Source organism: Leptosomus discolor, chromosome 1, assembly GCF_034619465.1.
Source record: "Leptosomus discolor isolate bLepDis1 chromosome 1, bLepDis1.hap2, whole genome shotgun sequence".
Taxonomy (NCBI): domain Eukaryota; kingdom Metazoa; phylum Chordata; class Aves; order Leptosomiformes; family Leptosomidae; genus Leptosomus; species Leptosomus discolor.
The window spans coordinates 73,170,190-73,279,742 of record NC_141391.1 but is presented as its reverse complement, the minus strand read 5'-3'; the positions used below and the strand labels follow the sequence as shown (position 1 = coordinate 73,279,742).

General features: G+C 40.8%; 1 protein-coding gene across 11 annotated transcripts; it reads right to left on the bottom strand.

Annotated features, from left to right (window-relative positions):
• Positions 1–17,090: 17,090 nt before the first annotated feature.
• INPP4A (inositol polyphosphate-4-phosphatase type I A) lies at positions 17,091–66,594 on the bottom strand. Of its 11 annotated transcripts, none has more exons than XM_086482191.1 (24): positions 66,489–66,594; positions 65,607–65,651; positions 64,043–64,161; positions 63,811–63,927; positions 62,736–62,815; positions 60,009–60,162; positions 58,940–59,030; positions 58,104–58,251; positions 54,447–54,577; positions 53,984–54,088; positions 53,071–53,179; positions 51,023–51,040; positions 48,245–48,428; positions 46,660–46,878; positions 45,235–45,508; positions 41,693–41,725; positions 37,990–38,162; positions 36,442–36,565; positions 35,474–35,600; positions 33,052–33,192; positions 31,090–31,187; positions 26,934–27,046; positions 26,423–26,577; positions 17,091–17,368 (listed from the first exon to the last, which is right to left on the bottom strand). In XM_086482191.1, exons 1-24 carry the CDS (start codon positions 66,592–66,594, stop codon positions 17,236–17,238), a joined length of 2,997 nt encoding a protein of 998 aa, XP_086338317.1. In that variant the 3' UTR covers positions 17,091–17,235. The 11 variants fall into 11 exon arrangements, with proteins under 11 accessions (XP_086338317.1, XP_086338324.1, XP_086338319.1 ...); XM_086482198.1 differs by having other exon boundaries at positions 45,370–45,508; positions 60,009–60,120; XM_086482193.1 differs by having other exon boundaries at positions 51,023–51,037; positions 60,009–60,120.
• Positions 66,595–109,553: the final 42,959 nt, after the last annotated feature.

Genomic DNA, 109,553 nt, shown 5'->3' with positions numbered 1-109,553 from the left:
GGAGCTGTTTAAGGTAATGTGCCACCCCTTTTTCCCAGCAGGTGTTTATATTAGAATTGATTCTATGGAGGATAAAAGCAGAAATGAATTCTGAGATACTAATAATCCTCAGTGGTTTAAGCAGTAGTGAGGACAGGAAAAATCCCCTGCTTTAAAAACATTTCCCTTTGAACACGACAAGGCAACACACAAGTAATTTAGACTTCCCCAAAAATGTGAGCCATTCCCTCGTGTTAATGCAAATAACCTCTGCCACCTTTAGAATGTTCTCAGCTCTTGCTTTTGAAGAGTTTCCTCTTGAGCACCAATTAAATATTACTTAAGTTCCAGGGGTGAAAGAACCTGAACTATTAAAATCTTTGAACACAGTTTTCAGTTGTCTAAGAGAGGGAAATGCGTGTCCTCCCCAAATTAAGAAGGAAAATGTCCTAGGCCTAGAGACTGCCTTCTCCTGAGTGTCCTACCTTCCTTCCTTCTGCTCAAAGGTTATTTTGCAGAGCACCTTTGCTCTGTTCTGCCTAGTTAAAGAAAGCAAAAGAGCTGCCTTCAAAAGAAGACCTCATTGTAATTGACAGAATTTAGGTGAAACAAAATCTGGGCAAAAGTTAAGTATTTCTAAAGAATCCTCTTGTGTATGGTAAGTATGTGTACAACATGGGTTTTCCTGCCTTCTCCCAGAGGTGTCTACTTGCCAGCTTTTATGGTACAGTCACACCTCACAGGCTTTTAAAATTGCTGAAAACTGAGGGGTGTGGGGTGTGATGAGCCAGGAGCAACCAGAGCCATCACAGAATAATAGAGCAGACAGACCTCTTATGATGAGGTAAAACATAGTTTTTGGCAAAGCATGTGTAAAGTCTTACATAAAAATCTAGATGGGGTTGAAAATGTTGCAGCCTGCTGGAAAGACAAGATAAAAGAACACGAGGAAAAGTAGGGTCAAAAGCAAGGGTGGACTGTGTTTTCAAGAGCAGAGTGAACAAGACCGAAGCTTAGACCAGGAGGGAAGTTCCATCTTGTGTAAAAAGACGAGAGGAAAAAACAGCTTATAGCGCTCGGAAGAGAGGCTGTCCTAGAGACCAGGGAGCTCACCACCCCTCTGATAATTTAATTCTCAGTAGCATCAGGGCCAAACTACCACAGAGTCAGCTCTTCTCTTCCAGACCTGGAAGCTACTGGGAATGCAAAGTTCCCAGCAAGGAAGAGAAATAATTACTGTTATTTTTGGTAATTATTTTGGTGCTCCTAAAGGGCAGTTCTGTTCTGCTAATTCTAACAAAGAGACTTCAAAAACCTCAAAGTTTTCTGGCCCGTTACTAAAATCAGAAAGACTGAAGTAGGTAAGCATGGCCCTAATGTGAAATCAGTTTAATTAGCACGAGCTCTATTTCAAAAAGCTCTTGAAAGGCATTAAGAGATTTTGTTAATGTATAAGACTGTATCAGACCATGATATAAAATTCCAGTCAAAGGGCAGTTGCTGTTTATTTCACTGATACAGACACTTGGAATGAACAAAGATACCAATGAGCAGGTCTGGGCCCAGCCCTGATGTCCTGGTTTGAGCTGCACGTACCATAGCTTGGCCACTGCCCTGCGAGAAAAATGCCAGACTGAGGAAAACTCTAGGAAAGACCCAGGATGCAAAACGTGAGTCAACAGCAGATTCTCAATACCAGCCCATCATGGGCAAATCCTACTGAAGGTGTCCACTGCACTCTAGCTGACTGCCTGCCTGACCCAACGAGAGGTAACGTTAGGAGTGCACAGGTGTTTCACCTTCATGGGGTAAGAAGCTGCCTTTCACTGAAACTGTTTCACCCAGGGTGATGCTTTACACTAAATATAGCTTTGGCTGTGCCTCGTCTGTTTTCTCAACCTGTAATTATGAACAAGTTTTCTGCGCTTCAGTGTTTCAGCCTCATGAAGCAATGATGACTTCAGCTCGCGATGAGTCAGTTCATTAGAAGAGAGCTATGTTCTGGGATTGGAACTAACCCAGCTTCTACTGTATGGTGGCTGCAACTGGAAGAGCGTTCAGTCACCTCATTTTAAACAGGTTCTGCTTCAAAACTGAGGCTTTTGCCCAGTGCTTGTTTTCATCTAACGCCAGTCAAAGATGGACTTCATGTTCAACCGGTGCTTTAGTCACATAAATACTAGGCAGTCTTCAGGATGACTGGATCGGCACGCTCTCCAGTTGAACACAACTGCTAACCGTATTTACTACTACTGGTTTGCGATTTAGAGGCTGTGTGATCCAGCGAAAAGTGGAGCATGACTTTATTTTTTATGTATCTGTAGCAAAGAAGAACTCAAACAACCAGAAAGCAAAGCCACAAGCATCTGCAGGAGCCAGAGAAAATATAAGGAAGCACTAGTCTGAGCCCTGGGACTCTCAATAAAAATTGGGAGTCTTAAGAAGCAATGAAAACTGTAATATCACTATATTTGCTGGAATATGAGGACTGTTCTGAACAAATCTTTTTTTTTTTTTTTTTTTTTTTTGAGCTTAACTCTGTAAAGGTAGCTGCTCAGATCCAAGAACATCACTTGGTTTCATTGACCTTAAACAGCAGCTTACATTGTACCAAGAGAAATGCAGCAAGTGGAAGGAAGTGTCAAGAAACACTTTATAGCCACTTCCTAAGGAAACCCCCTTAAACTGTTTTTGTCAAGCTAGGATCACCAAATAGTGGTCCTTCAGGAAGGACCCTGTATCTGAGACCTGACGTCACTCACTGCCTACTGTGAAGCAAATGCTTGAGTCAGTGTCATTAACACTGGATAATATGGGATCTTCGGGGGGGGGGACGCTCAGTCTCCTGAAGTTTTACCAGCTAACGCTCAAGAAGCGCTTGAGCAGCAGCGGAGTGAGTGAGACATGCTAGCACTGCGATAACAGGCTTCACGTGGGATACATGCCAGAGAGTACTTACAGGGGGTGAAGCAAACAGCCTGTCCCGGAGTCCGAGCTGGACTCTTGCAAGCTGTGAAACAAACAAAAAAAAAATTGCAGTTAATTACTTTCCCTAAACAAGACAGGGGATCTGGAGTCTGGCATCCTACAAGAGACAAAAGGTACTGGCTGGGGAGGGCGTGGGGAGAGAGATACCTCTAGGAAGGAGCTACAGGCTGTCCATTTTGTCATTCTGGGGCTAATAAAATATTCCCAAGGAAAAAAAAAAAAAAACCAAACTATCTCTGCTGGAACGTTTCATTGGTGTTTTTTGGTATGGGTCCATGGCAGGATGAAGTCACTTGTGGTGTTTTGGCTTAGTTACAAGGCACTTGCTGGGAAGCAAGTGTAGCAGGAAAGTGATCACCTGGAGCAGCTTCTGCCTCAACCAGCCATCACTCACTGGCCCCTTCTGGAGTTACTGTCAGGGAAGACAACACTCAGTGGAGCAAGGATGTCAACCTGCTTTATAGCAATGTAGAAGACAAGCTAGGGAGGATGGCTCTCTGCCTCTCGAAAGGGAAAGAAGCAGAAGCAGGAATCAGACGAGAAACTAAAATGCTCCTTGGTATGCTCCTTCACTGGCTGCTCTTGGCTTTCTGGAAGGGGAAAGGACTTCTGGCTCCTTCAGCTTGACATCGCCCATCCTCCTGGTTTAGCCTGTCCTTATCAGTCAAGATAATTACCAGCAAAATCCTGGCAACATTGAAGAGTTTGGCAACAGAAAATAAAGAAAGTCCCTAAAAAAGACGCAGCGTTCTACATTAAACGGGTATGACTCACCTCATGGCTCGCAGGGAAATTCCTGTTGTGCAATATAAACTAGGAATCTTTTCAGACAACAGTAATTTCAAGGAATATTCACTTGCGTCTCGTTCCAAACCAGCAACACAGAAGTTTCTTCCTTTGTGCTTCTGCTGCAGGTCTAACTGCCAAGCCTTGGTCACATTTGCCTGCCTGTCAAATTCTGTTCCATGGCTGAAGACTCAGCTTCCAATTCAAGGGAGGGGTGGGGTGTAAAAATCAACAGAGCTTAAGAAAACATCAATAATGCCTTAATGCTGCAGTTAGTTAAACTAAGCAAGGGCCATGGCAGACTGGAATAACTTAATACTTCGAAATACTGAGGAAAAAAAAAAAACAAACAAAAACTGCAAGGAATAAAATAGTTTGGCTACATTCAGGAAGTTAATGACAAATTGGGATTTCAGGTACATGTGAGGCTGGGAGGGAGGAAAGGAGGGATGAAAGGGGGTTCCTTGCTTTGAAGCAGCTCAACTCAACAGGCTAAAGAAATGCTCCAGAAGGGTAACTCATCACAGCTCAAACAGAAACCAAACAGCCATGCTACAAGCAGCACACAGAACGCCTCACTGTTACGCAGAGCTTAATTTCAGCTGTGCAGATGTGGGACCTGGACACTGGCCGTGAGTTGAACCCGTGGTTCCAGGTATGTGGAATGAGAATGAGGCACGCTGTGTGCTGACTTAGTGCCCTTGCATCGATCCACTGCATGCAAAAATCCATATGCTGCGGTGATTAGAACACTAAAACTTGAATATTGCTGAAGTCAGCAGGTTCAGCACCAGAGAGCTTCAGAAAACGGACAGTATTTAACTGTGCTGGCTTTGTTTTTAAATGGAGCCTCCTTGTGAAACGTCACTGATTTGGTCTATACAGCAATATTAACTCATAGGAAAAAAAAAACAAGGTAGGCTTTCAGGAATTCTGATTAAATCAGCAAACTGGAAAACACTTTCCCTAACAGTAAATTTGAGCAATGCAATTTCCTCTCTGCACAGTGAATAATGAGAGTCCTACTATTTAGGTAAACAGCACCCCTCCGTGGCAACAGCCAGCAGTCAGGTCAACACAGCAGTACCAGCTGGCCTTGAAGTGTCCTCTACGATTTTTTTTCTGAAACTTTGGAGGAAAAAAAATAAATCTCAGCCTTAATAGTAGCAGCATTTTGCTTTAACGAGTTGTACCTTGGGAAAATTAACACTACCTTCCCCACTGCCAGTCTATACAGCTGTCATTCCTCAACAGCAATGTGCCGAAAAGCCTAAACCAAGAGGAACTGGAAAGTTCTTGCATTTCTCAATGTTGAAAGTCCACAAATCAGGGCACCCTGCTAGTCATATCAGGCTTTTACTTCTCTTCAAGTGTAGTAACACAACATGCCAGACAAGCCTAACACAATCAAACTATTTATTTCCTATATTTATTTTAATACTTCTTTCATCAAGCTACCTACAAATGAACCACTTTTCTTTCTTTCCTATATGCTTGCTTTTTTTTTCTACATGCTTTCAGTATCTTTTCTTCTATATCTGCTCTCCTAACAAAATTATTTCCCCAATATTGAATCCTTTTAACCTGTGATGGTCTGTACATGTTCAAGACACTCAGCTCCTTCCAGCTCACACAGAACTTTTTTACAACTGGTTTCCACACCCTTACTTGAGGAATTTTACGCAGTTATTTTCTGTCTTGGTTCAAGTCCCAACACGTTGATTTCTGCCCTCCCTACTGGTCTATCAGTCCAGCCTATCCTTGTGAAAGACCTTTGCTGATCTTTTTTCCAGGGATCCTCATTCTCTCTCTTTTATTTAAGTATTTCAGTTCTTATTGTTCATTCTGTCCCACCAACTAGTTTCAGTATCAAAGCCCTGCCGCAGCCCTGCTTTCTTCCAGGTTTTATCGGGAGCCTTGCGGAAGACGTTGTATTCGAGGAGTCGGTGATCTCAGGCGAGCCACGCCGGCCCTGCTGGGCCTCTTGCTTCAGGCTCAAGAAGCTGGTCTGTTAGTGTGGGTAACCGCTGTATAACCCCACGTACGCAGTGCTGTAAGGGGACATGCTGGAACGCCCTGTACCCAACGGTGCTACGCTCTGGTGAACATCATGAAACACAGGACCGGCCACACCTACCTGCCAGGAGGAGATAGATGGGTTGGTTCCTTACGCAAGACAGAAGGCACCACAGTGCAGGAGGGGACTGAACTGCCCCAGGCACGGGATCTGCACAGCCTGCCATGGGAATCCATCCTGGGTCTGTCCGATGCTGCATGAAAGCAGGGTTCCCAGCATCTGACAGGACAGGAGATGTACTCACTAGCTATAGTCCTCTTTTGATTCTACCTTATTAAAATGGCAATGTTACTACACTATGCGCTGTCGTGCCCTTCTTGCTGAGATTCAAGAGCCCCGTGCCTCCCCTGTGCAGAACTCAGGTCCCCATAGGTCACATACATATCAAGATTAATGACTAAATATTGATTAAAGAAAAGAGCAAATGTTTTAAAGCAAAACCTACCCTCGGTCTAAGTGCCTTCAAAGCCTCTGCCCTTCTAAGTAACACTTTTCCACTCAGTTTTAGCCCTGACGCCCTTAGCTCTTCAACAACCAACCAACAGCACGAGCACAGTGCCTTGCACCTGCAAGACACTGACATGGCACTTGAGTATTAACCCTGTGGATGACCCCGAACCACCCCCCGCATGCCCTCATGTGGTCATTCTCCATCTCAGCACATACAGACTTTGGGCTGCCACCGAAGCTTTCGCAAGGTTGGTAGAGTAAGAGGTGGGACCAGAAGCGCAGTTGGCTCCTCTCAGTCCTTCCAAACTACCATGAGTTCAAAAGTTTTCCTTCCTTGGAAAAGCTGCCCACTTTTTCAGTAGCACTATTTAATGGTTCCGTATTCTTCAAATAACTGTCAATCGTGATTTACAATATGAAAACAAGAATAAAGATCAGACTCCTGTCAGTCTAGATCTATAGTCTGACAGTAGACAGGAACGTATCAGTAAAACACAAAAAAAACCAGCTACGGTTTGTTCACAAGCTCTCAACTTCCTAGTTAACGACCTCCACCACAAAGACAAACTCATCTTACAGGTCAATTGAGGTGCTCCATGCACAACCCGCAAGAAGAAATAAAAAGAAATGAATACCCAGAGAAGGGGAAGGAGGGACAACGTGACGCAATGGAAAGCACCATAGTGGCACCATATAAATCGATTCTGAGCTAATGCTTCTGACACAGACACTTTCGAAAACGCAAGTCGTAAAAAAAGCTGTACAAATGGTACACTTGGAAACCCCACGCTGTTTATTCTGTCCTTTCACAGCTACAAGGCAGAAGCCACTGTCAAAGATAGGACATGAGCCTGGGCTGGTTTTTCCTATCACAAAGTACAGATGTTCCCAGGTTCCTAATTTAGGTTGGTAAGCCTTGAATCTAGCTGGCCAGTTTAATTAATTCTCAAGACACATAGGACTACTTCTGTGTCTGCCCAAGCCCCAGTAGGACCCAGGAAACGAGCGTTTCTCTGGCCCCTGGGAAGGCCCACTAGTATGAGCGTTCCCAGAGCAGACAAAACACGAGCAGAGCGGCACTGTTCACAAAATGTAAGCCTAACTGCGAGAATCCTGCACCTGGGGAACATTTGGGCTGTAGAATTACAAAGAAGCAGCTGCTTCTTGCACTCACCCCAAACCATGAAAATCAGGTAGCTAACCTAGGTTAAGTTCACTCCAAGAATCAGTTTGCGTCTGGAAGTGCCCCATGGCACTCGGCCTGCCTGCCTTAGTGACAACCCCTCCTGGCGAGATGAGAAATCACTTTCCCATCTCTTCATTCAGTACGACCTCCCACTGAGTTCTCACAACCTAATCCAGCGGCACTTCACCGTCTTACTGGAAAGGGCCATGCTGGATAACAACTCATGCACCGAAAAAGCCATCTGGTGCTTTTGGAGTTGTCATCCAAGGATGACTGGGGAAAAGGCAGAGAGGCACAGAAGAGAAAAAGCTCAGTTTCCAGCATCCCATGCAACTAGCTCCTGCAGCGCAGCTGCAACAAGGACCTGGAGGGGACAAGTGGCTCATGCTGGTGACATGGGGGGGGCTGCAAAGCAATGGAGAGCAGAGGGTGTGGGCAGCAAACAAGGACCTTGTCCACAAGCTGCAGCGCTAAACTGGGTGTGACGAATGCAGCTAGAGGCGCAAAGCCCTGTCTCTTCTCCCAGCACTGGGGTGAGAGAAGGAAGCCCAGGCCGAGGTGAGTCTCAATGATAAATTTCCTCATTAGCAAAATTCCCAATATAGAAAGCCTCAGGAAGCTCAACACCACATCAGCAACAAAGATACCTGCAAGTTAGGCAAGCTGTGGGTGGCAAGCAACCTTTGTAGATTTAGTCAAAGTGGCTCTTGCAAAGCTTTGCTGATGGCAGCAGCGGAGCCAGGAACTGTAACGTGTAACTCACCGCAGAACCAGAACACACACACAGAGCTAAGGATGAAATGTGCGGTTTGCGTGCTGAGTCAGCCCCCATCACAGTGCAGAACCAACTTAGACACATATTGTAAAAACAAACACTGTTCATTTTCCTTTTTTGCTCACGAGGGAAGAAGGCAGGACAAACAAATCCTCTGTCCTCCTTTGCTGTGTCTTCCTCTTCCCCTTCATAACACCTGGCAGTTCTCATTTCCCTGCACTTTTTGCAGAGCCTCTTAAGGCAAGTGTTCTCAAGTGCAGAAGTACAAACGCCTGGAGTTGAGCCCCACTAGCCTGACACAGGGGGAAAACAAATCCCACACTTTCTCTTTGCGTCAGCTCCTGGGGGCAAAAGCTGCAACCAGCTCTGAAGGCAGCCCCTGACACTGTTGCCATGGAAAAGGACAACTAAGGGGGATGCCACTTTTCACGGTGACTTGGGAAATTCAGCCAGCGCCTCGAGCAGCGGCTGCCACCGTCCTGCTTTGCACCACCCGACAGGCTGCTCCTGTGCGCTGACCTCCCACAAGTGCTGCGGTGGCCACTGCCCCCCTCGCAGGTGAGGGAGTGCGCCCGCATTGTCTGAATTACTGCTGAGCTGGTGAACCTTCTTAGCGGAAAGGGGCTGGGACTGAGGAAAATCAGCCTGATATTGATTAATTTTTAGTACCACTGCACTGCCATATTTCAGCTCAATAATTAAGCACTTCTACTGGCTAATATTTCTCAATAAGCTTCATTCTAGCTCCTTCCATGAGCCATGTCTCACAGTGGTGTTGCAGAGTTATCTCCTTCCAGAGACTACTTCCACATAACGATTGTAAAGCTCTGTTTTTCATACAGAAAGTTCACTTTTTGGAAGACCTGGAAGTTTCGTGTAAGTATTCTAAATCTGACAAGGAACTGAGCAAAGTCAAAGCTACTCATCTTCAGCCATTTGCCTACAGACCATGAAGCTGTGGCTACTGCCACAGCATTTCAAGGAACGCCCACTTTCTCGTACAACTTAAAGTTGATTGAAAGTGTAACTTCATGTGCTGTAACTGAAAGTCCTGCAAAGCTTATGGGAAATTTGGTCAAAGCAAAATGTGAAGAACACCCAGTAAAATCTCATGATTAGAAGAACAAAATGGGGGAGGAATAACCCTGAAAAAGAAAGTTCTGAGGTCAGAAAGAATTTAGAGAAAGAAAAAAAAATAATCAGAATACCTGTACCCTATTACAGCTAACAAATGCTATTCCAGACCTGACAGATGTCTCTCACATATCTTGGCTAGATCACCTCATGTTTGTTACAAACCTGCAGCACGAAGGGCGTTTTTACAGACATTTTCAAACAGAGCATTTCTATAGCAGCAAGTAATCTCCAGGATTTCAATGTTAGATGTTATAGCCATCATTTGGCCAATACCAACATAAATCAGTGGCAATTAAATAAACGTCTTGAAACACCTAAAAAAAAAAAAAAAAAAAAAAAAAAGTAGGAAGTAAAAAGCGTTAAAGTACATTATTTCAATCTTGCTTTTCAGGTCTTCTCAACTCTGCACTATTTGCAAACAGCAGTATTTCAAGGCATGGCTGGAATTTAAGCAATTTGTAGTCAAATATTAAAGCACTTTTAGCTATCTTTCCTTCTTACAAACATGGCTTATCACTACAGTATTTTGTGAACACTAAAGATCAACTTGCCTGGTTCAAAACAGAGATTGCAAGTGTCACCGACATGCCAAGTCAATGGAAACCTAGAAGATAAGCAGTTACCCAACTACGATTTTAAAAGAAATTTCATTTAAGCACAGGATCTAACAAATACGATTACAGGCTCCTCAGTCCTGTTGGATTAAAGAATACTGCATCACTAGCGTGTTTCTAAAGGAGATGCCGCAGACTGGGGAGAGGGCATAGCCCACGCTGACGAGCAGCCCTTGCTTGTGACGAACGGTAATTCGGGAGTAACATGGGTGTGAGGGGGAGCGCCATGATACCCCGCCGAAGGGCTCAGCCAGGCTGCCCCTGTCACGGCAGCCTCCCTCACTGGCCTCCTTCCCGAGAGGAAGACAGCAGCCACCGGTGCGGTCCCTTCACCGGCTCTACCAACCGCCACCGCGGCCGAGCCGGCTATTTATTACCGCTCCGCAGACCGGCCTCCACCTGCGACCCGCCCGCTCCTGCCTCCTCTTAGCTCGGTCCCTTCCGCCCGCCCCTTGGGTCGCTCCCGCCGCCAACCCCCCCCCCCCCCCCCCCCCCCCCCCCGCTGAGGCGGGGCTAATGTCCTCCCCCACTCGGCTTCGGCCTCCTCGGGCAGGGACGCACGAGCGGCCCCGGTAGCGGGCCCTGGCCGGCGGCTGCCTGCAGAGCGCTCGCCTGAGGGCAGGGCCGCCGCCTGCCCCGCGGCTCCTCGGCGCGACGGGCGGCGGCATTTGGGGGGGGGGGGGCCTGTCACGCGCCCCTCCCGCCCCGCTCTAACCGCCCGCCGCGAGGGTGGCGGTTGGGCAGGAAGGGCGCGGCTGCGCGCGGGGCGAGGGCGGCACCGTACGCCCGCCTGGCGGCCCTTGAATCACAGAACGGTCGGGGTCGGAAGGGACTTCTGGAGACCATCTAGTCCAACCCCCTTGCCAGAGCAGGTTCCCCTAGAGCAGGTTGCACAGGAACGCGTCCAGGCGGATATTTCAATATCTCCAGGGAAGGAGACCCCACAACCTCCCTGGGCAGCCTGTTCCAGGGCTCTGTCACCCTCAGAGTAAAGAAGTTTTTCCTCATGTTGAGGCCGAACTTCCTGTGCTCCAGTTTGTGCCCGTTGCCCCTTGTCCTGTCACTGGGCACCACTGAAAAGAGCCTGGCCCCATCCTCCTGACACCTGCCCTTTAGATATTTGTAAGTGTTGATAAGGTCCCCTCTCAGTCTTCTCCAGGCTAAAGAGCTCCAGATCTCTCAGCCTTTCCTCATAAGAGAGATGCCCCAGTCCCCTCATCACCTTCATAGCCCTCCGCTGGACTCTCCCCAGTAGTTCCCTGTCTCTCTGGAACTGGGGGGCCCAGAACTGGACACAGCACTCCAGATGTGGCCTTACCAGGGCGGAGTAGAGGGGGAGAAGAACCTCCCTTGCCCTGCTGGCCACACTCTTCTTAATGCACCCCAGGACACCATCGGCCTTCTCGGCCACAAGGGCAAGTGCTGGCTCATGGTCAATCCTTTTGTGCTTGTTAATTACTCCTGCTCTTGTTACTTTTGTTATGCGCTGATGGCTGGCTAATGGCATCATGAATAAATGGATGAACAGCGTCCATCGGGACTTGACTTTAATCTATGAGCTGGGCAGTTTTGCTCCGCACCACACTGGTATGGATGTAAGCACAAATCGCGTAGGGCCGAGGCAGCAGTATGATTTTTATGGATGCTTTGACCTGCATATTGGAAAAGCTTTGTGAGCAGCAGTAGCAGAATGAAGCAATTAAGCACACGTAACAGTTACAAGAATTGGGGCTGAGCGGAGGTCCTGTGAGTAAGTAACTGCTTTGTGTTCCAGTTCTTTATCATTAAAACTTTAGTTTTAAATTAGATTGAGAGTTTTCTAAAACCTCTCCTTTCCCCCCCCCCCCCCCCCCCAACCAATTGGGATGTACTTCCAAACACCATCCCACAGGTTTTTGCCAGGAATCCCTGCATAGTTTCAGCAGATAAATTTTCTAATGTTTCTAATGACCCGGATGGGAGCAGTAAGCAAACAAAACCATTCCCAGCCCAGATCTCTGATTTCAGCGACAGTGTAATCTGTCCCTGTTGCAGGTAATGCCCTTCCCGTTGGCCATTGTAATCTCTCTTCTTTTAGCTTTTCAACTTTATGAATAATTAAACGTTCGGTAAGCCTGATGGGCAGTGACTGATCCAGTCTGGGGTTACAACTGCGGTTACTGTTGGAGACACTGGGAAGGCTTCTCCACCCTGTTCCCTCAGGAACAGCCAACAAGCATAGTGATTTGGGGTTGGGTACAAAATGATACACGTAAGTAATTAACAGCACATTATCTCAAGTATTTTGACTGCAAGGACCAGAACTTTACAATAAATTCCATTAGGGGATGTACACTACGTTACTTATGCTGTGAAATCTGTAAAATAGAGACTTGTAGAACTTCATATTCAGAATACTGAGGCTATAAGCACAACAGCCAGCACAAAAAAAAAAAATTCTTGATCCTGAAGTCTGTGCGGAATACAGAAGACATCAGAAATTACAGGACCAGACTGGCAAATAACATACAACAATATTGGCATGACTCAAGAAAAAAAAAAAAGGGATGCTTGGCAGGGATACCGGGCTCTTATAAACTGTGTTTTCATGCGATCAACTGATCGCGTTGGACACTACTGAATAAATTAGGACACAGCTCCACACGTCACCATCATGCTGCCAAAGGGAGTCGGTTGCAATGGGCAACATATTTCATTAATTGGGAGCAGAAAGTTCGCCTGACACTTAAAATAATGTGAGAAAAAGAGGTTGCTGTTAAGCTTTCCCATTCATAGCCTGGAAGTCCTGTCATTCATTAGGGAGAGCTATTTTAAACAAACCCATATGCAGTCAGCAACAATGTATAGATAGAGAATTTCTGAGGTGAGTCTTTGGAATGTTTAGGAATTCACAAACTGAAAGCTTACTCTTGGTCGCCACAATTACCTATAATTTCTTCTGATAAGGACTCTTCTTCTGGCGTAAACAAGTGGTTTGCTATTTGTTGTTGTACTCTTCTTTGTTTCCCATCATCTCATGCATTTTTTGTGTTGCATCTATTAACGTTTCCTCTCTTCTGGCAGAGTACATGTTTCAAACTTTGAGACGTTACCTTTGTGGCATCAGGCAAGCCTCTCCTGAAGTGCAGTTAGTGCCAGCACACAGAAGCCTGTACTGGAGCTTCAAGTCCTGCCCGAAGGCTGTTGTACGGCAAAAGTCACGCCAAAGAGAGCAAACGAGTTCCGGTCCCACACCGAAGCACGCAGCCATCGCTGCTCCCAGCAGCTCCCCACAGCACCATTTACAACCCATGGACAGGCGTACACCCTTCATACAGCCACAGTTCCACCGGCAACCCGCATTCACGGTCGCCTCGGGTTTGGAACTGGGACACCTACGTCAGCTTCAAACAAGGGACAATTTCTCTAATAGCTCAGAATGCCCTTTAAAGAGGTTAAACTTCCAACCATCTGTTAAACACCTCACCTTTTTAAATCAAAAAGAACGCTGGTAGATTATTTTTTTGACACCAATTAAAAAATTTTGAAATACAGATGCGTATATACACGCACATGTATGTATATGTATTCTGCATTTGCAATTTAGGCATTCCCACCTGTCAAGCATCTTCTCTTTCTGCATTTTGAATGAAAGCAGTGTGGGGTTTTTTCGTGGTACTGTTTTCCTTTCCGTATAACAAGAAAAACTGATTCACTGAGGCCCTCAAGTCCTCTTTCATGCAAATAAAATTGCATTTGGCAGTTCTCAAGCATCCAGTGACTGCAGAATTACATTTTTATGTTCAATTGTTCATTTTTTATAGAAATCAGAATGCTCTGGATTATTGTCTGTTACATGATTATATAAAATTTATTTAACCTGAAATCAAAAAGACAATCAACAAAGACAACTTTTCCCTGCTGAAAAGTGGCACAACTACTAAAGCTGCTGCAGGGATGCGCTGGCTGAAGGGGAAGCAGCAGCAGAAAAGGAATTCTATTAATGAAAGGAAGAGTGAAAAACAAGAGAACGAAGCTCAGGAAGGTCTTGTAGAGGACTCAGAGAGAAAGTAAATAAAATTAAGAAAAGAAATAAATCTCATACTGCTTCTTTGTTTAACTGTTGTTGCTGAAGGTATAGCATGTCATGACAAACCGGTGTCTGACTTAACTGCAGAAAACTGACAGCAGCTGTACTTCAGCAGGGTTTAGGAGTTAACTACTTCCTGACTTGCACATCCGTGTAAAATATCTCCATACACAGCCGAGCTTAACATATTCTCCAACAGACAAAGCGTATCGAGCCAAGGAACCTGAAAGCGTTTATTTTAACACATGAAAAATAAGCCACAATCTGTTATTCCTGTCAGTTCTTTATTGGTTCTCATCCTAAAGACTAGCACATTTACAGCATACATGGATTGGATGAACTAGAATATATAAAACAGTAGCCATATGTTTATGATATATTAATACTGCCCAAACCCAAATAAATAAAAATATTTCAATGCACAAAGCTTGGCAAATACCGTTGTGTTGGGACAAAACAGTGTTGTATTATACAATAATTTTACATGTATAAATGAAACAAAAGGCAACTGTGCTGTAGGTACTTTCACAGAACATACACAGAACATACTTGGCAACAGTTTTCTTTTTTTACCTTTGTATGTTTTATAATTTAAAAAATGTACTCAAAAAAGAACATTAGACAGAATTTCATTTTACAGTAATCCTTAAATTCGCCTCTCCTGTGCAACAGAAAAGCTTACTCCACCCTTGTGAAGCGTCCTATGTGGATTTCAAGTTTCACAGTTTTTCTTTTTGATGAACTCCTCAAGATCTTACTGTTCATTACGCCCTTCGAACAAGCCTGTCGACGTGCATGTACTGACAGTGTCGTATATAGAAAATGTTAGCTGGACAACGATGTTTTACACGTAAGCATACTGAAATCGGAGTACTTTAAACCAAATAACGCAGTACTGGAGACTGGTATTCCACCACTTGAAAAAGGTGAGCAAAAACCATGCACATACAAAAGTCGGCAACTTCTTCTGATTACGTCGGTATACAAAATAAATAAAGGACCGCTAAGCTCTAGAGCAGATCTAATGATTGTTGGCCACGGTCTAAGAGAGTGGCTCTGCTAATTCTTACGACAGACCTCTGGTTATTGTCTTCTGAAGCTGAATGTCAGAAGATTTTTAGTGTAACAATGCAGGACTTAAAATATAATTAACTATGTTTGAAATATACAAAATAAAATTATCAACTCATAAAAACTAAGGGATATAAAGAGTATAGTTTATACAAAAATAAATGTAGCATTTAATAACGGGCCAGGGTTGAGCAGAACTAATGCGGTAACATGTGTAAAGAGATCCCATTTTTCACCATACATTTTTTTACATATTAACAAAAAATTTTTTTTTAAAATCAACACATTTATTAATTGGTGAACCAGGTTTGTAAGATTTCCAAGGGACTGTCCTACCGTAGAGGATTTGTTCAGACCTGGGATAGGTACTACAATACATCGACTTTGCACAGAATTCAGTGTTTTGTTATCCTAGAGAGACCGAAAGAATGGTAACAACCTAGTTCAGCAGAACTCTCTGGCCTGGCTTTGTGACATGCTGCTCAGTGTTAAACTGCAAAAAGCAAAATGCAAAAACCGCTAGACCTGTAACCCCCAAACCTACATGGGAGCAGGATGAACATGACTGATTGATAGAGCAGTGACAGCACAGACAAACATCAGTGAGAGGGAGAAAGAAATCAGAAAACAGCCATATACTTACCTGGCTGTTGCTACTCTCACAAGAATAAACGAGCAGGTTTTCCTATTCTAAAACTTACAGCCTTGGAAACCAAGAAGGACAGGGCGCAGTGTGCTGAACAAAGCTAGCTAGAGATGACTTAATCCTGTTAAAATTTAGACGTTGATGTTTAGCTCCTTTTTAAAAAGGTATCTTAGCTTCAAAGGCATTCTTTGGGAGATTATTTCCGAGGAGATCTGCGGAACATTTTTTATCAAGTGCTATCAAACCGATCACCTCGGTCATAAGCTAGAACACATCTGAGGTTCTCACGCATCAGCAGTGGCGCATGAGCACTTCCTTTCTGTCAACATGGGGCATCGCTACCTTCCTCAGAAATACCCTGAAAACAGTCATACTTTCCCCTCAGGATTCTGAGCATCTGCCCAGGTAAAATGCAAAGGTAAAACCAGTTTTGGTTATGGAGGAACGGGGATGCCTCGAGCACTTGGGAGTGTTTTTGTATTGACTTACAAAATTGATATGGAAAAAAAAAATCAAACATCAAGCAAAAAAATGCAACCCCCCTCCAGATACTAATGCTTACAATCCAGAAGTGCTATAAAAAGCCATGGGTAAAAATGTGACAATTAATACACAATACCATGGAACACACTGAACATGTCACCTGCAACGTTGGCAGCTCACTTGTTGCACTTGCCTTATAGCGGGGAAGGGCAGGGGGAACTGTTGCTGGCAGTAATGGTTAAGCATCATTGCGTTTCTGAAACGCTTTTTAAAATCAGTTGTGTGCCAAAGGCCTCATCTGCTGAAGACGACAGGAACTTGTTTTACTTGGACAGAACTAGAAACTAGACCTCATATGCCTGGCCTTTTTACGTAATTTTACGTATTGTTAATTTCACATCTGAAGATGGCATCCAATATGCAGTAAAACAATTTCTTCTCCTGGCTTTTATTGTGCTGATTTTTTTTTTTTTTAAAGTTAAACTTCTGTTTCTTGATTGTAACAATGCATTCTACAGTTATTAGACGGTCTAGGATCCAATCCCTTTTTATTTACAACTTAATTTTGAGTTCTACTCTCAGTTTTAAAAAGTTTATGAAAAGCTCAATCTCAAGTCAACTCAGTATAAAAAGATGTTACGTGAAACAGCTGCCTAAATGCTGTTCCCAGAGTCCGTGCCCATCCAGGAGGTACCTAGCTCTTTGCATATAGGTAATTATTAAGTAGCACAATATCTGTTCATCTTACATACACTGAAGGCTATTTAAACGGGCAGAGAGTCATCACACTATTCTCAAGCTAAGGTGTCAGAATAATTGTTACTATAGATTCCAATTCTGTAAGTAACATGCTCTGGATAACCTAGTGAAACGTACAAAAAGGTTATTTATCTCTTCTGGATGACACAATCATGTATTAATCTAGAGTGTATCCACATGTTTTAATGGAACAGCAATTAAAGGACATGGTATGCTTATGTTTCAACTTTTCCATAAGTTCCTTCTGGAGGCCTGTAATACTTTGGGAAAGCCTTCAGTTGCAGGGAATTAAATGCATACTTGCGACATCCAACATTCTTCATTGTATTTTCTCGCCGACAACCCTCACTGGGGAAAAAAAACAAGCACAAAAAATGACAGCAGTAAAAAGGAAAAAAAAAAAAAAAAGACTTAAACTAGGATGAAATGAACTGGTTATTTTATAGCATTATAACAAAAAATTGGTTATATTTAATGAGCGTTTAATTAATTTGCCACTGCAAATCTTAAAAATGATGACTCATCATACAATGCTAGTAAGAAGCACACAGAATGGACACATGCTATGTCTGCTTGCTAGTTTTGCATTTCTAAAAAGCAGCAGTGCATCTACTGAAAAAGTTCTTTCACGGTGGTTTCATGTATTTCAGGGTACACTGTTGCGGAGTTCACATGCCGCTTCATTGCACAAGGGATCCCAAGAGATTGCTTACAAGCAGTTCTGCTAATTTATTAGTATATTAAGCTGAAAAAGAAAAACTGCTGTTCTCTCGGTAAGAGCTTTAAAGTCATTTTATTGTTCCCTGTATGTCAGTATTATCAGTACTTACTTAAAGATTAGAGCTGATACAAAAATAATGACTTTCCAGTTATCTCTGCATGCATAAATTAACTCGAAACCAACATAGTCTAAAAAAAAAAATCTTATTCATGAAAGAGCAGCTTTGGGTGAGTGCAAAAAAAGATTGGCTGCACTGACAGTCATCACCCCAATGAAACAAAGCTGTGCAGAATTTAATTTTTACCTAATGTTTTGGTGCAACTGCCCTGCATTACAAAGAGGTTCTGTGCTACAATAAAAAACTACTCCAGTTCTAAGGCTTCTTTACACTTGTAAATCTACTTCAGAGTTGCTTTGTTATATCCAAAAACAGACGTACAAAGAGGAAGCACTATCCTTTAAATATACATTACAAATCAATTTAGGCTTCTAGAAGAAAGTCTTTCCCTGATAGACATCTGAAACCTGACCAACGAATACAAGAACTTCATGGCAAAGTGTACAGTACACCATCTTATGGTGGAAATGTCATGTTATTCCTGTCTTGGAGATGTCTGCAGCATCTACCAGGTAAATTATGGTCATCTGATTCAAAAGGAGGGTTTGGATTCAGGTTCGGTTCAAAAGCTCTCTGCTCTTACTGACCTCACCGTTCTTCTAATTTTGGTTAATTAAACTGACTGTAACTGCCTTCTGTATGTACCACCTAGTTTAACTTCATAAAACATTCTAACGTTTTGCTCTAAGAAACAGTTTAAGTTTGAAGTTTGTCTCCAGAGCACATTCCGTGCCTGCCTTTTGTAGGATGGATTGTACGTGATGACGCTAGATTTATGGCATTGTTTTGCGTTTCACAGAACCCCCCACAAAGGCTGCTGCAGCCAAAGAGTCATCAAAAATGTGCACAAATTATAGTTCAGAGTACTAATAAAAACATTAAGTTTAAATAGTATGTATGGGATGCCAGATGAGCATTTTCACTCCAAAGTGAATCATTCTGTTCATAATTCATTCCACTGCATCTGGTTATTGCACATGTCCCTCTGTGGCACAGGTGGGCCACAGAGATGGTGACAAAGATGGATTTCATGCACCATTTCATGTGCCGTGTTTCTTCTGCTGGAGGCACATAAGCAGTACGCACTACAGCACTGTAAATCTGAATACCTGAATGAAAGCACAGACCAAGCTAAAAAAGAAAAAAATATGAAAACGCGTCCCTGCCAAAGTTTAAGGAAAAAAAAAAGAAAATAACCTACATTTTTTTTTCAGAAAGCCTAGGATTTCATTTTAGATTAATTTAAGGGTGGTCTCATTGCAACTCTCATGATAGTAATGAGCAAAGCCTTCATACTTTATTTAAACAGATTAATAACCTCAGGCAGTTCAGTGGAGATACGCCTACAAAAGTCACTTTCACATCTTGTTAGACTGAACCCAGGACTCTCACCACATTGCGAGAACAAGGCCACAGTCCAACCTGACATTTGTAAAAAAAGGTAGATTTTGGTACCCACGCAAATGAACCAGTGTTGATCAGAAAGAAGAGACGATTTGTACAGAGACACAGTGGTACTCGGTATCAGCACAGAACCATCATACCATAATTTTAAATGTCACCAGCAGTAAGGATTTACCTAAATTCATTGCAACTAAAAATAAACAGGATACACGCTTAAATATATATATACATGTCTTTCTGTTTGATTATTTTTTTTTTTCTTTCAGAAACAAAATTGGAAGAATAGTAGGGGAAAAATACCAGGAGATAGTGTACTGTACAGTCTGATTTCATGAAGACACAAACATAATCACACACTTTTTTTTTTTTTTAGTTAGAATATTCACTAAATTTAGCATTTTATTCTAACTATGCTTTTTTTAAGCTTACATCTCTCAGAAGCTTTCAAATTCCATTAACATTGATAATAAAAGCTACAGCTACCTATGTTTTTTGACCGACTTAATAATAGTAGAAAATAGAAATCACAGTACTAGAAGAGTTCTCCTCAGAAGCCCAATTCTGTGTCACCTCAGGCACCAAGCGAAATAAATCCCTTCATGAATTTAACAAATTACATTAAATGAGGTTAGGTTTTCTGATCAGCTATTGCTATTGACAAGCTCTGCCAGACCACTGCATCAACAAACTCTTTCAGTTTAAATAGGCCCCTCCCAGTTTGATGCTATAAAAAAATGATGATCAAATTTCTTCTGCAGTTATGCTGCGTGACTAAACTAGGTAAGCCGCTTTAGTCTCACCACTTAAATAAACGTTAACCTGCCATCTTTCATTTATCTCTAAGTCACTATCAACATCATAATTTACTGAAGCTGCTCAACACTTAAAAATGAAAACAACAGTAATATTTAGTGTAGTGTAATTAAAACAAAGCCAAACGGAAAACCTCGAACCCACCTACTAAAGGAGCTAACTGATAACCTCCCACTTCTTGCCTGAAATATTAAAGACCAGTATCTTTAACTTCTAGGATAATAATGACTCTGTTTCAGAGTAAGTTCTATAACAGAGCACCTGAAACAGCTAACGGATCATTAGCAGGCTAACGCCAATCACATCCTCTTCCTAACCACAAGTCATTCTCTGTACGTCTTTAATACATTACAAAATGCAGATCTACAAATAGAATGAGATAATTCTGCATGCAGCGCACCGCAAGTTGTTTTTCAGGTGGGTACACTAATCTATTAGAACATACTTAACCAGGAGAAAGGAACAAGACTATGGTTCTACAAACTGTTCAGTAACGTAATTTGGATATTATGCTTTGAAATGAAGGTAGAAATTTGTTTATTTCTTTAAATAAATTTCTTACAATTTCTTATAAACCCCACCCCTGTTTTTAGTTTTCTCTTCATACCTCGTAAAAATGAAAGGCAAGATTAGCATACACCATAAATATACAAAAAGATATAAATTATTTTCAGACAGAGTTCCTTTCTCTGGAATACATGAAACAAGTAACACAAAACTATATTTGGTAAGAGATCTTCAGGCCAGCTAAGGTAACGAGGTAACAGGCCAATGTCAGACTATGTTACAAGCACTGAAAGCAGAACAATAATTTAAAGTTTTAATACAATTCTTTTTGATAAAATAATTTGATGTGTATTTACAGTTTAGTACAATAGAAACGTAAAATTGTAAGGCATAATAATTCTTGGCAGACAATGCTATGACACATTCCTCTGTCCAGCAGGTACCAAGTGGCAATACACATTCAAGCACTTTTTTGTTTCTGTTTTTTTTTTTAACCTCATCTTCACTTGCAACGTAATCTGGCCACCAGGTATGCTATGCTCAGAAACAGCCACACAATCAGTAAATTGGGGCTGAGAGCTAGTAAAGGGATAGAGTAGAGGAGGCTGGGATCTAGTCTGAAATCTCGGATGGGCACCAAGCCACTCAAGTTCTTCTGGGTGACTACCTCCCGTGTTCCAATGCTGTGAAAAGGAAGAAGGTTGGGAGGAGGGAAAATAAAACAGAAAGGAAGACGGACATGCAAATGAATGTATAAAAAGAGATGGCAACACAAGGTGGTCAAGAAAATGAAAAAACATGGAAGAAGGCACAACAAAACCAGAAGATGAAGTAAAGCAAGAGTGGAAAAACATCTCAAAAATATGTATCAGCACAATTACAGAAATAAGGAGAGGGAAAGAGAATAAAAGAGAAAAATAAGAAAGAAGTACTGTAGTCTACTGAAAAGAAACACATGTAGGTTGAACGTAAATGGTTTTCCATGTTCATTCTTTCAGATTACCAAGCAATAATATTCCATGCTGCTCTGCCATGCTTCCGCATGCTGCAAAGAAGTGGAGCTCTGAAAAGCAAGCTGAACATGAATAACCATTGTAGTATTTGACCCTTTCAAACATCTTTCCATGTAGGCTGCAGTGGAATAATTTAACCTCTTAACTACCTGTTCAATAGGTAAACAAAAACCCCCAAACCACCAACTTATTTTTCTGCTTCAGCATGAATTCGAGTGTGTATCAATATGCTTTCCAAAACGCATGTTTCTGAAGTGCCTCAATATACGCATGTGAAGGTGAGACATGCTGCACAGCCCATATCATTATGCCCCTGCTTCCTACATTGCTCTGAGCACCAAAGGCCTACAGCGGAGAACATCTCTGCACCAAGGCTTCGTAGTGTGGTGTTTCAGTTTGGATCGCTCCTATACGCCGTGCAGGTCAACTCTGTTTTTAATTTACACATCAACAACTAAATGCAACTTGTGAGGCTGATTCTGTTAGAACAAGTGCGCTCACTCCATCCATTAAAAGCGATACATAACCTTGCTGGTTGCGTAGCAAGGTTGGGTAACCGACAGACAATGTCTTGGAAGATATCAGAGATATCCTGGAGGTGGTGAAAGAGAAAAATAGCCTTCAGAATTAAACCAACTGTACTTCATCAAAATATGTTTTCACCCCTGGTGTCTACACTGGATAAGAGCAGATTGAATCTGTGAGGCCTACAAATCCCCATTACCTTTGTGGTGGCACAGAGATGTGTGTGTGTGTGATCAGGATAATCAGTAAGTGGAAAGCTAATGTTGATTGGAAAGTGGTGGATAAAGGCTCAACAGAATAGTCTGGAGGAAGAAAGTGTTTTAGGATATATATAAGTAAAACATGGGAGAGGGAAAGAAGGAAGAAAGGCTCAAAATGAGAAGATGACATTGTGAACAGCACATGCCACATCTCTACCATTAAAAATTAGTATCAAGCTACTCAGTTTTACACAAAGACATACGCACAGACACGTACAGTGGCAACGGAGGCAAGAGCTGGAAAGTGCTTTCCTTGTCACTGTTGGCCCATGTAGATGCTTCCACCCAAGGGGTGAAAAGTCACCTTTTGGAAATATCAAATATACCACATTGTACAGTGTCTTAAATCAAAACATTCCTCAGCAGACTACCTCTAGGAGAGGACCAGGACAAAAGAGACAAAGCAAATTCCCCGCTAATCTAGTTTACGTATGGGAACCCTCTCCGTGAGGAGAGGCTGGGGCTGCCCCAAGCTGGGCACGGCTGTGAGCACCGAAGCCAGGGAAGAAGGGGAGGAGGTGCTGCAGGTGCTGGAGCACGGATTCCCCTGCAGCCATTGAGATGACCACAGTGGAGCAGATATCTGCACTGCAGCCCGTGGAGGTCCCCATGGTGAAGCAGATGAGGATTTCCTGAAGGAAACTGGTGCCTGTGGAGAGCCCATGCAGGAGCAGGTTTATCCTGAAGGACTGCAGCTCACAGGAAGGACCCACACTGGAGTGAGGGAAAGAGTGCAAGGAGGAAGGAGCAGCAGAAAGGAGCTGTTACGGACTGACAACCCCCCATTCCCCATCCCCTCTGCACTGCTCAGTGTGGGGAGGAGGTAGAGTAGTTGGGAACGAAGAATGAACTACTTGGGCCTGGGACAAAAGGGGTTGTGGATGGAAGGTGTTTTAAGTTTTGTCTTTTGTTTCTTACCATCCAAATCTATTGGTAATAAACTAATTTTCTCTAAGCCGAGCCTGTTTTGCCTGTAACAGTAACTGGCAAGGGATCTCCCTGTCTCTATCTCAATCCATGAGCTTTTTCATTGTATTTTCTCCCCCTGTCCTGTTGAGAAGGGGGAGTGAGAGAGCAGCTGAACAGGAGTCTGGCAGGTGGCCAAGGTCAACCAACCACAATTTTATTCTTAAAGCAGGTCAACCAGTGAAGAAATCCAACCAAGCCTTTTACCATGGCTGTTTTATTGAGGTGGCTGCTCATATACAAACATGACCGTCAGGGCTTTATTACGTAGTCTTTTTAGTCAGCACTATGGCAGCTAGAAGAGATTATTTCCCTCACTCCATTTCCAGCTGCTTTTCAAGAGTCCCTATCAGAGACAGCTCTTCTCTGTCGGCTGAACTGCTTGTGTTGCAACTTCCTAACTGGTTTAATGAAAATGAGCTGGGCTATCTTAAACTTGTAAAGGATTTTGCCAACCAGGCTGATTTTGACTGAAACTGGATTACAGCATATTCACTGCAACAGCTCCACTGGCATGTCTGACAGGACAGTAATCTGGTAGGCAGAGGGAGGGCAGGGGGTCACAGTCCAGTGGGGAGTGTTGGCACTGCTGCAGATGGAAGAGGCTACGTGATCCGGTTGGGCTTTGACTCTTGAGCTGCCTTTCCTGGGCAGGTAATTTCCTCTGTAGCTTGGACATCCAGACATATCATGATTCTACTATTTGTAGGCTGTGAGTTCCCATATATTTGATTTGGGACTGGAAAAACTGTGACTTATTTACAGAAAAGTGAGTTTATTCTAATAGGATATTTGTTTCTAAGGTGAAAGCCACAAACTCGTATCTGTGGATTTCTACAAGAACCTACGAGGACTCAATGTTCTCTCCCTGATGTCCACGCTCACTGAACATAATTATCACAAGACTAGGGAGGAAAGGAAGTCCCTGAGGATGAGTAAGTGGGAGCTAACACCTCTGAAGCCCAACATCACATGGAAGAAGAGGGTGCTTTCTTAAGTTTTCAAGAATAGTGTAAGCGAGGATGTTTTTCTTCTCTGGAAAGTTACCAGCAGAGATTAAATACTTCCTTTGAGTCCAACAACTTAATAATATTTCTTCCCTGTCCTTCCAACTGCTCCAGAAACTTCAGAAGTCTTCAAGACTGAACCAAGCCTTCCTTTTCCAGTACAGTTACACAAATAAGAGACCCAAGTTAAAAGAAAAAGCAAGTTTTCTGAATGCCATGGAAGTAATTTGCTACCCTTTCACTTCCTGTGTCTGTCATCTAGGTCAGGTCATCCTGTCCAGGCTGAAGCGGGTTTGGGTGGAGCTGGACTCCTACATATTTGTTCCACAATGCTATTTATCTTGTTAAGCTTTGTTAATTCTGTGCCATAATTCCTGAGCAGAATTGGGAAATAATTTTAAAAACACAACCACCTACCCCAAAGAGCAATGAGATGTGAGGAAGAAAGAGTGATGGGCTTGAAGAACGGTCTAATCTTAGTATTCCTTCAGGCCTAGTCAGTATTTGTTCTGCATAATCTCTCTTAGTCAAAGATTTAACAGAAGAGAAAGTCATGTCTTTCACCCGTCCCTGATGCTGCTAGAACACGAGACAAAGGTTTTGATTAAACTGGCCCTCTTTCAATATCCCTGTGTAGGTCAACATAATGCGTTTCTTGGGTCAGTATTTTATCTGATCCTATATTACATTAAATTGACAGTCCAAAGGTCAAAAACAATGTTGTTATTATTAACTGCTGTCTCTAACGTGTCCATGACTGCATTAAAAAAACCACATTAAAAGGTAACTAATTTAAAGAAAGTAACAAGGTTCCTAGTATTACACGTGTTCAGCTTTTAATCTTACTAAAGAAACAACTGTGCCACAAAGCTTTTTTTCTTGCAGATGTATAAGTCGACAAATTGGATAATTTAAATAAAGATATTTGAGAGATGCTTAGCTCCACTTTAAGTTAATAACTTCTTCCTCAGAAAGCTATACCAAGGTTTAATTAGTCTCTGAATGCAGTTTTCATGTACTGTACTAGCTCTGTAACAATGCAGCAAAAACTGCAGCAAAAAAGTAAAAATAAAGAAGTCCAGTGACATCCAATTAGATGTAGATACAAACCCCAAATTATTAGTGTAAGAGGCTGCAAGTGTTATTATATAAGACATTTTCCTTCTAGGTAACTGAAGAGTAAGAAAGGGTCAAACAGCAAAAACATACAGAAAGGATAAGAGAATTGAACACTCTAGAGAATTTGGTGAGAAGACACACAGTACAGTACATTCAGTAAGAGTGAATGTTGAAAAACAGGACTGAACAGCATTGTTGAACTACATTGATAAAGACTAAAGCTAGATTTCTTATCCTTTCTTTTGGTATGTGAGTTACGGAGTTTTCCAGCAGTGCTTGAAACAAGGCATTGAACAACAGTAAACAGATTTTCTTTCTTTTTTTTTTTTTAGTACGGTCTTTAATTCTGCAAACATTTCTGCTGCTTCAGAATACAGAACATCATTATACTGATATGACAACAGCACAGTGACACGTTGTGATGAAATTTGGTTGCTGTACTGTGAAACACTCATACTGACATTTCGCCTAGTGACCAGTGTTTCACTGCTAAAGAATACACGTGGCAAACCAGTGCAAACTGCAGGTGTCTGTGTTTCCAAGAACAAAAGACAGGCCATCCCTGAAAAATCTGCCTGATCTAGAACTAAGAAACCCAGTGCTATGACAGTTCAGGTAAACTCATCATTAAACAACTTGCAAAGCAGCACCAGTTTCCTGTTCTGTAAGCTCAGCATTAATGGAAAACGTGTTTTCACATGCTCCTCTAAAAACTCCTGATTCACTGCTGAAAACTAAAGGCCATCTGATGCAAATCTGGTAACAACCAGATTTAGCATATGCAACCCACTAATACATGCAAGGGAGGGATGAATTCTGGCAGTCAGTTTTGCAGTTTTCTGACTTTATTTTATACTTTTTTTCCCTTTTGACCGAAACAGAGACCACTGCTCCTCTGCAGTTTGCATGGTTCCTCATTTAGGAATAAGTGACGCAGTCAAAGTCTTACCTCCTCATACACTCCAGAGCCTGAGTGAAGACCTGTGGAGCCATTCCATGTTCATGCTGTAGGATCAAACACTGCTCTAGGGTGACCGACATGGCAGTCCTATCCTTGGCACTTTTACAGCTTGTAAATCGAACACCATTTAGTCTGCGGCATATCTAGAAATGGGATATATAAATTATCATTCCTTCCTCATGCATAACCTTCTGTCAGAGAACACACCCGTACTGCTCCTTATAGAGAGACACAAACGTTGTGTAGGACTTTGACGTCAAAAGTTGTCATCTTTGAGAGAGCAGAACTTCATTGCATGTGTTGCAGGGAAAATACTGATGTGGAAAATGTATTTTATCTCCCCATGTCTCGTTCTAGAGGAAGTTTAACCTGGCAGAGTTTCCAAACTACACGCAAGCAAATGAAGAAATTCAAACACATTGGTAATAAAAAAGGGGAAAATACATATGCATACAGAAAATCAGCTGAACTATGCAGAGATGCTTAGATTAATAAATACCTCAGCAGCTTGCCAAAGGATATCAACATTCTTATTTTTCCTTGCATGTACATTTTGTCCCAGAAATCTTAACAGTTCAGGCAGGCACGTCTGACTACGAGATCGAGGTAGACCTATAAAACAAACAAAGCCAACTCCACTTATTTACCTGTATTCAACACTTCTACAAAGAGAAGTTACTTGGAAAGAGTTCCTATATGCCTGGTGCAAACACAGTTGTGTTTTCTTGAAACTATCAAAGCTTACAAAAATCAATCCAACTCTTAACTACTTAGTACCACCACCAAAACAAATTCAAGTTTAATTAAACTCAACACATTCAGGTTATTTAACACTTCAGGGGCACAGAATCTGATAGCAATATAATAACAGAGATTGTTATCTTGCTTGTGCGTCACAGATGTACTTGCTTTCACACACTGTTCAGAACTGTATAGGAACATGTAACTGCCTGTATTATCGCCCCTCAGAGGTGAGGATATCAAGAGTGTCTCCGCAGAAACTGAAAGTATTTTATATTCTGCTCACATTTTCAATTTTAAATTTGCAAGCTGGCCATTTTTCAGTTACAAGAAATGCTCTCTCCGTCAGGACACTGCACTGCCACAATCTGTTTATTAATATTTCACTAAGTGTAAATAAATAAGTTGAAATTTTTCATATTTCAGAGTGCTTTCAGAAGTCATCTTATATGTTCAAAGCGTTACATATCATCTCTCACATATGTAGCAAGATACTCAAGGCCACCAATGACAAATACTAAGTAGGTCGTCTTTTTTTTTTTTTAAAGGGGTAACTACAGAGGACACCAACTAAAGCTGTGACTGGATAAATAAGGAGGTATGCACTGTTAAAAAATTACTATCTGACAAAAAGAACCCCACATGGGTGACACAGGAAGTTTTTTTTTGGACCACATATCTTCTTACAGCAAACAGTATGTTAGACTAACCTGATCTCCTTCTATGACAAGGCGACCCACTAAGTGGATGTCATCTACCTGAACTTTAGTAACACCCTTGACACCGTTTGCCACAGCATTCCCCTGGAGAAACTGGCTGCTCATGGCTTGGACGGGTTAACGGTCACTGGGTTAAAAACTGGCTGGGTGGCTGAGCCCAAAGAGTGGTGGCAAATGGAGTTAAATGCACTTGGCAGCTGGTCACAAGCGGTGTACCCCAGGGCTCAGTACTGGGACCAGTCTTGTTTAATATCTTTAATATCAACAATCTGGACGAGGGGATCAAGTGCTCCCTCAGTAAGTTTGCAGATGACACTAAATTGGGTGGGAGTGTTGATCTGCTCAAGGGTAGGAAGGCTCTGCAGAGGGATCTGGACAGGCTGGATCGATGGTCCAAGGCCAATCCTATGAGGTTCAACAAGGCCAAGTGCCGGGTCCTGCCTTTGGGTCACCACAACCCCACCCAGTGCCACAGGCTTGGGGGTGAGTGGCTGGAAAGCTGCCTGGCGGAAAAGGACCTGGGGGTGCTGGTCGACAGCCAGCTGAACATGAGCCAGCAGTGTGCCCAGGTGGCCAAGAAGGCCAACAGCCTCCTGGCCTGTGTCAGACATAGTGTGGCCAGCAGGAGTAGGGAGGGGATCGTGCCCCTGTACTCAGCACTGGTGAGGCCGCACCTCTAATACTGTGTGCAGTTTTGGGCCCCCCACTGCAAGAAAGACATTGAGGTGCTGGAGCGTGTCCAGAGAAGGGCAAGGAAGCTGGTGAAGGGCCTGGAGAACGGGTCTGATGAGGAGACACTAAGGGAACTGGGGTTGTTTAGCCTGGAGAAGAGGAGGCTGAGGGGAGACCTTATCGCTCTGTACAACTGCCTGAAAGGAGGTTGTAGTGAGGTGGGGGTTGGTCTCTTCTCCCAGGTAACAAGCGATAGGACAAGAGGAAACAGCCTCAAGTTGTGCCAGGGGAGGTTTAGATTGGACATTAGGAAAAATTTCTTCACTGCAAGGGCTGTCAAGCATTAGAACAGGCTGCCCAGGAAAGTAGTTGAGTCACCATCCCTGGAGGTATTTAAAAGATGCATAGATGAGGTGCTTAGTGACATGGGTTAGTGGTGAATTTGGCAGTGTTAGGTTTACGGTTGGACTCGATCATCTTAAAGGTCTTTTCCAACCTAAACAATTCTGTGATTCTATTCCGTGATTAGCAATATTGTACCTATCCTGGTCTGCTTTGCTTGAACTCAACACCTAGAAAGAAAGTAATACTTGTAAACAAAAACAGGGCACAGACCATCTCTCCAGGTATTTCTAAAGACAAGGAGAGCAAATGGAACACGGACAAGGAGCTAATGAAGCTAAGACAGTAATTCACTTTGAAATTCTGCAGTACTTAGACACAGGGACAAGGACACTGAATCAGGAATCAAATTTCCTTCTGCATGGTTCTTGAAGGGAACATTTCCTACAAGCTGCCTGCAGATACTCTGCCTCTTGTCCCTTAGAATGACTCGTTTGATTTTTCTTTTGCCTCCACTTACCACAGGATACACCACCGGCTGGTCACCATAACCACCTGTTTTACAGTTAAATGTAAAATGTTATTCTCTCTTGAAAAGGGTTCATGGAAAAGTATGTTCCACTTTGTACATCCTAAATATCACCACAGAGGTGATATTTACATACCCTCAGACCTTCCTCATGGCAAGCACAGTCCCAGGTTTGTCCATATAGTCTCAGCTTTTCACAGAGCATCTCTAACACACCTGCTGGGACACCCACAATATTCTTTTTGCACTTCTAATCAAAACTTTTGCTTAATGTTTATAAACACAAACCATTTGTCCAAGCTGGATTGCAAAACCAGGTACAATATGTCTGCATTTACCCAGGACAAACAGTGAAGCAGAAGAAAGTTTTGTCAGAGGGCACATTTCCCCCTTTGTGATACTCATTTCATGTGGCAGGGATCAATGTAAATGACAAGTAACCAGAGCAAGGGTCTCAAGGTCACGGCACCAGTGCTCTTTAAAAACAGAGGAGAATACAAAGTTAAAACACAGTTCAAAAAACACGGAAAGTGAAGAACAAATGACAGGACAGAAAACAGATTGCAAGATAAAAAAAAATGTTTCTGGAAAAAAGGCAAAAGCTGAAAGATGATTGGATAAATGTAAGAAATTTGGGGATGAGGGAAAAAAATAAGCAAGCAAAACCAAAGAGGAGAGGAAGGAGTTGAATGGGAACTATTATGGAAGACTAGACAGAGACATGAAGTAACGGGGAGAAAAGCAGAACAAAAATCACCTTAAATTCATTAACTTTTGAACTTTACACGAAATTCTGATGCTAGACTACAGTACAATAAAAAATTAAAATGTTCCAGCTAAAATTTCTGAGACTTAATTATGCAGGATTATGAATGCCTGGAAGGAGGGAAACACCTTCAGGTCTCAGGTGCAGCAAAAAAAAAAACAGGGTAACTGAAAGTACAATAATGTACTTTAAAAGACAGAATTCTCACTATCCTGTTGCAGCATTTGTATTTCTGCAATAAAATTGCAGTTGTGGGACCTATGAAATTAGCTTACAAGAGGTTTGATACTAATAACAACGAATCAATGAATTTTCACCATTTTTGTGGTTCACATGTAAATAAGATTTATGCCACTACTTCCCCAAAACCCCCAGTTTTACATAACCAGTAAAATTCAAGCTTGTAGCTATTGTCTCTCTACCACGTGCTAGGGTTCTCTGTTGCTGGCTGCAGATGCAACAAATACAGGAAAGTGCCAAAGGATAAGCAGAGGGAAAGCAATTAAGTTCCTAAAACCTGGCAGTTGTTCTCTGTTACAAGTGCAGAGAACATGACCAAAAACTGCACATAAAAGTGCTGCTGCTATAACCTGTCACTTTTATGCCTTCCCCTCAATACAATCTAACAGCCTAGCTGCATGTTTATACAGTACATAATGCCACTTAGAAAGATATGTAAATAAAAGTAAATTAACAAAGACTGACCTTTAAACCTCTTGAATCTTCTCAGTACTAATGTATTTAAACAGAGTTGCCTTATTTCTTGGAGGTTACTAATGCTTGCACATCAACAACATTTAAACCACTAACATGAAGCAAACAAATGAAAAAAACAGCCTGAATTGTGCTGTTCGAACAAATTTGCCATTAATTACCAAATACTTACAATCATCAGGCAAAACTTCCTTGAACTGCTCAAAGTACGAATTCAACCGCACTAAGCTTTCCATGTTAATTATTTCTTGCAGTGAGGTGTCTCCAAACCTTTAAAAGGTGAAGAAGGGAAAAGTTACGCCCAAGGTAAAAGGTTTCTCCTCTTCTTCAAAACAACTACACTCGGCAATATGACTACTAGGAAACTGTTTGAAGATTCATCCCATGAAGCTCCTAACCATTCAAATGCAGAGTAAAGTGTAACAGGGAGGTGTTGTAGTGAACCACCATAGTAAAAGGAAACAGATGAGTGTGAGGGCAAAAGTGGGAAGGAAAGTGAAAAAAAAAACCTTGTAGAAAACAGTTGTGAGACCCCACCTTGAATACTGCGTCCAGTTCTGGTGTCCCCACCATAGTAGGGACATAGATCTGTTGGAACAAGTTCAGAGGAGGGACACAAAGATAATCCAGGGGCTGGAGCATCTCTGCTATGAGGATAGGCTGAGGGCACTAGGATTGTTCAGCCTGGAGAAGAGAAGACTCCGGGGGGACCTTATAGCGGCCTTCCAGTGCTTAAAGGGGGCCTGCAGGAAGGCTGGTGAGGGACTTTTTACAAGAGTGTCCAGCGACAGGACAAGAGGAAATGGTTTTAAAGTGAAGGAGAGCAGAATTAAACTAGATCTTAGGAAAAGGTTCTTCAGTACAAGGGTGGTGAGACTCTGGAATAGATTGCCCAGGTTGCAGATGGCCCCTCCCTGGAGGTGTTCAAGGCCAGGTTAGATGAGGCCTTGAGCAACCTGGTCTAGTTGAGAGGTGCCCCTGCCCATGGCAGGGAGGCTCGATTAGATGATATCTAGGGTGCCTTCCAACCTAAGCCATTCTATGATTCTTTGGCTTTTGTGTTTCTCTTTCAATAGTAAATACCCATCTGGTAAATAATTCTGCCTAAATTCAAATTTTGAATAATGGATTTACTAGTTTAGTTCATAAGATAATAATAACCATAACATCAGTAGGTAGGATTGAGAACTTTGACTTCAGGTGTGTAAATGAGAAATATGGGTCTAGGAGTAATAAACCACGAATGAAATAAATACTGTCAACAATGCCGTGATTCATCTCATCTAACTATATCTATGTACATAGGTACACACAGTGTTGACACCTGTAACTACGCTAGTCACCTTGGGCTCCCTTTATAGGCAACAGAGGACAACTGTTAACTGCTAGAATGCCTTTGTTAGACTTTTTCTAGTTGTCCACCATCACACTCCACCCCGGTACCTAGGCTGCTGTCACAACATGCATGTGCCTGACTTCTCTGGAGTTCTCCATTAGAGCAGTGCTCTGTCAACGTATTCTTTACAGGATATGGCTGTAACAGAGGGAAGCTCTGGTGGCTCTTCCAAAACTGAACAGTTATCCTGGCAAATATCATTACATAATTATATTTTTCAGCTTTACAAGAACAGTGTTGCATTACAGAAGTGCTACAAGGTTATGATGAAACAAAGGTCCATCTAGCCCATTATCCTGGTTTTTGACAGTGGCCAGAAGAGGGAGTCTAGGGCAGAGTGCAAAACCAAAAGGGGAAATACACAGCAATACCCAGAATGATCTCTCAGCCTCTAGTGGTCTGTCACTCACAGAGATCTCGAGTCAAAAGCAGCACCTCCGTGTTAAGTAGCCCATGACAGATTTCCTCTTCTGTAAATTCACTTCTGAACCACATAAACCTGCACTAGACTCAAACCCATGAGGTAAGGAGCTCCACAGCTATGTGCCATATAAAGAAGGACCTCCTTTTGTTTGTTTTGCATTTGACAGCTTCGTTTAGTATTCCCTTGTTCGTGTATGAGAGAAACTGAATCACTGTTAGTAATGCAACAGTGCAACTCCAAAGAGACATACTTCCATCAGAACAGGAGATTGCTGAACTGCCATTAAGGTTGAGCTTGCATGACTGAATACATACTTCTCTGCCAGGGTTTGCTGCTCATTGATTCCCACATTGAAAAGAACAGGCTGAACCCTCAGTAACATGCCACTTTGAATCTCTCGCGGCAACAAATCAAACAAGGCGCTTGGCAAAGGGATCCTCACATTAAATCCATCACTGCAAAGAAATAAACAGCTATTAGACATAAAGATCAAAAAGCTACATTCTGAGAATATGTTATTTATGTAAAGAGGGATAACATCTAAGACATAATACGACTGTTAAAAAAAAGTATCAGCCAAAACTGAGGGTTTCAAGGAACTGCCAAAGCTTGTTCCTAATCAGAAAAGCTATTGTAGTTCAAAAACAAACCTGCAGCAACCTGTAGTGTTGATTTTATATCCCTACAGACATTTCAATCAGATCTGCCAATTTCCTGACAAAAGCTAATTTTGCTCTGCTCATTAATACTACAGCTGTTGTACAATTTGGATAGAAAAAGACAAATTTTGGCATGTCCCCATCTCATTAAGAGTAAAGTATATTTGATTTTAAAGTGATAAAGACTAGTAATGATGCACATGCACAAAAAGCTACATTTTTGGATACAGTGACATTTCTGAGCAGAGGGATAGAGGCAACGATAGTAGTGACCCAAGCATAAATTGAAGGGGGAGCTTCAATTGACTCAGACCTACAAGCCGTTCTGGCAGCACAACAGGTTACCCTGGGTGAGCTGAGCTACAGCAAAGAGCACCGTGTATGCTTCACCTCATGTCAAATGTGATGGAACACAACTTACCTTACCCCATAAATATGTTAAGTGCAGACTAAGGTATGTCATATTACCCTATGTTGGAACTGCCAAGACATAAGTTACTGTAGTTTGTGTGCTGTGTGCTAACCTATCAGCAGCAACACCTTGGTGTTACATCCAAGTCTTAACAATGCAGAACTCTCAAGTACAGCACATACTCTGAAGTATAGCAAAAGAGCTTCGAGAAGTATGTAGTAAGATAATCAAAATTGGTCTGTCCCACATTTACATTGGATGGACACACAAATCCTATGCTGTGTCTGAAAGGCAAAAAATCTATTTTCACCCCAAATGTAAAGCTTCCAATAGTTTGCACCAAATAAATACGCAGGATTCCTTTCTTCTCTTTCTCTTAGTAAAATCTAAACAGCAAAATAATAAACAACACTATGAGACCTGAAACTAACGAAGACTGGTTTTCTGCTGATTAGCGTCCCATAGCTGATGGCAAATTTCAACTAAAGATTTTCTTTGAAAGGAATTTTCTGTCAGCTGTCAGCCATTCCCACAGGTCTCAGCAATTTCCATAACATACATGATTGTACTGCAGACCTCTTTCAGCCAGGGCACTTTTCATTGCATGTGAACCTTAACAAAGCTCCTCTAAATGTTTTTATCTTTGAGAACTCTAGCTCTTTTTCAGATGTGGACACAACTTGGCAAAGCTCCAGCAGAGCTCGGTACAGCGCACTGTCATTGAATAAGCCTTATTTCCTCCAGAAATCAGATTCAAAACTAAAAGATTCTAAGGACTCTGAAATGCAGAAACATTAAAACATTGACTTTTGTGAGGCCTCTGTCCTTCCACAGCTTCATCCCCATCTGTGAACTGGCTCCCTCTGGGCAAGAACTCTATTGCAGGGGCCCATCAGCCCCATGTCAGAAACCAGTGCAAGACCAGCTGATAAGCAGGCTGAGGCATTCAAATTGAAGTGTTTGTTGTAAACACTTCCTCTCATAATAAAGCTGTAACAGGTCACTCCAACTCCACTTTACGTGATGATGTGAATGTTTGCTACTTCAGACTTCTAAAACAAAAACTGCTTTTAAGCTCAAACTTGAAAATATCTCTTTTCGGACAAGGGGCCGAACTGAGCAGCAGTCTGGTGTTTCACAAGCATCTGTAAGTTAAAGCCAGCTTGGCCCTGATAGTTTGAAAATTGATCCTAAATAGGCCTAACCTCAGCAGCAGCCCATCAACATGCTCCATGTCCAGTTGTGCTAATGGTGGCCCATTAGCCAGAGGCACACCAGTAAAGCACTGACCAACTGATCAACAACAGTGAATTTCAGACACCGAGATCAGACTCAAAAGTCAGTCTAAAATTTAAAAACAGCACAAGTGCTTAAGGAAAGATTGAAAACTTCTGGCTTATGACTGTGGAAGGCTAGGTCAAGATGGTATTTATTCATAAAACAATACTGCCATGGTTTGAGTCTTGCCAGATATTCCTTTTCAGCTTGTAAAATGAAACATCAGTAAACATAAGTAAGTCCACTTCAAAACATTTCTTCGAAGTTCTGAGGAGAAAACCAGCACAGTACAAAAGCGCAGAATTCATTTCAAGTGCAGTATCACTGCTTCTCCCACCTGCAGTCCCACCCCACTTCCTGCTCCCCCCACTCCCCATCTTTTGTTACCGATTTCCAGTGATGACCGGCAGCATGTCAGTAGATGTATTTGATGTGGCCTGAGTTACTTTAAAGGTTACATTCCTCAAGTCCATGATTCCCAAACTCATGTCCTCCAGCATTGCCAGCTCCTCACCTAAATCAAGGGGGAAAATGAATCATGATCATTACTTACGTACATTACATACAATTTATCAATTTCATGACAACTGTATGTCATTGCTCTCACAAATAAGTTCTATGGACAAAGAGGGTCTGGAGCTCAGGCCTTCACCTTGACCTACAGACTGCAGGCAACGTCATGATTGACTTTATGAGTTTAGCAAGCTTAGCAAACACCAATTGTCCAGCACAGTCCAGACTACTGTTCTTCAAGCAGATTATATGCTGATTTTCCAATTAAGACAATGCTAGTAAGTACTTCTCAGCATTGTCACAGCCATGATAGCCTTTGTGTTGGAAAAGTGTTGGAAAAGTTACAACGAACTCTGGATTTGTTCAGTGATGCACTCCCTAACTGGCATCCAGACAGCTGTTCAGACAGCAGAGAAACACTTTCTAGTGAAGCACTTTCCCTTTTTGTATTCTCTCTTTGTACTGTAGGATCACAGGTCAAGAAAATTTAAGAAGCGTATTTTGGGCACAGTTTCTCCCAGCTTACCAGGATTTCAATCCATTTCTTTTCTGAAAAAAATATCAATATGATACTTTTTTAAAAAAAGAAACAAAACTTTGATGTTGTATTCTAAGGCAAGTACACTTTATCTTTTAGAAGTAATTCAATTAGATGCAAAGATATTCAGAGTTGTTAGCTATTTAAGCACTCTAGATATAATCTGGATTTGCATTTCAGTTTTCAAAATCATTTTGTAGCAGAGCTGCAGATTGTCCCGAGCACTCATGTTCTGCTGCAGCCAGTTCAAAACAGAATTTGCTGACTCAACAGCTAATACCACCCACTTGCCCTGTGCTTTTACCGTAAGTGCTCAGCAGGCTTTCAAACTGCGCTAGCAAGCCAATGGTGTAGAGTTGTCTTAGAAATCCATCATCATGCAGGCAGTTCCTCAGCTTGATAATGAAACCACAAATGAGGGCTGTCAGCTGTGGGAGCGAAAACGGACAAGAGTGAAATGATTCAAGACAAAAAAGGCTCTTCAGCCCCAAATGGAAACAACGTCACATATAAGAGGTGCCATAAAATCTGTCAGACTGATGCTCTTTCCCCTCAAACGCCACTCTTCTTCTTCTTTGCAGCTGAAGAGAGACAAACAACCAAGAAAACCCCAAAGCATTCATAAAATCAGATTAGGGCACACTGCCTTCATCTCGCAAGCTCTCCCAAAACAGGACTGCTGTTGATCTCACATCTGTTTGTTTTCTGGACACAATCACTCGTATTAGGATCTACAAGTTACAAACTACAAAAGAGTCTCTGTGGAGAATTGTTTTAGTTACAGATGGAAAAGCAACACAGCTAGTTCCAGGCCATGAATTTTGATAGTATGAAGAAATTTTTTTTTTTTTTTAAATGACATTTTAAGAAAGCTGAAAAATGCAATACCTGTTTGCATTAAGCAAAGATTCAAACTCTAGTATTATGAGATATTCAGGACAAGGTCCTGAAGACCTAGTACTAAGGTCTAAGATTAGTACTAGCGTTAATTCAGTCTTTCAACAAAGAAATTTCCCAGGTGATTGCTGTATGCTCTGTACACAGGTGTATGACTGTTACAGAATTAAACAAAAGGCAATAAAGTTCCGTTTATGATAGGTAAACATATTCAAAGCATTGAGTTAAAAAATTATCTGCAATATGAAGTGGGTTTTGTATGGAAAAATTCCCTTAATTTATCTCTGTGAGAAATTACATTTTGGGACAAAGCCCTACCAAACAGTGTCCAAGAGATAAGCTGTTTGAAATAAATGAACGAGATATTGATTTCACAGGAAAGTAGACACATACAGAAGTGTAGCAGGCAGGAGAAATGCGGAAGGTTTTTTAGTGCAGACACCTGCTAGTCAGTGGCTGACACAAGAGACCCCAGCAGGCCCACAAACAGAATTTCTAGGGGAAAAAAACAACCCAGCACTCATTACTCTCCCTGCAGCTGGATTTCTTCAGTACCACAGGTCCTGTGTGTTTTCTCGATGCAGAAAACAACAAAAGGTAACCGAGGGAATACACTCTCTGCTCATGGGCTTTTTTCCCCCCCTCTCTTTCACATCTTACTTCTGGCTTTAGTTATGTGGCATTGGAAGGCAAAAGTTGTTTCTGTAGACAGCAGTACATTTTCACTAGTTCTGGAATATTTTTTTTTAAATAGTGAATGAATATCCAAGGGGACACTCAAGTTACATATTGTCAAATGCATGTAAGTGACCAGTAAGGACAGGGTAGCACAGATCACAGTGTTAAATCCGAAAGCAGAACAGATCTGAAAAATTCTGAAAACAGCAATCTTTATTTCCTATAAACCCCACCACACGTCAAAGTGCAATCAAACCATGCATATTTGCTTGCTTACAGTTTGGCAGAAGACAACATCCCTGCGATACTGAAGGCTCAGGCAGAGCCCTATTGTTGGGGCACTGTCCTGCATTAATAAAAAGACCATGGCTTTCTTTGCCTTGTCACTCATCATGGCTACGCAGTCTGTCAGTGTTGTCAGCAAGGGATAAAGAGCTTCGCTCCATTCGCCTGGTTGAAAGAAAAAAAATTAGTAGCACTGTAAGTACTTTATTTGAAACAAACAAACATGCATCAAGAAGAAACTTCTTGCTGCAAGTTAAAGCTGTTGATAATTCACATTTAGGGATTGTTTTATTTTGGCTGGCTGGTTGCTTCCTGCTTGTTATTAATTAAGTAATCTTACAGAGTGGTTATTGCATGAGGAAAATATGGAGAATTTTACTCTGTAAGGCTGTTATGACTTTCCCAACCATGTAACAACAGCTCCCAGATTTGTGCCCACAAAACAGGCTATACAATAGCTGATTTGGAAAGTATAACAGAAATACGAAGATCTATATACACAAGTGCACGTCACTGCGCGTGCCCGTTCAAACACACCCTTTCACAGTGCATACATGGACAGACAGTGGGGAGTCCATTGTATAACAGAAATAGTGAACGTATGCTTAGCCATTTCTGTCAATGAGATTTCTCCCAAGTATCTTGTCTTTTAACCTTTTTGTGGACTCCTAGGTGTATCACTCAATTGCCTCACCATCTTATTGATGCTTGCTGCACCTCAGTGAGGTAAGACGATGTTTATCTCCCATTTGCAGCACAGGAATAGTAAAGCAGAGAGGTGAAAAATTCATGCGGGTACTCTAAGTGTCCTCTGTCTGCTGAGTGGCTTTGAAGGCTTAGAGCTAGCTAGCAAGAAACACCAAGTGTAGTGATTTAGATGAGAGTTAGTCAGATGCTTGGAAGTAGTTGGCAGCTTGACTTCTGCTGAAATACACGAGATATGTCGCAGAGGGACTCTGTTCAAGGTCCAATTTTAGTACCCCAAACGTTGTGCCTTCCTTCTCCCTAAGAGATTGCTCTGCATTAAAATGCCCCACAAGCTCAGTTTCTTTTCTTTCCTTCTTTCATCTTTTGTCTTAATCAACCACCACATTTAAAAAGCCATTTCTGTGACTGTACGAAAAATTATTCAGATGCTGTACCAAAATCCATTCTCTCTGCAATACAGAAAGAAAACAGAACAGTGCTTCGGTTTTGTCCTCCTTAGTGTAAGGGTGAAACAGAAGAACACTTCTCTTTTTAAAGGGAAGGACTATGTGTTTTATTTTTAAAAAGCACTGGAGCTCACAAATAGAACCCACAACCCCCAGCCCGGCTGGCTACAAGAACAAGGTGATCAGAACCCGCATGAATGGAGCACTTCAAGCCCCCTGAAAGGAAGTTGTTTGGGATTTTGACTCAAAAGGCAGGACGAAGAGCTAGTAATAATCAAGATTTCTTTGATAACCAGCCAAAGAGGGGAACTTTGAAAGTCTGCTAACAGAAACATCACTGACAAGATTAACAGAACTATCCTTTTTGCTTTGTTCTATGCGGTAGATAAAGAACCTAATAAACTACACAAAGGGGAAGTTGTTTGGCTCTGTTCCATTGCCATAAAAAAAAGCAGGAAATGTCAAAAGAACAGGGAAGGAATTACAGCTTGCCTTTTATATCTGTTAAGTGTTTTCTCTCAAAATAAATCAGATGCCATAACATGGCCCCATGACTACTTAAAAAGTAAAACACAGATGATACTAACAGTGTTTCTCTTACTGCACTTAAGAGCTTTTCTATAAACAAATGAGACTGACAAAAAGAACTGGAATGATCTTCCAGCACGTCGTCATCATCATCTCATTGCCTGGATATACATACATGTATATAGTTATTAACTCAGGGGAGATTTAAAATTGTAGTGTGTCTGGCAGCACTTCATTTGAAAGATATGTTTATCTGTGGTAATCACAAAGTACACTGGTGGTATACCAGCCTGCCTGAAGATAAAGCAATTGTCAGATGGGTTTTTTCTCCCAACACTCATGTGCAATGCAGTGGCTTATCCAGGTTAATAAGCAAAAATCCTCTGTGCTGGGTATTCGCCTCATTTAAATTTTGGCCATGAAAAAACAAACCCTTGTCAGTCTGTAAAATTCTAGATGCTTTTTGCTACCTGCTTCACAGAGATGTCACCTGTGTTCTTTTAATTTTTTAGTCAATGGTAGTTGCTATTAACAATAAACAGGAATAAAAGGAATTGCACTCCCAGGCTCAAATCAGGTTGGAACATTTCACAGGCAGCATTTAAATACATGTGAAAGGACTCTTAAGTGTTCAGCTTTCACCTGGGTTTTCATAGAATCATAGATTCTATCTTAATTTTTACCTTTCATTTCTTTCCTGTCCTTCTGTCTTCCCCTCATTAATTTTCCTAACAGAACTTCATTAATGAATTAGTCTTTACATATTAATTTAGTCTTTACATATTAAAACCCCCTAGCATCCATAAATCAAAGTACTGGGCACCTGTGGTTGCCCTTGGTTTAGGTCAGCGTTGCAAGGACTCATGATCCCTAAAAAAGAGATTTATTAAAAAAGTGGCAGTTGCTTAGCCCTGATTCAGTAAAGTATGATCAGCAATCCACCTAACCACACAGTCACGTCACATTTGGCTTCAGAGGGAAGCAAGCACTAAGTGCTTCACTACACTGCAGCTTCAGCCAATTACGATGCAGTTTTGGGTACCCAGTTGGGGTGACCTGTCTGCTTTTAATTACTCCCATCTTAAAACCAAATAAATAGCGTTCATTTATGCACCACATTTATATGTTGAAAAAACTAAAGGGATGTTCCAATAATTAAAAACTTGTGGAGTCTTTTATTGATTAAAAACATTTTCTCAGTGATAGAAGGCACTAGGGTGGATAGCTGAGAAGAACATTAATATACTTCATAAAGATGAAAATCGTACCTGCACCGGGGCTTTATTTCCCATTGGTTTCACTAAACCCAGAAGTCCATGTTGTAACAGTTCAACGACTGAACCTTCACCGAACTCAGATTAAACTACTCTCAAAAGGGAGAAATTACAGCCATCTAGTTGGGAGACAGTGGTATTACAGAGGCATGTTATTCAGACCCTGTAAATGCAACACAAGTGTGCAGAAGTACAAGGACAGAGGAAAGAAGGCTAACAGCGGGATGGAAGTCTCCTAAACTCTGTATTCTGAAACACTAGGTTTGCATTGCCCAACACTGCTCAGTGTGTACCCAGAACAGCGACTTTCCATCAGCCTTGTTGACTGCTCCATGTTCTGCTCGAGTTCTCATTCAGAAAGGCCAGCTCAACAGCACATATGAAAAGGCATGTCTGAAATGTCTGAAATATCAGACTCCCACAGACTTCAATGACATTTGGAACAAGGCCTCAAATCATTGTTCCCTACAACAGTTTGCTACAACACAGCAACTGGAGAAACCAAAGAGACCATGAACAAGTGCTCTCCCATACCTGAACATGAGAAGTTACCAGATACCCCCTTGCACTTATTATTTAGGAAATAATAACTTCTCAATGTGCTTAGGTAACTCACGTGATATTGCAGAGCATTACCATTTCAAAACAATCAATCTTAACAGCAAGGCACTTGTTCAGTTGTCAATTATGAACAAACCCCTGCAATTTTCAGAAAAGCAGAAGCCATGAATGCACATACCTGGGCCAGATTCTTCCGGAGCAGGGCTGCAATCTGCACAGAAATGGAGGGGCAACATGCATGATTAAGGAGCAGCAACACAGTCTAAACACAAGCAACTCAAATGCTCAATGCCAGGGTTCTCAAACACTTTCACTGAGTGAAGAGGAGCTCAGCAGAAATACTCCTTTGCCTGTGGGCACCGAGGGCATGGGTCGTCTCCTCCACTCCACTGTTTCTGATCAGAGGAATACCTAGATGGGGACTTAGAGGAAAGCCAGTACCTGCTAGCTCAGGGGCTCTCTGTGGATTACCAGCAAGTGCATCGTCAGTCCCCAGAAATCCACAGGGCACAATTTGAGAACCACTGGTTTAGTGCAATTCTAGAATAAGCTGGCAGTAAGGCTGCTAAACAGAATAGCAAAAGACTAGCAGTAAGTTCAATGCACTTAACAGAAAATGACATTAAGGCACCTACAACGCAAGAATAATAAAGAAATGGTACTTTGCTGTCTTAAGACAAATTTCTGTTACACAATTTCTGAGATAGTTAACACAAGCATTAGATTGTCTACTAAGGGCTGAAACCTGACCAGTGAAGCCTGTGAATTTTCCACTCACTTCAGTGGGAGGAACAAGCTGTCAGATGAAAGTACACGACAGTGCAACGCAAACAGTAAAAAAAATAATATACACTCTGTTACAGCAAGTCTTGCATTAATGAAAAGTAGTTAGTTAAGCTAACGGGATTTAAACTTCTGTTGTTTATATCTAGATTCACTAGTCAATGAATTACAAATCTGAAAATAACCACAGAAAATACCAAATTCAATTGTATGCATTAGGATAATCAGCTGAGCTAGACAATCCGAGATAAACACCTCTCAGTAAACTAAAACTCATCATGTTCATTAAAGATGCTATATGCCCCCATGCAATTTTAGTAATGAATACCTAAACCTGTAACAAAAATAAATTTTAAAAGAATTTCTTAAGTGTCCCTTCTACTAGTTCAGCGAGTATTTTCTTTCACAAACATTCATTTCTAGACAGACCCTCTAAAGTCCTTCAATAATATTCTACTGTCTGTCTCTTACCAATTCCAGAACTATCTTAGTTTGCTGGCTTTTACATTGCTTTCAAAAAAATTTCTGGCCGCTCTCTGCTTAGTGTCTTTTATTCAAAACTCAGAATTACTAACAGAAAAAGTGTTAGTTCTTTGAATATGTGACAAGGAAAAACTTTTAAAATGTTGTGATTCTGTACTTAGAGAAAGGATTTTCTTTGTCCCTCAGTTATTCCCATGATCAGCTGTGAAAAGTGACAGCGAATTCAAAGAACCATAGAGTGCTTTGGGTTGGAAGGGACCTTTAAAGGCCATCTAGTCCAACCTCCCTGCAGCGAGCAGGGACATCTTTAGCTAGAGCAGGTTGCTCAGAGCCCCGTCCAACCTGGCCTTGAATGTTGCCAGGGATGGAGCTTTGATCACTTCTCTGGGCAGCTTGTGCCAGTGTTTCATCACTCTCAGTGTAAAAACTTTCTTCCTTTTATCTAGTCTAAATCTGCCCTCTTTTAGTTTAAAACCATTTAACAGACCAGGTTTGGTGTCGAGTCAAGGAAAGTAACTCAATGGGAAAATTCCCATGGATTTCAGTAAGATCAGGTTTTTTTCATAGTATTGAACCTGTTCCTCTGTCAAAAATACTGACCGTTAACTAGGAACTACATCTGATGAGAATGTGACCAAGTACTCAGCTTGCCTTGGCTTGCAATAACCTTCCCGAGTGCTATTCAAATTGCTCATTAAGACCTGCAAACAATGTTTGCACCAGGTACCTCAGAAACAGGATTCCCTCTCCAGAATTTTTTAAGTTAAATTCACCCAACATTGGTTGACAGTCAGACTTTAGGTCTAGTCCTTACACTTAGGCAGTACTGGGAAACAGCAGCAAGCCCCTTAGCTTTAAAGCTTGCTACGCTTCTTGATTTAACATTTCTGTCCCAGGTTCTGTGGATTAAATAGAAAGATTTTTTCCTACTTTGGAGGAACAGCAGGGAAAGGTTACAGAAACTCTTGGCACAAACAAAACTTTTGGTCAGTAAGTGCAGCTAATTCCACTTTTATATGGCTAAGTGTCAAGATGCAGAATAGATTTAAAGGATGAAGTGAAAATGAAGGAAAACTATTGTTTTAAGATGCTTTCATCATCAAATTGTCTTGGGAAAAGCTTCTGATATCGCCCACCACAGATTTTTCCTATTCTTTTTAAGATTAAAAATCCCCAACTTTTAAACATTGTTATGAAGGTGCATTGAAGTTTACTGATAAAACTTTCATGTAAATACATATAAAACTTCATGTAAACTAGCTAGCAAATCAAAACATTTAAAGGTATCAAACTGGTAAAAGGATTTATAGAGAACACATTCTGAAATAAGAACCAACTCTCCTACTCCTTTATAATACACAAAACTGTCAGTCTAATCTAGAAAAACATGGTCATTTAGTATACTAAGCAAATCACATGTAACGTACAAAGCCACACAAAAATATATTAACATTTATTTTAACTTCCTTCTTGCTTGCTTTTTCTTAAGGTACTGCCTTCTGCTGCAACATTAACAATGGGATGGACATGAAGTCACAGACACACATAAGGGACAAAGGGCCAGCAAACAATAAGACAGAACAGGAAAAAGAATGAAAACACAAATCAATCTTTCTAGAGCTTAGCTTGGCACACCTGCTCTATTAAGTGGCCAAATCATAGTGACCACATGTAAAGACTGCGAGAATAAGTCAAATAAGTACATATGTAAATGCAATAATTCTGAAATTTAATGCACAGCTGCAAACTTCCACTCTAAACTGATAAGGATATCTTTCATTCACATGCTCGTGACATTATGCTGGATTCAATCCAGTAACCACTTCACCTCAAATTTTGATAGGATTATTCCACTGAGAGCTTGCACTGCCAATTCCTACCTTACAGCTACAAGACGTCTAACTAATTGAGAGCCTCAGCACCACAGCTTTTGACAATTTGGGTTAAAATTTGCTTTACATGCCAGTAGGTTCACCCAAGTTCAGCTCAGTCTAATGGGACTGCTCTGCTCCCCTCCTACGCTTTGGCAACCCAGGTGGGACTGTTCAGGCTGCAGTAGTGCCTGCACTTCTCTCATGTTTTATTTATCTTTTAGAGAGGTTCACCATAATAAGCTTTGATTGCTGCAAAGAAGCTGAAGCCAACAGGAAAGCCAGAGGTAGTGTTTGACATACACTAACCCAAACACCCATTTTACCAGCTTAAAACGCTCAGCGTGAAAACCAAATGCCACTGTCATCGATGGATTTGGCAATGATTTCAGGGGGATCAGGATTTCAAAGTAAGTAATGGGCTTAGCAGCTCTCAGTACACCACCAGCCCCTTCTGCCTGACACCAGTGCTTAACACCACCGCTAAACGAAAAACACATGGAAGGATGTAACGGAGGCTTAGGAACGATGCCAGCGCACAGCGAGAGAGCAGCAAGTGAGAAGCGGTGTCTGGCATACGCACTTGTCTTTCTGAGAGAATGGCATGCACAGGATGGTGTGGATGAAGGTGGTGGTGAGGATGATGAAAGTGGTGAGGATGATGAGGTCTCATTTAAATCTTCTGGATTTATCCAGTAGGCACGAGTGTCCCGATTACCTTTCTTACTAGTACAGCTGATGTCGCACTGGAAAACATCTTCACAGCTGTCACTTTGCAAGCGCTCCTTCTGGAGAAGTTTGTCCACTCTCTGTATGATACACTCCAGACTTTTGTCAACGTTCAACCAAACTTTCTCCTTAAAAGAAAACAATTCTTTCTCAATTTAAAAAGAAAAAAGACATTGGGTAACAAATCCCTTAGCAATATACCTCCTCCTGTGATTCTTGGCACAATTCCTCTGCAAAGTTTCCTCTGGGGTATCGTGTTTACATTTGTGCACACACAAATTCTGGATATATAAATAACGTATAGCAGCATGTCAACAATATGTAGTGACACGACTTGTGTGGTAAGTTGCAAAGCTATTTTCCAAGTAAATTTGCTGAACAATTTTAAGTGCCTCTTCCTGCGCTACTATTCCAATTTCCAGTTGGCACTATTGTTTATTCTTGAAACTCATGTTTGACATAATAATTGTACCCAGTCACACATCTTTTTTCCTATATAACTCAGTGAACAACAGATAAAATTACTGTATTGTATTACTATCTAAATAACTGAATTGGCTTTATTCGTATCTCATCACTGTGAGTTTGACTGTAAGTCAAAGCATGCCAAAACAATTAAAACTAGCTAGAATCCATTTCCAAAATGAACTGGATCTCATTTTGAAATGGATATTACACAGTATTAATAATTGTTTTAATTAATCTCAACTATTTTTGAGATTTAATTAACTTCTGTTTGTATTACAAAATGACAGAATTTACACAGCCCAATTCTAATTTCAACTGGCAATGTGGTAAGGAAAACCATTTAAATACTTTGCAAACAGTTTAAAAATGCTGTTCATAATCAAAAGAGAGATGGACTGAAAATTCTAAATATTTAGATGAGAAGAAAAAACAGGACAGCTGAATTGTATAGCTAACACACGCAAAATAGGCTTTATTTTGGAGAAGTGCAAAAGCCCTTTGTAGTACTGTCAGTTTTTTCCTTTAAAAGTAATTTACTTTCCTTTGGAACCAACTTCAGAAAAGCCATGCACCTGCTGTAACGATTTCCACTGCTTAGGAGATGCAGAAATATTTATTAAGGCCTGTTTGTATCCCCATACCAAGGAGTAACTGAGCATAGGATAGAGGCAACATCCTTGCTAGTTGACCAATACATCCAAAATACACATCCTATGCATATCTGGTGAGCAGGTACAGAGCTTAAACAGAAGAACACAGCAACAAAAACTAAAAAGAAGAAAATATTTATCACTCCACTGAGCAGACATACCCATTCCTCTTCATGCCAATCCACCTGCAGAGAAGATCGGCTATTTCTTCCAGTCCATCTGGCCACCAGTGTATCTTGATCATTCCTCAGCATCACTTGCTCCCCTTCTCCAGAGGTTGGAGATGCTTTTGAAGCTATATAGTCTGGCCTTGCAGCATTTAGTCCATGTATTGAATTTGCCAACAGCTTGCAGTCACAGACTGTGACAAGTTGCCGAGTCTAAAAAGCAATAAACCCCCCACATTTTAACAACTTCTCATTATTCCAGACACAATTTATACTATATTCTTTCATAGAAAGAAAAAAGAAGAACTAGTATTCTGTAAAAGAAACTAACCATTGTTTAGGAGTCTCTAACGTGCCTTTAAAATAATTTTACAGAACGGCCTTAAAAAGCAATACAGGATACCAAAACACAAATGGTACATTTCCAAAGTCTGTATTACTACATTAGCCTTGCAACTGTTGAAAATTTCACTAATAAATGTGCAATTCACCTTTATTTGCACTCTCCATTTGATGAAAGCTTAGAACGGTGTGCAGACATTTTTATATCCTACAAAACAGTTGCCACACCAGAGAGACCACACTTAACCTCTGCCATCCTGTCTGAAATTATAACAAGACTTAAGAGGAGGGCTGAAGATGTAAGCCACTAATCAATGCAACTTGTTCCCTGTCTTATTTAGTGGTGCTGTTTTAAAGGATTTCTACGAGTTATGTGAACATAAGAAGTATGTCTTGCATGTCTATTAAAAAAAAAATAAAGAAAACAAAACCCAAGCCCTTACTACATTACATATACACGTTGCCCAGCTGTAGAAAACCCCCACAGATCAGTTATACACACTGTAGTCACTTAGAGTATTATAATAAACAACACATTTACATGGGGTCACGATATTTTTTTGCACTCTACAAAGTTGTATGCATATCCCCTCCACTGGGACAATTTATGGCAAGCTGATTGGCCATTACTGCCTTTTACAACCCTCAGACATGCTTCAGGGACAGAAGAGGTCAGTAAAACTGTATTTGTTTTTTCATCCCTGTAAACAAGGTAGTGTTCAGCTGTGGGTCCTGTCTGGTTTCTGTTAGCACCTGTCAAGAAATAACTGATCCACATCACTATAACTCAAGCAAAGGCTGTGTCACCATTATTCCTTATTTCACCAGTGGAAAAATACAGAATTGTTTCATTAACTTTTGCCCAGCTGCTGCTGCTTGACAGATGACTCAGAAGAACACTAAAAAAACCCCACGTGGTTATGGAGAAAAGGGTATAAAAGAAAGCAAAGAATGCACATTCCTGGAATATGATGAATGAATAGATGGAACCAGAGGACATTGTTCTCCACCGCAGTCTCAAGAGGACGTGAAGGCAAGTGTGTGAAAAGTAGGAGACAAGCTAAATAAAAAGCAGCAAATTTTAAAGGCTGGTCTGATTTTCCTTTTACTTTAGGACTGTTTAGCATGTTACAATGCACTATTGAACAAGGTAAAATAGATGTTTCAAGAAAGCCTACTACAGATAGAGACAAAAAAATACGCTGTGCTTCAGTGTGGAAATGTGCCATTCTCCTACCTTGTCTGCTAGGATGGCAAGTGTTCTTTCAAGGCCATTAGCTGATCTATCCTTGGCAGCTCTTGAGAGCCTTTCTGCATAGTAACTGACTTGTGTCTTCAGGGTGTTGATTTGTGCAATAATTTCCTTTGCTCTAACAATGTCCTGTGGGATGTAGATTATAGACTGGGAACTTGTTGAAGTGCTGAAAAAGAAAGACTGATTTTAGGGGGAAAATTGATCCAGAGGTACACACATTACAGTGGCATGCTGGGGAATTAATGGCAGACAACAAAAATTTCCCTAAGCTAGCAATCAACAGTGAAAGGCCGGTGGGCAATTGCACAGCAGGAACTTGATCCTAGAGCCTTCTCTGCCTTTACTGAAAGCATTCAGATGCGGATTTACTAATCCCTTATCCCAACGAGCTGCGGGCAGAGCTTGTATACCAGAGGGACAGTTTTGCTGAGGAGAATGTGGGTGATAGATTTTGCCACCAGATACAGAACCACTGTTTGCAGACAGCGTGCCCCACTGTGCCCCACTCCTCCTCTCCTTACAACACAGACACTTCACTGAGGCCTGGTTTACAAACCTGTTTTATCACGTAGCTGCTAGCGCCATGAAAAGAAAATCTGCACTCCTTCTAACACAGAAACGCCACACAGATCCAAATACCGTGGTATTAACAAAAAAAATCCTTCTGCTACATCCTTCCTTCCTTCAATACTCTTTCCTCTATTTCAGGTCTGATTCAAGTTACACCAGCAAAAGCAATCTTACGATACATAAAAACCAAAGTGTATCTTCAGGCTAATCCAAGGACTCTGTCCTTGGTGTAGCTTCTGGTAGCACACGCTTACTATACTAAACTAGGGACAAGATACAACTCTCCCTGTTATAAACTCAGCTGTAACAATATAAAGCAATATCAAATTTTGGCCTTTTCCAAATAGTAAGGGAAATAAACTATACCAATAAAACATATCTTTATGTTGGGCTACTGCAGCTCCACTAAGACTGCTTATTTGGCACTGAAGGAGAATAGTTTATGTTCTCTAAGTTTACATGGCTACAGAAGTTCCTTTTCCAGTCCAAGACAGATGCCTGGATCCCCTCTGTAACTGCTGAAGAGAGAACAGCACTTCTGAAGGGTGATTTAATCCTACCTGAGAAGCACCATTCACAAAAGCTGCCTTTTAATTTAGAAAATTACCTTAAGCTGAAGCTCTTAGTTAACTATTTGAACCAACCCACCACTACTCCCTTTGCCAGGCAATATGCTGGCTTTTTCCTCGCAGTGGAAAAGCTATACAAAGATCAGGCCTTTACACCAGCTCCAGCTGTGACAAGTGTGACGCCCATTCATGACGTGGCATGAAGCATGGGGTGACACCAATTGTATATTATCTTAACTTCATTCATTTTTTTCCAGTCATGAATGGCTTCAGCATAGTAACAGCGCAGAAGAACCAATCTCAGCACTGTTCGATGGACACGGACTACACAGAGAGGAGTTTCTTTTCCAGGCACAGTTACCTCAGACCACGACCTCTGAGGAGTGTGAATTCCTCTGCTACCCCTAGAGCAGCGCTGTTAATTTCTGCAGCGTGTCTGTGAGGTAAGACAGGAGGGTTGCGTGGGGCACTCTTTAAAATCATTACCACAAATCCCAATTCTTGTCCCTTAACTGATACTAAGGCAAGGGGGGAGCTTAGTCCAAGTAACTGTTTGAGCTCCATTACAAGAAAAGATGGGGTATCTGTTTTCAAAGGATATAATGCAGAAGTGATTCTTAAAAGAGTTTCCTTATTTGTGTCCCTCTGGTCACCCACCTGCGCAGAGCAGAGAACAACCACCTCCCAGTACTGCTACGTCACACAGCAAATTAATCTCAGCTTTTAGAACTTCCCTGTACATGATTTGTGTTCTTTATTGACCAGTGATCTTAGTGACAATTCCTCTGAGCAATTTCTTTCCACGACAGTGTGGTTAACATGCATAAAGACATATTTGGCAGGAAAGGCCATGCAGCATACTGAGATCTGATTTAGAGTTATTACATTTTTAATCACAAACATTTGCTGGGATGATCAGGGGAAAAAATTATGGTGTAAAGTTCACATACATTTACTTTCCAACCTGCAATTGCTTTTTCAAATGAACAGCTCATTGTACTGTATCAGCCAACTCTAACACAGCCTTAAACTCTTAGTGAATTAGGGGTTCAACCTTTAACAAGTGTAATTTAGAGCAGAACTTCTGCGCTGTTGAACCATCAAGTAATGTTTCCTTTCCATAGCACTGAACACCACAACGTGAAGAAAAATAAACAAAAGTTAAGGGAAAATGTTTAAAAGAAGACATGGGTTACAAAAATAAACCATGCCAAATCTATCACCATAAGGTTTTAAAAATACATAGAGTTATCTAATTATCTTCCACCCCTGGCAGAAAGTTTCTCTCTCCAGGCAGTTTTCACTGGAAATAACAAAGGAAAAAATATAGAATTCTGTGTTCTGATCTTCAGCTTTCTAACTTCTCATGATCAGAGAGCCAGGAAGGTAGCTGTTCATTACAAACAAACATTGCAGATGAAATGAAATTCATTCACACATCATGTTCTACAAAGCAGCTACAATTACTTAGAGCACAATTAGGGATGCCATGATGCATGACATTAAAAAGCCCTGCACACTTTAAAATACACCAGATCTTTGCCAAAGAAAGAAAAGAAAAAGAAAACAACCCAAAGAACAGAAACCCTCTCTACAGAACTCTCAGAAACAGAAAACTCACCAACACTCCTCATAACTGCTAAAAAAAACAAAAAACCAAAATAAAATTAGCAGATTGTTAGCAAATACCAAAAGCAGAAAACAAAACGAAGGATGTCTGGGGAAATAACTTATTTGAGTCATCTTTTCAACAAGGCGGGTACATAATGATTAAGCTTGTAAGCAAAAAACCACAGATTGCCAGATGCCCACGTGTTTTGGGGAAATGTTGGGGATGCACCAAGCACAGTTTTGCCAATGAAAGTAGGAAAAACTGAATAGTATCTATGTAAGAGTGGAACTGAAGAGATGAATACCAGTTCTACTATACTGGCTTTTATGATCACACAGAAATACTTAAAAGGAAAGTTACTCTTCAAATGTTGAACCTGCAGTTTTCATGGACCCAGAAAGAACAGTTCTCTTAACGTCTAGAGGAAAAACACTGGATAGAAACTAAGTTCTCTGATCAGCCTGATTATTGAGTGCTGGGCAGCCCGTTAGCAGTTTCGAGTCAGCCAGGGCAGCTGCCCTGAGTGAGCTACAGGTGTAGCCCGTCCCGTAGTGTCATGGTCGTTATAAAGGGGGAAGGTTTGCTGAGGAAGGGGAGCTGCTGTGAGGTTCCTCCTACTTCTCCTCTGACTTCTCCCTGATCCTGAGGACTGCTCTCCTGTTGATTGTGACTGCTGCATATTCATTTGGCTCAGTATAACTGTGTGTACCTTTGTTGGTATTGGTGTTGTTTCATTAAATCCATTTTTGCTTCAATCCACGGGTCTCCTCTCCTTTTCCCGATTCGCCTTCCTGGCTGGTGAGGGATTGTTGGGTCATAGAGCAACTGTTATAGTTTAGCCCCAGATACGGGCTAAATGTAGACACATGGGAACTTAGCTATTGCAGGAGTGAGGCCCACTTCAGTAGCTAAGCTGACAGAAGGAGGTTATGTCAGAAAGCAATAGTGGTATCAAAAGAACAGGAAGGGTGAGACTAGCATACCAGTGCTTACAGTTTCCTCTAGTTTCATCCTAGTGCACTCTAAGCCAGGAACAATTACACTAGGCATATTTTTCCACCGATCTTTTTATCAGTACAAATCTGACTGATGTCCACAATACGCTTCTATTCACCTCTCTCCTGCCAAAACTAATTCTGCAGTTGGTAGAGCCTGGTTCCCACGTCAGTCCCTCCTCCCATCACCTCCAAATCCTACAAATCCTTTCTTTGGAAAGGCATTATCAAGGTCTCCTTTTCCACGGCTTCAATGACTCCTTGTCCTGCTGCTCTCATTGTTTCTTAAATTCTCCATACTAGAGCAAAAGTAACGCAGACCCAGATGGCATTATCTCTTCTTTGACAGCTGAGTGCCATGCAGGTCTTTCCCTTAAGAATATATATGACCTTCCCAATTTCTGCCTCTTCCTCCACAGTTGCACTTCCAGAGAGGTCACTAGACAGTCCCTGAAGACAGGACTGTGGAGGTCGAGTATCCTGCCTGTAAAGTAAAGCAAGGCCAGACTCAGAAGCCTAATCCGTGCATAAACCTTGAGTCAATGCAGAAAAGCCTCCAGTGATAGTCCCAGAACTAAACCCAAGTTGTCAACAAGGAATTTGCCTCTCATGCACAGCTTTTCTGCACTAAAAAGAGCTGAGCAACAGGATCTTGAAGCTATGAAAGGGGTGAAAGTCTCCTGAAAATAATGGATTGAAAGCATGATGTAGTGAAGCTGAGGACGTTCTACGGACAAATTTTCTAATCCACAATTAGGCAGAACCCAAATCCAACACATAAAATAGCTGAACAAGTTGAACCAACAAGTATTCAGGAAAATTTAAGATTTCGCTAAAAAGAATATTAGAAAGGGCCCATCAGTAAACAAAGAAATACAGTAATATAAAGGGGAAATGGTTTCCCCTCTCCTTTGGAAAAAAACATGGAATAATCTTCACATTGTATAGTAGAACTATTGAATGAAATGCAACAAAAACATAGAATGGAGTGATTTTACAAATCACTGAGCATGGACTAGGAGGAAAAGGCACAATAACAGCTGACATAACATTTCTACTTACTGTTTCTTTGCCTCTTCAAATTTATGCAGCTTTTTCCGCAAGCCACCTGATTTAAAGCCTTGACAATGAGCTGCTGGTGCTCCTATGGTGACTATGTCGTAGTTCTGATCTGGGATGGACAAAAAGGACTTACAAATGAAAGCTTGTCATCTTTAATGTGGACAAATAACCGTGGAAATTCAAAACTACTCTGAAAGTATTTTTTGAAAAACTTTGTGCCACTGTTTTGAAGGGCATGGAAAACTGAATTGTTTTAGAGGCCCTGGAAATCCATCAAGTACTTTTGAGGTGAAAGAATCATACTTGAATGCAGGTCCTCTGCTTCTTAATTTAGAAGACTGACAGTGAAAAAGAAGCCTTGAACACTGGTCTTTACACAAAACCTGCCATTACTGGAACCCCTCACATGGATACATGGGACAAGTATGTGTCCGTTGTTAGTTCAAATAACTGTTAAAACAAGGGAAAACCCAGGTTACTTATGAAGAAACAAGGATGTGAACAAGCTGGTCTGATTTTGCCTAACCCTACATGATAGTTCCAGAGAAAAAGCGCACAACAAGCACCAGTCAGAACCTTTGCTATTCTGCTACAATTCAAAATGACTGGAAGAGACACAGCACCTTAATCCAATATATTCCCCAGTACAAAGGCTGACCCGTGTGACCTAGGGTACAGTGAACTCCAGAACCTAGTTTTGACACCTGTAGAATGGCAATAATTATACTTGCACCTCTTATTTTGTAAAGAGATTTGGAATCTGAGGATAGAACGTGCTACAAAAATGCCAAGTAGCGCTAGCACTACAGAGCAGTAGTTTGTAGAAACCTGGCTATATGGTTGGTGATGGAAATAAAAAAACTGAGAGAAGACTAACAGGATAAGGTGAAGAACATGAGAAGGAAACAAATACCTGATCCTCCATCATCCTGGACTCTCATTCTCTGTATATGTAAATTCGTAGGAACAAATTCCAATTTTTTATCAGCTTTCAAGCTACTGGCTTTAAATGAAGGACCTGAGAAAAGCAGGAGAAAAGTAAGTATAAAAAACCTCTGCTTCTGCTTATGCTAAAACATTCAAGGAGCTTCATTCATCATTTGCTATGTGCTGAAAGTACAGCGGAGAAAAGGAAAAAAAAAGTATAACCTTCTGTTACTGTTCATAACTGTTCTCCACTTTCAGGGTAAAATAAGAGAATGAATAAAGCAGACAAATAGTCCCAGATCATTAGCAAACTCACAATAAATGTTAATAAAGGAATCTAAAAGTAGTATTTTTTGCTCATCAAACTAAAACATTCTGGTTTCTCAATTTCAGAGAAGCACTAACAATCACGGTTAAGAAATACCACGTTATTATGAAAAAGAAATCACCTTTATACTGGTGCAGGTCAGTTAGATTTTCCTGATAAGTTAAAATAATTGTTTGGTACTGAGTAACTATTTGTCGACGAAGGCTTTCCCAACATGGAGACAGTTCTCCCAATTCTTCTAGTTCACAAACCCTAGGGAAAAAAAAGAAAAACAATACAAAAGGAAAAAGGAGGTGTTTAGCTCCATTGTCCACCTGACCAAGAACGAGCGAGTTTCACATTGAATCAATGTAGCCCCATCCTCAGCTGACACATTCTCAATTCCCTCTGGTCTAACCTAGTCACCAGACTGGGAATGCTTCCAAACATACATCCCAAAGCACAGCTGTTGAGCTCTATTCCAAGGTACATAGGTTCCTCAAAGGCAGAATACATTGTGTTCCCCTCAGGAGCCTCAGGTGTTGGTCAAAACCAAAGCTTCCCACCTTTCTGTAGGAGCTCTCAAATCATATGATGACTTGCAAATGATGGGCACTGTCATTATGTCAGGCGACTTGGGACAACGAGGACCTTTTTAGGCCACTCCACTGAACTTTGGTGGCTCTCAAATGAAATCAGAACTGTGACAGAGCGTACGTGGGAGATTAGCACCCATCTGACATTAGGTACAAAGAGTATCTGCGCTGGCCAGGTATCTACACAACAATTGAGAAGGCCAGGCATGGAAGGTAAGCATTAATAAGAGTCTGGGGAGACAAAAAATGAGCCAACAAAACCTTCATCTGAGATTCCAGATTTTAGGCATAGAAATTTCACTGTAGGTGCAGGAAGACTGGGTACCCCTAGATGTGAACAAGAAAACCCCTGGCTTTCCCACTGCACCCTGACTGCTAGGTTTCCATTCACACATGGCAATCCTGCATTACATACTGTTCCCCAACAGCACTGCTGAGAAAATATTCAGTGGATTTTATGTCATGCCTGTATTATTGTGTTCTTGGATTAAGATATTGTTTGGAATAAAGAAAGAAGGGGAAAAGTAAACAAGTCAACACCAGACACAATTCTACCCAGGAAAGGTAGAACGGTCGTTTGTCAAAAGGACCCAGCAGTTCTTTTTGCAGTTCTCCCAATATCCCTAATCCATAGTTTTAATCACTTATCTGTGTATAATTTAAGACAGTATTTCACAGAACAATTCCTACTCCACAATATATAGGATATTACCAAAAGGAAGCTAATTTCCAATAAAAATATCAAATTGATTTGCCAGTAGGCAATGGTGTAAACTATATTTATTGGTGACTTGGAAAAAGACACTTTGTTTCATCTTGTAAACTGCTTCTGCGTAAGATACTATTATGACTACTTTGTCAACCTTCCTGCTCAAAACTAGCCATACATCGAAACCCAGGCCTTCCTGAAGTAAATTCACAGCTTAACACTTCAAGTTTACTTGTTTGTCCCACACGGCTAAGACAGCAAGGGATGCACATGCCATAAATAATTAGGTAGTCAAAATATCCCCCCGGTTAGATGTTTCCTTTCAAAGAGCTCTGGCCCAGAAGAGCTTTATGTAAGAGACAGCAGTTGTGATTATCCAAGGACATTTTAAAAGTCACCAGGATGTTAAGACAGAAGCAGCTGTGCTTGTGTAGCTGTCCGGCATTCCTCTGGGCTGCAGCACAGAGAATGAAGAAAAGAGCGCTCGGCCACATCTGAGAGATCCTATGAATACAAAGTCCTTGAGGGGCACCTCAACTGCACAGACAGAAGCACACTTTCTCGCTAATGACACAAAAGTCACATCTACCTTTGAGCCACACAATTCAGAGCATACCAAGTCATATTAGCAATCACCTGGGCTGTTATTAACCTGTAACGGTATATAGTATGCACCCACTGATCTCTATATGATTTTAGCAAGAGCCTCTGAACAGTCACATTTCATGGCTAATGCCTTAAGAAACTTCACTGCCCACAGTCTTACAGAAAGCCACATCTTTTTTCCACATTCACCCTAAATTCTCCTCTTATTATCTTCAAGTCCTTAAACTACATCCATCATAGATGGCACCTTATGGGTAAGCTTGCCAACTCTTTACATTAATATAGCTGTACCTTATAATGAATAGGTGCTTTTAAACGTACTGTGAGGAAAGCTGTAAAGAAACAAAGATATAAAATAAACAATGAATAAGCAATGTCTAATGTGTAATGGCATATCCCAAGCCCCCTCCATCAAGGTTGCAGCAGGACAGCTAGGCAAGATACAGCATTCACTCTCCAGAATCTAAGATCTGACACTGCTCTTACTAAGTGCACATCCCTGAAAACGAAAACTCAACAGCAGAAAAAAACCCAACCCATCAGTGTGAACTTTGGAAACTCAAACAGTCATGTCATGCATTAGTTTTTCCATACGTTACAAAAAGTCACTGCTGTCTTCCTGTGAGAATTTATCATTTTTGCAAAATATGAAAATACACCAAAGCACCGTAGACTACTTCCGCCTGCTTATGCGGATTAACACTTGCTTTTATTTCACAACATCCCAAAGGAATTGAAATGTATTAATACATGATAATGAGAGCACTAGGTAGTTTTAATTAAGGTGAGGCTTAGTTAGGTCTTTAGGAGTGGATTCAAACACAGCCAGAATAAAAACCCAATATGCAAAAATACAGCTAAAATTCTACTACTGTCCCAATCTTGGCTCTTGTCAAGAATATACAAATCATTTTGTTAGCAAACCACAGCCTACAAAAGTAGAGAAGGAATACTCATAAATGAGTATGTTGCCTGGAAGAGAGTTAATTGCTTCAAAAAGAAGCAAATTCAGAATAAACCTACAAAACGGTCAACAGATTTCCTTCTCCCTCCCACTTCCTAAAATGAGAAAAAGTCATTACTATCCTACAGTGTCTCATTTTATTCTGTTTGCTTTCCATTCTAAACCACTCTTCCAGTTCTCAAAGCCATCTCTTAACTCACTGAGCAGTCAGGGCTCCTGTTATCTATCTTTGCTCATAGCACAGAAGTCAACAGACTTTTTCGAAGTTCACCTTCAAAGTGATTTGGATTTTTCTTCTCTGTCTGCTACCCTAATTACTCATTCCACTCATCTGCTTTCTGTGTTGTCTCTGTTCCTTTCTCAAAATTCTGAGCAGCTGGAGTTATTACTCTTTCATTTATGCTGTCTCATCTATCCAGACTTGCCCCAACCTATGAAACATTGAGCTATGTTTTATTTTTTAATTCATTTTTCTCTTCATATTAAAAGTAAATTATGTTTAAAAAACAAAGTGTATTGAAGTATATAAATAATTATATATATAAAAAGACAACGTATTCTAATGTGCTGGTCTTAATACAGTCACACAACTATGGAGTAATATATTCTGTGGCCTTATCAATACTTTGGTGAGAGGAGCAGATAACCCCTAAGTGCAGCTAACTGCAGTGTGATCCTAAGTGTTCACTATGCCAACAATTCTCTCCCATCAGCACCTCTGTATGTTCACATTACCACACACTCAAGCCAAACTCTATACTCTGACATGAAATCTTATTCACTGTAACTATACGGTGAACAACTTCCTGCTTTTACTAGTTTTTCTTCAGTGCCTCTGCTGTTAACACAGATACATTCCTTGGTAACTCAATAACAGCCACATAGCTCCTGTATTACTGCACATGTAAACCGGCCCAAACTCACCTTGCTGCGTCTTCTTCTAGAAGAAGCTTCACAAATTGCCGAGGGATGTGCAGCGACAGGATACTCTCAGCCATCTGCTCCAAGATTCTCAAGTGGTTTCCATCAGTGGTTGGGAAGCGATACATTCGGCAAATGGCGCCACCAAACACTAAAGAATTAAAATCATGTTATTTAATGGGGTTTGAGTTAAAAGTGGACAAAGTCTCTCCTTTTTTTAAAGTAAATGGCTTCAATTCACTAACATGCTGTAACACACTGCTGTAAAGATCTGGTTTAACCATGAATGAGTCTAGCTTTTCCAAGTGTGGGCATTCTGCAACGACCATTCTTCCAGTGTTTGCAGGAAAAGCCTCCAAATTATTTAAAACACCAGTAACGAAATGAAATACATATTGAACTTGTGAAATGGGGTGGGGTTTTTTGGTTGGGTTTTTTGTTTGTTTGGGTTTTTATGTACTGTGCATTTTCCTCTCATGCAATCATTTGCTGTAAAAATAACTTTTCTTCAAGAATTTTTTTTTAAAGCAACTGCTTTCCTCTGTCCCTCCCCTCATCCCTCAATGATTGCTTAAGAATAGACTAGCAAATTGCATGGAAAATTTTATACTAGAGTCAATTCAATGACAAAAGTTTACTTCTGCTGGTTTTACTATACAAAATAGTGCAGAGGATAAAATAATTTATTCTTGTATGACCCACAAAGGGCTGCTCAATCAGCAGCTCGTTTCTATTCAAATGAAACATCTGCTTAAACACCCTGGGGCTGCGGGCAGACAGCAAGAGATTAGCTTTTACTGATGCCTAAAGCCTCCTTGTTACAGTCCACAGCAGCTTACCAGATTTCAGTAGTGCATCTTTCCGTAATGAAGCGTATTTGGATCTGATTCCTAAAGATTCTGTTAAACTTTCGTCAACTGGTAACACAGTCTAAACAAAAATCACAAATAGCAAAGAATAAAACCTCAGTGCCAGGGCAATATGCAGTGATGACCCTATTACTCAGACATGAAAGGAATATTCAACATAATGCACGGTTAAAATAAATATTTCAAATATGTTTACTGTGGACAAAAAATACTGCAGGCTGAAATAATAAACCCACTTAAACCTTCCAGTCTAAGCATTCCTATTTACTTCTGCTGCACCGTTCAGAATGCTGTAAAAATTTTCATCCAGCCCTTCAACTACTTTATGTTAGCACAGCTCCAGAGTCCTTAAAGGTACTGTGCCAGCATGTGCCAGCTGCAGGTCTGGCTGGATACACAGTGATACTAATTCACATTGTGACTGTGACACACAGATAAGAGTGCAATCGTCACCAGGATATTCAGACACAAGGTTTACAAGACTAAACCTATGTCTAGGCTGAGAAAGCACTATAAATATCTGGTCTCAGACAAATATTTGAGGATTGGGAAAAAAAATAATTAAAAAATCCAGTATTCAAGTAACCTGTTCAATTTTATTAACATCATCTAAGTTCCTTGTGAAAATTCTGGAAATACCCTGAGCGTCCTCATTACAGCTTTGCTTAAATTCCAATTCATGATGCGAACTGAGATACCACATCTTGGTGAAAACAGTTATCAATGCACAAGGTGCACCAACGTACAGTACCACAAGCCTATTCTGACAAAAGGCATGAGCACTTGAAGCTAAAGCTTAATCACTGTAAATGAAAATTTTCCCCAAGACTTTTAAGCCAAAACATGAGCACCAAGAGCTCTGCAAACCACAAAACTGCTTCATCACCATTAGGCTGCTCTTTACAGCATTTTGAAATTTTAAAGCACTACTAAATATCAAGACGGACAGGAACATTGACAGCAGATGTCAACCTAGCTTATTTCAATGCTGCCAATGAATCTGCGTTTTTCTGAATTTGGTAACAATGCTCATACTCACCCTTCCATTAACTGTATCGGGTGACCTTGTCACTGGAGGCCTTTGGTCAGTTTTTTCCTCCATTTGCCATCCAATAACTGTAATGTTACCTACACGGTCACTTTCAGCCGACCTGCAACAAATACTCTGCGTTGAAATTTTTTTGGAGGTGGACCTGTTTATCAACAAGGGAACACTTATAAAAGGCTATTAATCTTCAAACTTAATGAACATTTTAAACAGGAAGCTTTTCAACTTAATTTGACATATTTTTAGAATGTGTTATTCCAACAGGAGAGCACTCCCCTCACTCCGCAGGGATGCTGTACAGACCTCCTAACTGAAGGCAATCTAAGGCCATGTATGTGTTTCAATACTTCTGTAAAACCAATAGGAGTTTAGATTTTACAACTAGCCTGCTGTAGGCAAAAGCAGCTTAAATTGAGAACATTAACAGGGAGCAGATAATTGTATGTACTCGCACACATGTGCGTGTGCCTGTGCATGTGAAAATCTGAAACCAAACTTTTTAACTCTCAATCAGAAGCCTGCTACTTGCTAGCTGCAACTAGTACAGTTGCAACTGGTACATTTTTGATAATACATAGACTAAACAGAAGTAGCACATCCCAAGTCTTCCACTTAATAGAGAAGTCAGGAAGTTAGGAGGCTGATCACATCTTGTGCTTCTGCAGACAAGACTATTTAGCTCAAGAAAACTGGGTGCCTGACATTCCAGAAAGAAAAGCTGCTGCTAAAAAGAAGGATCCTGAAAACTAGTGGTCTAGGGAAGAAGATGGTAAAGATTCTCAGTGGAAGAACGATCCCTGAGGTGCAGGAAGATCCCGGAGATCAGGCAGTTGCGTGGAAACAAATGCCAGAGAGCCCCAGGGACCTGGCCACTAACAACTGAGACAGGCCACTAACTGCTGAGGAGCTGCACAGCACAAACTGACACGATTTTCTGTCGCAGCTTCCCAGACCAGCAGCCATCTCCTTGCTGGGGAGGGAAGCTGACACCGTATGAACACATGACTGAGGGGGGAGTGAGTGAGTGAAAGACAAGAGAATCAAGTGGGGTAAAAGCCTCTCATCTTGCTGGGTTTTAAATTCACACCAGTACCCAGATCTACCACAGCTGTCATTTATTCTGTCTCACCCATGACACACAGTCATTTTGGCAGAGAATTTATGTTATTATTTTAAGATAGATTCTAAATGGTATTTTAAAATTGTTGCTTACATGTAAAAATATGCTGGGACAACTAAGGAAAAAAAAACATTTCCAAAACAGACAATACTGAGGAGGCATAAAAAATAAGTGCACAAGACGACTACAAGAAAAGGTTTATAGACATTGCTCATCTTATACGTCCAGCTTATACATCCAAGGGGTAACATGACAATGAAAAGACATGCATGCATTCACACACTTTGATAATCAGAATATACTTGATATCAAAACAAGAGAGGTTAATAAAGTCAATTTTCAACTTAGTCATGAGAGAATAAACCTTACAGAATAATCACATCTAACACACAACCATGAAACTCCTGCCATCACATTCCTCCTCTTTTTCATCTCTCTCAAAGCACCCTCATCTTCATACCTATGATAAATCAGACTATTTTACCCACCATCAATGTCATACTTTCGGTGCCTTTTCTACCTTATTTCCCTCATCTGCTCCCCCCTGTTAAATCATGTCAATTTTTTCTTTACCACACATTGTGGAAAGGCCAAAAACCTTACCCATCTCCCCCCTTAGCATGAAAAGCTTTGCCCATGTTTTGTTAGCTGTGTCTGGGCTAAGATATTTCTGCAAGTTTATCACAGTCACTATTTCTAGTGCTGATTATGCCGATACTACCAACACCATCTTCCTCAGTCTCTCTGATTATGCCTCCCTGCTTCAACTGACTTCCCCTTGCCTTCTGTGACAGGGATGCCTGTCCTACTTTCAACACATACTACTGCAATGTGCATTTACACATCAGAGCTCTCTTTCCTTAATCTCACTTTGCTTTCTTCATTCTTCCCCAACCCTCCACTTAACTTTGTCCCACACTGGCTTTCAAGAGTGTGGTTTGATGCCTACGATTAGGACAACTACCTTAAGGATTGGTATTAGACTCACACTCTCTTTTTAATTCTCTCCTGAGTCACATTCCTTCCACCAAAAGTTTCCAATACAAATTAAAACAGAAAATTACATCCATCAATGTTGCTGTAACGTGAGTGCTCCAGTTCCTAGTGCATTATATTGATAAATACACAATTTAGCAACAGGTAGGTGTTGAAAAAGTAAATAGAGCCTGGATTTATCTAAGCCAAGGTATTCCAAACAGCTAAGATAACCCTCTGTTTCAACAGGTTGCATTCTTCTCATCATAGTCTCTTTATACATCAGCGCAATTAAAAATACTCTATTCTGCCACTCTCCACAGACACATACAGTGAGGTGACAGGATGAAATGCACAAAATGAAATTGGTCTTGACAATGCTTTCTTGACTTGCAGAACTAGAACCAATGTCTAACATCATTCACCACACTGGAAAAGTCTTGTTCTACATGTTTTAACTATCATGCAATATAAAATAGGTTTTCCTTGAAGATGGCCTGGAACTATAAAACTAACCGACCAAACAAAAGGTTTCCATCACATCTCATGGAGTTTTCATCACATCTTAAGCATGCTTTCAAGAATTAAGAATTAATTCCTAAATGCAGGAGCATATTACAAACCTTAGTGTTAAGTGCAACCTGTGATTCTTCTCCTGAAGAAGTTCTTTTACAGTGAACATCCCAGAACCCAACAAATACATCTGAAAGAAGATGAGTACCAATAATGTAGTTACTTACTTTTACAATGAACAAAGCCTTTGTCCAGAGCACTAAAGCCCAAAATACAATTATTATATGCAAAAAAGTTCAAGAACAAAAATATAATTACATATGACCATACATCACTAATGAAAACCCTTTAAAATTTAATAAATTTGGTAATTTATAGAAAATCCTTTTTTCTACTGGAGGAAAATAAGCATTTCTCTTTCTCTAGGACCTGAGCGGAGGCACCTCAATATATACAAGCTTAGGCCCAGCAATACAGGAACATTGAAAGCAATGACTGAATGGGGCACAGACTGACTAGGTCAACACTTCATAGTCCCTCCCTGACCCAAACTTGGCTCCTCCTGAAGAACTTACATCCTCCAGAGGTATTTCTTTTTCGCTAGAGCCTCCCTATGAAGCATGTATAGAGAGGGACAGGTCTGCTGCCCCTGAGGAAGCCACGGAAAAGCAGACATGTGGGGCCTGAAACAGTATTCTGGACAACAGTCTGAGAATCAATGGCCTGAGGTGCCCACAGATCCAAGTAGTTACGTGAGAGGGCTGGCACTTACACTTTTTTCAGCAAGGGAACAAATCTTACCCCTGAACAAAATCACTAAGGTACCAGGGCAGGCTGATTTCTGGAATTTTGGCACAGGTCAGAGGCCTCAGTTGGATCCCATTCATTATCCAGTTCAGTAAAGAGGTCCACAACATATGAGAACAAGTGACAGGACCTCTTAATTCAAATCAGTTGTTCCCAAACTTGCAGCAGATAAGCCTTTCAGAAAACTGGCAATGCTCCCCACTCCGCCAAGTCCATCTGATGGCAATTGTCCCTCCTTCTACTACTCATCTTGATTTCTCTAGGCTCAATGCTGATAACCCTTTGTTTTCTTCCACAAAAGTTACTAGTTTTACCTCCTTGCCTCCTGTTTCCTTGTTCCACATTGAGTGGGCAGGCAACAGAATAAAGAAAACTTACTGTTCCCTGAGATCTATCTTTGACATCGTACACGGAGAGTTTGATTTGTGTCATTTGATTGATAAGAGAGTCTTGGAAAAAGGCAATGCTGCTTAGAAAGATAGGATTACTTGTTCCCTGTAATCATAAACAAAAAAGGCACAAATTAATGCAAGGCGATATTTGTTAGGAAGAAATGCTTCCTATGTTACTTTCAATTTTAAATCTAATCCAGGAGCACCTCACCACTTACCTCAATAATTTCTGTCTGTGCATGCTTTGTCCAGAATGCCTGAGGAGGTGTAGTTACACTCACTGCTACAAAACTATTTGGTTTTCGATCTAGCGATGGAGTTAGCAGCTCACTGCAAGCTTTAGGCATGCAATAGACAAATAAATTCAGAGTTAGGATCTTTTTCATATGCTGTAAGACTCTACATTTTTATAAAAGCTTATTATACACCCTGAGCAATAAAGCCATGAAGGGCCTAATATTCATTCTACTACAAAAGCAGCTATCATTCACCTTTGAGTGACATACAAACAGTAAGTGTGCAATCAGATCACTTTGGCTCCAAGCTGTAGAGCTGTAATTTAATCTCGTTCTTTTCTAACACCTGCCTACCCACCCTCCTGGCACAGCTCATTAGAACAGTGTACATGCATAGACTTTCCTCTGGGAATCTCATGAGCATGGCTGCATTTGATTTGAAGTCACGCTCCATTAAGCCCATTACCAAACGGCATTTTGCCGTGGAGAACCAACAGAATTGCTTGAACGTTGATCAAGCAGCACTACTGTGAGGAGAACTAGGTCGTAATTGTAGGAGGACAGCAATTTATTTCCTTTAAAATGTTATTGTGAGTTCAACTGCTGGGAAGGGAGCATGGTGAGTAGGAAACAGCTACCAAAAATTTCACTGAGTGACTCTGCACAGTTATATTAAACTTCAGAGCCAAATTCTATCTAGCTAGACACAGGTAATACAGTGTGGTCTGACTCTGCTTCAGCTGGATGCAGAAAGTTAATTCTGAAATTTACCTGGGCAAGCAAAATGTTTAACTGCACACTAAACAGCTTTGCAGTTCTAGATATCTTTAATTTATCTTGAAATATTTAAAGTACGTTATTCAGCACTAAGGAGTTCTTTTAAAGATTATTTTCATTCCAAACATACTGTTAAAAGCATAACCTTCCAAACACTAGTCCACAATTAAGCCAAGAAAACCATGCTGTAGGTGAAGATGTGGACTGAATTTTCATTAAGAAAATATTTTTCAATTATTCCACAGGCGAGGTGTGTCAGTGCACAAGCTACTTGTCCAAATTTAACCATCTCAGAAATTAGGTCACTTCTGCATCTCACATTACCACCTGACAGCAAAGACCAGAGGAAAGAAGGTATGTGTAATAATTCGTAACTGTTAGAATATATTCTGTCTCAAAATGGTGTTTCCAGCAAATCTTCAATTTGCTTGAAGACCTGAACTGCTGATACACTGAGACTGAAGACAGTTTCACTGTGTCGTCACATAAACAAAATAAACATTTAAAAATAATATTCACATAGCAAACATTTCACATTTGATAGGACAGATCTTTTAATTACAGACTTTTAAAAACATCGCAAAATCAAACTGCTGGCTGCTTATCAAAAGACACTGTACAGGCAGCAAGAAAACTGTAACACATCTCCATAAAAATCACAGCAAAGTTTCAATCCTTACCATATGAAGGGCACTTCAACAATTAAAAAACAGCACACATACTCAATAGCATGTATCACCAAAATTAGCATAAAAATCACTAAGCCTACCTAAACTGAACTCTAAAAGCGGCTCATCTGGATCCTGAATGTTTCCTGTAAATCAGAAAAATCAACAGAAGATTAGCCAAACATTGCTGTCATGTGAATCCTTTCCTGAAGTTGCAGTCATACAGAGGAATAAATTAAATTTTATAGAAATAAAAAAAAATTAATTCAATGAGCCATGGCTGGTATTTAAAATACTTATTAGCTAATCTTTGGTATCTATAAATGATTTGAAAAACCTGAGATGATCTCATTTTATAAAATACATTAAAATATGTAAACCTATGCAAGATTATATGGAATATGGGAATATAAAATGCTGAATCTCAGTAGAAAACAACAGGACTAAAGCCACTTAGTGTCTGAGCCACTATTAACTCCAAATTATTAAATTAGGTATGTCTCCTCTGTGATCAATGACTAGGGAAAAGTTTGAAAGTACTCGTCTCTCTCACTAATCAAAGAAAGCCTCTGGGTGTTACAATCATAATTCACTCACCATAAAGGATGAGGGAGATAATTCTCAGGTCCCTCAAGTCTCTTGAAAATTTTATACAATGTCAAACACGGAGGTTGCCAAGACTCTTCCTAGACCTTGACTTTCTTTTGTCGTTTTCTCCCCCTGTTGCTTATTTTTGACTGATAAACATAACTGCACAAAACTTTTGTTTTTTCTTCCCTTTTTCTTTTTAATGTTTTGTCTATTTTAAAAATGGTAAGTTTAAGATTTTTAAATTTTTTAATTATAATTCCTTTATCTCATTCCCTCCAGATATCCAGACACACCTAAATCTTCTAGCAATTAAAAGAAAACCCCAATGTTACCACAAGGCAGATTCGGAAAAGAGCAACAAACAGAGCAATAGCTGACATGGACGTACATACCTGCTAGAGAAAGGCCTAGCATGTCAGAGGTGACATCAATGGTGGAGGCCCGTTGCACAGTGCGGGATTTTGCACCATGGCGGGGACTGTGTTCTCTTGCTGTCATTTTGTCATGAAGAGCCCTTCTTTTCTTGCTGCTTGGCTTTACTGGTGTTTGTCTTATAGAGCAGCAGAGTGCAGCAGGTTGTCTCCAACTGCTATTCCTCTAACATTACCACACTAAGCAATAAAGAGAGCAAAAACATACACCAGAATTTTAGGCCACTACCAGCTACTGTTCTTTTTAACAGCAGCAAACCTACTGCCATAAAATTGCCTCAGGTTGTTCAAATAAAACGTTCAATGCACAGTAACTCAATTTGCGTGAACCGTACATCTGTAGCATTTTACTGCAAATTGTTGAAGACTGTACCACATGCAAGAAAGGCTCTTCTGTCAGAGAAAGGGGGTTGAGAGAGACTCGTTAACAGACCAGCTGCTCTTCTCCTTTGTCTAAGTTATTAAACCTTCCTTAATGAAGTTTCCTGGTTTTCAAAATCCCTGGGGAGCACAAGTAAATTCGTCAGATGGGGCCTCTGTCTGCAATGGTAGGACAAGGGATAAGGACAAAGGGACAACGGGTCTGCAGAACGCAGAACAAAAGGGCAGGAAATGTCGTTAGTGTCAGCACACTGTGTTGTTCCAGGCCCTACTGCCATGAGAAAGGCATATTGAAAACTATAAATAAAACCTACTGGGCCAGAGCGAAGCTGAAATTCTGGGACAGTGATGGAAACAAAAAGCAAAAGGGGGTGATGTGGCACATGGCAGCGTCTGTGCTTTTCCTTCACCCTCCACTGTACTGGTCTACAGACATCCATGACAGTTGTTCTTCCCCTCGCAATGCCTGTAAAGTGAAATGTTACGGTAGGAAAGAAACACACAGCCTATGGAAAATTTGGTTACGTTGTTAAATGTGGTGCTTTTGGTATGGCTGATGAATTTGAATGTTCTTTCTGTCAGCTACGTTAGCCCTGTAGTTATGGAACTTTTGTATTTGTTTCATATTATTATGACAAATTCCATTCATTTAGGTTGTGAGATTACAAGTAAAATCTGATAAACCTGAAAGGTATCAGTACAGTGACTAATACCTTCATGGCAGCCTTCATCTTACAAAACATTTGAACCACGCTGCGTAATGGGAGCGTATTTTTTTTCCTTTTAGGTAGACGGACATAACAACGGGCAAGATGCATTCTAATTAAATGAGGCACGGAGCTTTTACTTGTGTTTTAAATAGGCATTTTAAAACTGTCTGAAGGCCTCCAAAGGAACATTCAACCTGCCTAACTTAAGCCTCTGAATTTAACTAGTCAGCATCTCCCTCTGGAGGATTTCAAAAGAATCTCTCTCTCTCCACAAGGAACTCAAGCATCTTCTTGATGGTTCACTGGACATCTAAAATTTAGATGTAAGTTAAGCATCTAAGTCAACTGAATTGAACATAACCCTAGCCAGCTACATGAGCTTAGATTTTAAAGATTTTAAATGGGGAGCTCATTCTAGGGAGGAAGGAGTTTGGGCTGTGTCCACCAGATGTGCCTGTCTGTTGCCACTCGGAACTAATTCGCCTCAGTGATTCAACTCAGGTTTATACAATATAATGTCATAAGCCAATTCCAAACAGGAAAAAAAGGGAATTATTCATTGGAAGAAGCAGAAATTGAGAGCTCTGAACATCCCATCCCCAAAAGCTTTGAAACTCAGTGACAGAATACAGAACCACACTCTGCTTACAGATGTAATTTATGACAGCCAAAATTAAAGCAGGCAGTTTTCCAGTTCATACGGAATCACAGAACAGTTGAGGTTGGAAGGGATCTCTGGAGTTCATCTAAATCAACAACTCTGCTCAAGAGCAGGGTCACCTAGAGCAAGTTGCTCAGGACTGTGTCCGGTTATTTTTGGACAAGAACAGACCTTTCTGGCGATAACCTTTCTGTCCAGCCTCGTCGTTCTAAAGTTTGATCACTCAGCGTGAAAAAAGGGTGGGTTTTTTCCCTGCCCCTGCCTTTTTTTTTATAAAAATGTTTAAGTGGTTAAGTGGCTAGTGAACGACTAGTCTTTTTTAAACAGTACTGAATGTCCTAAGATTTGGTCAAATAAACCTTCCATCAAAATTCTTTGCCAGTTTCCAAGTCTTTCCACTCTTCTAAATTTTCTTTCCTTTTTTCAGCAATAGGTTTTCCTTCATTTGTTCTTTACATAATGTGATGTTTAATGGTTTATAAGTCCATTAAACCTAACTACCTAATGAAACAAAACACCTAAAAAAAAAAAAGTGCTTGCAGAGATTTAGACAGGATGCCATAGCTCGTTCCCCCAAATCCCACGAATACCTTATTAGAGAATAACTAACAAGTTCACGTAGGTACAGCTCACACAGCAGTTAGGTCAAAGAGTCCAGTTGTTTTTCAGCTAAAATCTCTGTAGTTGCTGACATCCTTAAAAAGGGTCAATCCTTGAGAAGTTAAAACAGGGTCAGGTATCTTCTTTGTTTTGAAACTATTTCTATTTAAATATTACTGAGCATAATAATTTTCCAAGGATCTCTAAGTTCTCAACTATTCATTTAAATTGCAACATTAATTTCTCACCTAATGATATATTTTTAATTTACTTCCACTGATCATACTTACAGAGGACTCTTCTCCTCATGTGTGGAGGGATTCTGCACATCACAACATCAGTTAAGTCCACATCTAAAAAATTAACAAAATAATCAGCATAAATAATCAATCTTTTTATACAGCATAAATCACAACCAACAGACGGGTAACATTCTCAGAATAACAGTAAATTGAACTTCTGATTACTAGCTCTTGCATTAAAGTTTACTGAAAATAGAAAAAGAGTGTGATCCTCTGCTGGACCTCACCCAGCACTAGTCATAGCACCGGTCAGTCAGAGCAGAAGCACAAAGAAATAAGCTTATGCTGAAAACGACTGACTTCAGGTCACCATTCGGTGAGTGGGTAGAACAGCTGTAAGAAACATATGTTAACATGTTTACTGAAAGGCTTGGTGCTATTAAGAAAAAAGAATGTATATGAAATGTTGACTATGAGACAGCATTTGCTACTATACTTGCTTTTCAAAATGTTGCTGTTTGGAAGAGTTACACTGTCAGAAGCAGAGATTCTGTGTCAAAACACAGAAGTTCAAAAGATGAGGACACAGGGCTTCTCCATTGGGTGAAATTACTATGTGAGGTAGTCTTCTATGAATAGCTAGCAATAAGCATTCAGGAAGATAATTATTTTTAAATCTACTACAGGTTAACTGAAAGTTTGTACTTGCTAGTGGTACCATCTCATTCAAGTACATCTGCATTAACAGCATATGCCTTTTTTAAGTCCTCCTGTGTACGCTATACTACAAAAAAGAGAGGCGGGGAAGTCCAGTCTTGAGCTTTTTGACTTAATCACCAGCCCTACCAATTACCCAAGACTGCTTAAAACATAGGTATGAGCCCTTATCACTTATGGAAAAGGTTTTATCTCACATAAACTGCATAGGAGGCAGGTATCTGATCTCAGCTCACTGCCCGGGTTCTCTACATAGCCAATGGTGAGACACAGGCACTTCCAGAGAATGAGTCACCATTTTCCAAGGTAGGTGGGATGAATCACCTCTCTCTCTTTCTCTAATTATAGAAAGAAAGAATTTAGATGACTAGCTTAAGCCTGATGCAGCAGCTGGGCAAACTGCATCCCTCCCACAGTTGTGCCAGCTCAGGCAGGGATGACTTCCCTCTATTCACTGGTCAGACCCAAACAACAGGTGCTCTGATCACTCTCTTGAATTACAACCATTTCAACAATTAGAACTTTATGATCACGTATTTGATAAAAATCAAGGAGTTAGGATTCCTACCAAATTCCTACCAAATGGTACCAAAGACTGGTGCCATTCCTGCAGCCTGCAATCCAAAAGGCTGATGTAACTCACGTCCAGGCAAACCCTATCCTATGGCATGATGCATCTACACATAGCCTTTGGCTTTGACTTTACTAAAACTGCAGACAATGGATGTTGGCAATATATGCAAGCTTTGCTGCAGGCCCAGTTTTCAACTGTGGCTTCAATGGAAGTATGAAAAGCTGTCGTTGACCCCCAATACCAGTAATGGACATTTCCACTGTGCAGAAAAGGCTTCTGAACAAGCCTCCATTCTGTCATGTGAATATATATTTAGTGCTCTATTAGCACAAAAGCACATGGCCAGAAGAAAATATCTTCATCATCAGATGCCACCCCTGGCCTGCTACCTTCAGTCCTGGCAGTTGGCCGTGGGAAGCAAATGCCACTCTGCTCAGCTGCATGGCCTCACATCCTTTGGGCTTGAAACTTTCAGACATTTCGTCTCACTCTGACTGTCTGTGAGATCTCAAGCAAAAATGACAATCATCTCAGCCCCAAAACAATCTCTTGATGATTAGTTTCTACAACTACAAGCTAATACTTATCTCCACAGTTATTTTGGCAAAGCGCTTTGGTCTGTTTCCTTCCTGGGAAAAAAAAAAAAATCTCCTACCAAACCATCCCCTGAAACATGTGTGTCAAACTCCTTCTTTCACACTAACATCTACTTTTTTGACACTCATTACACAACTGTAAGAAACAGGATTTTTCCAATTCACATATTGGAATGAATATATATTACTATAATTAGTAGCTAATTTATAGACTAAATCAAAACCTACTTTGAGACTGTACTTTTCTACAGCCATAGTGCTCTGAGCTTATTTGATTGGGTAGAGAGACATACCAAAGCAGAAAATGCAACAGCAGTGGTAGGCTAAATGTTACTACCTACATGAAAAGAATAATAGAGAAAGGGATAGTGTGACAGCTTCTTCAATGCTTGGAAAAAAAAATGGGGATGCAATCCTACTAGGAGTTTCCATCATCTTCAAGAGGGAGTGAAAAAGTAGTTGTGGGGTATTTACTGAACTGCAATTAGTTTTACCACTCTCTGGACTATAAGGTCCACCCTCTGAACCTTACAAATTAGGGTTCCCGTTCCTGAACAATCTGTTCTGAAACATCCAGAGTGCTCCTTCAGCCAACTGCATTCTTCAGATAACATCTTAGTAAAAAGTTTCCCTGGTTGAAAACGTTTTAGCAATACACAGAAAACTGGAAATGAATACTGCCTGAAGCAGTAAGTATTCTGGATCTGCAAGACGGACATGTTTCCAACAATTAATTAATTGTATCGTTATGGACAAAACAATGGAAAGGATGAAATGCCAGACTATGCTGAGTTATCACTGTTGCCTTCCATGTAACAGCACCATCCCTAGTATAACCAGCATACAGAATTTTTTTAATTTTTTTTTTATACCTCCAACCATAGAAAACCTTGGTAGTGAAGCGAGATTTACCATGTTGGCTCAAGACCAATCTTCCAGCAATTCCAGCATCCCATCCCAACAGCATTCAAAGCAGATGCAAGGAACTTCATTAACCATGCTTCAGGGTCTGAGGTGAAGGTCTGGATCAACCTTATGACTCATGGCTGCAGAGGCAGCCCAAGAGCAGAACATCAGCTCAAAGAACAGCAGCTCCCAGTGAAAGCCTGCTAAGACTGACACCAGTTAAGAGCTATTTTTTTTAACAGTCTCACAAGCACTTCGCTCTTCTGTCTTATTTAATGAGACTGAACGTCCTGAATCTCACAGAGATCACAACAACAGGAAAAGTCAGAGCCCTGATCTTGACACCTTGAGTCAGATTCTTCCTTCCGGCCAAATTCATGGGGGCGGCAACACAGACTATGTCTACTGCAGATCCATAGGTTGACAACAGAGGTTCACTCCACTTACTCCATGACCAAGGATATCCCTCTTACCATGTCCCTTGGGAAGGCAAAAGAAAGCAAGTGGTGCCAGGACCCAATATGGACCTTTGCCTCCCACTGAAATTACTCCCCCACCAAAAAACCTTCTCGGCAGGTGCTAGTCTGTCAGCTCCACAAAGAGGCTGTATTTCCCCCTCTCAGTCTGCTCCTTAAGTCTAGGTTCCCCTCACAAGCTGGTTCAAAGTCTCCCTCTCCCACTGACCCGAGTCTTGATTACCAAGGACAAAAAAATAAGTTTGCCCTGAAGAGTCTTGTCACTCTCTGAAGCCCTCCTGAGGATTCTGAGCAACTGGCTGACCTCAGCAAGAACACAGAAAAGTCTTCCACAAGAAAATGAAATAGATTACTGCAAGATACAATGAACGTATTTGTGCAGCGTGGAAATCCCCAAATGGAACCTTTCAGTAATATTTAGATAAAAGGCCATTTCAGCAGCAGAAAGTAGCTTGCTTTCTCTTCGCTTTCCTGTCTACCCTCTCCCACTTACTTACAGACAAATCCGCAAGTCACAAACTTTCTTCTTGATCCTTCCCCACCATGAACTTCAGCAAACTCAATTAATCTAAAAACCTAATTCTATCTCCCCAATATATTTGCGTACTTTTAATAGAAAACTGCAATTTAGGCCACTTAGTTCTTCGTGCAAATTAAGACTATTTGTCTATATTCACAACTGAAATACAATTAGCATTCTTCTTAAGTTAATGAGATGTTGTTTTAATTTCACTTGTCACCACAACACTTCTATTTCTTCAGTACTCCTTCCATAAGTGCAAAAATATGCACACCCACAAGTGAAAGTGTGCATTTGTAACACACACATTTGCTTACTAAAAAGGAAAAAGTACATCTCTGTCTCACTTTGTAGAACAGCTTTTATCAAGTCAAGCACAGCACAATGCCATGGAAAACAACACGTCTTGCTACAGAGCAGTTTGAAGTCCAACCCTGTCACCCTCCTCCATTGTTTTATCAACAGAAACTGAAACAGCTTACAAATAGTCTTTATGCTAAATTCATCTTTACCCTCTTCACAAGGAACATGCTGGGTAAACTGTGGTGAAGTTTCCTGCACATGGGATGACTTCTCTCCTCATGACCCATGGTTCTCACACTACCTATACAGATATGGAAAAGCTCATGACAACAGGGGACGTACTTTCTGTTGAAGAGTTTGGGCTGGAAACACATTTCTGAATTTGATGGTCCTTTGGCCATCCTCCTAAAGCCTCCTCTAAAGCAGTCTTTCATGATAACCAAGATGCTCACAATGCAGAAACAGCATTGCTCCAACTGGAAAAAAGAAAGAACTTAACCTTCTCTCTGAGCGCCTCCTCCTGCAGGAAAGTGTGGGGTAGGGAACAAAGGCAGAAAAAAAACAACAACAAAAAAACCCCACAAACCCAACAGTTTATGACCTGAAATGAAGATGAACCAGACACACCTTAACATTTGCTAAAGATTTGATATTACTGCCCATGACAGATGGACGGCAGTAAAATATCCTCCAACATACATGCAATGAGAGAGGGGGACCACAGAAGGCACAGAGGGATAAAAGAACTGAAACTAGATCTGTATCAGAAGTTTTGGTCAAGCCTGGATTACAACAAATAGTCTAGGGAACTATTTGATCTATCTGCCTATAATACTCATCCACTTCACAGAATAATGTAGCACAAATTACAGCTAGTGTATTCTCAAAAACAACCAGGAAGCACAGGCTACTGTTAGCACTGTCCTTTATGTGTTTGATGGGATTTCACATTCTGCTCTGAAACCACTGAGCTTCACTTGTGCAATGGGACTGCGCTTCAGGGTCACAGTCTAAACATTTGATTACTTTCCTGACACTACATTTTCCCACACGGAAGGAATGCTCCGTTAGATCACAGGCACACCAGAAAAATCTTCCAAGCACTCTTCATTTTTACATGGCATTGCTCTGATTTGCTATGACCCCTATGCTTACTGTTTAAAATGTTTATATAAATCAAATACACATAGCAGCATCTGAGGACAAACCAGAAATGAGTGAATACTTTCTCTAATATATGTATTTTCAATAAGACATAACTGACTCAGGAAATGAAACAGCGTCAAGTATTTAGAAAATTTAAAATAATTTTAGTGCAGGAATAATGTTCCACAAAGGTTTTTACCAGGATTTAGGCAGCATAGAAGAACTGGAGTCTTATGCTACTAACAGATATCTGCTGATGCATATTTCTCCATCAACATTTGTTTTGTACTCCTGAACTGTGTTTTGTGCATTGCATGTATTTCTGCACCATCTTTTTTTTTTTTTTTTTTTTTTTTTTTACACAGTGCATGCCTAGACTATGCCTAACGGCCACGATATTGGATGCCTTTTCAAATTAAATAATTCTTTTTTGGTTCCAGATATCTGATTCCTTTGTGCTGCTTTCATTTCTTATTCCTGGGAAATAAAATGATTTGTTTGTTTACCCTGATCTTTCTAAATCAATGGAAGAGAGGGTTGTTGCTTGCCAAGATGCTGACTACAAGGCTCTTTACTGGATTCCTTTCTGGAGTCATGTCAACAAGTGGTGGGATGCTGGCAGTTTGAAAGCATAAGCGTCCAACTCCACACAGGCCAACAACAGTCTATGCTTCCCACCACTGCTCCCATTGCAGTGCCTGGGTGGAAAACCTGTCCCAGTGAACATGCTGATCCTGCCCTGTGGGTTAAATGTTAAGATGACCCTGTAAGATATAACGGGTGTGTATGTGCTGCTTCAGTGTTTTGCTAGTTTCTGAAAATATTTTCTGACAATCTATTTAGACAGCATGAAGACCCCACTTTGTGGGCCCTGTCAAAGAATTCAAACTCATCCAGAAAACCCTGTCCAGATTCCTAGGATCTGGGCCAAAGACCCCCAACATTTGGTTTCCTCTATTGCCCAAGTTGTGAAGCTATGGAGTTACACACATGATTCTCCACCAGCCAGATAAAGGCAGATGTGAACTGAGATAACAGCCAAAAGGGAGTAGGGTTGGTAGGTTTGAGGTAGGATTGCTGAGCTGCTTCTCAAGAAGTGGTAGGACTCAGGACTAAATGGAGCAAAAGATATTGCTCATCACCTGTCAGCCATTAGCTATGCCTCAAGACAGATATTGAAAGAAGAAATAAACCTATTTCTGAGTGGGCCTTGATGCAGCATTTATATACTCAAAAATGTGTATACACTCAAAAATTATTCAGGAGAACAAGCACTGAGAAGGAGCAAGAGGAGACTCAGGGATGACTGAAGGGACCATGTTATCCTGTGTTTGCACTGCCCAACACAGCAGGCACACTCCGGGTCGGTGGATGCACACGTGCTATCCCAGCTCCTTCCTGCGCCTCATACTTCCCTCCCACAAGCACACACAAACACATACACATCCCCCCTGCCCTTCACAATGCGGTTACAAGCAGCTGTATTCTGATTATGGCCAACAAGAAGGGGAAGTGGGAAATGAAGTGACAGGGTCTGAGATACACTAATTTGTTGAAGCTTTTCTGCTATAGGCAAGGAATTGCTCCAGACATCTCTCAGAAAAGGAAGCCAACAATTTCATTTCCCAACAAAGCCAGAAAACATTAAAAAGTAATTTTTCAGAAGTCTCGGAACATCACCATCTGCCCATTGCAGGTCACAAGGAAGGACACTACTGACACTCTTCAGAACAAACAGGTTAAGTTGGTAACTTCAGAGAAACCGACATTTCTACACTTCAACATCAACAACAATAGTTCCATTTTAGTGACTGTGCTGATGAGAATTATCAGCAGTAGCCAGTACATCTAGAATTTAGGTAAGAAAAAAGAAATAGGAAGGTGTAAGCAAGGCCCAGTGAAACAGTTCATAGAAAGCTGCATTTCTTTGCATAGAAAGCAAAGAAACATAATTAACTCTGCTGACCAAAACTATTTGCTTCTGCGTTTTTAACACGGAATAAGCTGCACCTGGATTTTAATAGAAGGTACATTTCACCACATTTGCAAAAAACCAAAGTCCACATCAAGTATAAACTGAACTGTTGCTCATACGGCCTAACAATATTGTTTACGAAATAGATTCTTAACTTGTAGCAGAGCTACTGAAACACAGCAGTGTGGGAAAGATTACATGTACTGACACACATGGGTCATTTTAAAACATACTGGAAAAATAGTTGGAATATATTGAAACTTGCCATACTTGATTGCTGAATTTGAAAGACCTAAATCAGTAGTACAAAACTGGAATAAATAAAGTATGTGACCTACAAAAAAGTAGATCATAAGTGGCTTGCATGTCTTTGAAGTGACCTCATAAGAGGAAATCAGACCAAATAACACCGCAATATTTCAATCATTCTCCGATGTAAGACCAGCAACTTTCTATTAAAATATCATATTTCAACAATTGTCCCTTACTTGTGAAAATTCCCCTGAGGCTTCCCAGCTTTGACTATCAGCCTACTGAAATACTATATTCTTTGTTGACATGTGATTGAACAAATGAGCTAATATAGAAAATCAATGTCTTGTAGCAGATATTATGATGCTAGCTCTAAGACAGAAAAGACAAAGACAAAATAAAGTTTGGAAAGAGTAACTAAAGGTATTTCTAGTACTCTGATTGGTTTAATGTGTAAAATGAGCTAACATATGAACACTCATGGACAAATACAAATATTGTGGATGCTTAAAAGGTTCATGCCTCCTCACTCCAACATATTACAGACTAAAGTGGTCTGTTCAGACAGAGAAGGTAGCAAGTGCTTCTGTAGCTGCAGTATGCATTGTGCAACACCATTGTGCAACACAACAACATTCTTTTCTTTCACTCTCATCTACTAACAGACCAAATGTAATATTCACAATATTTGTAATATCCACAATTCAGAGAAAAATTAAGACTCCTGTAGGATACGGCCACGGCTTTCTGCAGTCCAGGGCTTTTAAAAACAATTTTCAAATAATTGCAACCATAATCTACCAGTTTGTTTTCAGCAACTGATCAATCTTTAGACCTGATGTAGTTTAGTGGGCTTCAAAAGTTTATTTAGAAGAATATCTACTGCAGCAGAGATGGTAGCAATGATCACAAAAAGATATAAATCTATGCAAGGGCAAAGGGCATATATTAGTGCTGAGCTCCTTGCAAAACTCAGTGCTCAAAAATACGAGCTTAAATGTCAGAGTTTTGCCAATTCTCCAAGCACTAAGATGCCTTATAAAACTGGTGTGTTACTACAGGTCAAGTTTATCCAAATCTCACTTTTTTAAAAAGCAAATTTTGTGTGGATACAGAAAAGCCTGAAAACATGAAGGATGCATTCCAAATTACTTTCCTTTCTTAAAGTTCATGACTAACTCACTCTCACGACTGATATATTTGACTTCCAATTTTTGCATGATGAAGGCAAGCAACAGTGATGTCAACTTCTGCTAACTCCAGGTGCCTCCCACCACACCTTATCAGAAATTCGTAAGCATGCTGCCTACCTCAGTAGTCAAACCTCCAAGACAAGTCAGCAGAGATGATGTTTCTGCCCACAGCTACCTGTCTTGCTCTTCTGGCCCAGATGAGAACAGGCACCTGCATTTCAGCCACACAAGTGTATAGTCCAGCATCTCATCAAATCCACTTTCAGCAACAGGTTAAACTAAGATCCTGAACTGCATCTCAGTGTGGACACACGTTCCTACCTCTGTTGTCTCTGCTAGAGGGGCAGTACCTTCTGGCAAAAGGGCAAGACCAAAAGCTGAATAGAAATATTGGGTCAGAACAAAAGGTCAATCAAGCCCGGAGTCCTCTCTGGGAGTGGGCAGTGCTAGAGACTGAGAAAAACAGTATAATGAGCAGTACTGGTACGTCGTGAGGCATCTCCAAGTTTGCACTCCCAGACTGAGCTGACAAGCACCCTAGGAACTTTCTGAGCTGGGGCCATCACACCCAAACCTCCACACTTAACAGTTAGTGGTAACATGACAGCTAATGTGTAACCAGAGTTCATCATCGGCCCTCGCAGCATTGTTACCCTGTAGCCCTGTACTACCACGTTGCCATCACTAGTGACCAGCCACAAGCTTTGTATGGGGGGCTTGCAAACCCTGCGGACTTGGGCTTTTCAGGCTTGCTGTGTCTGAACTTTTCCTGACTTGCCTGCAACTTTGTTTTAGCCTGCAATTAATCTTGGCTTAGTTGTAACAAACTTCTGCTCAGAAGCCTGTGGCTAATTTGTTTTTACTTTTGTTTATCTTTGCATGGTACCATCATCATTTTACAACTCTTAATGTAATGATGCAGTGTAGAAAAACACAGGTCTGATATGATAGCAGAGGCCTTGAGATGTGGAGAGACAGGATGGAAAGGAGTACAAGCACGGGATAAAAAGAGATGGGGTACAGAGCTGACGCTTGGGAGACACTGTGGCTATGGACAGCTCACCCATGGTCATTTAAAGAACTGCCGACACGAGGCTGGACAAAACTGGGTTTAGGGGTAATAAGTAGAACAAAGAAACAGTATCTTTCATGTATGTAAGGTACCACATATAGTAAATTTGGATGTGACGCGGAGCTGCAGACCAATGTAGAAAGAGTCAAGTTTAAAAGCTTGTTAGCAAGCATAAAAATGACCCCTAAAGTGGCGACAAGTGGACCCTAAAGTGAAGAAGAAGAAACTACCAACATGAACACCACATTCCTCCTTTCAGCATGTGAAGTTCTTTAGATGCTGACAACTGCTGAAACGCTTCCACATCCCCACCACCAGAATGAAACCACCTTAGGACACCAAGTGGCAGGTGAAGGGTGAGCATTACAGCAGGATAAAGAGGTAGACACTGTGTGTGTTCAGTGATTCTAACTGTATCGCTACTTATTGAGACTTTCCCCTGTACAGAAGCATTCTTTCTTTTCCTGTAATTATTAGATCTGAACAAGTAATGATTCCTGGATTGGACTGTAAAGACTTTAATTATAAGAACAACAACAACTTCTTGCCTTTAGATATAAGATGTGTTTCATCTTTGCACACAAAAAAGATTTTTAGTGCTAACCGCACAGATGTCAAATTTTGTGCTATTCTTCACTGTTTAATTAAATCAGCAGATGCTGTTGTCATCCAGTGTTTTAGAAGAGAAATTTTTGAACCGTTGGGAGCACTAATTTTACTGTTTCCAGCTTTTTAAGGTCATGCAGATCTCATCTCTACAGCTTCATTTAGAGAGTTTTTATAGACTGAAGATGCAAGAATGAGAGCTAGACATAACACTGCTAGGACAGCTTGTGATCACCGAGATAAGATCTATGCTCCAAGCTCAATCTATTTGCTCCCACTGAAAACATAAAATGATCATCTGCCCACAGTGGTATCATTGTGAATCACAGACATCAGTGTCAAGCATCTTTGTTAAATAATTATTTTAAAACATTACATGTCATAAAACTAAACTTTTTAATTGTTTGAAGTGAAACAAGCTAGAACCATGGAAAATGAAATGGGGCATTATTAAACTCTTACACCAACAGCTCTCAATCTTTACTGATTTGAAAACTCCCTGAAAATCTTCCAGTGGAAGAACCCTCTGGTACAAGCTAATTTAAAGCTACTGATCGTAGGCTTTCTTTCCTCAGTCGCTTCCCACCAACTTATTTGCATAGTTCATGGACAATTTAAACCCACCAACTTAAACATTATAAGAACCAAACAGCTATGATTGTCAAGGCCAAAATTTTCATTTTACTTTGTTTCCATCTGCTTAGCACTACACAAATTGTAGTGTGTAAACTAACATCATAAATTTTTCCATGTTTGGGCTCAATTTAGAAGTAAATTTGTATTTGGAAAGTGTGAGCTAAAGCCGTTCTGGGCATTTTCCAGTTCTAAAAAGGGAAAGTCTAATAATAACTTCTTTACCAAATTAAGAAAAACAAAAAGAAAGCAATCTTTTTCAACAAAGAAAATAAAAACAAACTGTAACTGAAACCCTACATGGCAAATAGTTCTTTATGAGGCATACACTTACAAAAAAAAACCAAACAAGCAATTTGCTAACCCAAATAAAAGTGAGCTAAAGAAAAATCAGAGTCTGGCACTACCTGTGGGGAATGAAGCCAGGGCCCACTGGTTGAAACACAGAAGGCTAGCACTCAACCCAAGCCCTGCGGTCCTTTTAATACTGAAGCAACAAGAGTGTCAAATCCCTATGAAAATTCAGGCTACTAAAGGATGATGCAGAATCAGAGGTATTAGTGTGCATTCAACAAGCACTTTGTTAACTCTTCCATTCCGAACAGCTCTGTGGCTAAGTATCCGAGGGATGGCTCTGTGGTAATACAGACACAGAGTTTTAGGAGGACTCCACACACAGTGAGCTACCAAATCACATCGTTATCTTGGCTATGAAATTATCCAAGTGCTAAACAACCTCAGGTACACAGCCTTGGTTCACAATAAAGACTGTGAAAGCCACAAAAAAAAATACTGTTCCCTACGCTTCTGCTGTACTACAAGGTTTTATACGACCTAAGCCCCACAAGCAGTTTAGCTAATTTAAATGATTGGTCCTGTAAACTTCAGTCTTACAAACGGTGGAGTGTTTTCAGAGATCCAGAGGCAGTGAGAATGTTTAGAAGTTTGACTGTACAGTCAGGCAGAAGATGCAGAAGTTAACATTTTCGTTAACATTTCCGTTTCCAAAATACGACACTACGCAAACAGACAGTTTTGCTTGCAGTTGAACTGTCATAAAAGCAAACGTCATGAGACTGCAGCTATATCTGCCTTTTACAACTGTAGATAAAATTTCATTGCCTGGGAGTGAACAATGGTGGCATCCAAATAACTAGTGCTAAAACATACTGTTTTCCTCCCCAGTGACACCCTCAGGTCACTCCTGCATAAGTGAGAACAGAGTTTACAAACAGTTACCTCAAACAGATCTTCCTAATGTGATCTGTCATATTATAAAAGGACTCTTTAATCTGCCAAGATTACAAATCAGACTGCAGGAGTCAACAGTGAAAAATATAAGATTAATTTCTCTTTGGTTCTGGGAAGGCTGTGACTACGTGATAATTGCTGTGTCTGTTTTTCAAGCACCTTTACAACCACAATCTTTTCAGCTCTCCTGTTCACATTTTCCTTTTTGATCACTAATATGGAAACTGACTCAGGACAGAAGATATCTTACTCCTTTAGTGCTATATGATTTCAAAGCCAAAACACTGTTACAATATGCCAGTGCTGCCTCTGTAGTGATGGATGCAGCTGTACATAGAGGGGATCTTTCCTATTCTGTGAGGCTCCTATTTAGCATACTGATTTTGTCTAGTCTAATGAAAGATGTTTTGTAATAGATGCCAAATACTTATTGGTACTTACTGGTGCTCCTGGGGAAGGGAAAAAAGGACAGTTTTCAAACAAGACTCAGAAGAGCAGCTCCAGATGACTGGAGCTGTGCTGGGAAATTACAACCTGCTTTTACTTCAAGACTTGAAGAAAAATCTTGAGAAATTCTTTGTCTGTGCTTGCCTCTTCCCTTCACTGCATAGCATGATATCCAAGCTCTCAATTACAGGCAATCTTGAGTACAAATAAGTGCATTTCTCCATAAAGCTGATAAATATCCACAAACATATATGGTAAAATACAGTTGCTTAAGACCACTCATACCCAATGTTCTGGGTGTCTGTTTTGTCCATGGGGATCCATAACCACTGCTCCCTGAGTCATTTTTGCTCTCAGCTGTGCCTTCTTGAAAAATCAGTCCTCAAGAACTTTTTCCTTCCACTTTTCCTCCTTCTGCATCAAATACCATCTGAAAGCATTACTCTCCCAAGTGTCCTTCTCAAAGAAATAAAAGACTGTGCAGCAGGGTTATTTGACTTTATAACTTTTACTTAACCCATCAAAGCAAACGGGTTAACACATATAACCCATTGTCTGTCTGAGGATAAAATGCACCAACAGGCACCACACAAAACAAAGCTGATTTGTCATACTTAGGAATCCAAAATAGAAAAGGCTTTTCTTCCTATTATAGTATATGGATTTCAAAGCTGATTCATAGGGAAAGATCAGGGAAATAAACTAGAAAATATAAAAGTTTGAAATTCAGAAATAAAATGCTACCTTTCAAGCTATTACTAAGTCTCCATATGTCTGAAATGTTTACAAAAGACATTTTTTCAGCATTTCTCTTCAATAGCCATTTAAGTATTCAGAACTTGAATTAGCAAAGAAGTCATCTGTTTGAGAATGCATCAGTTAACCTAGAATATTTTGTATTATCTCCTATCTTATTGTTCAAGAGATAACAAATCCCCCAAAACTCTGATTTCTCTTTTACTCAGTTCCTATTTATACAGCGTATGAACTGTAAGATTATATCAAACAGAAGTGGCTACAACTTTTTTTTTCAGTAACAATGAAAACATGATAATCACTTGTATTGATATATAACTGCAATTCTATGCTGATCTTAAACCTTTATAGACTGGCAATGTGAAAATACTCTTCTGCTAAAGTTCAAAAAAATCACAAAATAATTCCAGAGAACAAAATTAACCTCTCTCTCTCTATATATATATACACATAATTAGACAGCAAGAAGCTCCTCTCCCAGTAAGAGTGGATAGAAGGAGGATTACATTAAAAATTGGCTTTTGCTGCAGAATATGGTATTGAGCTGAACAGAATGGAGTCTGATTGCTTATCATCTTTTCTCTGTTCCCATTACCAGAGATTATTACCATGACATTCCAATCTCTAATTTGACATGCTTTCAACTTCTTTTTTACCAGTCTTCTTTCCTAACACTGTTACTTTATTTCTGTAAGGAAGGTGTTAATATTTTTCCTTTTCTAAAGGTTATTCATTTTCTTCATAGTAAAATCAGAGAGTTGCTGTATTAACCCCTGGCTCATGCATTAAAATAAACAGAACACAGGGAATCCCAGTTACTTAAGGAATAAAGGTGTTGAAAATATTTCAGGAGTGTTTTCCTTTAGTTTCTGTGGCAGTTTAGCTAGAGAAAAAGTCTCCCCTCTCTCTAGATTGAAAAGAAGATACCTACCCCACACCTTAAAGCACAATGACAACCTGTAAAAAAGAAAAATCAACAAAAGGTAGCTCATGGTGGCTGCTTTCCCTCCCACAACCCATAAAAATCACAGTTGCTGCCTTGGTTCAAACAAGTTTAGCTTCTAAAGTCAGGCCTTGTTCATCTGGTACTAACAGGCTTCACTGACAACTAAGGTACCTGTCTGTATTAACAGGCATGTTTATCAAATGGAGCCTGGCTCCCTTATGAGATGGAACTAACAAAGATGAGAGTATCAGCAAAATAACAAAAAAAAACCCCCAACAAACCCACCGCAACATCTCAAGGTGGAGATCTCCAAGTTTACAGGATGAAGCTCCCAACCAAAGTGGTGGAAAGCCCACTATCCAAGATGTTTCCAGGACACTATGCCAAACCTGTAGGTTTACACAGCTGGAGTTCCCCCCACACAACCATTTTTCTCTCCGTCTCCACTTTGAATGTTTGAGAATATTCGGCAGCTGCCTGGGACAGCTCCAAAAATCACCTTATCACAAACCACAGCAGATTTGCCTGAAGGAAAGTTGCCAACGTGAACATGCACAACCACAGTGAAAAAGCCTCCTTTCATAAAAACCAGATCAATGTTCAAATGTCCCATTAAAAATAGCTCAGTGTTAACAGCTGAGCAGCACTTTTTTATTCTTTTTCTCTGTTTGATCATGTTAACATGGGCAAAAAGTCAACAACGAAGTACAATTTCAGACAACCTATTTTTTAAATGCTTTCAAGGAGAGTAAGCTCTCACAAGGGCCTGAGATACAGCACATCTTTTAGACTATCTCATCTTTGTGTCCTAGGCGTTTCAGGAGTTAAAGTCTAGCAGGAGCTGCACTGATTTTTTTGAATACGGAAATTACAAAACAATCTTGAACATAAATATTCCCAAATGGATATATTTTTGTTTCAAAGCAAATTAGCATAAACACATTTGACGAAGAAATTAATATTCTCTGCCACACTTGCCTACAAACCCCCAAAATACCTTGTCGCATTTTATTTTTAGTTTTTATAGCACATAATCTATCAAACCAGAAAACATACCATTAAAAGTATCACAACAGAAAGATCCAAATAAGTTGGAACAACTTTCTCTCTTGTACTGCATACAATTAAGCAGAGATACAGTTCACATGAATCCTATTTAATTGTACAAAAATATCTAATTTTTTATTACTGTTCAAGAATCAGTGTGAACAAACCATGAGGACAGTGTTCGCCTTCACTAAACACCATGCTATGAAAAGGTTAAGCAAGGTGTATACTCTTTGGATTGGATTCACTTCACTGAACTGTACTGAAGTTAAGCAAGAGAGGCAACTAGTTAGAACCGAGTAGAGAGAGATAGGAACCTTCAAAAGGTAATTCTTTCTGACTTTTAAACAGCTATCTTAAGAGACTATGAAACAGGATTCAACATGCGTTCCAACATCTCAAGTTTAATAATGATCTACAACAGCTCTCGGGCAGACCAGGAAAGTGTTCCAAACCTGACACCACTTTTGTTTGTCTTCATTTGGGCTTATTTCATCCATACCCCCTTCTAAAGAATTGTGATGGGAAGGAAAGGTTTGCTAGAAATTCCTCTGTTTCTTTTTTCTTCCTCAATAGGAATGTGAGATGCCTTTTTCCAGAAACTTAAGAGGCAGAAGTCCCTAAGACCTGATCATCTTTTCTCCTCCAGAAATCCCTTCAAGCAACGTTCTTCCAGTTTTTCTGGGCATCCTTATAAGTGACAGCCATGCAGGCCTGAGATGCTCCAAGTGTTATCTCTCAGGAAGAGGCTTAGAGAGATTTTCAAATTAAAACCTCAGTTTATTAGCCAGAAAAACATCTCTTGGTGCTAAATAAAACCCAAAATATAGAAGAAGGGGCAAAGCTAAACTAGAACAGATTCTACATCTAAGGGAGCTGACCATGACAGTAATAATCAATAAATCTGAAAAAGCACTCACACATTTTCACTATTCTCTTCTCAGTCCTCTCTCCTTGCCATCCATCCTCTCCAACTGTCATTCAAAGCACTGTGTTTCCAACAGAACATCCCCCCTTCCAAACCTATTGACAATTCAGTCCATAAACAGTGTTTTTTCTTTACTGTGGCAATTTTCCAAGTAAAGACTGTGAGATCATCACACAATTGTTTCTACCACAGAACAATAACGACTTAGTACCACTATGTAATGATTAATTAGGAAGCAGGGAAAAAAAACAACAGAGAAGGCATACTACTCTCTCCTGATATTCTTCTAGGCACTTAAAAACCTCAGAAACACAGGCTAAGCACTTATTAATAAACAAATAACTAGAGAACTAAACACAGTATTGCCAGAAGTACATTAAAAAGGTTTCTTGTTGTGGCATTTTGCTCCTTTTATTTAATTCTGCTAAAGAATGACCTGATCAATGTCTTAAGAGCTGTTAGGGCAACTCAGGATTTGCAACAGAGCAGAAAGCACATTACTCACCTTTGCCCAAAGAATTCAGCTCCTTTTTGAATCTGGTGTTGGGACAAACCAGCATCTAGGCAAAGGGCAGCTCTTCACCAACATACAGTTACAAGTTTAAGCATTTGTCAAACTAGGGAGATATCTGGGACAAGGGCTGTCACTGACTGTAAGTACTGCACCCGTCATTTGTCACCACAGGCACATCAGGGATCTCCAACCACAATCTTCACTTCAGAGCAAGCTCTTCTCTCACTGGTCATGAGTTTGCTGCCCACCAGTCTGCTTCTAAACGTATCTTTGTCATAGGCTAAACTTAACACACCTTTATCCAGCCCTACAAATTCACTTGATGCCTCATTTATCACACAGCTTTTCCTGTGCAGCGCAGGGAAATGGCAGGGCAACACAGTAGACAGCAAGCATCATACTGTATAGGAGTGATCAAAAAGCACAAGCTACCCAACAGCCAAGTCCAAAGAATCCAAGCAATCATTGCCCTTCATAAATCTTTAAGCTCTTCCTTAAACGTACATCAAGCATCCTCCTGCTGACTCACGTCACTCACATATGATGGGATTATCACTGTGCATTTCTACGTACGTTAAATATTTTATCCATATGCTAGGTACACACACAAACTTCAGTCACTAAGAAGCGCCATATATGCAGTTCACATCACCTCCAAATCATACGTCTGGACATTTCTGATTCTGTATCATAACCTCCCTACAATACCACACTGTTACATGTAGACTTTCATTAGTCCTCTGATGGACTACAGACCTCCTGCTTGTTAGCTGTCACCTAGCTGATATCAGCCCCATTCCAAAGCTCCCCCTGGCTCTAGCAGCATAGCTCCAGCAATTACATTTCCCATTTTGTTAGTCTTCCTGACATACCCAATGCAGTCGTTTCAGACTCCTGTTGTAACATCATTCCTTTGATCATCCCTGCAGCTTTTCTCTGCATCTGAGAACTTACTGAGCTGAAGTTTCTTGGATATTGCAAGAAGCACTGCACACTTATTCCAGATCGGCTCCCAGCCAAGATGCACGCAGCTGAGTTGCCCTCCTTCGACTGCAAGCTCCTCTCCTGACACTTCCCTGGATCCCCTCCATCACTTTCACGACGGTGTCAAATTGACAGACTAAAGACAAACTTGAACCTACTTACCCTCACATAGGCCTTTCTCTTTCAAAGTCTTCCACTGTGGAACTCCCTGTTCACAGCAAAAGTTGTTGCACTACTTCCTAAGCTGAGGCTGTAGCACCATTCAATTTCAGGCACTCAGCACAGATGCCAGAGTCAGGTGCCTAGGCTCCGTTAACAGTCAAGAGAGAAGGCAGGGGCTGGGTGTCTAATTAAAAATCTGCCGCTTTCCACTGATTATATAAGAACTAGACTGCTAATTTTGACACCAAGGTTAAATTCAGTAAGTGAATTCCTGCCAGCGTGTGGCCTGACACTTTACTGTGTTGAATTCCATCCCTTTAGTATTACCTAATTGTACAGCCATTCCATTTAAAACTGTGTACTGGAAATTAATGTCCTCCTCCCAGCAGCAAGTTTCAACAACCTGCTTTCAATACAACACGACAACAAAACCAACTCGACCAAAAAAAAAAAAAAGCCTCAAGAAAACCAAGAAAACTAAACAAGTCAACCCCCAAAGAATAACTAACCCCATATATCCACCTCCTGTTGTCTCCCCTTGTGCCCGTTCTTTGTGTGAGTTTGCAGTTCTTACACCAAACTAATCTTCTTCCACCTTGGACAGTAATTTTGATGCAGCATCATGTTAAAAGGTTCAGCAGAATCCAGAGAGACTAGATCTAGCACATTTTTTCTTTTTCTAGAGACCTACTTTCTTATTAAAAAAAGATACTAGGTCAGTCTGACATGACCTGTCTTAGCAAAATAGATCATGTTTCATCCTGCTTCCACTCAACTCCCGTGTCGTTAATTATTCATTCCTTCAAAAAACATTTCTAAGGTTATTAAGGTCAAATTAATAAGCCTGAAACTGCCTAGGTTGCATTTTCCATTTCCTTAGAGATACATATAATATTCAATAGTATCAAGTAATAAAAATCTTCTAAAAAAATCTTAGTAACGGATATGTATTTTAATTACACATAAAAAGGTACCTTTAAGAAATTCCTGATTTGGGAATTCCCATTACAGCAACTTAAAAAGTCACTCTGAATCTCTTGACAGCCGAAAGTCTGATTGCTTTTAAAATATGAGAGATGCAAAAACTGGATGCTGCTTCTGAGATTACAAAAAGTTACATGAAATGGTGAGTAAAATACCCAAGACTTCCTGAAAGCTCCTGAGACCTCACAAGATATACAGCAAGATATAGCTAGGGCCCTTGTTTAACTTGATATGGGAAACCCTAGTGCAAATCTGAGATGCTTCTGGGATCTCTACACAAGCTTCTTTAAGAGCTGCCCAGTACCTTAGATTCCCACCATTCAGTATAATTCCTTAATTTCACAAACCGTTGAATATGTTCGCGTAGGCTTTCTGAATCGCTGGGTCACTCAAGCATGCTACACCTGGAAAAGTTTTGTGCTGAGGCATGATTTCCTTGATAAAATTTAAAGGCCTAATAAAGGATAAATATACTATCCAGTTCAAGAAAACTGTCTGATAGGATGTCAGAACCTTTTTTTCTCTTTCTCCTTTTCTTGTTGTTTTAGCACTTTCATATCTCTACCAGCTTGCCATACGCACCCGAAAAAAATTGCAAAAAATACCTTAAAAGCACACGAAACATTCCCTTAGTCTGCAATTTTAAGCTCTTTTTTCGACCCAAGTTGTCATTTCTATGCCTTAAGCTGAAAGCAATCACCTTGTTAAAAGGTGATATTTGTGTATGTTGCCTTCTTCAGACAAACTGGGCCTGAATTTTAAGACACCTAGTTATTGATTCATTCTTCAAACAGCAGAAGTGTGAGTTGTGCATCCTGATGCTTTAGAAGTAGGTTTGTAGCTGTCTGTACATGTCACACAATGTTCAAAACAGGCAGCCAGTTAGGTTTCTTCTGAATACCATGGCTAAAAACTTCTACTTGGGCTCTGCCTGAGGCAACACTTATGGGGCACCTCAATAAACTTGTGTTCAGTAAGGCAACTCAGCTTAGGGGCAGCACATAAGCACATTCATAACTATAAGCTTCAGTCCTACTGAAATGAGTAGAAAAGTGACGTTTTCTCCTGATGTAGACTTTAAGACTGATCTGACTTCCTGGGAGACCCTGTACTACTGACAACGACTCCTGACTTCACCAAGGGGCTGCAGGTGCTCAGTGTCTACAAAGGACTTTTATTGAGATGTCTGAGTTCAGATTAAAGACATGTATTTGAAAATTTCACCTCAGGTATTTAAGGCCCATCTGCCCCACCCTTCCAAAAGCTATGAAAAATCGTGCACTAAAGCTAAAAATAACTAGGATTCTCTTCTGCTATTTATTCTGCAGAGATTAGCATGCTAGTGATGCCCCAGTCTGAGGCATATTACCACTGCAGGCTTTTGTCTTTTACTACAGTGTTTCAAGCTCTTGTATTCCACCTAGCCGTGGAGACCATACAGAGAGTTAGCAAGTGTTTGTACTGCACATGCCAGACCTTTTGATGCATGGAGGTCTGGACTTCAGGACCTGCATGGTCACTTCCTATTTTATCTTCCTAGCTATACGGAAAATACCACTGGAAGCATGAAATGATCCATATGCAAAGTTTCCAAAAATGAAAGCAGTATGGTAGGCAGCAGATTTTGAGGGTCGGTTTAGATGGTTCGGATTAAGTGTTAATCCACTCAGTATGTTTTAGTGAAACAATTATTCCTGAAATCCTCATAATGATTCTGTGGTAGTTCATCTATGTATCTCCTGAGGATAATGCTGAGATTATTAACAATTAGGTACTGGACATTTTCTAACAGCTTTATAATTAAAATGCAAACACGAGAGTGTTTGCAGGAGTAAAATCAATATGTTATTGAATTGAACATAAGATTGGATAATGTTCTAAACACTTTATATTATGCCTTGATGTAAGAGTGACATTTAATTCCAGAAAACCCTTAATTTATTTTTATGCTTGAGCACAACATAATGTAGGTTAAACACTTGTAAAGAGACAGAAGTCATCATAGTAAAGAAACAAAGTAATAACCCACAGATCATTGTAGTCTCCAGACACTTAAAACATCTGAAATTCTGCTGCCTCCTTCTCCCTGACTGTGCCCTCTATAGCTGTTCTCATTAGCTATGTATTATCATGTCCTCTTACCCTTCTTTCTGTCCCTCTCCCTGCATTCAGGCTCTACTCAATCTGATTATACCTTAATTTAAGGCATTATTCAAACTCAGTCCTTCATCTCTGTCTCCACTGCTAAAGTCACGGTTAACTCTGCAGACTAGAATCAGCAGAGTCAGAAAAACACCTAATGGAATTATTGAAAGGCCAAGTGCCTCACGTTATACAGTAACTACACATGTAGTTACTGCAATTGCACATACCAATCTGGCATGCCGCATGCAATCTATCTAGCACTAACAGGAGGATGATGAACATGACGGTCTAAGAAACAGGATCACTGCACATTTAACACTGCCATGCATTCATGCATGGCCTGCTCTGCATTTTAATATACTTTACAAGCTGGCAAGAAGGGAAAAGCAAGAGGGGAAGGAACAAACTAGCGAATGTTGGGGTTTTTTTTGTTGAAAAACTAACTGTAAAAGCAGATAGTAAATTTGCAGTAAAAGCCAAAAACATCATAAAGCAGCTGTGCTAATAATAATTACCCTTCCTTAGTCAGTCACTCATACAGTTTGTCCGTTTGTCACCTACACCAATATGTGCTTTAGCAGGGCACATTTTCTGGAGATGTCACCCAGAGAACTGACTGAAGAGAAAGCAGGGACTGCTATTTAGAAGGGTGCCACTGGAGATAAACTCTGTTTTATACACACACATTAATGAGCCTCCATCAAAAAGTAATGTGGAGCTTTACATATGCAACACTGAGTTTAACTCGTAATGAAGAAAACACTAAATACAAATCAGTTGAAAGAAAATATGCACCAAAATACCAAGCAAGATGGCAAATAGAAGTGGGTGGCATTCTCTCCTCTTTCCTATTTTCTTTCCAGACCTAAACTAACACAAAGCTTCAAATGAGTAGTGGGATCTGTCTACATGGAGTTGATTGCACAGCCAGGGCCATATTTCAGAAACACTTAATTAGGATGTTATGCTGTCCCTGTAGGGGAGCCTCAAATGCTGTTTTTTACCTCTATTGTTATGGATTTCTTTGAAAGTGTGGAGACAGACCCCACAGGGGAGAAGACATAGCTGTCTTGGGAAAGAATGGTAATTTTTTTTTAATTTCTTCAGCAAGAAGCAGCACTGAACTGGATGGAGATGCAGGATTGCCCTAGGCATATCTTTTCCAATGCAGACAATGATTAATAGAAGAAAGAAAGATGGTATGAATGACTAGTATTACTGCAATTCCTTTTAAGTCACAGTAAAGCTAGCTACAGGGTCTGGCAACACTAATTCGCTGCTGGCAACTTCATCCCTGCCTTCTTGGGATCGAGGAAGATCTGTAAGTGCATGCCTAATTCCCAAGTTATTCTTCACTGAACAGTTCCAGATGGTAAAAGTCAAAAGTTACACCTAAGCCCCTGGAGCATCACGTTGTGCACTATATTCCATTCTGCCCCAGTTAAATAACCCACTCCAATATATCAACTGCTTGCTTTAATTCCAGATGTAGGCAAAATCATCTAGACTTTCCTGTAACTGATCCTCAGTTTGCATTGACACACATTTGATACAAAGAAAAGCAATGCTGCATGAGAAAGTGCATTTGCTGACTCTGTCTGCTTGATCTTACAAATGAGCTTTTTCTCCCTTAGCAGGACTTGTGGAAAAACTTGTCCGAGAAGTCACTACTGTTCACCAGTGACTCTACCCCAACATCCATTCTTTGCTGAACTCTGTAAAAGGACACTGAGGGCACTATGTTGGAGATGAGGAGACTGAGGGTTCCCTTCAATTTCTGCACATTATTTCCCACGTGACCGTCAGCATCATGTGTGACCATGAGCGTCACGTTTCACCTCTCGCTGTCTCCTATTTCCAAACCAGCAAAACCTCCTGCCTCTACCAGAAGACTCATTTGATCAGCATCTGCTTCATACTGTCTTGCGATTAAGGCCATATCCACACATGTGTGCCACAACTTCTCTTACTCTCTGAAATCCCAGAAGCCAGGTACAGCTGGACAGCCTGACACACAGCCCACCAACAGCTGCCCTGGCTCACAGGAAGCAAGAGGAACCCTATTACTGAACTTTGCTTGGAAATGAGTGGGGAAGAGTCTTCTCACAGGAGTCTTCTGCTAACAGGAACGCCCACCAGGACACACGTTCACCTCTCAGGGCCTAGTAATGTGACTATCAGCCGCTGCTCCCTGCCACATCACAGGACATAAGGTAGCTCTTTCACCGTGGAGAACTAAATATTTGACAAATGTTTGTGAAGTGCCCAACAGGCTTCAGTTCCCACCCTGAAGGATATTGCTCTATGCTACAGCAATATTCAATGACAACAAAGGCACATCTGCCTTCCTCCATCTCGGTTGACCCAGGATGTTCCAAGGGGGAAAATTATAGAACCACCAGTTTGTTCTTATGGTGGAAACAGGTGACAAATACCAACCTTTCAGCATGGGCTGTACTTTAAATCTCACAAATTTCCAGAAACACATCACTTGTTCAAAGATGAACAAGTCACACTGTCACTAGCTAATGACCTACCTGAGCTTCTGTGGACAACACACCCAATAATAACAGGAAACCTCTGGCCACAGTACAAACATAGGGTAAGCATACCACTGATACTAGAACGTAGGATCTTGTCAACACTTCATTATTTCTGAGGCTGAAGCTCCTTTTGCTTTGTCTGCCTTAATTTATTTCATCTTCAAACCTTTGCATTCAGTGTCAACACATCATCACACATTATAGTATAAACCACTAAAATTATATTACCTTACTCCACCTTTCACAGATGAAATTTGGCATGTGCATCCAGTTCTTTTTTAATAAAGCCTGAAAGACACAAAAAGGACAAACTGTTTCTGACCGAATGGACCCAGATAAACAGGTCAGTAGTACAGAAAAAAAATTTGGGGGGAAAGCAAGAAATATAGAACAATTGAAAAAAAAAAATCACTAAAAACTTCTTAAAAAATGCAGTGATAACATTTTGTAACATGGCTCGTTTACCATTTGAAACAGAATCTTGACAGAGGACCAGTTCTGAGGAAAGTGAACATAAGAATAAAGTCAAAAGAGAAATTGCAGAATCAGGTACTGTTACATTTTACACTTAAGGACTGTGATGTATATCTCCCTTCTACTATATTAATGAAAATACAATCTATTTAACTAAAGTACTTTTCTATTAAGTCTGTAAAAGACTCTATGCAGTTGCAGTATAAGAAGCTGAATAAAGCTCATTCCAGCTGCAGCCAGTGCTGGTGTCACCACACAGCACTGCAACTAACACCCCAAGAGGATGCTCCACAAAACAGAAATGCTAACAACTGAACCCAGCCCCTCAAGCAAGTTTTAATTCCTGCAGGTCCAGACTGAATTCAGATGCCACTGGCAGAGAGATTCAAGAGTTTCAATTCTTGCTGCCAACACCCACAGCTCTTCCATTGTGACAGGGAACATACTGTCCTTGGCCATACCAACATCATTCACCACACCAAAGCAATAGGCATCTTAATGGTTTTTTTTCCCCTTCAAGAAGCACAATCCTGACATTTTCTAGCATGTTTTATCCCATAAATCAATAAGTCCAGAATCCTTACCCAAGTTCATTGTCAAACAGATACACAATCCACATGGCAGGAAACTAAGGCAGCTAGACATGCAGGTTAACTTTAAACTGAGAAAGCAACAGCCTTCCAATGCTCCCTTTGTAGCCAGCCAAATCCAACATCTACACCGCTTAATCCACCAGCTATTTGAGTTAGCCCCTGAGCAAGGCCCTGAGGTGCAGGGGGCTCCCCATCACACAGGCCAGAGCTGCTTCTGTTCTGCCTACCACAGTTGTCACACAGTATCCTAACATTACACCCAAGGTCTCTTCTCAGCCCCCACAGTGACCTTAAGACATGATCATTATTCTGTGAGGGTACTGTTCCGAATTTTCAGCTTTACAGTTTCCAAAATGATGCAAGAGCTGTGTTGCAACCCGACAGAATGGTGCTTTATAGCGGTAAACTAGGAGCGGGTGCCTTGCATCCTGGTGTGAGGGCAGCTGCGGGGTTGAATAATGCAAAACCTGCCAGGATGGAGAGCGAGGTGAGGTACATAGACAAACCTGGCACAGTGCTGTCCATATGGGGAGCAGCCCATGGAGTGAATCATCTCTCACTCACTCCAGAAGCAAATCCAGAAGTAAAGTAACACGCAGTAAAAAAAGCAGAGGATCAGGATAAGGGAGCAAACTGGAGAGTGAGATGTGGATGAATCTGATGGGAAATGGGCAGGGCTACAGGACAGTCCAAGACAGCAGCCAGCTGAATACTCTAACTCACCTTCTCAGCCTTTGACCTTGAAGGCAAGACAGGCTTCATTTAATGTGGTCTTATCTCCTGCTACAGTCCAGACATGACCACCTCAGATATATCCTTTTTTTTTTTTTTTTTTCTAATGACATGAAAATCCTGTCAGAATGAAAAAGAATTTATGTGAATCCCTGCAGGCTAGCTGCACGATTGCCCCTTTGCAGCATTACAGCATCTTGCAGGCTGAGACATTAGAGAAGAACAGAAGCCAAACTCAGCAAAGCAGCACTAGTGTGTTTAGGACACTGCTGAATGATTACTCCTACTCTGCTGCACACCTCTTTCCAAGACAGAACTTGTTCCTCAGCACAAGGTAGTGGAATCTTACTTTACAGAATAATTCAGGCTGGAAAGGATAGTCCAGCTTTCTGCTCCAAGCAAGGACACCTCTCAGCTCAGACAAGGTTGCTCAGGACTTTATACAGTTGGGTCTTAAAAACCTCCAAGGGCAGAAACTGTTCAATCTCACTTGGCAAACTGTTCCACTGCTAGACTACCTGTTGTTACAGGTGCCACTGGCACCAGCAGTTTTACTGCTTAAAACATTAAATTCAGGGAAGATTCATACATAAAGCAAACAGTGTTCAGATTTGTGATGCAGTAATTAAGTTGCAATTCATCAGTTTACAGTACTCTATGTAAATATTAGGAAAATCAAAACTATCGAAGACCCAGGACTAAAGTAAAAGAAACAAGATGAAGTTAGAAAGCACTAAGACAAAACAACACACTACAGACTAACAAGAACTTCCGCTACAAATTGGGAGTTTATCAGTTGAGAAAAACCAAGAAGGTAGACCTCAGTGTCAGACAAGGCAGCCACAAAAAGGGCAGATACCGTGTTAGGCTGTACCAGCCAATGTCCTCTTGTCACTACAAAAAGCAGCAATGAGACTGAGTAAGGAACAGTGGCTGCAACAAGTTAAACACTGCCCACCTCAGTCTGTAACAGGTGTACAAGAAAGGTTTATGAGGACAACGGAGAGTCAGCTCAAAAAAATTGTTAAGCTCAGCAAAGTGGAGGCTGAGATGCGCTACAATTTGCTCCCCAAAAATAGATGACAAGGGCTAAACACCAGAGGGGTGAAAAAAGCTTTAAGATAAATAGGATGTTAACAAAATAGCTAGCCTAACTGGAATGACAGCAACCAAGAAAGCTAGTTTAGCCAAGGAAAAACACGGGTTTCCATATAAAAGGAGCATTATGCCACTCTTAAGACTAGACTCAACAGCTCCAGAAACTCCATCCAGCCCTATGCTTCTAGGCACTTAGCAGCAAACCACCTAAAGCTTCTTACAAAATTATAGCACTTCACAGAAGTGGCCTATAAGTTAGCTCAAGTTGTCTCCCTTTTTCGTTGTCCAAGGTGAAGGCACAATAAACTCAAGGTTCATTTCTATGCATTTTACTTATCCTGGCTTTTGGAGAGTTCCTCAATGAGGACAGAGACACCTGGCATTATGTGGAGCTCTTTTCAGGGTTCAATGTGATATGCAGTATTTTTTTGCGAAGTCATTCACTATTTAAAATAACTTTTATTTTGGTAAATTTGGTGCAGGCGCACAGAATTATAATTTAGTATCCTTTATAAATTCAACTGTGTTTATTTAATACAGTTATTTTTTCTTTTTCCATTCTAAAAGCAAGGCACATACTGTGAATGCTCCTAGACACTGTGAAAGCTACTCACAAAGCAAGTCACAGACAGCCACAGTCACAAGATCAAGGGCTGCTACAACGGACCTGCTACATTATAACCCTGTAATATACTGCACCACCATTCACCTTCAGGACGTTTAATATAAATACTTAAACCTGGTCAGTTATTACTCATTTCACTTAAAATGAAGAAGTGAAAACGGCAGAGATGATAAAGCAATCTAAAAACCCTATTTACAATACTATGACAAAAAATGACTAGTTGTGTGGTCACAGGCACATCCCTTTCATCTCCGCAGCTGAGCTCACATATCTGTGAGACAGAGACAATGCAACCTAGTAACTACAAACGCATTTCTCCGCTGCCAAGTTGTATTTGTACCTTGCTCACTACCACCAGGAAGTCACACCCATTTTGCAGAGCAACACTGGAAATCACACATTCCAGACTGACGTGTTTTCAAATCAGTCCGTCAGTGAGAGTTTTAGATAAATATTGCAACTCCTCCAGGGAGGGCAAGCCCTGCCAGCGAGTTCTGACCTCCCATAAGTGCCCTCCTGCTCTGCACCACATTCTAAAAGTGACTTTGATTCTTCAACTACATTTCTACGGTCTGCCTGTAAGTTCTTCTCTTTGACACATTTTTTAATCGCACTCCAACTCTGTTGTGCTTTGGTACCTGATGAAGCACGACTGAAGTGCTAGTTTCAGCCATAACAACTAAACTGAACACCAGCAGTACATGCCCAGGTAGTAAGCCCAGGGAGTCCAATGTCACTTGCTTATGAAAGATTCTAACTGGGCACCAACTCAAGCCCCTCTTTTTCACCCTACACGGTATAGTTTTTAAATTACATTGCCCTGCAATAGCAGTAAGACCACAGCAGAGTGTGGTAATGTGATACTGCGGACCACACCAAGGCACCAGCTTCTTGGCGTGTTCTGCCTCTGGCCTTCTGCAATAAGAAATGATGACAGAAAAAAAAAAAAAAGATTCTTCAAAGTCTGCAGCATGGTTTTGCTTAATTAAAACCATATAGAAATTGTTTTGCAATCGACTGATGACGGCAGTTCAAGCCTTAGTGCTTGCTGCCAGATTTTAAAAGCCATTCAGATCCTTCACTGTAAGAAAATGATATATATAGGGGGATTTTTTTTCTCCCCTATCGCTTGTACTTGCAACCAGTGTTACCAGGCAAACTGAGGAGAACACCAGTTCCCAACTGCATCTGTCACATCATTATTCCTAAATACTGCAGAAAGTGAAGCACGTGACACTATTCTCCGTGGAGAAACTTCAAAGTGTGATACACAACAAACATAAGAACAACAGGGAGTGTAAATGCTCCTATTGAAAATCCCTCACCTTCTCCTCTGCCCTCCCTTCTTCCCTCTTTCTCACTCACTGGACAGCAGCTAAATCACTTCAGGGAGGAAGGAAGGACTAACCCTTTTCCTTTGCAATTAAATGTGGTATCAACATCTCAGAAGGCTACCTCTAACCCATGATGCCAGGTGTGATTTTGTCCATTAGTTAAACAGAGAAAACAGCTACTTTGCCCAGAGGCTAGCTTTGACAGCTTTTATCCAGGCACAGTCCAACAGACATGCTATTTCCATGGCAGTTGAGCGAAGCTAAACTACTGCCTCCCATTGCCTGTCCTTGCTTTTTCCCTCCTCCTATCCGTCAACAAAACTGCACATGTTGGTGCAACCCAAACTTCTCTTAAAAAAAAACAAACAAAAAACAAACAAACAAAAAGCCCACGGAAAAAAAAAACCCAACCAAGCAAACCAAAAATCCCAGAATACTTGGACAGAAAAAAGAGCAAAACAGAACAGTTTGCAAAAGGTATAATTTAAACTAAACCACTCTGATAGAACCAAGCTGGGGAAGGATTACACTTGCTCTTTATGCTGGCAAATTCAAGGAGCAGGAACCTCTGCCACGGACAAGCAGCTGAGGATGAACCACATGACAGCAGAGCTGCAAACTAATGCTCATTCAAAGCAAGCCGTCAGACCCAGTGTAGCTCAGAAGATATTTCACGTAAACATATTTTAAAGGATCAAGTTTCCAATAATCAGCCTACAAACCCAGGCAGCACTTTCTTTTTCTAGGTCAAGATAGTTATGACCCCTGCTACAAACCTCAAGCAGACAGAAGGTGGAATATATTGTGTGTCCTGCTGTGCTGTCAGATCTCCTCTGCTTTGTGGCAAATAAAATGCTGCGTTCTTTATATATGATTTCCTGAAATCTTCCCTCTTATTCCCTATCTCAAAATACCAGTCTTCAGGATTTTAAAGAATATAAACTCTCCTCATTCTCAGCAAATTATTATTGTGATCAAAGTCACAGCTCTTTCTGCTGTAGTAACTTACACAAGACGCTATCACCATTATATCAAAATATGCCTTACAGAAAAAGAGGAAACTTGCCTTGTCTTAATCTGACTTCCCTACAATTATTTCAGATTTGCTTGCAATACATATGCAACCTGTACTTTCACAACATTAAAGTTTCAGCTATTTTCAGCTCCCAGTTCGGAAGAAATAAAACACACATCTGTGACTGTATCTGTATCACTGGTTGCAGCAGCGCTTTAGCATTCCTAATGCTAGGCTGTGTTCTTCCTGAACGAGCCACAACTTCTTGTCGAGCAGAAACAGTCACAATTTACCTTGCTCTGCACCTGCTTTTCATGGAAAGAAAATCATTGTACACACCAATAGCTTCCCAGGTAGAACAAAAATGGAACCAGAACCCACAACGTGCCCCAACACTAGGTGTGTTCCTCAACACTGTCACATACACCTCCACAAGTCAGTCCAGCTAAAGAGTGCTGACCTGCAAAACTGAAAGCGAGGAAAAGACCATTACAAAACACAGTCTCAAGGTCAAACTGGTTTGCACCAGTGGTCCTGTATTTCACGTTCTATTTTAAATATTAAAGAGAAGCACTGGTTTGCTATTACAAGCACGATCAATCCAACCATTTACTATGTGCTTATGCAGGAGAGATAAGGTGTATGAAGAACACTCAGGACCATGGTGAATCAACTTGATCAGTTTTCCTAATATTATTACACACACACACACGCTGGCAGCCTCCCGTCACTTCCAAGCACAAGAGCAGCCGCTTTCTCCAAGCGCTCTCTGTGCAAATGGAAGTTTATCCTTCCATGTCCCAAATCAGGTCCCCTCTCTCACTGCTCTCCATACCCTGAAGGTGCCCAGCCCTTTCCACTATCCCCACCCACTGAAATGACGTGGCATCTTCAAAAGGATCCTCTGAGAGAGCTCTTCTTCGAGGGGAAAAACAAAACATGCCAACTGCCCCATACAAACTGCCGCCACCTCCACCTCCCTTTCTGGGGCGCAGAGCAGCTGGCAGAAACAGGCCTTTCACGGCAGAAGGGGAGGAGAAGGGGGCCGGATGGCAGGAGCCAGGAGGACTGCTGCTGCCTTGGCCTCCTGCCCACAGGCATCTCTGCGCTTCACAATCCAGCCTGCCCCACGGGCAGCAAAGACAAGTCCCACTGTCCACTCAGGCCCATGGGAGCCGACTGCTGGGCAGCATTTGCAGTTTCATTACAGAAGACCCCTCAGATAACTGATTCCATCTCTCTCAGGACATATTAGTTAAAAGGGCAATAATACTTGTGTGCAACCAAAATTTTTGATTGCAAAAGATGCTGGTAAAAGGGAGGCAACAATAAAGGATGTTATTTCACCATATAGCAGCAAATGTGACACATTAAGGTTGCGGCATGGGATACAATCCTGACTGTATTTCACTCTGATGCCTCCAGCCATGGCTTTGAGGTGCTCGCTGAAATCAGCCTCTTGAGCACCTCTTGTAATGGTAGTGGTGGTTTCACTCCAGAGAACACAGGTCTGGATCTTCTGAGCAGGGATTAAATACCATCAAACACAATTCCCTTCAATTCAGCTCCCATTTCTTAGTTTAATCCATTAACATTGCTCACACCCATAAGTGGCTACTTCCATTCACCATGTATTTTAGTGAAAGTGCTATAGATAAACTGGTTGTACAAACTGTTTGTGAACATTCAGTAAAGATGGCAAAGCCCTGTAGAGTTTTTCGTAGGATCTTCTGTAAGACATCACATCCCTTCAAGACAAACTTAGGACTAAAACTTCATTTAATTTTCTTCCGCCCAGTAGCAAGCAATACCTAGTGTTGGGAAAAAGCAAATTATGTGACAGCATGAATGCTTACTCGCACTGCCAATCTGCAAACATAAGCACGCTCAACTTACTTTGTGATACAAGATCACAAGCAATTTCTCTGAAATTCATAAATTTGAGATCAAACTTATCCTAGTTCCCTTCTATTCCCCAGCTGAACTGCAGACTTCACAGGAGGGCAGCCAAGAAGAATCCCCTCTAATTCCTCGTTAGTCTTTCTTTCCAAATTTCCGGTCTAGTTTGCAAGTCTGTCTGACTGCATATGTACTGGCAAAACAGCAGTCACTTTTCCATGCAACTTTTCTGTGTAAAATCACTGTCCTGTAGAAGTATCGTCGTTTTTAATATCATGTTCTCGCCAGTGAGTCTATAAAGCCATGGGACAATAACTAGAAATCTTTCTTACGTAGGCAAAACCACAAAGGCCACATTCTTCTTATTACTCACTACCTCCTGTTTACTGAAATACAATTGAAAGTCATCCACTTATCTCAGGAACACAGAATAATTTAATGAACTTTTCCCAGGCATTCACATTTGAGAGAGAGTTTATAACAGAAAGACCTCATTCAGCTGCATGCATTTTTGTCACATATTCACAGCCACAATACTAATATTCAGTGATAGGATGCAATCCTTTACATACAAATCCTCCATACTAACCTTCAGAGCTCAAAAGAGCTCTTCTTGCAAGCTTTCCTGAAACAACAGAAGACACTGTCAGCATAGTATTATTTTTTTGCACATCCTTCTCTGTGCATTAGAAGAATCAACATTTTACCACGTTGGTCCATATGTCCTCAGGAGAAGCCCTCTCAGTTGCCCATCAGAAATAACATCGATGCCAGCTAAAAAAAATAAATCTTTTGCTTCAAAGTCACACCATTAATGTCTATTTCTGAAAGAAGACAGAAGGAATCTTTTATAGTATCTTGTATTTCAGGAATCTGGGGCTTAAAATACAGTTATCTACCACACACAGGAAACCTGATGAAGTTCCTGTCTTTTTTTAGTGTAGTCTAGAATATTGCAGTGTTGTTGTCTTTATTTATTTTTTTTTAAATCAGACTGCTGCCCAAATAACCTGCTGAAGTGGACATGCTCTGTTATTCACCTCTGCCTGTAGCATCTCTGCCATCTGTCACTAGCCCATATTTATCGAAAAAGCAAATCTGAATTAAAGATCGTGAACCCGCTCCTTTTAAACTGTGTTTTGCCTGAACACAGAAGGTCAGTTCACAGTCATTCAAACCGACCAATTCACTACCATTTAAGACCGCACAGCAGACTCAGAGGTACTCTGCTGCTTTAAAAGATGAAGTATTAAACTGAAATGAAAACTGAGCTAATCCCAGATTTCTGTGTCCCTATAAAATACAGGGAGAATTCAGCACAGAAATAAGATGTCACCATAATCCAGGCCATAATCTCATTTAAGCAGAGCAAAATGAACTATACTCATCCTTACTCTGGCTCTGACTCCGGAGCAGGGCAGGGGGAATATAGTCATGAAGGACTAGTCAAGTGGAAACTCAGACCCTGAAGGCAAATGAAAGGACCATCATTGCTCTATTCACAGTACAGGCTGCACCTTTCACTCTTTACCTAAATTAGCACATGCTCAAGAATACACAAAGGTTTCAACAGACAAAAACTGAGATTATGACTTTTTCTGTAGGATGCAAAACCTCACACAATGCAATGAGGTGGGAGTCATTCTAACAGTCTGGGCCTTCCAGGGCAAACTGGAAGGGTTCAACGCCTCCCTCTGCGTCCCCCTGCTTGAACTGCTCCGGGATTAAGTGAAGAGCTTTTCAGGACACAGTATAAACAAAGATTTAACAGTTCTTTCCCCCTCTTCTTTAAAACCAGGCAACAAATCTAATCCAAACAAGAAGACTTATTCAGAAAACAGGAAATGGGACAAAGCAGATGTCCTCTAGATGCATACACATACACAAATAAAAGACCCCCAAAACAACTGATGTAGATTGTAGTACCTAAAAATTACACCAAAAAAAGGATGAGGTCTCCAACAAACAAGATGGTTCAGCATTGCAAACAGTGCTATTCATACTGCTCACATGCAAGGATTTTATTCCAATAAAACTCCAGTTTCCAGGGGCTTATTTCTAACATGCAAAAAAAGAAAGAAAAACTTGTTACAAAAAAAAAAAAAATCTTGAAAAAACTTTTTCTGTCTCTCCTTTTCAAATTTAGGTTTGAAACCAGAAATGCTGTGCTGCTCTGTGACACAAGGATGTACTACACAAACACCAATATACTGCTGCTTTTTTCATATACTGCAGAGTCCTCTTTCAGAAAGCCAAACGTCAAACAGCAAATCACCATAGAAGATACGGCAACCATTGAGGGCGGATGATATTAAAAAAAATCATTATTCAGTGCATCGACCATCTCCTGCTCTGTGTAAAACTCAGCATCTGATATAGCAGTGCTCCAGTTTGGGTTGATCATTAAGTAAAACTGTAACACAGTCAAAAAATAACCCATTTAAAAAATTATACAGGTAAACTTGTTTTGATAATGACTAGATTTCCCCTAATTTCTTCAGTAGACATTTAGCAAGCTAGCTATAAATAATTGCTGACATAGCTTCCTCCCACTGAAGGTCTCAGAGCTTCAAGAATTTCATAGAAACGCTTTTATTTTCTCCATGCCCCCCATTTCTCCACTTACTACCCACAGCAATAGCTGTGTTTCCTGCAGAGTCATTTCCCCCTGCCACGGCAGGGAGAGGTAGAACAGCGTGCACAAGGACAATGCCACTGCCTGTTTCAAAACTTCTGCTCAAGGACTAAGGAAGCAGAACATTTACGAGATCAGAGCTAATCCGGCAGCATTGCTTCCCAAGCACCGGGAGGGCAGACGAAGGGCTCACAATAACACGGTTAGGGCATGGCTGCAAAGGAAGCCACAGAAAGAAGCAGCAGGTTTTATGAAGGAAGAAACAAATAAAAGGTCAGACGAAGACCCCACCTGTTGTTCGCAACACAAGCAGCACAGGAGCACATGGGAAGAGCTGAATTACCTGAGCTTTGCGGCTTTGCATCATTTAAGGCTTGCCTAAGTGGAAAACCTACCAAGGAGAGAGAATCATTAAACAGGTTACAGTAGAGCAGCTAAAGTTAGAATCGAAAAAGGGGGCTTGAATTTCAGCAGGAAGCCCACAAAAGCTTCAGCAAGGGCAGAGATAACAAAATACGGCTCTGGAGTAATGCAGAGACAAGAAAACCCGCCATGCAAGCACCGGTGATGTCCTGCAGGTTAGGAACAGGAGGGGAGAACAGTCAGCTGGGATCTTTTGCTTGGGTTCACTGGAGATAACAAACCTTTACTACAGAAAAGAAAAGCCACGGAGATCACGAACTCTCACACTTCAAGTGCCGCCAAAAGTACAGATTAAATGGTCCCAGCAGCTTCTGCCATTTGTTGCCTTCACCTCCGGATGCAAAGACAACTTGAACCAACAAAAACTAACTTTCAGGGTGCCTAGAGGGCAGACTTTGACAAGACCTATCATACTTCTTACAAAATCCCTGCATAGAGGGATCAAATGCAGCTGCTTCCTCTGGACGTTACACAAAGTTATGATCACTTCCCTGCACAAATCTCTCCTACCTTGCATATTTACATCTTAGCGGTGACTCATTAATATATCCCAAAGAAGGCATGTAATTATCAAGATAGTATCACAACAAACACCACTACAATTGCTTTAGTTCTTCCCAGAAGCTTTCCAACTGCTATAAAGCAACTACCTAGCTATTTTGTGAGATTGGGCTTTTTGTTCTTTTTTCAGCTGATGCTCTTTTTTACTTAGTGGCATTCCAGCCGCAGACAGAGGGACACAGCAGGCAGCATGAGAACAAGATGAATCAAGAGGGAGTTCTCCCTCGTGGTCAGCACTTGCACAAAGTGTTTATGGGCAAGTAGGATGGAGAGGCTGTCTTCAGGGTTGTGTTGACTCAGGGGCTGTCATCCTGTTTCTTAGATGTTAAGCATGTTCTTGAAATTTCTGTTAATTATTTAACTGCACCCACAATGCATTAATAAAGAAATTATGTAAAGTCAACCAAAGATAATTGAGTTTTATTATAATAAATTATTTGTTCTGGTTTGACATAATACAGAATTCAGGCTCTAAATGCATACATACTTAAAGGCAAACACAATTCTGACACACAATCTCAGAAAACAATCAATTCAGATACAAATCAGTGGAAAAATTAAGACTGTAAAGACTGCTTTATTTGGACCTGTTTGGATTTGGGAGGGGAAGGAAAGACTGCCATGTACCAGAACTTTGTTAGTGAGCAGTCCTAAAACCTAACATCGTTTAAACTAGCTTGCATTTATAGTGCTGTAACATGAGAAATATCAGAAACAGAAATCATTAAAATTGGCCACCAAAATTTTGCTCTGGGAGACAGGCGTCCATGAGTGACATGGTTTTAAAAGCTTCTCTCACACTATAGTTTTCTAAGTTGGATGCCACAAGAAGTGTAAAGATACTACAAATGCACTAACAAACCTTACTTCCCATTTTATTAAGAAACCTAATCTTTTTTAAAAGAGGAAGTAAACACCAAATCTAGTTAATTCATAGCAATGAAAACACTGTGCACCAGCGAATGCTAAAAATTAGCTAACAGAAGAACCTAAAGCATGCTGTCATTTTTAAATGACCTTAATACAGCACTACGTTTCTTTGAGAGGGGAAGACAGCGGTCATTGTTATGTAAATTCTACAAGGAAATGAGTGGTAGTTTCAAGGAGCTGAAAGTAAGTTAGTAAATGATCAGTTCTTGAAAAGATCCTTATTCTGTCATTCTGAAAATAATACACAGAAGTGACCCGGCTTCCTTGTTACTAAGAGCAGCTGCAAACCTCACTGTAAGATGCACTTTAACAGAACACTGCCTTGCAAATCCAAAATAAATGAGAAGAAAATTTTAAAAAGAGAAAAAAAAAAAGAAAGAAAAGAAAAGAAAAAAAAAAAGAAATTAGATACATTCATTATTGCCGTTCAAAACCAGAGTCCCTAACTTAGAAAATCTCACGTGGGGAGTACAGCAAAGGCTCAAGACTCAGTGGACTCTACATGAGGATAATTAGCAATACCAGTCTAGACTACGTTAAAATTATAGCACCAGAGTGAACAAAATAGCAGTAAAACCACTACAAAAAAACCTGTTTACCCACTCTGCATATATCAACAATTAGAATATGTCCCACTCTTTGCATACAACCAATTGTCAGAACAGCACAGATATAAGTATATGGACTTTTAGTGACACAAAATGAAAACCACGCCAATATCTGGAAGTATCATTTAAAGTATTTGAAGAAACTGTTTACATCCAGACACTGCACAGATCACAGCGTGTGCACACTCCCAGCCCGAACACTGAAGGCAAAACAACACTGTGATTCTAAAGGTAAACAATTATTTTGCTATTTCTAATGCCACTGGTTTATATTCTTTTAATGCAGAAATTCAGAAGTCAGTAAGTTTCGTTTTAAGCAAGAACTACAGAACTGCAGCGCTCTCTAAAGAACAGAGGTCTGCTTAAAAACTAGTTGTTTTCCTTGCCCTACCATCTAGCAGCACTGTTTCTTCGAAAGAGGTCTTCTGTCCTTAACATGGCTGCCATGCCTTACATAACGCCAATGAATGAGAATATAGTTATTTTGATTCCTAGGACATGCACTGCCCGTTAGCCATATGATTCTCCATATGGCACTGCAAACAGCTGAGACAAAGCTTTGCAGTAACGTAGCTCCAAAGATCAGCATCCTCTGAGAATAAGCAGCAGCAGGAAGAGACTCAGCCTTCACAAGCTCTAAATTCCCTAATGTATCCTTCTCTAGTAAATAACAGCCATTCTTACCTTAAGAAAACAATAATAATAATGGTGTTCAGTAGAACCTCCTCTGTTTCATCGGTGCTTGTAAAAAAATATCTTGGCGCAACTGTCTGCTGCAGCAGGTAATCAATAATACAACCTGCTTCTTCTGTTGCCAGAGCTGCTCCATCTGAACGCTAGCTAACGTGAACACTGTCAGTGTGAGTCATACCAGTGACTCAGAGCAGATGCAGAGCTGCAGGAGGAGTTTAAGTTTCAGGGCTTCCTCTCGCTCGCTCCTGCTCTCTGTCGCACAGGCAGGCACATACTCACCGCCCGTACGTGTGTCTGTGTACACCTGCAGACTGCCCCAGCTTTTTCTTTCAGCAGCAAGTTTGATTTCATCCTCTACATAATCGTGGCTTGCTGGGGTTTTTTTGTTGTTTGTTTGTTTTTCTCCCCAGGATGGCAACTGTCTGTCTGTCTTCACTGTAAATATAGCTACCTCAAACGCAAAGGCTTGCTCTGCAAGCCAGGTCAATACTGTGGTATGCCAGGCGGTGTGCTACTACAAGGTATCTATGGACTCACACCTCTCATCAAGACTAGGGGAAGTACTCAAATACCCCATGAAAGATTCTAAAACAAAAGTATTGAGTTAGGGCACTATCTATTTATTCACGACAAGTTTATAGCAAAGTGTCTCTGATTTCCTTAAGGACTCTGGGAAGGACAAATCCGGTCTCAAATGCAGCGAGATAAAAGAACTGTAGGAAGGCCTATGGGATGTATGCAAGCAGAAATCCTACATGCCTGACACCAGTTTAGCAGGGAAGAAGTGCCTCTAGGAAAAAAGCATAGCTGCATTATAGACAGGAGCAGAGCATTTGGGTTTAGGGTTGAATACTGGCAGCTTCCTCCACAGCTATCCATCTCGCTAGGCACTAATTGCCACAGTCAAAGAAGCAATTTGATCCTTTATTTCCCAGGCCTGCCAGACTCCTCACCACATACAACTGAGAACAGGCCTCATGAAGCCAAAGTCAGGCACTTAATGTTAGACAGTGTTGATATGCAATGCTGTACTGATTACACTTTATTTCTGAAAGGCACATTATACTAAGCAGTTGCATTGTTGAGCAAATCCAGCCTTCAAAAGAGGCAGATGAAGCCCTCTACTACTGAGCCAGCAGGTCAACCACGTGGAAACAAATTATGGTGGGATAAATCAAGAGAGTATTGTCAAAAGAAGCTGCTGGCCCAAGGAACAACTCTATTAAAATGTGTAGACCTGCTTAACAGCCATTCACGTAAACATCCCAGATAGTTTGGGAAAAAGGCACTTGGTTTTTGTCAAAGCATTTACAGCAGAACATCTTTCCTCATACTTCGCAAATGTCCAGCTGGCTATTGCCCAGATAAACAGATTTGTAACAAGATTTCTCATGGAAAAGCTAGTATCAAAGCATGAATTTCATGGGTTTTCCATTTTTAAAGAATTCCTTCTTTTGCAAAGCCCAATCAAATGAAAGGTATGCCCACCCATCCAATCCAAGTACGTGCACAGCACTATTCAGTACTGTATTTGGTGGCTCTTAAAGCCACTGAACGAACTTTGTATTACTGATGGAGAATGTTTACTCTCTCCATGTATCTCAAAGCAGTCAAGAACACTGGCTTGGCAGGGATCAAGATAGGAGAAGAAATCAATCTGAGCAAAACAATCCTTGAAGCATGGTCGTGGAGATAACATAAACAAGGGAGATAAAGAATAGCTGGTGTCTATGGAGATACACTGAACTAAACTCTTTCCCTTAAAACCACTATTCTATCTTACTTGGATTCTGTTGAATCCCATCTTTTCCCTCAATTTTCTAATGACAGTCAATCTTTCCTCCTGTCAAGATTTCAAGGCTTTATTTTTGTGTCTTAAATGGCTGAATAGGCACAAGAATGTTAAAATCCACAGCGTGCCTGGGGTAAAAAAAAACCAAACCAACAAACAAAAAAACAAATGAACAAAAAAAAACCCCAACCCCAGAACCCCCCAACATCAGCAACAAAAATCCAAACCAAGACCCCTGAGATTTTAAACAGGAAAACTAACAGTGAGGCCATGGTCCAAATGGCATCTATGACACAGGCAGAGAGGAAGACAAAACTGGAAGGTACTTCAAATGTCTGGGGGTTTTTGGTTTTGGTTTGTTTGTTGGTTTTTTTTTGGGGGGGGGGGGGGGGGGGGAAGCGTGGGTTTTGATTATCTGGTTTTAAATGTATGGCATGCAATTGTAGATCTATGTTCAATTTTGTGTTGCTGTCCACCTAAAAGATAGATTGGGATCAAAGACGACTCAAAGAAAAGAGCTGTTAAAGGCCTCAAATAAATAAAAACACCAAGACTGAGCATCCACTGTGTAAAATGCACATATTTGCCTCAGCTGCAAATGACCTCATCTACAAATCAGAAGTGATGTAGGTACTGTAGGCAGCAGTTCCATGTTGCCTAATTGATCAGTCTGCTTAGCCGGACCTTCTGCAGAAAGGGTTTGGATCATGGGTCTAAAAGCAGGAAAACCTGAGTTTCTTACCCCAGAAGAGGTAAACCCCCCAAAACTTACACTGACCTAGATGAAATCTTGCACAGGAATTTAGTACAGCCTGCTAAACTAAACACTGCTGCAAGAGAGTGTTTATTTTAGCATTAAAAGGCAAAGTAGACTATCATACACCCGAAGGACTAGAGGTAATAGTTTTTCCTTTTTCTCCTTTAGGAAACAAGCAAGCAAAGGCCTTTCTATAGTAACCTATCCAACATGGTATCCAGAACATGCTAGGCTAAACAATCCTGTTCCTCCTCATCATCTCCCTGTCTCTGGGAATTTGTTTGTTTGGGAATTTTTTTTAAAGTCATCATTATGCTAGCGATGGTGGAAACGGTTTCCCACAGCCTCTTCCAGGCTGTCAGATTCCATATTAAGCTGCTTTCTCATGAAAGGTCAATCAACAGCCAGATTGTCCTTACTGAGAACACCAACCTCTACTCCTGTTCTTGAGCCTCTTTTTCTTCTTAGCTAGACTAAAAAAAGAAAAAAGCATTTATTTTCTTCAAGGCCAGAGCTGGCTCCCAATGCAATACAATAACAGAAGGAGATTGAGGACCACTGCCAGTATCCACAGTGATGCCTCCCCT

What these genes read in the sequence shown, in the direction of transcription:
- INPP4A (XM_086482190.1), bottom strand. Translation starts at nt 66,594, where the DNA reads ATGACAGCAAGAGAACACAGTCCCCGCCATGGTGCAAAATCCCGCACT. An exon ending in GCTTTTAGAGTTCAGTTTAG is followed by an intron (nt 64,162 to 65,606) that starts GTAGGCTTAGTG and finishes GCATGCCTAAAG; the next exon opens with CTTGCAGTGAGCTGCTAACT. An exon ending in CCAGGATGATGGAGGATCAG is followed by an intron (nt 53,180 to 53,983) that starts GTATTTGTTTCC and finishes TGTCCATCCCAG; the next exon opens with ATCAGAACTACGACATAGTC.